The 121,896-nt window shown below is 39.9% G+C and overlaps 7 protein-coding genes and 1 long non-coding RNA gene across 17 annotated transcripts; 3 read left to right on the top strand and 5 right to left on the bottom strand.

The window, feature by feature from the left end:
- Positions 1-17,161: 17,161 nt before the first annotated feature.
- cbx5 (chromobox homolog 5 (HP1 alpha homolog, Drosophila)) lies at positions 17,162-22,011 on the bottom strand. The gene is made up of 5 exons (XM_034208963.1): positions 21,764-22,011; positions 21,130-21,310; positions 20,555-20,786; positions 19,924-20,024; positions 17,162-18,103 (listed from the first exon to the last, which is right to left on the bottom strand). Exons 2-5 carry the CDS (start codon positions 21,258-21,260, stop codon positions 17,962-17,964), a joined length of 606 nt encoding a protein of 201 aa, XP_034064854.1. The 5' UTR covers positions 21,261-21,310; positions 21,764-22,011; the 3' UTR covers positions 17,162-17,961.
- Positions 22,012-22,398: 387 nt separating this feature from the next.
- LOC117541774 (heterogeneous nuclear ribonucleoprotein A1-like) lies at positions 22,399-26,422 on the top strand. Of its 3 annotated transcripts, none has more exons than XR_004568345.1 (12): positions 22,399-22,614; positions 23,129-23,245; positions 23,353-23,499; positions 23,595-23,805; positions 23,891-23,974; positions 24,085-24,150; positions 24,249-24,341; positions 24,425-24,595; positions 24,679-24,867; positions 24,951-25,022; positions 26,201-26,258; positions 26,335-26,422. XR_004568345.1 is itself a non-coding variant. In XM_034208959.1 (11 exons), the coding sequence occupies exons 1-10, from the start codon at positions 22,603-22,605 to the stop codon at positions 25,010-25,012; spliced, it is 1,152 nt and encodes a 383-aa protein (XP_034064850.1). In that variant the 5' UTR covers positions 22,399-22,602; the 3' UTR covers positions 25,013-25,022; positions 26,201-26,420. The 3 variants fall into 3 exon arrangements, 1 of the variants encoding a protein (XP_034064850.1); XR_004568344.1 differs by having other exon boundaries at positions 25,205-26,258; positions 26,335-26,420; XM_034208959.1 differs by having other exon boundaries at positions 26,201-26,420.
- nfe2 (nuclear factor, erythroid 2) lies at positions 26,048-33,373 on the bottom strand. Of its 4 annotated transcripts, none has more exons than XM_034208956.1 (5): positions 33,330-33,373; positions 30,722-30,789; positions 28,803-28,881; positions 28,583-28,720; positions 26,048-27,868 (listed from the first exon to the last, which is right to left on the bottom strand). In XM_034208956.1, exons 3-5 carry the CDS (start codon positions 28,848-28,850, stop codon positions 26,585-26,587), a joined length of 1,470 nt encoding a protein of 489 aa, XP_034064847.1. In that variant the 5' UTR covers positions 28,851-28,881; positions 30,722-30,789; positions 33,330-33,373; the 3' UTR covers positions 26,048-26,584. The 4 variants fall into 4 exon arrangements, with proteins under 4 accessions (XP_034064847.1, XP_034064846.1, XP_034064848.1 ...); XM_034208955.1 differs by lacking the exon at positions 33,330-33,373 and adding an exon at positions 31,310-31,492; XM_034208957.1 differs by lacking the exon at positions 33,330-33,373 and having other exon boundaries at positions 28,583-28,713; positions 30,722-30,941.
- Positions 33,374-36,927: 3,554 nt separating this feature from the next.
- On the top strand, positions 36,928-41,331 carry copz1 (COPI coat complex subunit zeta 1). Its single transcript, XM_034208964.1, has 9 exons — positions 36,928-37,052; positions 37,505-37,573; positions 38,289-38,370; positions 38,461-38,552; positions 39,535-39,590; positions 39,701-39,778; positions 39,885-39,936; positions 40,021-40,059; positions 40,720-41,331. The coding sequence occupies exons 1-9, from the start codon at positions 37,035-37,037 to the stop codon at positions 40,765-40,767; spliced, it is 534 nt and encodes a 177-aa protein (XP_034064855.1). The 5' UTR covers positions 36,928-37,034; the 3' UTR covers positions 40,768-41,331.
- An 8,919-nt stretch (positions 41,332-50,250) lies between these two features.
- znf740b (zinc finger protein 740b) lies at positions 50,251-58,089 on the bottom strand. Its single transcript, XM_034208961.1, has 7 exons — positions 57,950-58,089; positions 55,333-55,484; positions 54,922-55,155; positions 53,092-53,220; positions 52,872-53,004; positions 52,532-52,650; positions 50,251-52,419 (listed from the first exon to the last, which is right to left on the bottom strand). Exons 2-7 carry the CDS (start codon positions 55,375-55,377, stop codon positions 52,270-52,272), a joined length of 810 nt encoding a protein of 269 aa, XP_034064852.1. The 5' UTR covers positions 55,378-55,484; positions 57,950-58,089; the 3' UTR covers positions 50,251-52,269.
- A 398-nt stretch (positions 58,090-58,487) lies between these two features.
- On the bottom strand, positions 58,488-79,295 carry csad (cysteine sulfinic acid decarboxylase). 5 transcript variants are annotated; one of them, XM_034208950.1, is made up of 15 exons: positions 79,186-79,295; positions 62,406-62,504; positions 62,184-62,323; positions 61,978-62,104; positions 61,801-61,891; positions 61,484-61,706; positions 61,279-61,358; positions 60,863-60,917; positions 60,575-60,691; positions 60,412-60,476; positions 59,865-59,946; positions 59,577-59,776; positions 59,273-59,324; positions 59,091-59,180; positions 58,488-58,950 (listed from the first exon to the last, which is right to left on the bottom strand). In XM_034208950.1, exons 2-15 carry the CDS (start codon positions 62,428-62,430, stop codon positions 58,777-58,779), a joined length of 1,521 nt encoding a protein of 506 aa, XP_034064841.1. In that variant the 5' UTR covers positions 62,431-62,504; positions 79,186-79,295; the 3' UTR covers positions 58,488-58,776. The 5 variants fall into 5 exon arrangements, with proteins under 5 accessions (XP_034064841.1, XP_034064843.1, XP_034064844.1 ...); XM_034208952.1 differs by lacking the exon at positions 79,186-79,295 and adding an exon at positions 63,407-63,544; XM_034208953.1 differs by lacking the exon at positions 79,186-79,295 and having other exon boundaries at positions 62,184-62,320; positions 62,406-62,564.
- Positions 62,616-67,422, bottom strand: zgc:174906 (uncharacterized protein LOC571548 homolog). Its single transcript, XM_034208962.1, has 4 exons — positions 67,355-67,422; positions 64,094-64,421; positions 63,939-64,010; positions 62,616-63,702 (listed from the first exon to the last, which is right to left on the bottom strand). Exons 2-4 carry the CDS (start codon positions 64,407-64,409, stop codon positions 63,422-63,424), a joined length of 669 nt encoding a protein of 222 aa, XP_034064853.1. The 5' UTR covers positions 64,410-64,421; positions 67,355-67,422; the 3' UTR covers positions 62,616-63,421.
- Positions 69,273-69,919, top strand: LOC117541779. Its single transcript, XR_004568346.1, has 3 exons — positions 69,273-69,333; positions 69,594-69,756; positions 69,856-69,919. It is a non-coding gene; the product is annotated as an uncharacterized LOC117541779 (long non-coding RNA).
- Positions 79,296-121,896: the final 42,601 nt, after the last annotated feature.

Genomic DNA, 121,896 nt, shown 5'->3' with positions numbered 1-121,896 from the left:
AAATGAAAGTTACTCAATCTCTCTGCACCACTTCCAATCAAATCCTAAAAGAAAAGGAAACAGACGGAAACTTTACCATTGAAAATGTTTATTAAAGGGTGCTACTGTATACTGTGCACATATTCAGAACATATAATTGACTCAAGAAATAAGCTTATTTTGAAAATGTCTGCACTGGCAAAAACCATAGACTGGCAAAAACTCAGGACAAAGCTCAAGGCAAGGGTGTGAAAGGACAACATATTTTTTAATATAAAGGAAATTACAACAAAACCATAATGTTCATATCAAGAGACATGATTAATGTACTGTATGAAAGGGGAAATGGTAACAGCTCTCATTAACAATGCTCATTAAAGAAAGAGATCTGTCTGTGGACACTAAACATTTAGCCCTAAGAGTCCATGTTGGAGCACAGCAAACTACAAAACCAACATCAATCTTGTGTACAAGAATTGACGAACACAGGCCACTCGATTCACAACATTACCCTAACCCTACCCCTCACACCAGATACTGACTGGTTTTCGGACCCCCCCCCCAGACCCCCCCAATAAAGCAAAACTGCACGTTTCAGAGTGGCCTTTTATTGTGGCCAGCCTAAGGCACACCTGTGCAATAATCATGCTGTCTAATCAGCATCTTGATATGCCACACCTGTGAGGTGGGATGGATTATCTCGGCAAAGGAGAAGTGCTCACTATCACAGATTTTTTCAGATTTGTGAACAATATTTGAGAGAAATGGTTATTTTGTGTATATAGAAAATGTTTTAGATCTTTGAGTTCATCTCATGAAAAATGGGAGCAAAAACAAAAGTGTTGCATTTATATTTTTGTTCAGTGTATAAATATCTTTGTAGGAGAAAAAACTAAAATAATTTAAGATATTTCCAGAAAACTGGATTGTCTTAAAATCCCAAAGTGCCTTTAAGAGTCACAGTCTTTAAGAAAATACATTTGTTACAAAGTAATTGACATAAAATGTTCCTACATAAAAGGGTATCAAAAAAAGTATCTTGGTAGCTGAAAATAACTAAAATATCAGAAAAAACCCACATAGTTTAACTGAACAAGTGTTAAAATAAAAAATGGGTATTAAAGAACCCCATTCCTTACAAAGTACTTCATATTATACCCTTTTGTTAAGTGTTGCATACATCAAAGTGTATCTAAAAGTATCTTAGTAACACAAGAAAAGATAAAATCACAAACTTGCCTTTTAGAGTCACAGTCTTTAAGAAAATAAAATGTGTTACAGAGTGATTGACATTCTACCGGTTGTAAAGTTTTCAGACAACAAACTGTATCTAAAAGTATCTTGGTAGCAGAAAAGAAAAAGCTAAAAGTTATCAAAAACGACATTGTTTAACTGGATTGTCTTACTTAAATCAAAAACTGCCATTAATACCTCATTCACACCAACGGTGTTTCGGGGCCGGTACGGAGCTGGAGCTTGAAAAGCACCGGGTTTTCCTCTTCACACCGCAGCCTCTTAGCTCCGGAATCCGGTTCGTTTCAAGCACCAAAAAATTGTCCGGCCAGAGCAAAAGCCCCACATACGTCACGCTTACGTCGAGGCGGGGGCAGGGGCAGGGGCGGGATCAACTCCTGAACAACAACAAGAAGCCCGTGTTTTATCCAGCTTGTACACAACGATGGGTAAACTTAACAAGCAGCAGTGGTCCACTGAAGAGACCAGCATACTGGGAATCTGGTCTTCCGAAGAGGTACAGAGGAAGCTGGAGCACAATCGGCCATTGTTGTTGTTGTCGGTGTCAGCTGTGAGGGGTTTCCACGCGGTTTGGCTTTATGAAACAGGCACGCAAACGGCTGGGTGATTCTCACGAAACCACCTTTGGTCATGTCTGTGAGGAATTGACAGACAAAATTACAAAAATAATCAAAATAATCAATTCTATATCAAACTGCATTGTGTATTGTATGTGGTACTATTGCTATTTTTGTAGTTGAGGTAGTAATTCATATTTTTTTCACAATTTTTCCATGCGTCCGGAGTTTATTTTTTTACATTTAACCCCAAAATATCACAATAAATCTGCACAATTTAATACATACATAAATACAAAAAATTGTTGAAATGGTACATTCTTACTGGTAATATAATTATTTTGGGTCTAAGATTTATGAATTAAAATATTTTTGGATTAATATGTGTGTCCGGAGCATGTGAAGTTCATTACCGATGCACTGCCTATTTGGCCCCATTACAATTCCTGTTTGTTTAAATTACCCATGATGCATTGCATGGAAGAGAAGATGCAAGATGGCTCCAAGGTAAGATGTCCTTTCAAGGTCAAGCTATAGATATGTTAAATATTCCATTTACTGACACCCCAGTGTACACTACTAACTGTCATTACTGTAATGGGGTATTATATAATGGTTTTTTTAAGTTATTGATTCCAAAATCAATAGAAAAGTAGCTTTTATAGAGCCAGAATGATAGTGCAAATATTTCTTTTGTAGCATCATGGCTATGCTAACTATTATGCTAGCTAGTGTTATTCATTACCGTAATGCTCTGCATTCATTACCATGTCATATAGGAGGCTGTTACGGTAATGAACAAAATTGTTGCGGTAATGAAAGAAATGTGTGCAGCTATGTATGGTGAGCTTTAACTATAAAGAAATAATTTATATATATTATTTGAATCTAATTTATTTAATGAATACTGAATCCCTCTTGAAATTAAGTTCAGAAAAGGTGGAAAGGAAAAGGGCAGCTTCCAAGGTGAGGGTGGTGAAGCACAGAGAGAAAGTGTACAGCAACCCAGAGCTGCTGGAAGAGTACAGAAGGAAGGAAAGAGAGAGGTTAGAATAGGACATCTTCACATTGTGTGTGAGAGAGAGAGTGAGTGAGAAAGAGGGAGAGACAGAGAAAGAGAGAGACTGAGAAAGAGAGAGACAGAGAGAGAGAGACTGAGCCAGTGTTTACGCCAGGGGGCCGTCTTGCCGTCATTGGATGCCCTTTTTCAGCTCGGAGCGCCCTCAACTTGAGCCGAGGCGGCCCAAAAAAAAAGATTTATCCGAGAGAAGATCGACAATTTTTATCGTTTAAATCAGGGGTTCCCAAAGTGTGAGGCGCGCCTCCCCTGGGGGGCGCCAGAGAGCTTCAAGGGAGGCGCAGCCGCCAGAAAAAAAAAAAAGAGAAACAGTGAAATCTAGCTAGTTAACTTCAGCTAACTTTATGCGAGCTGCAAAATATGGATAGATTTTTAGTGAAGTTACCTAAAGTGAGAGAGGAGACAGCGTCTGTCAGAAAACGAAGGAAGTATGACAATGATTATTTGAAGCTAGGATGTTCATGGACCGGTCCTGATGACACTCCACTGCCACAGTGTGTTATCTGCAACGAGGTGCTAGCTAATGACAGTATGAGACCATGTAAACTCCGGCGTCATATTGAGACGAAACACCCATGTTTGGTGACCAAGCCACAGGAGTTTTTTGACCGGAAGCTCAAGAAATTGCAGTCACAGAAAAATGTAATTGACACATTTAGCACTGTGAATACAAAGGCAACCGAAGCATCATACCGAGTGGCGTTACGGATAGCTAAGGCAGGTAAACCTCACAACATTGGTGAAACGTTACTCCTCCCTGCTGCTAAAGACATCTCCGTCTCAACTATTTATCTCCGAGTGCAACGTATGAGGAAGCTGCCATCCTTAACCTCAACATGTTTAAAACATAAAGATAAAGAGGTTTAAAAAAGCTATTGTTTAATGTTTTAAGGAGGTGACGCTCAGCCAATCAAAAAATAGAAAGGTAGCGAAAACAGAGCATTTTATGACATTTTCTCACCTTACATTTTCTCTTTGAAATGCAATTGAATACCCCTGCATTATAGCAACAACAACAATAATAATAGCAATAATAATTGGGAGGGGGGGCGCGGCTGTGATTATGTTCTCTTAGGGGAGGCTCACCTTCCCACACTTTGGGAACCCCTGGTTTAAATGACAAAAAGGAAAATGACATCCCTCTGTTGGAGGGGCAAAGGAGGCTGGTGGGATTTTTTTCGCCACCAGCAAAGCCGGTTCCTGTGACGGAAAAAAGTGTACTGCCAGCGAGCCTTGCCGTTGGCTCTCAGCCCGAGCCTGAGTTGCCGCCATCCTAGTCTCCGCCAGCATCCCCCGCCCATGCAGGTGCCTCCGGGGCCGGAGTTGTCGTCATCTAGCCTCCCACCCCATCCAGAGCCTACGTCATCTGACAATGTCACTTCTACACCCGTAAGCCACGAAGAGAAACCGGTCAGCCACAACAAAAGGAAGTTTGTCAGAACCTGGAAAATGAAGTTCCCGTGGTTGTGCTATAACAAACAAAGTCATAAAATGTATTGCACACTATGTGTAAGGGAAAAAAAGCACAACTTGTTCACCGCGGGGACGTCCAACTTCAGGGTGAAGACTATAGAGATGCACATAAAGGGGGTGGATCACAAAGCAGTGCTAGATGCACAGCATTTACGAAGAAACAACGTTCAAGTTGCCGTTAATCGAATGGTCTGTGCCAGATCAAAGGCGGTAATTGCGGCCAAGAGGAACGTGTATTACCTGGCAAAAGAACTGTTGCTGACACACAAAAACAAAAGCTTGAATGAACTGTGCATTCTGCAGGGATGTGAAACCTTGGCAGAACTGCGAGTTTCAGAGAACGCCCTCACAACGACATAGTGCAGGACATGCAGTGCGCCGTAATTTGCTGAAGGAGGATTTCATTGCAAAGTTAAATAACTCAACATTCAAGGGGCTCATGACTGACGAGTCCACGGACATTTAGGTGGAAAAGCTTCTTTGCACATATGTTAACCTAATAAATGACGGTGACTTAGAAACCCACTACTTGTGCAACACAAAGATAATGCATGCGACGCTGCTACCGTAACGCAAACCATTAAGGAGCAGTTGCAAAATTACAACATCGACCTGAACGACATAACTGGCGTCCGTACAGACGGGGCAGCGGTTATGACTGGAAGAGAAAATGGGTTCGTGGCGCACATAAGCTAAACTTGTGTGCCCAGCAGGCTGCTGTGGCGATACCATCCCTCCAGCGCTACCAGAGGACGGTGGGCAGCATCTATGGATACTTCTCCAACAGCAGCTCTCGGCAAGCACGGCTTAAAGAAATGCATGTCATCCTGGACACTGATGACGTTCAGCCTGCTGTAACCTCAACGATCAATGCGCTGTGAGCCATGCAGATTGGAGATGAAGGCGGGCGGCCTAAAATTCCAAGAATTCTTGGCCAACATTGCGGAAAAAAACGGCGAGATGTATTTTAAGGGAGAAAAGATAAAGGCCACCAGGGCGATGCGGCAGGCCGTGGATGGTGTAAGGCAGCGCTTCCTCGACACCCTCATCCAGAATATTGAAGATCGTTTCCCCGACATCGGCCTCTTTTCCGCTTTTCGCATATTTGACCCATGGTGTCTGCCACGGGACAACACTGAACGTGCGCGATTTGGACGCGATGAGCTGCAGACCATCCTGGATCACTTGTGCCCAGCGGGACGGGAACCTATCGTTGACACGGACACCTGCAGCGCAGAGTGGTCACCTTTTAAGGAGCTGGTCCATGCAAACTACAGCAAAAATTCCTTCCAGGAGTTGGTGAAGATCATGGCTACACAACATGCTGGCTTCCTACCTGAAACCACAAAGCTCCTGGCTGCAATCTCGGTCATTCCAATGAGCACGGTGCGGTGCGGACGTGGATTCAGCATTCAAAATCGCATAAAGACCAAGGGCAGGGCAAGAATAAAAGCAGAAAATCTCGACTGAATCTTTATTGAAGGACCACCCATTGAACAGTTTGACTTCTACAGAGCCCTGGAAAAGTTTAGAGTGGAAAAACACTGCCGCATTTTCCAAGGACCATGCAAGGAGCGGTGTCCCTGCCGGCAGCGGTGATTTTATACAGGTACATTATGTATCATGTAACAAACGTTACGTTACTATTGTCTATTGTGTGTGCAAAGAGACAGTATATAAAAGTAACGGTGCAATTCAAAATTGTGTGTGTGTGAATATATACGTAAAGCGAAAGTATTTATAAAGCAATAGTATATCTCTTCTCCATGTAAGGTCATTACCATAACAAAAGCTTTTCATTACCGACATGCTCTGTTCATTACCATAACACTTCCTTAATAAGTTAATATTTTGATAGGAATACGGAAAACCTTCAAATTTTTATTTTGTACAGGAAATGTTTGGTATGTCTGTTCATATTTTAAAATTGTCTTTTTTCAATAAATTGTACAATTTACACCACAGTAAAAGTCAATGTGTGGAACATAAAATTGTGTTACGGTAATGAAGTTAATAACTAAAATTATTATATTATTATTAGGGCCGGGACTTTAACGCGTTAATTAAGATTAATTAATTACACAAAAATTAACGCGTTTTAATCGCACTTATTTTTGCACCGCGGAACGTTTCTCACTGGATGAGTTTCAGGCGTACCGATTATACTGGATCACCAACTAACGTTCATGACTTCAGACAACAACAAACCACAGTGAACAACAGTGGGAAATGTTGTTTTGAAAAACGGACGGATGGAAGCGTTGATAAGAGCACGGTTGTGTGCAAATTATGCAAAAAGGAATTCGCATATCACCGCAGCACATCAAGCCTCAAGTATCACCTCAATGCAAAACATATAGCAGCTAGCGTGGACGTTAGCCTCTTTTATCGCGTTCACACCATACAGTCTATGGTTCACACCAAAAAGAGCCGGTACTAAAATTAGTTCATGAGAACCTTTTTACCCCCACGAAAGTCCCTGCTAGAGAGCAGAGAGCTGCTAGAGAGCAGGGACTTTCGTACGGCTCTCTTGTGAGAAAAGAGCTATATTTCTGATTGGCTGGGCGGATTGCAAACCACGCCCCGTAAAACTCCCAAAAAGTTTGGTGAAGCCGCCATTTTATTATCCTCGCATTAGCATTATTAGCATTAGCATTAGCCCAGCGCAGAAACGCAGAGAGACTAACTTATGGCAACACAAAATAAAACATGGGAGCGGTGGAGATGAGGAGGTGTCGGCGTTCTGGCGATTTACTCGGAAGGCTTCAGTAGAAGCTGCTGGGACTCCCAGCAGCTTCTACTGAAGCCAGTCCCCAACTCCGGGGACTTCCGGCCGGGGACTTTGGGCGGCAGTATACGCCGTGAAGTGGTTCACTGGCCTGCCAGTAAACCCAAAGCAGAAGAAGAAGAAGTGACGTCAGCGGCTTCATTTGTTCTCATGAACTAAGTTCTCATGAACCTTTGTGGGAAAAGTACTGCGGTGTGAATGCGCCTAATGGTATACTAAAATCCATGTGAAAAAAATTGCTTCTCACTGTTCTCAGGTCAAATATTTATATGCGATTAAAAATGCGATTAATTTCGATTAATTAATTACAAAGCCTCTAATTAATTAGATTAATTTTTTTAATCGAGTCCCGGCCCTAATTTATTATATATTTACCTGAATTATTACACTATGTGACTACTTGTGACTATTGACAGCAGCATACGTTAAAAAATAAAATGCCGAACATTTACTCAAATATTTAGTTATCATCAATTGAAAATGTGTTACGGTAATGAATTTATTTGGTCAATGACTCGTTAAAACTCTCTAAAAATGTGTTTTAAAACATATACAGAACTTTTCTTTTACTAGGGCTAGTTCATTTAGAACCTGGTTGATACTAATGAGAAAAATTATTTTCAAAATCTGCATCGAACTGTTTTGGCTCATGTTACACCAAGTTCGTGAGAATCACCCGGCTACGTCATGACGCAAACGATGACGCAATGACGCAGCACCAGAGCCTCCGCTAAACCGAAGAACCGGTTCTGAAGCTGAAAAGCTCTAGCACGGAGCTTGAACCGGAGTTGCGTTGGTATGAATGAGGTATAAGAGTCACATTCTTAACAATAGAACCGCCAGAGATTTTTTTATACCTAAAACCGCCACCGGGGTCAAATTGACCCAGCATTAGAATGCATTGATTTTCAAAGTAAAAGTATTGTTTTAAAAAGAAAAATGGTCCTGTTGTACTGGTATTTTGACAAGCAATTTTGTTAAATTGTTTCGTTTATTAACGGTACAACATAGGGTTTCGTGAGGCGGTTGTCGTTGTTGGGTGAAAAGCAAACGTGGGCGGGAGCGCGCTCCTTCACTACAGACTGTCGCTATCAATCTATCTCTCAATCTATCTCTCAATCTATAAGGAACTGCAGTAGGCAAAAGGCGTTGCTATAGCAACACGTCATGTTTGTTTACACGCAAAATCAATAGCGCGAAAAGGGGTGGGGTCAATACGACCCGCTTGGCCAACACACTCTCACTCCATAATCGTCCAGGAGCGACGTTTGTTCAGGGTCCCGTGGCGTGCAGTTGTGACGCTCCTAGACTCCTTCAGCTTCATAAAGGGACGCAAATAGCTTTCAACTGATTGCAATGTATTCCCATCTGCGGCGGGATTTGACGCTCATGGAAGCACGGCATTCGTTTGTGTCGGCTTCCCTTAAAGGGAATGTGAGCGTCCATTCCCATTGGATAACGGAGAATTGTACACCCGGAAGTAAGTATTCCCCTTACTGTCGATTGATTTTACAGTGATATCTGCTCTACTCATCAACTCAAAAATACCAGATTATCCTTGTTAATTACACAACATTGATTGGTTTAAATTGTGTGCAATGCTTTTGTATTTTTCCCATTCGATTCGGAGAAACAAATATTTTTTCAGAGTAAAGGATGGCAGAAGACACTACACTACCCAGAATCCCCAGCTATCGTTTAGGACTACACCATGTGCTCTGTTTGACAAGCCCCGTGATTAGTTCTCAAGCTCTGTGATTGGTTGACCTCCAACTGCAATTCCATTAATTCCAATGGCTGGCGTCTATGTCACGTGATCTTCAAATTTCTCCCTGCAGAAAAAAAAAACATGGCCGAACTTCGTTTTATTCTCGGTGGAAAATGCCTATTTTAAAGTTAGTTTGGCCATTAAAATGCGTTTTGATGTCATTTGATGCGAGAAATATGAGTTGTTATTTCAGATTATGTGTGCAGTTATGTGATCTTTAGTTAGCTAGTTATTACGAAGATTACTTCAGGAAATGGTGTCCATACAACGTTTTCATTGTTACCAAGGTGGTTGCTAGGGACGCTGCTATCGATATTATTTCTGTTATGTTGTGTAACTGTTTAATGGTGTTATCTTTATTGCTACCCCCTTCCCCGTCAATAGCCTATATAGTGTTGGTCCACAGCGCCCATTATTAGTTTAACAAAATCCGCATCTAAAATTGTGGCATAGATAGTTACGTTATTTTCCCCTGTGCAATTCCAGTCTCACATCTCACATCACATCGTCATTAACAAATACCGGAAACAGACCGAATACTTTATTCCGAGTGTGCTTGCTTTTCTCTTTGAAAGTCATCACATAACGGCATTGTAATATACGGTTCGGCTGCATTAAATATTACATATCTGCCGTAGTTCTCTATTTATAGAGCCCTGATGAGAAGACTTATAGACAAACATGAGGAACTGCCGCCAAAACTGAATACGTGACGTGGATCATAAATATATCAGCCATTAAACAACATCTTACATTTATTTTCACACAATACGTCTCCTTGCAGTATCAACACTAATTCGGCGGACTTTTATATTTGATCCAATTGGTAGATAGGCTGTATTTACACAGTGGCGAACCGTGTCTATCACAACTGGACCTTCTGTGGACACACACACATCCCCCCTCCGCGGCATTATAATGTCCGTCTTTTCACTGAATTGTCGTCTTGAAAAGGGTACTCACAACAATTCCGCAACAACTTCATCTTCACCTGTTGCACTTGCCATTTCAACGTTAAAAACAATAAAACAGCATGAATTGCTTCGTCGCATTCATTCTAGCTCCTCTGTCTCGAGCCAGTTAACTAGCGGACCTTAGTACCCTGGGCCTGGAACCGAGGGAAACTCTGAAAGAATACGCCCATTGGCTACAAATTAATATGATTGGTTGATCAAACTGTCAGTCCAAACGTACGCTCTCATTCAGTGCAACGGCCAGGGCATTCTATCAAGGATGTAAAATACCTTGGTTGAAGGATATTATAATTCTACCCAGACCCAGCACAAGATCTGATTGGTTGCTTTCTTTTCTAACACAAAACCACTGAAATGCGTAGTGCATGGTCCGAGAAGGACAAACAAATCAACGTAACACTAAAATTACAGATCAACAACACAGATACGATTCTCATTTATTCAATTTATATAAATTTTATTTATATAATTAAATCGATTTTTTGTTTGTTTTATCTGAGTGTTCTAGGGTATTCTCTGAATACCTTGAAGGCCCTGACGGTTCGCCACTGTTTTACACCATAAAGGTGCACAGCTGATATAAAGGGACACCTAGTGGTTAAAGCATGTTATTGAATTTCATTATTTTTATTATTAAATATTAATAGGATCCCTATAAAGTATATTCATTACTCGTTATTCTCTACTAATAGTTAATTAAAGACTGTATATAATGACTATTTTGCACATCCCTTTCAAGATTTCAAGATTTTCTAAGGTTTATTGACTTATCATATACACAAACGGTGTAGTTATGCAATGAATGAAAAACTTGGGTCGCAGGTTCCTCAATAGTGCATTACAAGACATCTATCAATCAGGGTTTCCGTTAGCCGGTAATTACCGGTTTTTAGCTGGTAAAATTTATTAAAAACCGGTAAATTCAAAACCTGCCGGTCAAAATGTCTGGTAATAATAAGGGACGCTTCGATAGATCGGCCGCCGGTCATTATCGGCCGATATTCACTCTTAATAGTTTGATCGGTGCCGATCAGGAGAGCTGGATCTGATCGATATGGACATAAACGCGAGTGAAGTATAACCGGACGCGAGAGAGAGAGATCAGATCAGCTGCTGAGTCTGACCGAGACACGCAGCTCTGCATAATCACCTGAAGCCCCGCCCACTGTTTAGCGAGCTGCAGGAGCTGCATGAGAAACTGACGGGCTGTCAGGAGAGAGAGGGAGGGAGGGAGGAAAAGAGAGGATCCGTTTCTCCCGTGTTATTATCCAAAGTTAATGTAAACTTTTGAATAATGTACTTCATCTACTACAAGTAGTTTCTTTGAATGTAATAATTATGTTGTTTGTTGTTTGTGGAATCATTTATTGAAAAATGAATCTGAATTTTTCGATCTGTTACGATTATAAACTGAGGCAATATAAAAATGAGCCCCGTTAACTGAGTTTTAAACATCAGCATATCTGCTCATAGTCCGGTAATTACCTGCTAACGGAAACTCTGCTACACAACTCTTATTATTATTATTGAAATATGACCGGTGATTTTCAAATGTGTCCGGTAAAATAAATTATGCCCGGACATTTGACCGGCGAGAAAAAATCCTAGCGGAAACCCTGCTATCAATATGTGTGTATACCTCCAGCAATGTTAACTATGTTGAAGCACTTATTTTAACTGATATTATACATATGTATTATACTCTTATAAGATGTATATAGATATTTCATCTCCGGCCTTGTCAGGTATTGAACAATCAATAAATAAAGAACACAGAATTATTAAATATAAAACACAGAATTTGTGTGATTATATTAAATGATATACAAATAAACACCACTGCATATTTACAACTGTTACACATGCTGATGTAACGCAAATGTTTCCAACTTGGGATCAATAAAGTATATCTTATCTTAAGATGATCGATGGCTACTGCCATATTTGCTAAATTTGCCTCTGAACCTTGACAAGTGCATGTTTCAGGCTTATCAATTAATGTAATGTGATGTAATTACATTATTACATTACATTGCATTTAGCTGACGCTTTTATCCAAAGCGACACTTACAATAAGTGCGTTCGACCAACAAAATACAAACTTGAAGAAAACAGAATCATATAAGTACATCAGGCTTCATAGAGCAAAAACATTTCAAGTGCTACTCAACTGGCTTTAGATAAGCCAGCCCTTTATTAGTATATAAGTGGTTTGTTAATAGTTGTATCACTCGAAGTGGAGTCGAAAGAGATGAATTTTCAGTCTGCGCCGGAAGGTGTGTAAGCTATCTACTGTCCTGATGTCAATGGGGAGCTCATTCCACCATTTTGGAGCCAGAATAGCAAACCCACGTGTTTTTGCTGATGGGAACTTGGGTCCCCTTCGCAGCGAGGGTGCAGCGAGCCGTTTGGTTGATGCAGAGTGGAGTGCACGTGCTGGGGTGTACGGTTTAACCATGTCCTGGATGTACGAAGGGCCAGATCCATTCGCAGCATGGTACGCAAGTACCATTGTCTTGAAGTGGATTCTAGCAGTTATCGGAAGCCAGTGAAGGCAGCGGAGGAGCGGCGTGGTGTGGGAGAATTTAGAAAGGTTGAAGACCAGGCGAGCAGCTGCATTCTGGATGAGCTGCAGAGGTCGGATGGCACATGCAGGTAGACCAGCCAGGAGGGAGTTGCAGTAGTCTAGGCGTGAGATGACGAGAGCCTGGACCAGAACCTGCGTCGCTTTCTGGGTCAGCTGGGGACGCGTCCTCCTGATGTTGTAAAGCGTGTATCTGCAGCAGCGGATTGTAGCAGCGATGTTTGCAGTGAAGGACAGGTTGTTATCTAGGGTCACACCCAGATTCCTTGCAGTCTGAGTCGGGGAAACAACAGAGGTGCCAATGTTGATTGTTAGGTCAAGAGTGGGACAATCTTTTGCCGGAAGGAAAAGCAGTTCAGTCTTGTCAAGGTTGAGCTTGAGGTGATGATCAGACATCCACTGAGAGATGTCAGCTAGACAAGCAGAGATGCGTGCGACGACCTGAGTCACTGAGCGGGGGAAGGACAGAATTAATTGGGTGTCGTCAGCGTAGCAGTGGTATGAAAAACCATGCGGGCTAATGACTGATCCGAGCGAGTTTGTGTACAAGGAGAAGAGGAGGGGACCAAGAACAGAGCCCTGAGGGACCCCTGTAGTTAATTGACAAGGGTCGGACTCGGACCCTCTCCAAGTAACCCTGTAGGTGCGGTCTTTGAGGTATGAGGTGAGGAGGGAAAGTGCAGAGCCTGAAACTCCAAGTTCTTATCAATTAATGTAATGTGATGTAATGTTATCAATTAACAACAGACGGGGTCACAAACATAAGACCAGCTGTTAAATAAAGCTCTTCTGACCTTAGCTGGCATGTGGGCATGGGCCGCCCCTCCCTACAGGCCAATCACGCAGGCTGCATGGGGCCCCGCCTTGCGCAGGGGGCCCCGCCCAGAGGGCCTCAGCTGCTGTGCCAACCCGGTATCACGGCAAGACGTGAACATGTGACAATTTACCATGCTAGGAGACGTGAAGATGTCACGATTTCGTCCCTTCAAACGTGACAGTTGCACGGTATTGTTAACCCATGTTAATCAGTGGAGAAATAACCGGAAATACCAAGCAAATGCTACCCCGACGAAATGATTTATTTTGTAATAGTCACACTCCATTACGCCGATTTTCTTGTTGCCCCAGCTGGTCGACACCTCTTTTAGCAGAAACAAAGGCTACATTAATGTATTAAATCGATGTGTGTGGATGTGGAACCGGAAACAGACATAGGCAAGATCCTCAGCTCGATGATTGGATGGTTTAGCCGCAATGCATGCTGGGATTTGGTGTTTATGTGATGTGAAATCTGAAAAGATTTTTTTTAAATAATACTTTATTCCGAGTGTGCTTGCTTTTCTCCTTGAAAGTCATCATATAACGGCATTGTAATACACGGTTCGGCTGCATTAAATATTACATATCTGCCGTAGTTCTCTATTTATAGAGCCCTGCTGAGAAGACTTCTAGACAAACAGGAGAACTGCCGCCAAAACTGAAAACGTGACGTGGATCATAAATATATCAGCAATTAAACAACATCTTACATTTCTTTTCACACAATACGTCTTCTTGCAGTATCAACACTAATTCGGCTGACTTTTATATTTGATCCAATTGGTAGATAGGCTGTATTTACACCATAACAGTGCAGAGCTGATAGAAAGGGACACCTGGTGGTTAAAGCACGTTATTGAATTGTATTATTTTATTATTAGATATTAATAGGAGGATGTGCAAAACAGACAAACTAATAAGGCTTAATTTAAACATTAAAGAGTACTTTAGGTTAAGGTCTTCTTTTGAATAAGAAAAAAGCTTTGGGGGTATAGAAGAAGAATATGGAGGGATGAAACCCTCTTTAATGGTCACACATGCAGAGCACACAGCACACACAGTGACATTTGTATCTACAGATAAATATTAAGCCTGACAAAGTACTCAATATATTGCTTTCCTGCAATGTTAACTATGTTGAAGCACTTATTTTAACTGATATTATACATATGTATTATACTCTTATAAGATGTATGTAGATAGTATAAGAAATGTGCAGAATGACAGTTTAATGGTGGAGGTATACACACATATTGATAGATGTCTTGTAATGCACTGTTGAGGAACCTGCGATCTTAGTTTTTCATTCATTGCATAACTACACCGTAGTTGTGTATAATATGATATGTCAATAAACCTTAGCTTAGAAAATCTTGAAATCTTGAAAGGGATGTGCAAACTAGTCATTATATACAGTCTTTAATTAACTATTAGTAGAGAATAACGAATAATGAATACTTTATAGGGATCCTATTAATATCTAATAATAAAATAATACAATTCAATAACGTGCTTTAACCACTAGGTGTCCCTTTATATCAGCTCTGCACCGTTATGGTGTAAATACAGCCTATCTACCAATTGGATCAAATATAAAAGTCAGCCGAATTAGTGTTGATACTGCAAGGAGACGTATTGTGTGAAAATAAATGTAAGATGTTGTTTAATTGCTTATATATTTATGATCCACGTCACGTATTCAGTTTTGGCGGCAGTTCTCCTGTTTGTCTAGATAGAAGTCTTCTCAGCAGGGCTCTATAAATAGAGAACTATGGCAGATATGTAATACTTAATGCAGCCGAACCGTGTATTACAATGCCGTTATGTGATGACTTTCAAAGAGAAAAGCAAGCACACTCGGAATAAAGTATTATTTTATTTTTAAAAAACGTTTTCAGAGTTCACATCACATAAACTCCAAATCCCAGCATGCATTGCGGCTAAACCATCCAATCATCGAGCTGAGGATCTTGCCTACGTCTGTTTCCGGTTCCACATACACACACATCGATTTAATACATTAATGTAGCCTTTCTTTCTGCTAAAGGAGGTGTCGACCAGCTGGGGCAACAAGAAAATCGGCGTAATCGAGTGTGACTATTAAAAAATAAATCATTACGTCGGGCAAGCCCGGCGCCGTGGGAGGGCCAGGCCCTCCCATTTGACATTCCTGCCCTCCCCCAATAAACACGTTTTTTATTATTTATAAAAATAAAATAAATATATTTTATTTTTTAAATTATGAATAAACTGTGAACTTTTATGCTACGATGTATGTGATGTCAGAACAAAAAAAAAAATCGCAGGCTACGTCAAATAAATGCATGTGTCTGTTGTGATTTGTGATTCGTCGCCATGTAGACCAATCACAGCGTCACACTCTGCCGCCTATTCTGGATTTGTTTATTGTTTATTGTGCATTCTGTAGACTCCCATTTCTGTTTGAATTACAAAATGGACATCAGAAAAAAAAAAGGGCACACTGCAGCTCCTGGGCATTGTGGAAGCCGGTTTGTTTTCCCCCTCGGCGCGAACCGGATGTGACGTTTTGTGGGCGTTCCCTCGCTTGCCGACTGTATCTATCAGAGCCATATAATAGAATTCTATTATATGGCTCTGGCATGGATTAACATCGATTTAATAAATTAATGTAGCATTTGTTTATGCTAAAAGAGGTGTCGACCAGCTGGGGAAACAAGAAAATCGCTGTAATTGAGTGTGACTATTCAAAAATAAATCATTACGTCGGGGTAGCATTTGCTTGGTATTTCCGGTTATTTCTCCACTGGTTAACATGGGTTAACAATACCGTGTAGCTGTCACGTTTGAAGGGGACGAAACCGTGACATCTTCACGTCTCCCAGCATGGTAAATCGTCACATGTTCACGTCTTGCCGTGATACGGGGTTGCATATGACATAATGCCTTGAAACTTAAAATTATCAAAACTGCATTGTCTCACTGAAACAGCCCTAAAGAAACCCAATTCCTTACAAAGTATTTAATATTACAAAGTATTTCATATTATACCCTTTTGTTAAGTGTTGCATACATCAAAGTGTATCTAAAAGTATCTTGGTAGCAGAAAAGCTTTTAAAGTTGTGTGAGTTAAGCATTAAAAATACAAGATCAGGGGGTCATTAAGATCTTTTAAATTATTATTACCCTCTTCATAAAAGAGACTTCCTTATAGTTAGTAAACTAATTAAACATTAGTTAACAGTCTCACACAGCTTAAAAAGAAAACATCCTTAGTTAACACAAATCATTAAAAAAAAAAACTAAATCTAATTTAGAGAGGACAATAAAGTTTTTAGGTGACTTAGTGAGTGAAAATTAATGGCTTTTTATTTAGTTTGAGCGTATTTCTTTTTAAAACTAACTCCACCCCCCTATCTTCTGGCATAGGATAACAGCAACATCAGGGGGTGACAGGGGGAGACAGTCTCACACATCCAGACTCCATTTTTCATGAAGAGCCTCAGACAGGTGTCTGAACCTGAACCAGATACTGCATCCGTTTCTTGATTGGCGCTCCCGACGGATGGCGGTAAGTTGTCACAGGCGTCTCGCTGATTAAGTGTTTCAAATTAACCTTATGAATAGCAATAACTCAACTGCGGTGTGAATGTTTCCACTTGCACTGTTAACATAATCTATCAAAGTATCACTAAATAGCTCAAGAACGCCATTAAAACGCCAGGGTCAACATTATAGGGAATGGTCAGTCCAAAAGATTCATCTTTTAGCCACAAGGTGGCAGACCCCAATGACTGGTGATAAATGCTGGTTTCATTCTCTGTGGATACAGTAAAGATTGTCTAACCTGTGAACGTGAGACTGGTCCAAAGATAACACTGCTGTTAAAAAACAAACGAACAAGTATAGACTGGGAATAATGTGTTTTATTGTCCTTTTTCTAAAACTGTTTATAGAGTAAAGAAATAGAAAAACACCACACAAAATTCACATGTTAAAACTTAAAATGTAGAGATAGAAATGACAGTTAAAAAAAACAAAAATAAGGACATCACTACAATACAAAGACTTAACTAATTGGCCGATGTCCGCAAGTTTGCAAATTGAGTAGTTATATCCTGGTAGACAGGAAAAACAGATAAATCTAAAAGAGATAAAAAGGAAGTGATAAAGACAGGAAAGTGCTGCGGTGATCACTTCCTGAATAAAGATACAACGGCTTATCCTCCGTGGTGTTGCTGGGTTCTTAAAGCAAAGAGATGCACTACCTAGGACTAGCTGATGGGACAAGCTTATAGTAAACATGGCTTGTACCAAAGCAGGTTCATGACTATGTTCTGAGTTTTAATGGATGACCACATGTGATCATGGATGCAACATACATTACTGGCAACCGTATTCTGTACTAAAATATGATGTGTTAAAATCAATAAAAAAATGTTTTAATACAAAGACATAACAGCAGAAACCCTCCCCAGTAGCATGTCACCCTTGTCCGCTACAGCTTCCCCTCCCGTCTGATGGATCCTTCTCAGCAGCCTGGGGCCTTTGTGCTCCAATGGGGCATGGATGGAGATAACACGATTGTGTTCACGGTCCTTGTTGGACATGGTGAAGAGCAAGGATGGGAGGTTTGGGTGTGAAAAAATGTCTGACTCAAGGTTGTCCCTGCAGTGGAGGAGGTCCGGTTTTCCCCTCAGACGAGCACTCAAGCGCTAACCGCATCCTTCTCCTTCTTGTCACTGTCTTCATGCCAGGTGAGACGTTCCTCATAGAAGGCTATGACGATCTGTGGGCACTTATGATTGGCTTCCTTGGCAAGCACGAGATCCGCCTCATCAGAGTCTTTCCTGCAAGAAAAAAAATGTGTTGGAAAGTTGGATGTTATACCCCATTGTCTTAAATATATGGCAAACATTTCTCTGAGCTTATCAAAGCAAGTGTATATTAATACAAATTGTTCTTATGCAAGCCTGTACCATATTGTAAATACATACTTTTTTTGTCATTTCTAAAGATGTGAAATCCTGTCGACTCAATAAAAAAAAATTATAAAATATCCCTGTGAAAGATTTAACATTTATTTTAAGAGACATGAGTATAGCTTGAATGAAACCAGCAATACAATTTCAGTAGTTTTAAAACTCAGATTTTGTTTTAATTTTGGGTATTTAACTTTCTATTTTTGATACCGTCAAATAAATCGGCTTCTGGTAAAATGTCTTTAATAAAAGGGGTTGGGTTGTAAGTGGTAGTGCCATGTATTATTTGATTAACTTGTTTTAAAAAGTACTTGTCAAGTCATACTTTTTATAGCAAGTATCACAGATGGAGCTTTTGAGTTATATATAGAAAATATTCTATGGATTTTTTCTAGGTTTATTAAAAATAAAATGCCATGTAGTGTAAATTGTGCCTCCTTTTGAATCAGCAAACACCTTGGAATTAGCGTGACCGGGCATGAGTAACGAGGTACTACAAATATATCCATCTAGCTTATATGCAATGACATAAAATGTTATGGTGTGTCTTACTGTTTGTATATCAATGGACAGCTAGGCTATTAGTGCCGCTAATGGGTAATTTGTCAGCAGGAATCTGGCACATTGAGAGCAGCAGTTTAAAGGATCATGTAATGACAAGTCACAAACAGAAACTGTTGCAGAAACCCCGATTGTAGAACCGGGTCAACACCCAAAAACATGCTCATTTGTTAAAACCAATCTTTAATGTTCAGAGCCCCTACGATCATGCCCCGTGTGGTATATCAAACATGCAGAATACTAAAACGGATGCCAATGCTGGAGATAGAATCAGTACACATCTATCATATAAGCCCTCATCTTTCATAAAGAACGCAAATCTGTAAAAACACACAAGCCACCATGAGTCTTGATGAATGTATCAATACTAACGCAATAACCTGCAGTTAAAAATTGTGCAATAGTTCATTAATTAGTACCGATACTGTAAGAAGGACAGTAAACGAAGATTTATCTCACATTGTCAACGGCTGCAGTGGCACATTACAGCGTCATGCTCTGTTCCTACCTTTCACAATAAAAGCTGACATATACAATGAATCAATGCGTACCAAGGGGAACTTAAAATTAATCAGAGCCTTTTGTTAAGAGGCATCTCAACCAAATAGCTGACAGTACTGCTCACCATCACCTCTGCAAAGCATTAACCTTTCATAAGCAGCACTGTGTCACATTGTTACATTATAGTGAAATATTTCACTAATGTTTGTTATTGCTTCAATTCACATCGTTCCTTGCATTGACAGTCATTAGAAGCTGTTGTTCTGATTAATCAGGTTCTTGAAGAAGTATCGGTATAAGATACTTTAGACAGGTATTGCCCCGCACTAAGCAAATGCGTGTTACAACCTCCTCTACTGCGTTTCATTCAGATTAAACTATGACCAGGACAACCACTTTTACTTTGTGTGGGAACACAGTTGATAAACATCATTATTTTTTTCCTCAAAGTCTGTTTACAAATCATTTGAACTATTAACATTTTAAGTCAATGGTCATCTTAAGTCCTTAGTAATAACACCTTTTTATTGATAACAATGCTGGTTTTAGTTATAACATTTCATACACCACTGGGCCAAAACTACATTGCACATGTACCTTTTGAAATGAACATAACAAAAACCTACCACTTCATAAGAAACATTAGGTCTCCACATGAGTCAGTTGCTCCAATAATCTTCTCTGGCTCAAGTCCTCTCTCAAAGCCACGGGCAACAAGGATGTCATCCTGAAAGACAACACAGCAGGTAAAAGGTTTTTATAAAATACATGACAAGCTAGAGTACATTACATTCATTAGACTGTAGACCACTTAAGGGTTCCACGATTCTTTCAATCCCTGACTTTATTTTTAGCTCATGATTTGATTAAAACATGTTTGAGCCATAGGATCAACAGATAAGTGTCTTTATGCTCCATCTATGGTATCAATAACTGATATATCCACTATGATTTTGGGAAGGGCCACACCAAGGCTAAATGGTCCAATTTAAATAACTTGAAAACTAAAAATGTAAACGAGCCACTAGATAATTATGGAGGAATTAAACTAAGTGTTAAGAGAGAGTTGTGTGAAAATGTACAGCATACACTGCTATGTTTTCATCTTATCAATGACAAAGCCCTTGTTGCAGCACACAAAGCCGGCAAATGGTCTGAATTTCTCACATGCAAATTATCTCTACAGAAACTGAACACTACCCCATAGATGTCAAACTTTCAGTGTTAATGCAAACAATTAGTCGCCACATTACATACCTCCTTCGTCTTTTTGGGCTTGCTTCCCCCCTCCTCATCGTCATCAGAGCTTCTCTTCTTTGAGCTACTGGAGTCTTTGGAACGTCCCAAGGGGGATGTTGTGACTGATTTGTTTGTCGAAGTGCTGGATGACGAGCTTCCACCACTGCTGCCTTTCTTGTAGGTCTTCATGAATTCTGAAATGAGCTCAGGGCAGCCCAGGTTCTTCTCGGGCTCCCAGGTGTTGTGCTTTCTGAGGAAAAAAACAAACAGTTCTGCAAGTCAGTACCAGTACAATTTTTTAATCTACAGCACTGATCAGAAATGAACAATATAAGAATATCAAAATGTATCTGAGATTTCCATAATTTTGTAAAGAACCTTCATTAGCATTAGTCTTTAGGGCAGCATTAATGAGCACAGAATATAAGTGTTTGTGAATGTTGTATCTGACTCGAGAGGCAGTGAATGGCTCTTAACCTATTTTGTTTCTAGGTGAATCCCTCCACCATTGGTTCCCAGAAATATCACAACAACTGTAACGTTTTTTAAGATGTAAAGTTACTGGATACCAACCTGCCAGGAAAAATACTTACTCTGAATATCCTTTCCATTTCAGGAAGAATTCAACCCTGCCTTTCACCACCCTCCTGTCCAGCACCTTCTCCACAACATACTCTTCCTCATCAGAGGACGAGTCGTCGTCTTCGCGAGTCTTTTTGCCCATAGCAAAGTTTGTTTCTGAATGCTACGCTGTCGCAGGCCAGTGGCAACTCCCTGTATAGGAAAACGACAAAAAAACTAAAGTTAAAGAGAACATGGGTTTCCTAGCCGATACATTCCGTTTGTTCAACGTAAAGCACAAAGCAGGCACTAGCTAGTTAGCAACGAAAGGCATCATTTCATTGTCGTTTCAATCTGCAACGGGCATGTTTACTGAACCAATTTGCTAGCTAATGACCTCTTGGTAAATGTACAATTGCTTAATATGTTAGATACATTTAACATAAATTGTAATATGTACACATAGGAATTAAAATATGATGTGTTAGCCAACGACTAGCCTCGGCTAACCAATGGGAATTAAAGGCAAGCTTGCTTATGCAGTAACGTTAGCCTACAGGCTATCGCTTCAACAAGCTAACACTAGCTTAGGTTGATATAAAATCATAAATGCATAACGATGCATGAACCAGCATGCAGCAGTTCGATGTGTAAACACCTTCTTACCTTTGGCTGTGTAGACTGGTGGTGTTGAGCCGTTTAATTTGGCGATATCGTGTCTTTTGTGTATCTTCGTCTGAGAGGCCAACGCTGGTGCTACTTTAGCATGTAGCCTGGATCGCATCAATGAGGCTGTGCTTGTCTGTGCGTAGAAAAGCGCGCGTTAAGGCGCACAATGAACGTACCCGCCCCTTGGTCAGCTGATGATGACCTATATTTGTCAATCGAAAATAATGCTACCAGGATAAGAACTACATTTATTTTTAAGGAATATTTATTGTAAAACATGTGCATTGTGTGTCTCGTTAGAAAACACGAGATTTCTAGGTGAAAAGCAGAGTGGGGTTGTGTGGAATCACTGATAAACACAGTCTACCTCCACCCACAAATCTGAGACTTATTTAGGATTGGAGATCATTTAAAATGTGCTGCTTTTCTGTGCATTCCCTTATTCGTTCACACACTTGTTTGTGTGTAAATTATTACACAGCATCACGCACAAATGCAATATCTTATCATGTCACTTTCACGTATTCCTTCATGCATATAACATCCATTTTGTATCACCGTCGTGATGGGGAATGCACCGCCTACTGTCATCTAATTCGTCGTGCTGGTGATTGATGTAATTTGGACCAATCGAGAATCAACACATGGTGACGACAGACTGCCGCGGAAAGTCCTGGCCAATGTGTGTGTGTGGAAGAGGAGTGTCCTTTGCTATTTAGTCTACCTTTGAGAACACTGTTGTACTCTGAGTCTCTTCTGTTCTGACTCTCACTCAGCACAGCTCACTCCTCCCTCGTCTGTCCACAAGGAGTCTTTAAGTATCACCTGCTGCAACAATGTCGAAAGATGTGAGTATTATACTATGGATGGCGTTTACTGTACGCTGAAACGTAAAATATTTGTATTTGTTTAGATAGGCCTATTGCTATTCTCAGCGCAGAATGCGTGTCTTATCAGCCACTGCAGCTATGCTTTGTAAAGCCGCCATTTTATAGCAGCTGGGCCTCGTGGTCTTTGTTCCTACGTGCATCTATGTTTGAATTTCCGGAATCTCACTAAACGCTTGGCTTCAGTAATATTGTATAAAAAGCTAACTCATTACATTTACAAATGTGTATTCTTATGCATGCAATCGGAGGTAGAGTAATCAAAATAACCAGATCGCTTCCCTAATGGCGGCGATGGCTCCCTTCTCAACCCTGTCCGGTTTTTAAAAAAAAACGTGACGCAGAATTAAGAAACTATTCATCCATTGGTAATCCTATGAGCGATATATTGTGTATGTTCATTTAATTGCACACAATGCTCATTCTGACTGTAGGTGATTGTACGATGAAGCTATTATCTGTGTCTATTGTGTAGGTACCACGCGAGCCAGAGCAGCTTCGCAAGCTGTTCATTGGAGGTCTGAGCTTCGAGACTACAGATGAAAGCCTGAGGGCTCATTTTGAGCAATGGGGGAGCCTTACAGACTGTGTGGTAAGGTTTCTCTTTAACCCCTTGGTATTATTTACTTAGTTTTTGTGTAACTAGAAATCATGCATATTTTGTGCAATACAGGGAATAATTGAAGTTGCTTTCTCTAGGTCATGAGGGACCCCAATTCCAAAAGGTCCAGGGGCTTTGGCTTTGTTACATACTCCTCCGTTGATGAGGTTGATGCTGCAATGACTGCCCGACCCCACAAGGTTGATGGAAGAGTGGTTGAACCCAAACGGGCTGTTTCCAGAGAGGTATATTGGCATTAAAATATGTATTTAAACCTGCCATGAGTATTTTACAACAGAGATCCATGTTTAATTACAATTCCACATTTCTTTCATCACAGGACTCAAACCGACCAGGAGCCCATGTGACGGTAAAAAAGATATTTGTTGGTGGCATCAAAGAAGACACAGAGGAGTCCCACCTGAGAGATTACTTTTCTCAGTTTGGCAAAATCGAGGTCATTGATATCATGACCGACCGTAACTCTGGAAAGAAGAGGGGCTTTGCCTTTGTGACGTTTGATGATCATGATTCAGTTGACAGGATTGTTAGTAAGTACAAGGTTTTCTGCCACATATTTATAGTCTCTTACCGAATGGTTTTGAGCAGCTACTTACTTTCCCTTCCACCCTACAGTCCAAAAATACCACACTATCAACTCTCACAACTGTGAAGTGAGGAAGGCTCTCACGAGGCAAGAGATGCAGACAGCAGGAATGGGTATGAGAGTACTTTTTTTTTTAAGAATGGATTTAAGCCAGATTAATCAACTATCTTGTTTAAATGCTGGCACTGTTGATGCACTGAGATAATGTTGTGGTTTGGTTTAGGTCGCAGCAGCAGTGGAGGAGGCGGAGGTGGAAGGCCCTATGACTATGACAGAGGCTTCAGCCCGAGTAAGACTTTTAAAATGATAATACTCCATAATGGGATTCATGTAAATGGACTCAAAAATATTAGTGTATTATGTTTTTAAACCTGACTGTTACCCTAGGTGGTAGGGGTCGCTATGGTGATGGTCCTTACAATTCCAACGGTGGTGGTGGTGCCAACGATGGTGGTGGCGGCGGCGGCGGCAGTGGGGGTGGTAAGTGGCAGTTGACTCAGCATATTCTTAAGCAATTGATGGTTTTAAAGCTTGGCTGTGCTGAAATTATTTTTTATTTTTAGGATATGGAGGTGGGCCAGGCGGATACAACAATGGTGGAAACCGAGGGTATAACCAAGGAGGTTACAACCAGGGTGGTGGTGGTGGTAGTAGTGGTGGAGGAGGAGGAGGAGGAGGCGGTGGTAGTGGAGGTGGTGGCTATGGAGGAAATGGTTATGAGAGCAATGGCTATGGTAAGTGTTAACTAGACAGTATTACATTTGACATATGTTCTGTCTTCAACATGTGTGTAACTGAATATTTGTTTTCCCTATAGGTAACTGTGGTGGTGGTGGTGGTAGTAGCGGAGGTGGAGGTGGTGGTGGAAATAATTACAACAATATGGGCAACTACGACTCCCAGGCCTCCAACTTTGGCCCAATGAAAAACAACTTTAGTGGTGGTGGCGGTGGTGGCGGCAGTGTTGGAGGAGGAGGAGGAGGAGGAGGAGGAAGGAGCTTTGGCGGTAAGATAAAGAAAAGCAGATGGGAGGATGTATAATTGTTGGTCATAGTTTCTGTAGTCTTAAGTTATCCGTTTTCTCTGCAGGTGGCTATGGAGGTGGCTCAAACAACAACGGTGGTGGATATGGTCGTTCGGCACGATTCTGAATGTGAAGTGGTAGGTACTTGACAACATGCATGCACTATTCATTTTGTAACATAAAACCAGAGTTTGTAGTGGCAGGGACTTGTTAAGTTTGGATAAACAGTAACAAAATAAATAAATAAAAAATCACTCTGGATCTCAGGTTCTACAAAGTCAGTGCACAGTTAACAATGTTGTTCCGTATTGTTCAACAGGACTGAGTACTTAGGAGAGGAGAGGAGAGCAAGGAGAGGAGAGCGAGAGAAGTGACAGGGCAGCTGCAGGTTTACGTCCTAAATCTGCTCAGCCAAACAATTGTGGCAGGTTACTGCTGCTGCAAGAAGAGATGTACAGTAGATAAATCATGGAGGGTCTTCACTTATACGTTTTTGTGTTTTTATTTTTTAATCGAAATGTGTATCTGGAAAGAAAGCATTCCAATGAGATTTTATGTAGATTTCTTTTTCTTTGAGTCTGGTTTTATTTGTATCTGCATCAAATCAAGCTGAAATAAAGCATCTTTCAGTTTTTTACAAAGTGTTGTTAGCCTCTTCAGTGGTCTGGGAAAGGGAGGGTTGACTATTACTGTACACTGTGGGATGAGGGACATCATTTGCATATGTGAGGAGCCAAGAAATATCCATGTGATGTGAGAAGACCTGCAATAGTAACTACATACACCATAAGTCAATGTGAAGGGAACATCTACAATTGTGGTTGAGGAATGAGAGGTGGTGCACAAAATACTTCGTCATAAAGAGCCCATCACCTGGTACAGACTACCCTGAGTTCTGCAAAGATCAACTGGAGGATGCTAGCTTACATGCAAAGTCTTTGAGGCTAGTCATGGAAGCCAGCTGAGGGAGAGAAGTAGCAAAACCATCGCCAGGATCATTGAAGCAGGGGAGAGTGAGAACAGAAGCCTGAGGCTAGCATGCAGCAGCTACCAAAAGGCATAAGTGCTGTCTGTAGGTAAGACCAGACTTCTCAACTACTGATAGTATGTATTGCTATTGTGTAGCTGGTAGTAAGTTACGTAGCCCAGTAATGACAATATATTTGTGCAAAAAAAACTTTATTATGACTTCACCAATAACGCCTTCTAGTTGTGCAAAGAGGCCGTACAAATATGCATGCTGTGAACAACATTTAATAATTTGTTTTCTTTGGTTGCCAGATTGTTATACTTAATTGGTATTTCTGCTTTATAGGAAACTCAACATGGTGTCCAAAACCCGATTCCATTTCTGTGACAATGGCTCAATTCAGGTACAAATCGGTCATTCATCAGAATCTTGCACAATTTTGAACGCTTGTATATTTATCTTTGATTTGTTCTTCACAGGCTTCCTGAATAATCATGCTGGAGACTTGTTTTTTTTACACTGAAGACTGCTGTGCAGTGTTTTTAAATAAAGTATTTTTATAAGACACCTGTGTTGTTTCAGTCATATGTAAGAGCATGAAGTGTACAGTGATGCATATATGGCATGTTTTGTATGAACTTTTTTGTGGCCTCCAATCAGTTTGTATACTTTAAGTCTGCACAATATTATACTGTAAGGGTATTAACAAAATATTCAATCCCCAGTGTCTCAGCATTGCTCTCCTTGCTGCATGTTGGTGTGAGGTACCAGATACATTTTTCCATCAGGTGTCTGTTGTAGGGCGTAGTCATCTACTGAGTATGGTTGTCCATTTTCGTCTCTCAAGTGAGAAAACACCTCTGAATAAAGGTCTGTAAGGCGACATTTAATAAAAGCCAAGCTCCGCTGGAACTCGTGCCTCTCCTGTGCCAGGCGCTCTCTCTGACCATGCAGCTGGTTCAGTTCTCTTTCAAGGTGAATTATGCTCTGAAGCTTCCTTTTCCTGCAGTTCTGAGCTGCTACCTTGTTCTTCCCCCTTCGTCTAATATCTCTGACAAGTGCTAGTTGACTTTCTGTGAGGGTATAATGTGTTAGGAGCTCATTGAAGTCATCCACGGGTAGATTGATGATCTTCGCCATGGGGAAGGGGATCTTTAAGGACATAGCCCGCCGCTCATCTCTGCTCAGTGGTGCAGGAGCGGAGATACTTCCCTGTGATTTTCTGTACATGTTATGTTGGGAGCTCCCTCTGCTGGACACTCCAGAGTCTATATACAGATCATTCAGTGCAGAGGCCTCTCCCTGCTGTTTTACTGGCTGTGGAATTGGAGCATTACCTTGTGTATGTGAGAGAGGGGGTTGGGTTGAGAAATAAGACTGATCACCTGATTGTAAATATGAGTGAGATTGGTTCTGGTAGTCCATTGGGTAATGGATGTGTGCTCTTCTGGCATGTTCAGCCACACTGTCTGCTTCAACATCACTATATGTCATCCCTATGTCAACACTCTGGTAACCTGATGCACCCCCAACGGGATTATCTGGGGAAGCCAAAGGTGGACTAGAGCCCAGAGACAGACCTGAGTCCGACTCAAGATCATCAGCTGAGCAGGCCTGCAAACTTTGTCCATGTGTAGTCCAAAGCATGTGCCGACGGAGATCCCGAGAGAGAGAAGTGTTTGCCCTCCTGTGCCCTTGACTGCTACCTGACATGTTCATTGGTTCTCTAAGAGCCATGTGCGAGGTCTGTGTGTAGGAAGAGATGGGGATCATTCTTTGATTGTGCGGAGGTTCAGGTCCATACATTGCCTCTGAATGGCTTCCGAGACGATGACAGGAGGGCACCTCTTCAGAATAACATCCATCATAAGTGTCAGCAGGGCCGAGCTCACAAGCAGCAGGAGGCGGCTCCAAATGGGACTGGGCCATCCCATATCCTCCCATAGGGACCGTGGGCTCCATAGTTTGGTACTGTGTTGTTTCATAGGAGTCTTCACTGGGTGCTTGAAACTCCTGGAAAAAAATAAATAATCAGCTTTATTGGTTATGACTTGGCAATTACAAATTAATTAGCATATGACACAGTAACAGCATAAAATGATCAAAGGCAATTATAAGGAATTTTAAAAATCAATAATGCAACACAATTTTTTGCATTTTATCTGGCTCAATATAGAGCACAGTTTGCCCCCACTTCAGCATGCCACCCATAGCCTATGAAGGCTTCATAGATGTGATCCGATTTCACCTGGAAACAGATGGCTATTGTACGGTGCAGGGGGCCACTAGGAACATACAGCACTTGCCCCCTCTCACAATCTCTTCATCCTACCATCACTCAAATGGGCCATTGTTGCTTTCCCCAGCTGAGAGTATTCGTTTTTCAACAGTTAGCACCACATGAAAAGTGGAAAATATGTATTTATTCCAATAGAATTAAATACATATTTTGTTAAGTAATTATTCATTAGTGAGCCACAACTGTTGTGTTTCAATCTTTTCTTTGAACATGAAACTGAGAATAACACATTATATTAATGGATAAATACCTTCTTATCTGCTGAGACTTTTGGATTTTGAAAACAATCAAAAATTATTATGATCCAAAGTGTCCTCATTTGCACATGGACCCCTTTTCTAACTCAGCATGGGGTATTGTGATAAGGTTAAATATTTGGAACATCTGGGATAAAAAAAAAAACATAATGTAAAAAATAATAATTCTACCTGCATTTCTGTGATGGCCATCAGTTCCTGCCAAGCCACATCCATCTCTGTGTCCTGAGGAGCTCCATGAGACCTGGCTCCAGGGAAATTAGCTGACATGGACACTCCCCCACACAGCCTGCCTGGAGTAGCTAATACCTTGTAATAGAAAATAATATTGATTACTGTGTCTATTTTAGGATTTATTATGTGTTGTGGTGTTCCTCTTAAACAAACCTACCTCACAGGTTCTCCTCAGAGGGAGAACATAGTTGGCTGTTGAACACATTCAGGACAGACTCTAGCTGCTATAGATTAACCTGGTGAGGACAGAACAACAAGTTTAATTTCTGATACAAGTAGCCTATTTTAATAGAAGAAAGAAAGAAAGAAAAAACCCTTCTGCATATCGTTTAAAACCGTTACCACACTTTTTTTTTAAACATACGGTAAATAACATATATGTAGATTTTGTCAGTGCTTCACATAAATGACTGTTTGGTTGTTTTGTAGGTTTTTCGGAGCACACACAGGTTCAGTTTAGTTAATTTAACTCCTCCCAACAGCTGTCCTGGCTGCAGCTATGCAGACTCCTGATAAGGCAATCTGCGGGAAAACAGCGCTCTCTACAAGACACACTGGGGCCTGATGGCTGCTTTGGAAAACTGTGGTGTCTGAAAACATGTCTGCAGACTTCTTTAAACTCTTTTGGTAAAGCTTGACAGTAGCTGTTATTTTAAACTTCAACTTCCATTTGAGTATAATAAAAGTATTTAAGGTTTTCAGCACATAAATAAACAGAGACTTAAACACCAACAGAGATGGTAACACTGTATTGAATAGATCCACTTGTCCAATGAACACCGTACTGTACATTTATATTCATACTCACACATATAAATGGCTTACAATGACTTGTACATCACCCATATACATGAAAAAACCTACAGATAAGTTATTGTTTTATCTATTATTTAGTGTTTTACCCGAATATGCCTGTTTTTTATTTTAACCTGAACTAAAAAACCCATTCAAGGATGGGTCAAATGAGCTTCATGCACATCTTTTTCGTTGTCTAGAACAAACATTTAATTCTCGAAGTTAACAGTCGAAAAGTCACTTAAGTAACTTGCCTATGTCATTCCAAATAACATGCTGATTCTTTAAATATATTTGAACTAATAGAAGTATTCCCATCAATAAATACAAAATGTACTCATCAAGTCCCGGGCTCAAGCTCAACTGACATAAATTCAAATACTACTTCTCGGTTTTGAAACAGCCGAGGGTGTGGTTGAAGGTACCTTTATAGTTACAATTATCTGACATTTAAAAGGGATAAAACGTTTTTTTAGAAAGCAATCAATGTCAGGTTAATTGGAGTGGTGTATCAAACAACAGGTGGTTCCATTCTGAGGTGTGCCGATTTACAGACTTGGTCCAATTCAATTTTGAAGAGACTTCAATGGTCTGGATCAATAACATTGTAATAATATAAAAAATATATAGATCCAGACATGTATACCAAATGTGGTACATTACAGTACATATTCAGGTATTTTTCATATTTATTTTTTAATTCAAAATATAGAATCTTATTTCCTTCTACCAATCTTCAACACAAACTATTTGCAATATTGCTTATTATTTCAGAGGAACTAGTGTTTAAGGCAATGTGATATAATTTACAATATTATAAATATCTTTTAATGTTTAGACATTTTGTGACATTGTTATATTTTAAATCCTGCATTGTGTTTGTGTTATGTTTCTAAAAGCTGTTTCTTTCTCATAATTCACAGTCAAAACTCAAACTTGTACCAGTCCAGTCAGTATAAGAAGTACGTTTATTACACAGTGAGACAAAACATACCATTGATACAATCTATTTTGTGGAAATACATTTAACTGTGTCATTACATTAACTGTATCTTTTACAACTTAAATGCTCAGAAGCGTGAGCAACAATGTAATTACATTGTTTAGTAGCTCACGTTGTTATATGATGATATGTAATGAAACATTATCCGACACCTATTTTAATATATGGAAACAAAGTTTTACTTTTGAGTTGAAATAATGTAACCTTTAAGCTAGCTTTGCCTAATAAAAAGAAGAGATCTTAGAAAATAAGAAAAAGTTAGATGAGTATGAACATACCTTAGCAACATTCTCTGGTTCTTCAACAGGTGATGAGTCAAAAATAACTTCAGATGTGAAGCACAATCCTGGTGTTAAGAAGGGGAAAAAAATGAGTAAAAGGAGAAACTGTTCTTTTTTTCACATATGTCGTGATGTTGCTGACTTTTAACAGATCACAAGACGTAAAACACACGAGGCCTCTTGCTCTATCTCTTATTCAACTGTCTGTCTCTCTCTGTTCAGCTGCACTTACAGCCACCGGCATAAATGGGATGGCTCTATGCAGACAAAACGCAATCTTCCTGTAAAGCACCCACACCACAATTTTTTGCACTCTTGTATCCTTAATAGCACACTTGCACCCCAACCTCCAAATTTCCCTTTAGCCCACATGACAAACCACAAACCAACAGTCTGGCATACACCACGACAATCATTCTGTCAGTCCACACTGAGGTAGGTAGATGTTTACAAAAACAAACAAAAAGCTGTAAGCAATTTTAATTCTAATTATATTATGACAATACACACACAACAATTACGTTAAACGCCCTAAAAGTGAGTGAAACTAGCAGGATTGTTGTCCCTGTCGTGGCCAAACCGTACAAGAACTGTGTCCTTTCAAATCCTCCAAAACGAAAGGTTGAGGAGTGTGATGTGGAGCACCTGGAGCCGGCATTGCACTGAGGGCCTTGTTCGAGCAGGGGTGGGTTTGAGGCAGGATTGAGACTTAGTTTAGCAGAGATGGAATGTACACCCTCCGACAGGTAAGAAAGACTACATTGTTCCCCTATCTGGCAGAGCAACCGCCAAGGGAGAGAGAGGAGCAGGGGGAGAATGGAGGGGAGCGTGTCTTACATAGCAAGTGACCATTAAAATCCCTCACAGAAAAATCCCCTCATTGCCCTGATCTGAAAAACTGTGAGCAGAGAACTCACAAAGACTATGTGTTATGGAGAACTGCTCTATTGTGCAACAGCTTTCACACAAACTGATAGTCGAAATGTTGCTTTTTTATTGTTTCATAAAACAATTTGTCGATAGAAAGCAGTCTGTCCCACAGTGATGATTTTGGAAGTTATCGGCATCACATCAAATATTCAAGATATTTCATGCACTGTAAAAGACCCCCTACTGTATACATTGTGACAACATAGTGGATAGATTTCATTTTTTAAAAGCGATTGTTGATTAAATACATGTATGTTGATTCAGCGTCTCTGTTGCTTTAACATAATGCTGCATACAAGGAACCGAACTCCATTTTCTACAAAACTAAAGAAGCAAAGATAACGGCAGTGTGCAACAAAGGCAAGTAGTACATTCAGATTTGCTTCAAACAACACAGAATTGCTTTTTTATCAGAAATACAAAGCTGATAAAAACACATATGTCATCTTTAATAAACACACTTATGAAGTTCACTTAATGTGATTTACAGCATTATTCAACTTAATAATACAAATATAAATATTATACGATGGCCTTTTGAGACACTTACAGTGATAATTCACATACATATTTTTACTTTTTTTAAATGATCTAACAACACATAAGATGAAAAGATAAATATGTTTCAGTACATTTATTCTGAACACTGACCAAAGCTTGACTTTTTTATTGTGAAATAATTATACATTTTAGGACTTGCAATAAACAAAACCGGAGTTACAGTAAGGCTTTCAGTAAGGCACTGTATATTAAAAAACCATGAGAACATGGAAGGTTTTGTCCGGCCCATTACAATATCACATCCCACAGACATAAATCTCAATGTTTTCTTTGTCATTGTTCTAAGATGGAAAAAGTAGGTGGCTGACATAGTCAAGAAAGGTGAATGTCTACCAGGAATCAAAGAAGGGACTTCCCAACCCAAGTTCCTAGCACCCAGCCCCTGACTCAACCACTGCCACAGCATGCCAAGAGCACCCTGTTATTACTGCGACCACAATGGTTTTGAATCTGGACACAGTTCCCAGTTCAACGCCCACTTTCCCTGTTTGTGTTTGTTTGCTTCAATTCGTCTTTGACATCTCTGCTTTCCAGCTTGCCTGAACCTCTCCACATTGTCAGACTTGTTCTTGCTGTAAACCCCCTTTGAATTATGTTTATAATCATTGAGTTTTATTAAGTCTATGTTATGCCAAAGTAATGGTTAATTATGTTCGTCCTTTAAGTTGTTCCCTGCCTCCTCTGTGTGTCCTGGTGTTTCTGTGGCAGTTCATTTGTTAAGCCCGAAGGTCCCCGCCGGCGGGTACTTCAGTTTTTTTTTCACGACACTGTGTCTCAGGGGATCTTAATATTTAAGAACCTATTAATGTGTTATACCAGATTAACGCGAATAATCTCAGCTAACTGACGATACAAACCATTTTTACCAAAACAAAACACAAGTCTCATAAGAAGCATCTAAATGACCCGACCGAAAAATGCTAACCTATTACTGCACCGATAATCACTCCTAGCTCCCTTATTACTTATCCTAGGTGCACATCCAACACATCGTTTATGATCGCAAGGAGACACAGAATCTCAACACTGAAAGATACAAACTCGCGAAGTTATCAACAAAAACGTACATCAAAACAAGTGGCGCTAGGTAGCCCACAACGCTAACATGTCTTACCTTGGTTTTGTCTGGTCTAAACTGGTCTTCAATGGCATTAAAACGATAAAAACGATGGTGTAGTTAGTCCATAGGTTAATCCAATGTGTCTGTGTCCCCTTTGAAATGTTCTGATAATCCATAAGCAATAACACAGCTTTTCCGTTGCTTGATATCAGAGCAGCGATATGTCTCCCCTCTAAGGCAAGCTAGCATGCGCAGAGAGGCCACCATTTCTTGTCTATGGGACGATTTCCCTTAAATTCTATTGGCTCTAACGGTCAGAAAGAGATGTCACATGTCAAAATCGAACAAGGGGGGCCAGAGATAAGGAAAATCCACCCAAATGGCCCTAGAAGAGGTCAAATATCACTTGTTTTGCATCAATCTTGATACAGGGTACTTATTATATGTTGTAATTTGGATTCCTAAAGCTTTTAGTCTACTAACCCATCATCCAAGGTTAGTTTTTTCACAATAAGTACAACATATTTTTTGGACGGACACTATAATTTACATAATTTACCATGTTCAATCTGAATTTTCTTTAAAATAAAAAACATCTATATTGATTCTGACTTTTCTACATCCAACTCACAGGTTTATCATTACTTTGAGAGAAAAGATTATTAATTTAACCCTTTTAGAAGGGAAGATATGGTCATTTGTTCTGGGAATGTCATTTTCGAGCCTGAGACCTGAAAAACAGGCTCAGGGCCTAGCAGTTATCAAAGATGGAGGAGTGTGGCCTCTTTGGTTTTGTTTTAACATCCAAGAGGCTGTATCAGACATGAGCAAAAACCACCTCGCTACTAAACACAATGAATGTGTGCCTTGGGTTGTGGTATCAAAAAGGGAATATTTTTGGAGTCAGCTTCTGGGAAAGTTAAAAAAAAAAATAGAAAGGGCAGATGGAGTATTTTTTTCTTCTTACATTGATAAACTAACAAGTCAGTATCTTGATTGGAATTGTAAAAAATAAGATATTCTACTCATTTTCTATTGTTAATATTCGACCTTAATACAAACAACACTGCAAATTGGAGAAATACAAATGGTAACCTGTGCAATTGTTCATTGTGGTACTCAACTCTAAAGGGTTTGCAATTTGATCAACTACAGCATATAGGTGGACTGTTCAGCTAATATCTAGTTTCACATATTTGCCTGTCCTATTTTGAATGATTTTAAAGATGCGTAATGTAATTTGTACATTTTTGATCGTTTTCAATTAAGCAAATGCATAATTGCAACTGTAGATTCAAATATAAATGGGATTTATAAACCTTTTCATCGCTGTAAAGATGGCCACATAATTTATCACTACCTGAAAAAGGGCAAATGAGGAACCTAAATATGCAGCATCATTCTTCTGAATGTCTCAATACAGTCTGCCCTTATCGCAATATGTTCAGATTAAGATAACGTTTGTAACAACAGTACCTTATTTCTCAAGAGTTTTCAATCTTTTCACATATAACTAGTGATGGAAAACACAATTACAAATACAAATAGGTAAACAGTTTAATTAAACAGAAATAAGTGCTTGAAGAGATGTGATTGTGTGCATAAATGTTTATATGTAATTGCATATTTAGGAAATGTGTTCATAAGATTAAACATCAAGTCTTCTACAGACAGAGGGAAGGTAAGGAAAGGAGGATGTTCGTTGGCGGAAGCTCTGCTTAATGCTGATAAAAGAAGCACTTGGTTCTAAGGAAGGGAACTGCTAACTGCTGTGGTTGCTGGTACTGAGAGCAGCCCTATAACTTCATTTTATCTATTGCTACATTTCAAATGTATTTATAATTTTCATAATTGTGAGAAAAGTCCCTCAACGTATTGTAGTTGCATATATTTTATACAACTAAAAGATATCAATAATGTGGTTACATTTTGAAGCCAGCAGAATTACATATATCATTCTCTCATTGCATGTTCATTCATCTTTGAAGCAATCAAATAACTTTCATTCTGCCCATCTTCAACTCTGCCATCATAAACATTGTTTAGAATAATTTTAAATAGATATAAAGGTATGTTTGACTTCTAACATCTGGGAATCTTTTAACTCATAGGTTCAAGGCAGCATAATGTTTAATCTCCGGACCTGGTCATTTTGAAATGTTAGTGGTGGAATTGAGTTAACATGGTGCAGTATTGCAACATTTCATGGTGGCCCGCAGTAGTGTTATTTGCATGTCAGAATAGTTATTTTTTGCGATACACTTTTTGGCAGTTATATAATAGCTGAACACCACTAGTTTTGAAAACATAGATATTCCAGTATTATTTCAAACTCAAGCCTCGAGAAAATATTTTTACATTAAGGCCCAACAGTGATGTCATTTATGGAGTGAAATACAGGGAAATCCCCATCAGTCTGGGTTTCCATGCTTCCCAGAAGTGGGAACTAAGATAATTGGGGTTGGTTACATGTAGGAGGATCCTGAAAAAATATGTTGATGAGTAGGCTACAAGCAAGCTAAAACGGCTTGTAACCTAAATTAGTTTTCCCAAATTTTTTTGTATGTTACCATGGAGTCCTATTATTCAGTTTCCAAGTTTTTAATGGTAAATAACACCCTGATAATTTGGTTTGATAACGATAACCATGGTAGAGATTTGAACTCTATATAGCCAAATATAGTCTCTTATGTGTTTGTAAAGTTACTTGAGAAATGTAATATCTTACAGCTATAGTTACCCTTAAAATGTAACAGAACTACAATTAACTACAGTTACAAGTAAAAGTAGTTGAATATATAGCCTTAAATGAATTAGGAATAGAATGTAGGAAGTGCATTTTAAAATAAACATAAGATTTATTGTGTGCCTAGTTGGCAGGACATTGCACCTACAGTGGTGTAATGTATTATTAAAGTACATTTACTCAAGTACTGTACTTAAGTACAATTTGGGGGTACTTGTACTTTACTTAAGTATTGTATACTACTTCATACTTATAGTCCGCTACATTGTAAAATCAAATATTGTACATTTTACTCTACTACATGTATTTAACACAATTAGTATAGTAACTTTACAGATTCAATTTCTTAAATATAAAATATAAATAAAATAATACATAAACTATAATATATAATTATAGGTTAGGATATCCAGCAGCATCATATCAATTAATTAAATTAGCCCCACCTTTACCAGCTGTGATGAACACATTGATTAATCATGAATGATAACAATCCAGTCATTTAATATGATGGGACATTACACACAATAAGTATATTTTGATGCCTACTTTTACTTAGGCCTAAGTAAGATTTTGTATACAGGATTGTTACTTAGGTGCAATATCTGAGTACTTCTCCCACCTCTCGTAGACTAATACAATCTGAATTAAAGACCAGATAACTTTTATGTTTTACTTTCATGAAAAAAGGCTCACGGTTGGACAAAAGTAAGGTTCATGGAGATTTTACAATGCTTGACTTTACCTTAATGAAGGACTTAATCAGATTGCAACGTTTCCCACTCAAGGGATAATCGATCTTGTATTAATATACTTTCGTCCACATTAAGATGTAGCTTGTTTTATTTTCTGGCTCCACGCCCTGTACTGTAGCCGTTAATGCTCTTTGCCCTGTGTGCACAACTCAGGCTGTGCGTCAGCCAATCAGAAAGAGCCTCATTTACTGAACGTAATACGTAGCCGCAGCAGTAGTAGCTAGTAGCTTGCTAGCTGGTTAGCTTACAAGAAAGAAGATGGATTCTCCCATACTGGTAATGTTTGCGAATGTATTCATGTGTGACAGTGTATGTGTTATTCAAGCTTAAACTCATAACTATCTCACATACCCGCATGTTGTTGGTTTCAAAACGTCGCGATGTAAGGTAATTTAACTCGACAGGGAGCTAGCTTACTAAAGTAGTCGGTTTGGCTAACAAGCTAGCCAGTGAGAAGTTAGCTTCGAGTGTCTGTGTTTGTTGGTGATGTGGAAGTGTCATGTCTTCCTTTTTATATTCGCAAATAATCGGTTATTTGTATCAACTTGGTAACCCTGATCAGATAGCTTTCGTTTTATTAATCCATTGTTAACGCATACAAGGCTGACCAGTTGGAGTTTGATGTTACCAGATGTTGTTTATTTCGAGAAATGTTTTATAATTACTGTCCCTTATTAATCATACTTGCGTAAATTGAGCCATTGCGTCATGTCTTCTTATGTTAACAGGAACCATCCTTGTACACTGTCAAAGCCGTTCTGATTCTAGACAACGATGGAGACAGGCTTTATGCAAAGGTATGAAGTTGTACAACAAAATGACCCTCATTAGTTTAACTCCACTTTTGCATTTTCTTGGTGAACTTCTAATTTCTTGGGCCAACTGTAATATAGGATACACATGGTGATATTCTATATTGTTGTTTAAAAAAACAAACACTAAAACCACCATACACTTATCTATAGGTATCAAAGCATGTTTGTCTATAAATAACTGTATATATTGAATTATCTAATGTGAAAATGTATTTATTTTGTTCTAGATGCTCCTTTAAATATTGATTTATATATAGTATATAGGGTTCTCAAAGCTTCTGGAAATTCCGTGGGAGCTTAGGAAGTGTTAACATTTTAAAACTATGACATTTTTTTTTATAAATACGAAGGAAAAATACAGATACACAATACTGAATGCAGTACTAAAGAAAACAAATCGAACCTTGCAACCAACAATGCAATTACCCTATCAATTATCAAATATCCTTTTTTTCTGTTCGAAACACCTCAAGTTTTTTCTAAAACTAGTAAAAACATATCAGAGAACCACGCTGGTAAAAAGTGATATATTCCTTAATTATCTTCAAAAGAAGCACTGCACTTTATTTTATGGAAAATATGAAATATCTCCAGCCTTATCATTTTAATCAAAATTCCACCTTGTTAAATTGGGCTTTGGGTTATAGATTTACATTATCAGCATATAATAACGTATTCTTTTAACATCTATCCACAGTATTATGATGATACATACCCGACAGTGAAGGAGCAGAAGGCGTTTGAGAAGAACATATTCAACAAAACACACAGGACGGACAGTAAGAGATCTTCACTACACTGCAGGCTGTCACTGTCCTGACTCAGAACGTGTCTATTACAATGCGTTGTTGCTTTTTGTGTGTCTATAGGTGAAATAGCATTACTCGAGGGCCTCACTGTTGTCTACAAGAGCAACATAGACCTCTTCTTCTATGTGATCGGAAGTTCACATGAAAATGAGGTAAGCATTATTTTAAGATTTTTACAATGAATCATTATTATTATTGAGTAAGATTCGTAACCCAAATAATGAGCAATGTCACAGAAAGCCAAACCTAGCAAAAGTGTTAGTATTCCCTTAATGTTTCAGAGAACTGGGGTGTTTTTTTAAACGTATGAGATGAAACAAAAATGTGTGACAATAATAATTTCCCAAGTGTTCTATGATACTACAGAGCTGTTACCGGCTCGAGCGGTCATTTCTAATGACTCCTCATTTTACACGGCCCAATCTCTAGTTTACATTTTTCTGTCAGTCTTTTCTCATTTTGGTGACAAGATGTGTTCAATAGCTCGCCGAGTTAAAGTACTCTTACGCTGTACTTTTACTTCGTGTCACTTATGGGGGTGTAGTTTATTCTATTTTATTTGTTGTGTTTTCACCACAACATTTATGTGAAACAACAGATGCATGTTCAGATAAAAAAGAAATAATGGATACGCTGTTTTATTTTTATAAAAAATTCTCAACCGCACAATGGCTAGTTTACATTTGATCAGATGTTATGGCTTTGACTTGATGAGCACATTTAATTTATGGGTATTGCCCCAGGTCTGATTTTTTTTTTTGATGATCATGTGCATATCAATATTGAGGCTAAATGTAAAATAAGCTGTCTTTGTTCGGGGTTCACTCATTTTTTATTTTACAAAAGTCTGCAATACAAATAAGTGAATTTGTTATAAAATACGATGTTATTTATAGTTTTCATGAGTCATTTATATGTAGCCACAGTAGTAGAGTACAGATGGATACCAAGTTTCTCTTAAGTAGAAAATGAAAGAAATATTGTGCCTTGAGGTCCAAAGAAATGATAGTGAAAACCATCAAAGATGATTACACACATGATATCTTTTCAGTGTTTTTTCTTTCTAGATGATAAAAAACAATGTGCGCTGATAAGAGATTAACAACATCTAACATTTTCTTTTATTCTCAACAGCTTATGCTCATGGCTGTTCTAAACTGCCTCTTTGATTCGCTCAGTCAGATGTTGAGGTACAGCTGTTATTTATCCTTAATCTCTTCAGCAGAACTTTTTGCTATAAATCTTTGTCTAATGTCTAGAAAGTTATTCTTGACATGCATGTTTTTGTGTAAATGTGCAGAAAGAACGTTGAAAGGAGGGCCTTGTTGGAGAATATGGAGGGCCTCTTCCTGGCTGTGGATGAAATTGTAGATGGAGGGTATGTACGGCTTGAGACTTTTGATGCCAAGCCTTGTTAAAAAGACAACAGCATTTCCACTCTTTGATTACTAATTGTTGGTCTGTCTCTCTGCTGCCTCCTGCAGGGTGATCCTAGAGAGTGACCCACAGCAAGTTGTGCACCGTGTGGCTCTCAGAGTAAGCTCCTCTTCTCTCAGAAATATTCCAAACAGTTTGATCTTGGTTGTGCTGGATGTAAACATAATATAAATGTGCCTGTAGGGGGATGATGTGCCTTTGACCGAGCAGACAGTCACCCAGGTGAGAAAGACATTCCTTGCTTCTCTCTCTGCTATAATGTTGAAAAGCTCCATTAGTGTATTGACCGTTAAAGCTCATTACATCAGAACCTTGTTCTCGTCATTCTCCTCTACTTCTACTTTGTCCCGTGCCTCGAGGTGTCACACGCTCTGTTATCTTCTATGCAAAACAGTGTACATGCTTACTAATTATTCAGCGTTAAAGTATTGGTTGCCCTCGGAGGTTCCTGTCTTTCAGTTTCTACACGAGTCTGCCTGCGTGTTAGCTCCTCTTGATTAATGTTGTCATTTAAGAGGCCTGAGACCGGCTACCACCATCCCTCCTCCGGCCGTGATTAATGGCTGTCCCCAATCCCCGTTCTTTATGGTTATGATTCGGCTTTCATTCAACGAATTAGGATGATTAATTAGGTCTTTCATGTTTCTCTTCATTTACATTACTCGTTCATCATTCTTTATCCTGTTTTTTAATAACGCTATATACATATTTTTTTATCATTCTTCCTTTTTTACCTCTCCAACAAGATGCCATTCATTCTATTTTCTTTGTATTTGATACACTTTTCTGGGTTATCTAACACTGCAGCCATTGTGTCCAATAGTGTCCAGTACAGTTCTTGTTGGAGTTATCTGCTTGGTCAAACCTAGTTTTCCTCTACAGGTTCTTCAGTCTGCCAAAGAACAGATCAAGTGGTCTCTTCTACGGTAGAGCCCCCGCTGCACCGGTCGACAAAATGAGCCGCTGTCCGGTCCAGTCTTTGTGGCACTGATCTGCATTCTCCTTCTCATTTCCACTCCTGAAATCAAAGCTGTGAGGAGTACCGCTGGCTGATCCAGTCACACTCCCAGGACTACTGCTCAATTCTTCCCTTTATTCTATTTTACAGGCATTGTGTAACACAAGGATAAGATATGTTGTACATTCCATTACAAAGACTGTTGTGTTTGTTTTTGCAATACAGAATATGGTTTATTATACCAGAGTATCTGTCTATAAACATTGATAAACCTCATCATAGCCTGTGGTAACATTCCTCGAGTCTTCTTACACCAGAATGTTCTCCCGTTTGACAGCACCCTGTCATCTTACTGTACAAAGTATTGAGGCACTATCTTGACATTTAATCCACATGAATATTGTGATTGAAAGTGTAAAACTAGTACTGTAGTTATACCAATGATCACAGAGGTCTGTTTTGAATCTGTTTCGTCCGGGGATCTTCCATTCATCAGATATACATAATAAATGTTTGTTGACAATGATGTGTGAAAAGGTCTAACATTACCTTTTGTCTGTGCATTCTTCGTAATTGTTTTAATGAATGTAATTGTTGTGAACTGTAGACTAGCTCTCTGTGTGGATGTGTTTTTTCATACTTTTTGTGTATAGAAGTAGTACAAAATGGTATTTCCTTATTTCAGAGCTGCCATGCTGTGTGCTCTTTGTTCTTCAGGGCCACAGCGAGAGCCAGAGCCACTAGAGCAAGGGCTCCACCTCCTGGCGTCTGCAGCAAAGTGCCAGGCTGAGGGACATACATACTGTAGACAAGAAGGTAGAGGGGAGGGGACTCATTCATGCCGCTATGATCAGGAGCTTCCTCCGTGCTGTGTTGCTGTGACATGCAGATAGTTTTATGGAGTCATACTTGATTCATTTGTGCTCTGTGGAGACATACTGTGCAACATGAATTGTGTGCTTCAATGTATGCACCCCCACCTTCACACACTAACCTCATACTCCATTGTAATGCAGATGAAGGTTACACTTGAGAGAGATAGATGCAGGAAAGGCCACTACATCATGTTGGCACCTGATGCATATTACAGGAGAAGAAATGATCCGTATGCACTCTTCTATCTAGTTACCCACGTATGTTATCATGATGATCACATGAAGGTATTTCGTGTCAGGAGAGATTTGTGTTTGGGCGCAAATAGATTCAACCATGCTTAATACAGACCATATTAGGGAGCTGGTATTGTTACATCCTCCATTTTAAATCAGGCCCCGCCCCCTATTGTACTCGGCATGCTAGTCAGACAGCCCGAGTCAAAGGTCACTACATTGCTTAAGCTGCTGGTTGTAGCCTCTTTTTTTAAAAACTGGTCTGTATAACGAATTTGCCTTTTTATCTTTCTTCATCATACAGCAAAGCAGATACATGAATGCTCTTGATGTAGAGATGTCTATGGCCTGCAGCAGTATGTGGAAAGGAGCGGTAATGTCAGATTACAGAATGTAAATTGGAGCATTTTGCGCCTCTTCCACGGGCAAATAATCAGTTAAATCTTGCGGTTATAGCACCCTCAGGGAAATTGGATAGGATCTGCTTATCTCAATCCCAAAATGTAGGACGGAGAACAGCACACAGGGAGGCATGGTATTGTGATGCACAGAATAACTGCATTTTAATGTGCACATACATGCTTCGTGGAGTATTTATTTTCTAAGGAAATTACATTTGAGTTATTCAGAGACAAATGACTTAATTGGTTTCAGCTCAACATTACGGTACATTATACAACTAATAAATAGCTTTCTGTACGTTATGTATCAATCACAGTTAACTGCTTGCAGGCGGCAGTTGATGTAAAACAGCCCAACATAATGTGTGAGTGGTTGTGCCAGATGCATGTGGGTTGATGTTTTCACATAACAGAGTCAATGAAACTGTTATTGTCTCTGACCTGTGGACCTTTTGTCTTGGCTTTGCTCCAGTTTGATTCAGCCCTTGAATCTGTGGCTCTTTATGGCTACAGAGATAGCATGAATGGAAGCCATGTTGATGTTACTTTCCAAGTGTTTTACTGGAGAAAGAGCAGTAAGAAAGGGTAAGGTAATCATTATAAATGGACTCCATTATCGCACCAGTTTACTGTTATCGCACCAGTTTGCTGGTATAATGAGGACAGCTTCTGTCTCAGTGTGTGGTTTCAGTGAGGGAGGGGAAACATGAAGGTTAAAGAGGACGAGGTTAGTAGAAGTAGACGGCAGTAAATGTGATTAGATGAGATCCCAGGGAGGGCACGGCGGAAAAAAGAGAGGGTTATAACAGATCCCACCCAAGGTGCCTGACCAGACCCTCACTTTTAATCTAAAATAGCCCTGCAGCGCCATCGGGGGCGCAGTCACTTGCTTTCATCCACTAATTACAGTTGCACCATCATAAAAAAACAGCAAGGTAATTGATATTAATTATACAGGCATGAGTATAACAGTTTAAAACGCCATGGCTTGACATGCTGTACATAACATGCAGTAAAATTGTCAGAGACGTGTGGGCTAGAGCCTTGTAATTGATCGATGCATACAGTGAAAGAGTCGCTCTCTTTCTCTTGTGTGTATGTGTGCGAGTGGACTGTGTGAATTAGAGTCAATAAATTATCATCATCTGTAAGCTTACAGAGTCTTTATGTCATAGTCAATGGGCCTGAGCACCCATCCAATGGCTTGCCCAGCTAAAGAGAAACAACACTAGGGAAAACAATGACAGTATGTTGGATGCACCGCAGTTAACGTATTAAAGGAAGTGTCATTATATCGTCTGAGCAGGACAAAGGCCAAGACCCACATGATGTTTAATGACCTAGTGTATTAAAATTAACAAGGCCATTTTACCTCTACTGCTTTCTCATTTCTAGCCAGAAAACATTATAATCATGATACATACAATCTGGAAAAAAAATACCTGAATTGGGAAATCCTCCTATCCGTTGTTTATTGATGCATTTACTCAGTAAAAAATAATAATACACCACCCTTTATATCCGCAAAATCATTGTAAACATTTGATATAGGTCATTAAAGGCTGCTCAAAGCACATATGATTGTGTGTGTGCAGAGAAGGAGGTACGGGCCTGCTCCCCTCGGCAGCCTAACGTGCTTTATGGCCCCAGTTGCCCTCTGGGTCTGTTAATGGATTCCCATAGAACGAAGAATCATGGCCACCCTAGGAAAATCCAGCCAAAAACAACACCACCACCATTGCTCTCTTGCCTGCCTTTGCCGTAACTCAACACGCTGTTTATGTTTCTGACCAAGGAAACAAAATATTCATAGTAATGACATAAGATGACTATAAATTCTGATGCTAATGTTTCATTTTTGTTGTTGATGTAAGATAAAAATGTCACCGCAGATGTGGCTGGTTTATTGGATGTCGTTACAGATTGGTGAAAAAATAGTGGGCTTTGTTAAGGAAAAGATTTCTTCTTTGGTTTGGATCAGCTTTGCCAGTCATTTTATGATACCTTTAAGATTTATTATATGAAAATGTTCAACATTGATAGGATAATGAAAGTGCACCACCAAGGGCATTGTTAATCGAGAAAATATTCGACTTGATGTGATTTCCCTCTGCTGTTTTCCTCCAGTTGTCTTGTGCCATTGCAGTGCATTACTCTGTGAAGAAGAGGGATAGTGCAAGCTTCTGGATGTGAACATGTGGAATTGGTTAGATGCAGAAAGACTATTTTGTGTTTCTTTGGGGTTAGATGGCAAAAGAAATCCTGCAGCGTCGAGGCTCAGGTTTGATGAGAGCTAACTCCATCATCCTCTGTAGCTGCACATCTGGTTTGCGGATGGGCTCGACTGGACTCTGCCTGTAATCCAGAAGGCAGCGTGTACCCGGGCGCCGGCTGCTGCTGCTACTGATGGTGCTTTGTCATGACAGACAGAGGTTACTCGGTTACGGCTGTAATCAAAGAGTCAACACCAAGTTTTGGTTTCGCAGTGATGCAAAAGAAGCACTAAAGTGGCCATCTATCATTTTCACTGTATATTGTCAACATTAGACACTGTGCTGGCAGTAAAGCTTTATGAGCGTTCCTGGTGGTGGTATTCCACCCCCACAGCATCCATCAGGGAAACATATTGTCTGCTTCACCTTTTTTTCTGGCCACGTTTAGTCTTGTTTTGCTAAAAAAAAAATCTCTGCAAGCCATTTACTGTTTTATTTCGGTTTGTGTGTGAAGGTTTGCAGCAGGACCGAAGGATGTACAGAAAAGCATTTTGTGGTGCAAAGATCTGAACCCCATATTTGCTCCCTCCTCCCTCTGTCATCTAGTCTTTCTCACTTTCTCCCCTCCCTCCCCATGGATTCCCCAACCACACCACAACACCGTTAACAGACGCGGCCCTGACAGATTTACTGCCATCGTCTTTCCATTGGCTGCCAGGATGACAGCAAAGATTTAATGCCACCTTCTCATTGGCCAAGACTTGGCAGGTTAATTTATAGGTGCACTGTGATTTGATGCCTTCTGCCTTTGAAGTGAGTTACAGCTCTGTCGCTTATAGGACACAGAAATGGTGTCAGGTTGCAATCGTAAAACCTTATCCCTGAAGGGAGGTGCGCTGGAGTATAATAGTCCTGACGTCATGAGAGAAGAGACCTTCTTGTGAGCAAAGAGGAAGAACAGAGAAATGTGGGATACATTAAAATGCTAAGTGTCCAAGAAAAGGCTTTAAATAGGTCAAAACATATTCTGCTAATGCCAGAAAGAGAGAAACTCAGTAATGTTGCAAAGAGAGAGAAATGGGAAAGTGTGATTGTGCACGTCTGCATGCATTCAGTCACATCTTGATTGTAGGTATTTATAATTGCATGGGAATGTGCATTTGTCTTCTCCTCTCATTCCACATCTCTAATGTTCTGCAGGTTTTCGCTTGACTTTAGGGTCAGAAGATCCTAAGTGACAGAGTAAATCATGCGTATATCTCAAAGCTGATCAACAGCAGCAAACTGCCAAAGTCACTGACTGGGTTAGGTTAGCCCCGGTGTTCGTGCAACGCCATCATCTATCTGCAGCATATCTCTTCATCAGCCTGAGAGTTTATCCTGACAAGATCAAGAAGAGCGAGAGCGTGGCCCTGTAACAGCCTTGACCCATGGAAATCTCTAAGGGTAAAAAGCATGGCCGCCCCTGCCCTGTCTATCAACCCCCAGTGAATTCATGCTCCGTTTCCCTTGGATATCAAATCCCTCTCTTTACTCTTTCACTTCACACTTGAGGTCGTCTGCTCAAGTGGAAAATTGTCGGAAAATAAAGAGACAGAAGAAAGCCATGGACTTGCCTTGTCAAGTGGGATTGCATAATTTCACCAGAGACCTTCTCTTGAACTTGATAACTTGGGGTTACACACATGCCCTCTGACAAAGTACCATGTAAGAGAAAGAAAACAGGTTTTACATCCTTAAGAGATACGATCCTTCTGAACTCAGGGGAATGATTGATAGTTCGGCGGTGTGTTTGAAGAGGTTGAGACAATTATACGTGTATGGAGTTAACCATTTCAGTGAGGTTTTTTCTGTTAAAACATGCCTGTTGGTTTACCTTTTTCTGCTGCCCTGTTGTTTGTAGTATTAAAAAAAAAGAATGCCCTAGTTTTTTTACCCAATCTGCAGCTTTGAGGTAACTAAACATGTTTATTTAGATAAATGTTTAGAGGAAAGGAATTGAGAGAAACAAATGGGTTTTAATATCAACTCTCCCAACATTGGTGTATTTCATGAAACATAAACATTCTTGGCTAGAAAAATATTCCCCAGTGGAGTGCAGCGCTGCCAGCCCCTCCGAAGGACTCTTGTTGTGGCCGGTTGGTTGTTCCCTAGAGAGGCAGCTCAGTCCAAAACACGTTTCAACAAGATGTAGATTAATAGAGAGGCGTAAGGCCAAGGCATGTTAATGTATCTGTCGAGGCTCAACGCACCTCGGTTGGAAAGTGATTTTTACACAGTCGGCAGGGCGCCGGCCTGTCCTTCCTGTCAAGGGAATGTGGATTACTCTGTGGCCAAATAAATCTCATCAACAAGGTCCTGCACAACTGAACTTGATCTTTGTAAATGTATCTGCAGAATGGAGACCTTTACCAAAGCTGTTCATTGTAGACCTGGAAGCCCTCATACTCAGCAGCGTCTAGGCTTCCTCTCTTTGTGAGTGCTAGGTAGTATTTAACTGAGGCAGAAATGTAGTGTTTGATATATTTGTGAACTGGCAGTCCAGTGTGGATTATTGCACATCAGAAACTCAACCATCAGTACACATCATGAACCTGAACTATGGAATTTGGCCCTTATATATTTATCAAATGATGACAATAGGTGCCATTCGTCACACATTAAAAGGTTTAGTCTTCTTTGTACCTCTGCTTCCCCATTCCCCCTAACCAGTTGTCTCCTGCTCTCAAATCTCTTCACTCCATGCCTGTGATTGATCTACATTGCAAACAATACATTTTAAAGATTTAGGTTGCAAATTCTGCCTTGACTCGAGATTAATTTACATGTATGAATATTCATGATTTGAATGTATCAAAACACGCAAGTAGGCCAAACTTTATTTTTCCCTTGTTTCTAGTCACATGGGTAACAGCTTTCACTTATTTTCTCCTTTGTGATTTAGTCTGTTGTACTGGGAATGATATGCAGAGGCTCGTCCATCTTGTTGAGTTACACTAATTAGAGTCGTAGTGACAGAAATCTGAATATGGGAGAGTTTGAAACACGATGTGACAGGAAATTCCCCCTCAGAGATGTTTTGTAACGCAGTTGGCTGGAAGACATCCCATCCGTAATTTACCCTGGGACGCTCTGTATACACCAGCTTTTGTTAACACTTTGGAGGCCATTTTATATTGATGTTAAATGTCTGCTTTTTGCTGACGACCTTGGCTTATCAAGCAAATCTCTAATAACATATACGTTTTCATACTGTTACAGGATGCCTTTTAGTTGTAAGGCAGACCAGGGTTCAGCTACATACACAATTTATTTCTGCATTATAGCCTGCAGTATTAGAACCTATTAAAATATTTGGTCATCATTAATAAGTAATGCATGAACACTTTTATTGCCCATTGTTTGACGATGACTTTAGATTTGTGGCATATACTTTCCTAAGCAGTTATTGAGGAAGCGTGATAAGTCAAATTTATATTTTTACATTTATGTTGACCCAGTTGGGTTAACATAAAATGCATGTTAAAGAAACAGTGAGGGCACCAACACGAAGATATTCCCGGTTAATTCATGATTCCTCACCTTTCTGTTTTCACATAGAGAAAACAGCTATTGTGTTCTCATTTTTTGTCAAGTCTCCACTGCTTCTTACTATGCACACTTAATCTGTTCCTCGGCGTGAATGTTGGAGGACGTGTTCCCTGATGTGTCCAGGAAAATGGGAGTAACCTGGAAAGAGGAATTGAAATTTTAATGACGAGCATCACCACCACGCCATGGAACACCTCAGACAGCTTAAATACCACTGCTAATTAACACAGAGAGGTGCGCTGTCACAGGCATGATGGATGTTCCAGGGGGGGGGGGGGCAGACCGCTGCTTTCAACCAACCAGTGCTTCCTTTATTAATCAAAGCCTGAGATGAAAGGCTCTCCCACACCTCGGGGAGAGGGAGATAGCAGGAGCTATTGTTGGGAGGGTTTCAATCATGCGCCATGATCCTGTTATGTATTTGATCAGGGGGCATCCAAACATTTGTACGAGACACAACGTCGCTGCTGCTAGGCGCTTGTTTTTGTAAACCTCTGAACCACCCACATGTTTACACCGTCACCTGAGATTTACTAGTTGTTAGGTACATTTCTGTTTGGAGATCTTCTAATTTTATCCCTGTGACAGAGGTGAGCATGTAGAGCGTTGCTATCACTCCTCCTCCCTGATGGAGAACGCCAGTCTGAGCACACGGCAGCACTCCTACACTTTACCTCTGGACTGACTCCATGATCAGTCTGTCTCGCAGAGATGATTTCAAACCTAGATGATTTCAGCACTTTGTGTATGAAGATGGAGTGTTATCTCCCCCTCTCTGGTCGCCTCGCCATCTACCTCACTTAAGAAGGTCCATTGTTAAGTGCCAGGGGCCTGTGGGTGCTGTAAATCAGACTGCAGAGGGAGGGGATGTCTCCCATGGGGGAAGACACACACTCCCAGCAGCCTTCGGGCTGATCTCATCCTGCCTATCCTAATGCTTTAATTAAGGAACTGGTCAATAGCAAAGAAGAAGGTGCTAAAGGGTATGATCTGCACTTCCTAACGCAGGACTGATGTGGCAATACCTACGCAGACAGAATGACAGGCCAATGTAAATTCTTTCCTCCTCTGTGAAGAATGTGGGTATCAGCTATCACCACACAGACGGTTATGACTGTTTAATCACCCAGTTTGACATTGATACTTCTTACCTGCAGCATCTATAACAAATCATATTTCTCTGAACAAGACTGACTGCGGTGTTTATTTTTAGCAATCAGGTTGGATTTACAAACTCATCATTTGTGTCTGTTTTGACCTCAACTGCTTTTATGTTTCTATGCAAACTCAGATCTGGCTCATGTATTTTCAACCAGCTCCAGGCCATATGAGGGATTGGCTCGTGTTAGATGTGCATTGATCATCTATCGTCTCAGAACAAGTGCCATGGGTATCTAATCTTAATGTCTTGAGGAACATCGTTAGCAGACATTAGCTAAGGATACACCTCCCTCTTGTGGTGCAGACAAGGATCTGTTAAAGTGACTGTGTTGCAATGCATAGTTGTGCAAGTTGGTCATTGTAGGTGGTTGATAATAATGAATCACTAACTATTTTTATTACTTGTTATAACTATCTTATCAACCGCTATTTGATCAAACTGAGGATTTGCATCGAATTACTGAAATTGATTTGGTTTTTGATCCAAAGGAAATGAGAGGTAGATTTGATTAATAGATCTAATAGGTGAGAGTAGTTAGTAGATTTAAACAGGCTGATGTTGCAGCCTCATCTCATACAGTTTATAATGATTAGTTGTCTCGTAATCCTTACCCAAAATTGTGTATGATGCCATGTCAATTTTCTTTTGTCTAAAACGTTGTATTCAAGCCAGAATAATGTGGAGACAGGAGTAGATTACAGTACATTTTCTCACTCCATGACGAGTTGTTACCCAGGGTATTCTGTGAAAATGTTCCATACTGTAAATGTAGAAAGACATTTAGTTGTGGTTACTCGTCATCACTCTTCTAGAGAAATTGGACCGCACATGATCACGGATGCCATCTGCTGACAAGGTTGGTGCATTACATATTTTTGAAAATGTAGGCTGAAACATTCAGGAAGTAATGTGATATTTGATGACAAGCAACTTTGTGTATTATATTATGTTGACATAAGTGAAAGAAAATTGACATTTGTTTAAAAAGTGTAACAGCTTTATTAAGACTTGAGGCCCTAAAACTCCATTCACTACAGTATGATAGACTGAGTCAAAATTGATTTCAATTCACCCCTGAAATGAGAAAAGAAGTGGGGCTCAAATTAAAAAATATATCTTTACTAAAACAAATTGTATACAATATCCTCCAACAAATACATGCAGAAGAAAGAAATATGTTGACTAATCATGGCTGCTATACTAAAAAAAAGCTTTTACTTTACACCTAACAGCAAGTTGAAGGATGTCTTGCCATTTTTCACGAGGAATCATCAGACTAAGGATTATAACTTTGTAAATACTTCGATTTTCTTTTGAAATGTAGGTCCCATACATACAATTTCTACCCCTAATACATTTTAAATATATATTAACTTCATAAAAAGTAGACAAGTCAGTGATGGGGCCCCAAAGTCCTTTCACATCATCTAAACATCTGGCTGTCTGGAAGTACCAGTCTAGAATACAATCCTCTACAACCCAGCTAACATCTTCTGTCCAGTGTTTTCAGTCAGATTCTCTCCCCCAGAGGCCTGAAGATAATATAATGCAAGTCATCATTGGACGAAACACTGCGTGGCCCCTCTGCTCATCATCTTCATTGAAGATGCTCAAGGTTAAACTGGAGATGAAGTGACACGCACTGTAGATCACATTCAGTCAGGTCAAGACAGGAGAGATTTCAAATCTATGGATGAGCCACGTTACGTTATCAACTGTTTGAATTGTTTTCTGGATTATGAGGGCTACACTAAACTAATTGGATACCAGAACATTTCCCAAGTATCTCCAGTAAAAACTATTTTTAGGACTGGTTTTTAATCGAATTGTGTTCTTATGTAAATCTGAGGAACATGCTTACCGAAACACTTTTAAAAGAACGGTCTTTCAAAGTCATAAGAAAACTGTAATCGCTGAGCATTAAACAACACAACTGACGGTGCTTTCTAGGAACAGAGACAGTAAAACCATTCATTTATATTGAGTGGGTTATTACAGAAGCACAATTCCTGGAACAGACAGGTTGTTCTTACATCCAGTTATTAAATAAAACAGCTTGCTAAATGTGTCCTTCCTTCTACTGCACTTCAACAGTGCAACCGCTTAACTGTCAGGATAAAAACCCTCTAAAACAAGGTAGAGCAGTGGATATGAGAGCCAACATAACTAAACTAATACCAGGATTAGTTTAACATTTTACATCTGAGGAGCAACTAGTTAACCTTTAGTGTTCTTCAACCTGTTTGCACAAATCACGGTTGTGAGTTGTTGTACCTCAGTTCTACAGCTGGGGGAGTAGCAGGTAAGACAGGCCTTTTAGATCCATTTGAAATAATGCGATCTTCTTCAGAAAAAGAAAATGAATTACCAGTTAGCATTTTACTCCATACCATCTCATGTTTAAAATTGCGTAATATAAAATTACATCAAATTTTATTTCAGGTCACAAAACACCTTCACTATTGGACTGCAGTTATCTTTCCCTTATGAGCAGTAGCTGGTACTTGAAAAGCATTCGGAACACAAAATGAGAGAAATGAAACCCTAAAACATGAACAGTAATGTATGCGGGTCCTTTAGCGAACTGTCCATATATAGTAGAGGGCAGCACTGGGATGTTTGCGTGTCAACAGGATACCTAAGAGCTGCTGCACGATACATTGCATTCAAAAATACATCCAATGCCTCAGAAGCAATCCCCCGAAAATACCGGAAACATTTTAGATAAAAGGATTTCCCCCCCCCCCATTTAGTTATTGCCGTAATACCAAGACCTGTGAATGAGTCCGTCCACTTTGTGTCTGTATCATGAAAGGAAAGCAGATAAGAAAAATACAAAAATCCACTATCAAGCTCTGTGAAGGAGCTGGCGAGGGCAAAGTAAAGTTTGGTTGTGTATAAGCTAGGCTGTTTTCTCGTTACAGTACTGTTGAGCTCCAATGTGCGACATTACTGAGCTGCAGACTGCTATCTGTAGGGTCTCTGTGTGGAGCGGGGGTCAGACAGTCAGGCGGTTGTTGGAAGGCTGTAGGGGGCTCCAGGAAGCTGTATGGGCAGATGCTTCCTGTGCGTACTGGCTCTCCTCTTTGCTCATCCCCACTGTACATAGCCGCCGGTGTCTCAGCAGCCTGTCTGTCCGTGAGAAGCTCTGGAGGCAAGGGTTTAGTAGAAGTTAGTGAAATAATATCACTGACACTGCTAACACATGGTTAGGTTTAATGCTCGCAAAATAAATGAAGCCGAAACAAAGGCTCTCTAACCTGATTGCAGCGATCACACTGGTACGGCTTCTCCCCGCTGTGCACCCTCTTGTGTCGGTCAAGGTGGTAACGCTGAATGAACCGCATATCACACGCATCACAAGCAAATGGCTTCTCTCCTGTAAACAACAACAGGCCCATTATTTATACTCATGGCATATTTGATCTGTTTGAGCCTGTGGGTTTCTTGTAGTTTAATACAAGCAGAGACAGATTCTTAAGGGTGGTCCTCTGGCTGAATAGTGGACTCACAAGTCAGCACACCACCCTGTTTTCCATAAGTAACCCTTAAATGCAAGTGAGGAAGGCCACTTTGAAGAGGCGAGCTGTGGGTTCTCACCTGTATGTGTCAGTATGTGTCGCTTGAGGTGGTAGCTACTCCGGAAAGCTCCATAGCAGTGGTCACAGATGAAATTCTTCTGGACTTTCAAGGAACTGTCATCATCGTCCATTTCCATTGTTGGAATAAAATGCTAACAAGAATAACACAATTAGTTTAAAGTGAACTTAACATCAGGATTAGATGTTTGCACTTGTGCATGCTCTGTAAGTATCCTCACCTCGACTTTAACTTTGCTGGAAGATCCTGCTTTTTTGTGCTTCTTCTTGGGCTGCATATTCTGGTTTGCCTGCATGTCCTTTCCATCTGCCAGTCTTGATGAGTGATAGTCCCCGTCTTTTCGGATCAACTTTAGGAGGAAGGAATGGTAGTAGGTTAACTGCACAGTATGCTAGCTTGTAATCAAGCAGCAAACACAAAGTCAGATATACAAGGTAGCACTCTGACCCCTTTAGAATGTACATGCTGTCTAAACCATTTAAAATATTTCTGTATAATGTAGTTTTAAATAGATATTAATGTATTTTCCAACAACTACAACTCATCCTGTGGTCATCCATAAGGAGAACCTAATGTATATACTAGTGCTGGGGGGAAACGATTATTTTGAAAACGATTAATCGGGCGATTATTTGATCGATTAGTCGACTAATCTAACGATTATTTTTCTGTTGTTCAATTCATAAAAAACGTAATGTAAAAAAAACGTAATGTAAAAATTTTTTTTTTCACGACACTGTCTCAGGGGATCTTAATATTTAAGAACCTATTAATGTGTTATACCAGATTAACGGAAATAATCTCAGCTAACTGACGATACAAACCATGTTTACCAAAACACAAGTCTCATAAGAAGCATCTAAATGACCCCTGAGCGAAAAATGCTAACGGACATTGGCACAGAACTCAAGATAAAATTACCCTTATTACTTATCGTAGCTGCACATACAATATATCCGATTAAAGCTGAGACTCCACAGATTATGTAGGTATATAGTATCATCACTGAGTGATCCGGACTCGCGACAGGGGAAGCAAATACAGTCATCACAACACGTACCTTCACAGAGCTTCTAGGGAGATCGTCTCACCGCCGTAGCTGTCAATCTGATCAAAAGACGTGTTCAATGGCATTAAAATGAGAAAAAACGCGGCTGAATCGGTTAATCCATAGGTTTTTAACGTCTATATATAAAAAAATGATTGAATTTATAATCCATAATTCATTTTATGTAAAAATCAGAGAGCAAATGCTAGCTGCTAATGAAAGCCACCACAGCTAGCTGCTGCTTCTGCTAGGCTATGCAGCAGTCTCAGTGAGATATAAATATATAAATATCTTTGCGTTTTGGACTAACTTTAAAATATTCCCATGCTTTTGAAGACCTAGGGCGAGATGTTTTCGTTTGGGGGCTTCGTGCGCAATCCTGTGAGGAGGAGGTGGTTGCCGTTTCAGTCTCCATTGTGTTTGAAGTGCGATTGCGAACTGCTTGTTGCTTTGGGTGACCCACGTGTGTGTAGCGACGCGTCGACGCGGAAATATGTCGTCGACGATATTTTGAAGTTGACGCTACAGCACTAGTATATACACATACATAACAAATGTAATGTAGGATAGCTGAAAATAGTTGTAATATTACAAAATATCTTAATTGGATAAGTTATACTGTTATAAATATAGTAATAGTGTTTATTAATATATTTTATCATCATTATAAAACATTTTAAACATGATTAATAATACTCAAAAAAATTTGAGTGTATTATTAATCATGTTTAAAATGTTTTCTAGTGATGATAAATTCTAAATAGGAAGGAGAGGGCACATGTATAATCTTCACAATGGACGTTTTCTTTTGAGTCCCACCACAGAATTAGTGCTACCCGTTTCCAGAATGAGTTTTAAGTCTAGTTACGTTTATTTCCATCACCATAACATTCGTCTATTAACAGCTCACATTTTGTTCCTGATGGCAACGTTTACAAAGGTAGAAAGAATAGCTCTGACAGGCTTCCTGAGTGACCCTGCCCAGACTCATTGCCTTCTTACCAGCGGTGGACAGCTCCCGGCTGAGGGGTGGCCCATGTGGCTTTGGTGAGGTTGTTGGTGGTGGACCTGGTGTCCGTGTTGGTTGTGGATTTGCTGCGAGTGGGGTTGGTGGCTCTCGGGACTGGGCCTGTGCCCCTGACCCAAGGGTGACATCATCCTCTTCTGGCCTGGGATGTTGTTGGCTTGCATCAGGGCCATGCTGGACAGCACCGCCTCGCAGCCCAGCAACCCGGCCTGGCAACACAAACAGCAAGTCAGAGCAGAAAGGGGGGGCCGCAGGACTCCTCACAGAGACAAGGAGTCAGGGGACAGAGAGGGAGTTGAGTAATGGAGAAATGAACTGGCAATCAGGATGGAAATACAAACTAAAAACATGACGGTGATTCTGGAGATGAAGAGACTTCCACTGACCCATTTCATATGGTCTCGAACAGAGTTGTTTGTATGGTGTGTCATCGCCGTGGTTTGAATGCGTGTGTGTTTGGGGGGAACAGAGGGGGCTTCACTTAGGATGAGGGGTAACAGAAGAGACCACACCCACCCAAATCATCAGGGGCCAAAGCCTGAAATTAGAGTAAAGACAATTTTTCCATGCTGTAATCAGGAGCTGGAAAACCAGACCAATCTAATAAATGTTTCAAATCTGGATATACGACTAGAAATGTAGGTCCAGCTTTAGTAAGGGCTGTTCATCAGGCAAGACAACCCTAGTGATTTGGTTCACGCCACGTTTCAATGGTTGACAGAAGACAAAAGAAAACTTTGAGGAAAAAAAAAAGACATCCAATGGGAATTGGTAAACAATGAACAAAAGAAAACTTTGTAGATATGATAAATCCCACAAAGGTTTTCATACATGAGGTTATAACAAAACATATAAAAGACACAAATCTAAAAGAAATAGGCCGCTGTTTGAGAGCAGCGAGTGAACTATCAATTACAATTTGATCTACCTTAAATTAAATCGTCAAGGGTATCATAAAATGTGACCATGTGACGTTTGTTTGACTGATTAAAATAAGGGGGGGTCCTATAATAGCCCTGGATCTGATGCTGGAAAGCATGTTCATTGTCCATGCAGATAAGAGCGTAAATAGGTCTAGACCTACCATGTAAGACAGTTATGTTGGCTCTTGTGACGTTTCAAAACCAAAGGATGATTCTTTTGAGGTAACAAAGAGTTCAGGAGTCAGTTCATCATTGTAGAGTGAGTTGGATTTCAGGTAATCAAGTCTGGTGCTGAGGTTGCGGAATCCCTTAACTCAATGACCGGTGGTGCAATTCTAAAGCATTGCATGATAATGACCAAACACCACTAAAGTATTTCCTTGAGATCAATCCTGTATATATAAACAGATTTGATCTCTTCTTTGCATTATGAAATCCTAATTGACTAATAGAGAATACACCATGATCATTTTAGTTTGATGTGTTATGACGTCCAACGGAAAAATGGAAACTGTCAAAAACAAAACAAAAATCTCAGTAGAAAAAAATGGATCAAACAAATGCTTCATGCACAAAATGTGATGAACTACTCTAACACATTGTGGTCTCAAATGAATCTGCTGTTTCGGAGCGGCAAGTTCACTGTAAATTACAATTGTTTCTCCCCTAGATTCAATGTTTATGGGCATAATAAAATGGAATACAGGCACCATGTGATGTTTCATTTAAACTGATCAAAGCTAAAGTGTGTCCTAATATAACCGTAGAAATGGTACTTCAAAAAAAATATCCACGCAGATAAGATAAGGTTTTGAATAAGTACTGCCTTCTTTCTTAGAAGGTTATATTGTCTTTTATCAAGTTTCAAAACCATGGGGAGAATTATTGAGGTGTCTGAGAGTTCAGTAGTAGCAGTTTATCAGTTATCAGTGACATTGATTTCATGCAATACAATCTGGCACCTAAGTTGCAGATTCAATGAGTTTTTGAACCTAAAGACCTGCGGTGCAAGTCACAAGCTGTGCCTGATGATGACCAAACACAGTTTTGTGCTTTTATGTTGTATTTTGTAGTGTATAATGATGAACATACCGTGCAATGGATTGATTCAAGGATTCAAATACATGACTTCATGGGCTGTTTGTACCTACGTACATTAATTACTTATTTGATCCTCTAGGATGCTGCCTAGGTTCAATACATTGTGTTAAATGTACATACACATTTGTAAAAAACGAACTCCTTGGTTAGAAGTAAGTTTATATCCCATCAAAAACCTTTCAACATTTTTATTTGATCATTTACCAAGAGAGCTATGGGGGAAAGAAGTGCCTCTCATGGTGTGGCATTAAGCACATGTACAAGGCTTACAATGGTCAGACACAGTTTGGCCTTTTCACAGAAGTCTTAAGAGATGGATGTTTGTAAGTATTGCACTCTTATGTGTTAAGTTCATATCAAAGGCTCTGAATACAAATATATATCAGATGTTTACCTTTACAGACCGTGCACAAGGGCTTTGATGGTTAACACCATGGTTAACACACACTGCTATTCATCACTTAAGTAAAACACGTTTCCATTTATCTTTAAGTTGAATATTAATTGTTATATTTATGTCTAACCGTGTGGTTTAAATTATATGCATTATATGAATTTGATCACAAGTGGGCTAGCTAGCGACATATAAACGAAGGAAATCCTTTTGTAAAAGCGAACCTATCTGCGAATGAGCTTTATTAATTAATTGGGAGCACATTGGGTAATGCAGTTTATATATGGACACACTATTTAGACGGTGGCTTTTAAAGTGTGCAGCATGCTGAGCGGCTTTGCTGAACACAACAGAATAGGCTAACCTGCTAGCTAGCCAGTAGTTGGGTTGTGGGACAACTCTTGTGTGAGAGCACCCCCACCCCCCTCCCCAGACAACACAACAACAGCAGGGCGTGCAGGCTCAGCGCCGACCGCTAAATAACACCTTCCTCCCCGGCTACAGCGCTCACAAACACGCATGTAGCGCAGTATAAACACGGTCAAACAGCAGACAGTGACATTCTTTTGCAAATGGACTGCTTACCTTTTGATTTTTAGAGTTTTGTAGGTTATTATTTCTTGTCGCACTTCCAATTTTTTCTCAGTTTACAAACACTGACAGGAAACGCCACCGGAAGAGCTTCTCGGGAAGCGTTGTGATTGGCCAGGCTCTCAGTCACGTGATCGAAGCAGCATGACCCACATTTACGGCCATAATTGTGAGGGAGTGGTGTCCTTTGATTGCACACATCCGAATGTGTTGTTCTGGTTTTCTTACACATTATATTATACCGTATTATAACGTATGTTGGTATATAACTATATAATAGGTATTTATCATTGATATATATATATCAAATATAATATTATAATGTGCATTGACCTGCACTATTTTCTATACATTTTTAGTTCAGCACCGGTTTCCGGCATAAAAAGGTCTAGTCATTGAGTTTGCATTTGCCAATATAGAATTAAGCAAACAAAAGTTAATTATTTATTGTAAACAAATATGTTTCTTCATTTTACATCGAAAAATCAATTCACACAATAAGAAGAATGACATATTTATGGATGCACTTTAGATATGTTTTCAGAACAGCAGTTTTATTCAGTGGATATATTTAAAAAATAATAAGAAACATATATCAATTTGTTTGTTCATTGATTCATAACAGACAGATTTTGATCCATGGTCATCAGATTTTAGTATATTACATGTTACTTGTTAGTATATCATTGTATTATGACAACTGTCTTAATTGAGCAAATCAAATATCTCAATGGTACAGTCAGGCTGTTTGTTATACCTTTCAACATTAAAATACAACGCATAATACACAACTTCTAAGGTCTAGAAAACACTTGCTTTGTTTACAAGTCATTTCCCAGTCTTTCAATTTCGTCAAGGGAGAAGTCCATATCTTCCTTGGAAACCAGCGTAGAGAGGACAATCATGCGGAAAAAGTTTACCTTGTCTCCCAAAGGTTGGTAGCCCACCATCATCGTGCCTTGCTTTATCATTCGCTCCTTGATGACTGGAGCTACCTATTATCAAGAACAAAAACACACACTGTTTGATTCAGAAGCTCTGCTGAAGTGAATGCTTTAAGATGGTGGCCTTGGTGTTTTATTAACAAAGCATGCAACACAATCAGTCTTTCTGTTCCCAATCCAGTGAGACTTACGTTTGCCAGTCTGTCCTGGTAATCTGCATTTCCTTCCTTTCCCCTCATGCTGGGCGGTATAAACCAGAAGCATACATTCAGAAACTCTGGCTGCCCATGGAGAAAAACAAACAGGTACTCTAGGTGAAAACATTTAATCTTGAGTATGATATGATATCGGTATGCTTGAGATATTTACTCACCTCCCACAAAAGATGAAACCCTTCCCTTTTCTTCATTTGCTCCACCAGATGCCTGCAAGAGGGATGTTAACACATAACAATACAATAAAATAAAAAGGGGCTTTATTGGCATGACCACATTTTAAACATAGTATTGCCAAAGCATTCCGCACGAGGCGATATAACAGAATAACATTTTCTGTTCATCTTCATTACAGCTCAACAAACAGATAGACGGCAGTGCTTTTATTTTGTCTCAATAGGATAAGGTCAATTCGAATTTCAACTATACTAGGTTTGTGTTTTACTTCAGCTGGATGCCTACCTTACAAGGTTAAACGCTTTGTCTACACGCTCAGCCAAGCCAATGGAGCCAACAGCTTTCCACATCAACCATAGCTTCAGACAGTCAACCTTGCGGCTACACTGTACTGTCTTGTCCCCGACATCCAGATTGACATCATAGAATTTGTCTTGCTGGAAGAGGTAGGTGGCGTTGGCACTGTGGCACTTTTTCAACAAGTTCTGAGGACAAGCACAAGTAAAATACTGTCACTGATTAATACAACGTTAAACTTTATTATGTGTATCAGATAATGCTGTAGCCTCAAACCGTTGTATCCTGCAGCAGCAAGGCAGAACACTGTAGGCCAGCCATCAGCATCTTGTGTGGATTCCAGGCTACTGAATTTGCTCTTCACACACACACACAAACACATGAACACACACATCAGGTTATTTATTTGTACCCGTAGGTAGATTCTGTTTGCAGAGAAAAAGACAAGGGTTCCATCCTAACACTAAAAACAAACACAAATAACAGACATATCTCTAATAAAGGACTAGTAAAAGTACAAGTATACCCTGCTCAACCAAATCTCAAAAATATTTAAGAAACATTTTAAGAAGGAAAACACTAGTACAAACATGGACATTCAAAATTCACAATTAAATAAATAAAAATAGGCATCTGTGTGACGCTCCTATGATGTGTTAATTTGTGTAATAGCTGCTGGGATAAAACTGTTTTTATACCGCTTCGTTCTACTCCTTGGGACAAGTAACCTCCGGCCCGACATATTGACCATATCTGCCTAACTGTGTATCTAGTTGAATCCTTTATAACAGTGAAAGTGTATTTTTATCAGGCATATTAATACCTGGCAACCCCTTTCATCAGATGTCTGTGCTGCTCGGAAAACAGCACACTCCCCCCCCAGGCAGCCTGAAACACAACAAAACAGAAAAAATGTACTTCAACTTTAGCAAAGACAACAGAAGCTTGTCCACTGTCTTAAATGTGTCTCCTTGAGGACCACTCACGTCTACATGCATCCAGACGTTGTGTTTCTCGCAGACATCAGCTATGCGGTCCAGTGGGTCAAACGCACCCCGCACTGTTGTCCCTGATGTGCAGCTCACAAGTAAAGGTACTGCACCCTGATGGAAACAAACTGAAAATGAACACAGCATTCTTGCACTTGTGAATTCAGGTTTGCAGTATATACAAATTGTTTAAACCTATAACTTTAAAATAATCACTGTTAAAACGAATTTAAGGGACAAAACGGCATGTTAAATATAATCTATTTGAGTGCTTAGTGAATTTACCTGTGATTTTGTCAGCTTTATCTTTTCATCCAGGTCCTCTGGAATAATGCGGCCTCTAAAGTGCACAAAATATAATGGAACATTTATTTTTCTGACTATATAGAACCCTGATTATCATAGTGTATAGGACTGAAACCAACAACTATCAATTATTATAGATTTTTAAGTAATCGTCCAGGCTATAAGACGTCCAATCATACCAAAGTATTTTCACATCGTAATGTCTCGAAATTGCTTATTTAATCCGACAAGTCTAAAAGATGTCAATATACAGATATACAAAATAAAGGAACACTTTATGTCCCCACATTTAATAAGATGAAAGTCATTTTTTGCCTTAAACTCAAGCATTAATTGATTATTAGAATTAGATTTATTATCAATGGTTTCAGCTCTTTTTATAAAAAATACATTACCCTTCATCCACTTTCACCACGATGATATTGTCTGTCCCAATGCCCAGAAAGGCAGCCCCTTTCTTCACAGAGTAATGGCTCTGGAAAAACAAACATATTTATGTGGAGACAACACAGTAGCGACAGTGTGATCCTCTGATACAGTTTCAATCTCCACAGCGACATAAACTCCTCAAGCATGCAGTGTTTAACAGCTTTTCCTGACCTCGGCAGATGTAAAGATGGTAAGCCGTGGGACAGCCCACAGACCCTGGCTTTTGACCTCTGGGAAAAGTCGGTAGCGTGCGAGGTTCATGGCAAACATGTTAGAGGTAGACCCCCCAGGACAGAAAATACCATCACCTTCTGTCCAACCAACCAGCTGCCGCAGTGATCTTAAAACCTCAGTCTCCATCAGCACAAACACTGGGGCCACCTCATAGGTAAAGCTGCAATTAACACACAAAAAAAGTTGTATTTCATGATGTATTCTTACATAATTTATGAACTTAATTCCAAAATTCATTTTATTTAGATTCTTACAGGTTAGTGTTGAGAGCCTCACTGAGGAATCGTCCAGCCAGGGCATGATAGTCCACTCCTGCAAACAGCTGATTAAAGAAACGTGGGTGACCTGGAAGAAACAAGCTAAGTCTCATCATTACAGAAAATAAGGTTTACTAAACATGTAAATGTCTCTGCTGTCTCTGGCAGGCTCACTTGTCTTGATGCTGTACTTGGCAACATCTTTTACTCTCTGTAGGAGCCTCTGTTGTGGCTCCCCCTCCGCCCTGAGCTCCAAATCCAGCAGCAGAGCCAGATCTTCAGGCCCTTTCCACTCACAGACCTGCAGGAAGAACACATGGACTTTTAGTTTTTGCTCAGAGAACTCACTGTAATCTGACACCATTGTCAATTTAGGCCACCTTCTGCTTGACGTCTGTGCCCTTGCAGAGAACCTCCTCTATAATGATTTTGAAGGCTTCATTCAAGAAGAGTTGGCCCTCTGAGTGGTCAATGAGAGGCTCATTTATGTCACAGAGATTAGCTGGATCCTGCCCATCTGCTGTTATGAGAGAAGTTGAACATTTTAAAAATAATTCAACCATTACAAACATGAATAAACATGCATAGCACAATGTACTTACATGAGAGTGGAAACATGTTTGCCATTTCCACACTTTCCAAGTTGGTGAATCTCTACCCCTTTGCTTGGCTCTACTGACAAGGCAGACAGCAGTAACTGTCTAAAAAGCAAAGGCAGAGTGAGGAACAAAAGAAGGGTGAGGTAGTTGACCTTTGTCCCAATTAAGTTACCTAATGTTGTCAAAGAAAAGGGGGAAGGAGGAGAATACAACTTAGAGTCAGCAAATGCGATACAAGTTTATTAAGTGTAGCTGTGAAACATAGGCACTATTATTCTTTCCTACTTTGCATGATGACATGAGTTGCCATCCCAACAGATACACTAAGAAATAAGGAACATTTGTTTTAAAAAAAACAATATATAAAGATCAACAAGGAACACATCAGCATAACTGTTGTGACACCTAATAATCTGCTCACTTGGACAAAATACAATTTCTCCAAAAAACTCAAGATGAATAAAAAGACGAGTTAAGCAAAACAGGACATAAAGCAATAGAAACAAGATTTCATTAACTTGTTTACATTACCTAGAGTATTTATTTACATTAAACTAAAATGAGCACAATTCTGTTGTTTGTCTTCTCCTTGGACTGGAAGGAGAATAAAACCACACATAGATACAATAAACAGAAAAAGAAAGAAAAAACTCTTACTTAGATATTTCATGAACAAAAACGAAGTTTCTAGATCATTACTTTTACAGAAAGGTAATATTAGTTGATCATTAAATATAGCCACATATGAGTACCCTTTACCCTTGGACCCAGTCCAACAGAAATACAATAGATGTTGTGTGTAGGCTACATATAATAGCTCTATATTAATCGAAACATATATGAAGAACAAAATAAGTCACTGGTACTTATTGGCAATGTGGGGTGATTTAACAAAGTACAAAGTCTTCAAGTGTGGTTTTTCTGATATGGAAAATATGATGGATGTCTATATGATGGAACACTTAAGTTCCCAGTAAAAACAGTGTCTCGGTCACAGCATGTACCAGTCAGTGAAGGCCTCATTTAATCTCCAACAGGAAGTCAATGCTTTCAGGTGGCAGCGCCCAGTCTCCCTGACTGAGCAGCGAGTGCAGGTTCACAGCAGTGGCTTTTTCCCTCTGACAGGTGCTCCAGTAGCGCAGCATGGCAAACACTCGCTCCACATGAATTGAGTTGTCCTCTTCAATCTGTTCTATCTTCACAGTAGAGATTTCCAGAGCCAGTCTGCCAATCTCCCTCCAAGATCTGCCAATGGTACGAGCCACGGTCATCAGCTGTTTCTCCTGAACCAAGCAAGAGCCTGTGCAATGAGAGACACATCAGGCATTGGTCAAGGTCTCTACAATGTGTTAAGGTGAATATCTTTGTATTGCTTCCCCTTATTGACCTCATGTAAAAAAAGATGCAACTAGTGCCCTTTAAGAGTGATCTACCAGGGAAGAACACACTTCCCTACATGCTACAAACCCCCACTACTTACATCTTGTGCTCCTTATTATTCTATCTCCCCTGCCCCTCAGTCAGCCTGACACCCACCTTTTTTGCAGATCTGTTTGGATGGAATGATCTCTTGTAGGTCAGGAGTTTCTCTCTTTCTTTTGATTATTCCTTGTCAATAGAGAAACGTTTTATATTTAACATGGAAATCTAACAGAATATCAATACTGAATACTGAACAGACTTTGTCCTACCTGAAGACACTGTGTTTATGTCCAAATCCTTAATAAAGCAAAGCATTGGGAAGGTTTCCTGCAAGGCGTGTTCATTCAGCAGTTTCAGTAGACCCCGCGCTGCTTCAGGCCCTCTTTGGATGATGAGATCCAACAGGTCAGTCACCTTCTCACGAGGAAAACGGCATGCTTTCACCTGCTGGTAGCCGTGAACAGACAGCAGGCAGCGAGAGTCTGCATGCTGCAGGACAAAATCAGCATCGGCGCTTAGAATTTCTATTAGCTTGACCTTCAGGCTTCTGAGTAGCTGGATTTCTGCTGCTGGTTCCTCAGCCATGTCTGAATGTTACTTCAATGAGAAAAAAAAAAGAAAAAAAAGTGTTGGTCCATCATTGAAATGCAAGCAAAGATCGAATCTGAAATATTTGCTAAACAAGTATTGAATTCATTGTTGCAGTTGTAGCCACTGGTAGCCAGTAATGAGAGCAGAGAGCGGTTTGAGTGTTGAAAAACTGTCGGGCTGCTGCATTCTGGGTGAGCTGAGCTGCAGAGGATGGACAGCACTTGCAGATAGACAAAGCAGCAAGGAGTTCGAGAAGTCAAGACAAGGCGTGAGATGACACAAGCCGGGACCAGAACCTGCGTTAAGACACTTCTGGGTCAGTATCCTCCTGATGTTGTAAAGAGTGTTTCAGCACGAGAAAGTTTAAGCAGCGATGTTGGCAGAGAAGGACAGTTTGTTGTCCAATGTCCCACCCATAGACTGTATATATAAATGGACGTAGGGTCCGTGACGTCACCCATAGGATTCTGCAGAGTTGCCGTGAAGCCCTTAGTAGGCGGAGTCGGCCACTAACGGCTCGACGGTGTCGTCAGAGTCTAACTCCCGCCTTCTCCAAATAAGGGCAAAGAGGCGGAGCTGAGGCGGAGCCGAGGCGGAGCCGAGGCGGAGCCGAGGCGGGACAGGGCGGGACCTGATTGATTGATTGAAAAGTTTATTAACAGCTTGTATATTGGGTACAGTACAGTACAGCTCAAAACATACAATTGTTAAGGGGATGCAGACCAGAGAAAGACTTTCGTCTTGTTTACATCAGGGTCCCCCATTTCCAATTCATCATGTCATTTAAGACATATAAGACATATTTGACATACAGATGGCTTATTTACAATTTACATACAGGTGGTTTTTTTACATACAGATTGCTTGTTTACAATTTTCATTTTAGATTTCGTTCTAATACATCCTAACCGGACATTTAAGACATACCAAGTCTACAGATATACAGTTAGTAACAGAGTCTAAAATGCGAGTATATACATAGATGGCGGGGGGGGAAGCTGTCCATTGAACGACAGGTTGAGATTTGTACCATTACCGGGGCCAGTTATGCAATGCTCTCCCCCGAAGGTGCTCTTTAAGAGAGGTTTTGAAGGTAAGTATAGTTTTACTTTCCTTTACAGTTGTGGGAAGAGCGTTCCACCTTGATGTGGCATAATTGCGAAACGTGTATTCCCCCTTTTTTGTGCCAAATCTGGGTTTCACATGATTTGTGGAGCTCCCTCTGGTGTTATGATCATGGTATTCCTTGACCTTTGGGAAGAATTTTGACATGTACATGGGTACCATAGAGGTGTAGTGGATCTTGTAGACCAGGTCCATTGCAAGTAGCTGTACTCTGTCGTCTACTCTAAGCCATCCTAGGTTGTCAAAGTGGGCAGAGGTGAGGTGGGTTCTAGATGAAAGGTCAAGCAGTAGTCTGACCAGTTTATTTTGCGATGTTTGAAGTTTTATTTTTAGCGCCTTGGAGGTGCTATGGTACCATGACGTGCAAGCATAGTCATAGTACCCTGGAATGAGTGCTCCTGCCAGAGTTTTCAGGGTGTTTTTGTTTACCAGAGAGGAGATCCGGTATAGGAATCTAGTTCTTTGATTGACTTTTTTTATTACATTGGATGCCATTTTGTCACAGGAGAGGTTTTCCTCAAGAATAGATCCTAGGTATGTAATTTCCTTCTTACTTGTGACAATAATGTCGCCCACTGCAACTGAGAAGTCGTCGGATTTGCTGAGATTATGTTTCGAACCGAAGAGAATGGACTCTGTTTTACCCAGGTGTAATGATAATTTATTATCGGCGAGCCAGGTGCTGATTCTGCCGAGCTCGGAGCTGAGGGTTTTTTCAACCTGCAACCTGTTCCTGTCAGAGACCAGCAGGGCTGAGTCGTCCGCGAACAGGAACAAGTTGCAGTCACATGCTGATGACATGTCATTTACATAAATTAGGAACAGTAACGGACCTAATATGCTTCCTTGTGGAACACCACAGCTCACTGGGAGGGGGGGGGGACAGAGTACCGTTTACCTCCACCATCTGTTCTCTCCCCTCCAGGTAGGATTGCTGCCAACGAGCGTGACGTTCGAGTCCTAGCTCAGGCTAAGAAGCTAAGCTAACATGCTCTCAGTATCAATCGAATGTAAAACATGATTGATGAAAGTAGTAAATCGGTCAGATTTGACCCGAAGACAACAGGAGGGTTAATGCCATATTCACTTAGTAACGCATGAACAACTTTTACAAATATTTCTATATAGTCTGTGTTGGTAAATGTCATCTAGGTTGCACATTTCCTGCTGAAATACATGCATACCAAGTCACTGCGTGGCACTTTGGTTTTGATAAAACAGTGTAGTTCCACTATATAAACGTTACATTCATAATCAAACGAGACAATCTGCAAGATAATTAGCTATTTGGTATTATTCTTAATGCTTGTCATTCACACGTTAATAAAATAAAATAAGTACCGATACACAGCAGAATAATTGTGGCGGTGTTCAGCTTAATAAGCCTTGCTCAACATTATTTATTTAGCTAATACTACAGCGGGCTGCAGGAGAACCAAGTCCGCGTTACGATGCATTCCTTGATCTCCAGTTATAACGCCGGACTCCGCCGCTGGCCGAAGCTAACGGAGCCCCAGGTGCTAGCTACGGCCGCCGGGACGCGCTAGCGAGCTAGCACCCTGCAGCCCCGTTAGCTTCGGCGGCGTGGACTCCGGCGGCCCACCCCTTTTAACATTTGCTCCCGTTTAGCATTATGGGCGTCATAGCCATATAGTATAAAAGTCTTACCCAAGGCTGAATCATAAACTAAACTGTATATATGTATAAAGGGTTACGTCCTTAGCTGGCTAATAAGCTACATAACAGGCTAAGCTAACAAGCACACAAACACCTGCTAACGGGGTTAACATGTATAATATTATCATTTTACTCACCGAAAAAAGCTGAAAGTAGACTTCTTGGAAGATCTGTTAGTACATTCAAGCGCACAGCACGACATTTTAATTATCTGGTATTTGTAACAATATTCCCTAACAGGCACGATCACCACGAACACAGCTAAAGGATCAAGTACAGTAACTACAACTAACTAACGTTGTAGCCTCTATGGTTGTAGCCTAGCAGATTGGACAAGTTGCTGTTAGCTGACAGTGAGGCACGTATCTGTCAATCAAAGTGACCACGCCCTAATGTATGCACAAACTTTAAGACCTAATATAAATATAAAGGGTCGCGTTAGAAAACAATTCACTCACAGATCCATAATCATGAAGGTGGAATCTAACTATATCGATAATAAAATGTATGGAGCCAGGGGTAGAAACAGGTTTTTTTCTGCTGTAAAATCGGGCATTTTAACATGGGGGTCTATGGAAATTGCTCCTTTCTGCAGCCATCGCCTATCGGCCAATATATGAACTGCAGTGTGTGGCACTTGGCTTCCCGGCTCTACCCCACAGTTTGCCGCTTGGTCCCACCCAGAAAACTTGGAGAACTCAGTGTTGTGAGTTGCTGACAGGCAGTTCTACAGGCTGACTGTGACAGGGTTTTAGGTGTAGGGGAGTGTGTGGGAAGGGGAGAGCGGACAGAGTGATGAGGATATGTGCGATGGATGTATTATCTACGGACCCAGACGCCGACCTATACGGTCCCGGAGCTATAATCAATACATTAATAGGGTTTTTTTCGGCTCCTCCCACTTTTTTAACGCTGATTTGGTTGACTTGTGTAATACGTGGAGAACAGAAGAGTTTTCGTTTTGGGGGTGGGGAGTCCGTCCGTCAGTCCGACTGACGGACAACTTCTCACTTCAAAAAAGAAGAAGAAATATAGACCGCAAACATAATTAAACAAGCGAGTACCTGTTTTTCCTGGCCAAGGACAGGTTCCTTGAACACAACACGAGCGTAACGTGTCTTCACGTGGTATATGTCTCGTCTGAAAGGAGTGCTGACAGAGAGCACCGGTGTCAGTACCAGATATGTTCGGCCTACCAAATATGTTCGGGTGTATTTCCGTCGCATCCGTCATCCGTCATATCCGTCATATACTCACCTCCCTCTGCTCCCAGCGCTATGCTACCACACACCGGCCGTCTGCGGAACTGCAGCCGGAGGAACTCGGTACAGCTTGTTATGTGTGAACGATCTAGATCCCTCCGCTTCCCCATAATTACCGCGACCATTTTAACTTTCATGACAGAAATGGAGAGCTTTTATGCTGAGATAAAGCAGTACGTGCTCAATGGTGGTTACCACAATCTCACCATCGCCGCTGAAAAGCATGATAAAAGGAAGGCGTTAATTCGGAGGGCATCCAAACAATACCTGATCAAAGGTAAGTAACAGAATAAGACCATGGTTAAGTCACGAACATACGTTTTTATTATGAGGTATAAACCCCCTGTACATGTGACATCATCACATCCCTTTACTTATAGGGATCAATAAAGTATATATCTATCTATCTATTTATCTAATGGTGTTTTTTGGTGCAAAAGTGATCATACCTCTAATGGTTTATCATATTGCAATTCCAACATTTTTCAGTAAATCGCAAGGACTCCACAGCTTGTTTCTCCTTTTTCTTTTTATACACACTTTACATTACTGTAGTTGTTACGTCTAAACCACATTTGCCACTGGATTTCTTGAACAGCTTTTAGTCATAATGTCATCTCTACACATGTCTAAATGATTGTTTTGTTGTTCCTGTTGTGCCAGCTGGAGATTTGTACTACACATACAAGGACAATGAGAGGATGGTTGTGTGCACCAAGGACCAAATTATCAATGTCCTGAAGGAGTGCCATGATAACCTGGGTTCCGGAGGTCATGCAGGGAGAAGGCGCACCACCGAGAAGGTTTTGGCAACGTACCACTGGTCCACTATGCGGGAGGACGTGAAGAAATGGGTGGGAGTTTTTGACTGACTGACTGATTATTGATCTACAGAAATGTGTTGTATGTGTACATTGAAACAGAGTGAGACATGTGTGGATCTCATTGGCCCACTTCCCTCCACTGCTAAGGGCAAAAGGTACTATCATGATGGGCTGAAGCATGTGTAACCTCCTTTAAAGGTTCTAAACGTGAAGAATCTGGTTTAAAAAGAAAGGAAATCATTTACAGTGATTCTGTATGTATTTACAACATTCTGCATTTTATATTGCAGATACATTCTAACAGCGACTGATCTGTTCACGAAGTGGGTGGTAGCAAAAACGCTCTACCACAAAACAGCTGTTGAGGTCTCAAAAAAGATTGTAAATATTCTTCTCGATTTCGGTCTTGTCGAGAAGATCATTACCGACCAAGGACGGGAATTTGTCAATGAGGTACAATAATCTATCTAATACAGTGTATGTGTTATGTGTAACAATGTAATACGATTTTTCAGGTAATTTGGTAATTGGTGTACACTAAACCATCTGCAGGTCAACCGTGGTGTTTTTGATGCACTGGGTGTAAAACACTGCATCACTTCAGCGTACCATCCCCAGTGCAATGGCCAAGATGAGCGTACAAACCAAAACATAAAAAAAGCACTTGCAAAGTACTGTGGAGAGGACCAGAATGACTGGGATTTACATCTGAGGGGCATTGTGGCGAGCATTAACACCTCAAAGCAGGTACAATGTTGTAACAAATGCAGATGGAAACAATACTCAACAGAGATACTAAAAGGAATTTTTATGCTTTCAGAGGTCAACCAAGTGCACGCCCTATTTTGCCCAGTTTGGGAGGCACCCTCGCGTCCCGGGTGTTATAAATGCTACAGTCAATGACAGGGATGATACCTCTGTTTTGGTGCCTGCTGATGAGGCAGAACAGCAGCTTGAGGCAAAGGCTGCAACCATTGCAGATTTGCACTCGAAGGTGAGAATAAAATGGCAATATTTAAAACATAATAACTCCTAAAAAATGCAAGCGTATGTTAAGGACTGTAAATGATAACTGTTACATATCTTTCTCAGATTTACCAGAACATCCAAATAGCACAACAGAGACAGAAAATCTCTTTTGAAAAACGCAAGGGAAAGAATGTGAAATCTTTCCTGATTAACGTTGGAGATGAGGTCCTAAGAGCGAATAAGAGGAAGGAGGGCCGAAAAGGTGGAAAACTGGAGTGCAACTGGTTTGGCCCTTATGTGGTTTCCTCAATCACCAACAAGGGTGTGGCAACCCTGTTGAGCTCAACAGGAGCTCAGCTGAGACAGAGTGTGAATGTGTCTCAGCTGAAGCCCTTTATCAGGCCTATGTTGAGAGGTATTTTGATTATCAATACAAGGACACATTTTAGGTATACTTCATGTGTGGTACTTCAATAATACTGTTTATTTTGTGTCTATCTAATAACAGCTGAACCGAAGTTGGATTCGGAGGGGTCAGTTGCTGACCACCAGTATGCCCTCTCTGGTGCGAAATACGCAAAGGATCTACATCCGATTCAAGACAAGCTGGTAGATATATGTTTACTTCATGCACAGTGATGGAGGTGCATTGTTTTGATTTTAATTTTTCTATGTTTTCTATTGGCTTGAAGTATGTTTTGCAATCTGTTATTTGCAGCTCAGCTATGTGCTAGACCACAATAGGCCTGGAGCAGAGGTCATTGTGAAGGAGGGTGATGTGTGCCTGACCAGAGAGGACTTTTGGAGCCTGGGTCTTCCTCAGTGCATGGAGTCAAATGTAGGTATACTTGAGCTTTCCTCCCAACTTCATCTTGTCTCAAATAAATGGCACAGGTAACTTACTGTTGTTACTGTTTCAGATTGGAAACACGTGCCTGAAGATGGTACAAGAAGCCACCCAAAGACATGTACGGTTTTCAACAGACATCATTGGCCTGCTTTTTTCTTTTGAATAACACATATTTTCTAAATAGCTGTTTAGTGGTGAAACTCCAATCTCGTGAAGTGTGGTTGTCTCTTGTTGTTGAACATACTTCTATGAAGATTTCATTTTTTTTGAAAAACTATCAATATAGGGCAAAGATATATACATCGTGGATATGTATGTGGTTCCTACCTGGAAGTCCAAAACAGCTGACGTGTTGGCCAGTTTTCCAGTAAGTTCCTGTTGCTTGAGACCTATGTTTCTTGAAATTGATATACAGCAACTTAAAATCCCTTGTTTAAAATACTAGGCTGACCAATTGGCCACCAAGGACATGGTTTTCATCCCTGCCTGGAGTCGGCAGCAAGGAAAGGCAGATCACTATTTGCTTTGCGTGAGTCTGTTCCAAATGATCTCACCAGCATGTACAAAATGAACATAAGTTGTGCTGTGTGGTTTTCTTCTGGTGTTTGATTATGTCTAATTTCAGCTATTTTGTCAATGGTTGACAGGTGATCAAGCCAGCAAAGAGAGAGTTATATTTGCTCGACCCTCTTAAGCCAGATGGCTTTGGGGACAATTCCTACAAGGACATATTTAGGTTTTTGTAACATGATTACCCCCTCACCGTTCTGTGGCTTGTATGGGAGTTCTAAATAGTTTATAGTATTCTAATACTGCAGTAACCATCTTGTAGACCAGGGGTCTGAATCTGATCAAATTCATTTATAATATATCTCCATTTCCACAAAGTCTGGAGTGTCCTTAGTGGAACCAAAAGAAAAAGAGTCTGCAACAGGATGCTATGAATTATAATATTCATTTTGTTATAAGCCTTGTTCAAAGGTTGTTTTCAAGTTCAGCTTTGTTCAGCGGCTGGTAAACGTATTTTTGTTTGTTTTATTTTAGCCCCGTTCAGTGGCTTTCATAACTTTCCTCTTTTAAGGCATGCAATAGTTCAATGTAAGGAAATCCAAAAACATGAATTATATTGTGTATAGCGTTCCTTCACCAAATCAATTCCCATGTCTTATCATTTCTTTTGACAGTGACCTAGCGCACCGCATTGCTCCAGGTCAGTGGACAGTAAAGTTCGGCAGAGACGTCAAGGTACATTTCTCCACCATCTCATACACCTGCTTTCACATGTCTTTATTTTCCATTTGACCATGAACATCACTGTTATATTCCAAATTCTTACAGGGTTAGCCTCACCAAACCACGGGCAATGACTGTGGTGTCTTCATACTGATGGTAAATTCCTCCCTTGACACTTTTTTTTTAAGGGGTTTTGTTAGTTTTTGAAACTCATAACTTAACAGATCTTTATCCTTTCACAGTATGCACTCAACTTCAGCACAGATGCTCCACTTTGGTTTACCGAGGTCAGTATTTATCCTCTGAGTTAGTATTTCAGGGGGAAGAGGGGGCTAACATTGAGTAGACAAATGATGAGGTTCCATTCATTTTCAACTTTATTATTGTTACATTTTCTTTTAGCGGGACATAGCACAGATCCGGAAATGGTGGTGCATTATGCTCATGGAACGGTACCAGATTGAAGGGTAAATCATACATTTTAAATGTTACTTTATAGACAACAGTTTCTTTGACACTGATTTACATTTTCATCCTGATATTATGTGATTTTTATAGCCACGGACAGATCCAGATTATTTAACACATGCATACATATTGATAATTGTATACACATGTAATTAAACAATCACATGACCCACACCTTATATTTTCCTTCAAAGGTCCAGTTTCAAAAGTCCGACATGTGCTTCATATTGGAGGTAATATCTTTTCAGTGAAGCAGTAACTGTTTTTTGTTTAAAAAACGACCTGTGATCACGGCAGAATTTCCAACTATTATGTCTCACTGCTTTTTTTAACTTTATTGATAGCTGTTTTTTACCTCAAGGAGAAGAATAACAAAACATAAGAAAAATGTGTGTGATATATTCAACATTAATATTAAAAATGTGTCTTTTTGCTACCTGAAGCCCAAAGAATCTTGGTATTTCGATTGTGCTGGCAACAGTCTAGTCAATGTGTTGTTAAATATGTTTGATCTAGTCTGACCAATACTTCACAGCTGCCAAACTGTCTTCTCTCGGACCTTCTGATGGAAGTGGTTCTCCAGGAAGGTGACAAAGCGTACTCATCACTCACTCTAGTGTGTACCACCTTCAGAGACACAATGTCCACTGTGTCTTTCAGAAGAGGGGCCCACTTTCGCTGGCTTGAGAGTAAGTGATTCAGTGAAGGTGCAGCAGTATACGACAGCTGTGGTGTCTATGCATATTTTTAATGGCTCTATTGAAATGCTTGTTTTACACAGGTGTTGCTACATGGAGTTTGTTCTCTGCTTCATACAAGCAGGATTTCAACGTCATGTACACCATTGACACCTGCCGTGGATGCTTGGAGCCTTACAAAAACTGCAAACCAGGTAGACTTCTTATTCTGGATAATAATGTTTATGTGTCATTACATATTTAGTGTGTTGTGGTCCTAGTGTGATTCAATTACAATATTTTCTTTTTCTATTCATAGGATATGTTGGGAAAGGTAAAAGAGGAGAATTGCAGGGCATCTACTCTGATGACCAACATCCAGGCTATTGCAGTCCCTTCTGCAACCAGATATCATAGGTAAAGATTAACTCACACAAACAAATGTCAGAATAGACTAAATTGTCACTGCAATTAATGAAGATCATCATTTGATATCTTACCTTCAAGTTTGGTTTTCCCGGACGCTGCCCGTCGTGGACTTCGGGTCGTGGACTTCGGGTCGTGGCTGAACCTGTCTCTGCAGTCCTGCCTTGGGTCATGCTGCTTCCCTGATGGCTTCCTCATATATTCTGAACAATCTGTGCTGTTTTCCTATCCACATGTAAAAGGAACTAGAAGGATTTCTTGATACTAAGGGCTGTAGAGAAAAGTTTGGAGCTTTTTCCATTAACGTTGAAGTTCAAATTCTCAATAAACACTTGAATGCTGTGCTGTCTTTCTATTTACTTGAATGTGTGAATTCATTCAGTTGGGTAGGTAAGCTTGGGATGGATATATGAAATATATACATACAAAAAATTAGAGACTCTTTCCAATGAAAGTAGCTAGCCGCAATAGCTCCAAGATTGCTATATCTAGTTTGTAGGTCGCCAAGTTGGCATCATTGACAGTTCGTCTCTTAAAGCCTCTAAAGCTCTGCAACAAAAAAGGATCATTATGAATGTAAATACTATACATGGTAATGCAGCAGGGCATAGTGCGATGAGGCAGGCAGGCAGAACCAGATTTATTTCTAAATATTTGTCGATCAATATTAGGCTACACTAATATAAGGCTACTAGTATTATGATATTACTGCAATAATATTCCAGTGGTGGCTGCTTAAGGTTGTTTCTGGCTCGTTTGATCCAAACATTGTCCAAAGCTCAAAATGTATTGTAATAGATGTAAGAATTCTCAAAATGTACAATATGTTTTGATCCAACACAATATTCTGATTCAATCCATATATGTTAGGGGTTTTTTTTTTCACCAAAATAAATAGACTGCCTTCTCTCCAGCTCACCGCACACAAAGGGGGGGGGGGGGGGGGGGGGGGGCATCTGTATTAACGGGTCAGTCTATAAGCACTCTAATAGCACCATAAATTACATTTAAATAACCACAAAAAGACAATTATTGTTTCCGATATTGATTTAACGAGATGCTGTTATAACATGGAAACGGCTTAATTTAAAAAAATAAGCTTCAAAAATGTTTTATGAAGCACACTGGGTACAGCCCTGTAATACATGTGTTCCGTGTGTATATAGTCTTACGCAAGAAACACATAGCATGAACAGACTGCAACAAAACCAGTCTTACAAAACAGACTTCTGCTAAACTGGTGCAGAAGCAAAGCATCTACCTTAGATGAAGTTCACACAGAACTGTGGAAAAGGGAGAACATCTGTACTTGCTTTCAACGACATGATCAGGCTTATATATTATAAAAGTGTTGGCTAAAGTAACGCAGAATATATATATTTTTTAATTGTAAATAATTAAGTACACACACATAACAAGCTGTACCGAGTTCCTCCGGCTGCAGTTCCGCAGACGGCCGGTGTGTGGCAGCATAGCGCTGGGAGCAGAGGGAGGTGAGTATATGACGGATATGACGGATGACGGATGCGACGGAAATACACCCGAACATATTTGGTAGGCCGAACATATCTGGTACTGACACCGGAACGCCGCTCCAGCTCTTCAAATATTGCAATACCCATAAGGAGCCGTACACATGCCGCAGTGTTTGCGTGGCTGTGTCTTTAGTTGTAAGCACAGTGGCGATCTGTTGTTATTAGCATCTGGTTAGCTAGCTATGCTAACGAATTTAAAGAGCTTTTCTACAACCAGGTGGAAGAGAGCTCTCTCCTGAGAGGCTCAAATAACCTCAGCTCAGTGAGGTTAAGGCACACCTTGATATGATCATTATAGTTATTAATGAGACTAAATGAATAACAGGTATAAAATACTATATGACAGTAACAAAAAAGTTGTTAAAAATAACAAGAATAGAGTTTAAAAGGGGAGTGATTTGTAAAAATATCCAAAAAGAAAAATATGCTTACAGTTCTGTTTCATATGGGTGTTGAGAGATGTATCCAGATCTCTTAATGTTGCTCTCAAAGTGCACCAGATTGATGCTTTTAACTTCAATATTTAAAAAAAAATCTTCCCGGGGGAACATGCCCCCGGACCCCCCTGGAGAAGGTTAGGTCCCCCCTACTTAAATCATGTTCACATGGATAGGATACTAAATACATTTGCACACATCTTGTGTCCATATCTTTCTGTTTTGGTGGTCACGCCACACCGTGCACGTGCATGCATACGTGAGTCATGGTGAGATATCTGGATTAAGAGGTTGCTTTTTCTTTGCACAGAATGAAAGAAAGGTGAAATGAATGGGCTGTGATTTTAGTTTTTTTAAGCAGAGGTTGAGTTCAATAATTTGTACGACCCTCGGAGGATGTTGTAAAAATTGAAAGGAAAAAGGTTCCCCACCCCTGCTGTAAATAATAATAAAAACCCTTGATTTTTAACTTAACATCTCTGTCTCCTATTGATCTGAGTATATTATAAAGAATAGCAGTTAATTGAAGCATTATAGCACAGGCCTTTGTCAGATGGTATTACGCTGTTTTTTTCCTGCTTCGAATAGTTCTCTCTTTTTTCACCATACCTGTGTTTGCATCACTGTAACCAATGAGCACCTGCATTTGTATGAGAATAGCCCTGACACCATTTCAGCCCAGATTTACAAACTCCTGGCAGGACAAGCTCGAGCTCAATTCTCACACTGAATTTTAAAAAAGTGAGTGAGGGACTGCAATATAAGAGGGAAAGAAAGAGAAACTTTAAAACTGTTCAATTGTTATGATGTGTAAAGACTGATATTGTTCTATAATCGGTGTTAAGTCATGATGTGAAACGGTTAACAAAGAAAAAGGGAAACTCAAGCTGCTGCTGCACTTTATTTTATTTATCTAAAATTAAGCACTTTTAAGATGCACATATTTTCAAAAGATATTTTATTTATTTTCTCTATTTTATTTGTAAATGCAGCCCGATAGGAACATTACACATATCCACAGTATTTAAGTAGGCTAATGTTAATTGACAATACATATTGTTGTTTTTGAATTGTACTTTCTTTATTTGATTGGCAGTCAGTTGTTGATTACATGCAGACGTTGATAAAGCTACAGGTCACTTCAATATCACACTAATTCATGAAGCAAGTTAGACATTTTGATGTTCCGGACCTTTGCATGGGGAGATTTTCTCTAACTGGACCTCGTTGAATTTTAGTTGAAGACCCCTGATCTACGGGATAACACATGAACAGGAACAGAGAGTATGCATATATCTGAACAGGAAGAGGGAAGCAAAAGCACAAATAAGATACCTAACAGAGTCAAAGTAGAGTTGGCCTCCACTCAGACTCCTACAAGACTCCTTTGTCTTTATCTGTTTCCGTCTGCTGAGACTGCCGCCTAAAGAAAATGCTCGTGTATAGTCTTTAAGACTCTTTAGACGCTTTGTTACAAGTCAGCCTTCACACACATTCATAAAGAGGCAGCCTACAAGGGGCCACCTGCTCAGGGATACTGACATTCACACACATTCACTCACCATTGGCCATTCAATCAGAAGCAACATAAAAGAAAGAGCTTTGCAAAACAGAAAATATACTCAGTAAGCAGTCAAGCAGTAAGTTCCTACTTAAAGTGGACCTATCATGCTATATTTGAAAAATATATTGTGGGGCCATACCTATATAAAACATGTCTGTGAAGTTTTTTTTTCAAAATACCAAACAGATCACCCATTGTAGCCATACCTCACACTGCTCAAACCCCTCTTTTGCAGCCCGGTTAGAGAAAAGCGGATCTTGGGTCCTTAGCTTGAAAAAAAGAAAAGAAGAGGAGGCGGAGCTAATGCCTGATCAGAATTCTACCGGAGATAAAGTTAAATTCTGCTGTGATAAAACGCCATCCTGTTTAAACCACATCAAAGATTATTTCTGAAACAGTATGGAGCTTAAATGCTTTTTCTCTTGCGGGTTTATCACACGGTGTGTTCTTTTTTTATTTCCTGCTTTTTGAACACATGTGCTCTACAGTACAGGTTAGCTCTGAGTGTTAGCGAGGCTTGCTAATGTAAACAAAGACGAGATTACGTCCAAAACACGTCAGGCATTGTTTCTGATAGCAACTTTCTGTGGGTCCGCCGACGTCACAGAGGATGTAAAACGTCACAGCGGATGGAAATCTGTATCCACTCGTTGAACAACCGTTTTTAAAATATTTGGGTACGGAGGAAAAGAGAGAGGGTTTTATTTTCTGATGCTGCGTGAGTCCCCCGACGCACAAAAGACATCACAAAGTGCATTTTGCATGATAGGTCCCCTTTAAGTATGAATTGCAATATGTGAGATTAGCCTAAAACTGAAGGTGATGGCCAGCAATACAAACTTCCACAATTCAGTGTGAGTGGAATTATTGAAGCCCCAGGAAGCTCTAGGAGCCAAGACCCCTCCTTTTCGTAACTTAAACACAATTTGAACCAAATAACACATTTACACATAGCACACTAAAAGAAAGAAGCAAACACAACATCAAATATTCTCAGCATTGACTTTAAGCAGTCAGGCAGTAGGTTCCTCCAAGTCAAAATGCACACTTAACGGATACTATTGATAGGTAATGACCATGGTAATGACATTTTATCTCCATTACATCCACAGTAATGTTCTGCCAAATACTGTGTACAATTTGCTTGTTGCTGATTAGTTTAGCTACACTTTTAAAAGACAGCGGATGGGGTTTGAATCCTGAAACATTGCATTTGCCTTTTTTACAACACACATGTGTGAGAAATGAGCAAGAATACTTATTGTATAAGTTATTTTCTTTGTTGAAATAAAAAAGTCAATGAATAGATTGGATAACTGTTAATGGATAACAGGACTTCTTCACTTAGTCCTAATGGAATTGTTCTTGGTAACACTTTCAAGGCCATTGTAGCAAGTCCCTGACAATGATTTGTAAATGATTTACAAAAAGCCACTATCAAGGAAGATTAAATAAGATGCTTTCTTTGAATACGTCCTGAAGAATGTGAAGTTTTATAAGAAACACATATTGTCCTTCTAAGGTTAATTAGGTTTTATAATGCTGTAAATCAACAGTAACAACTACAATATGTTTATTTCTTATGATTTAAAAACAACATTATTAACCGGTATATTCTAAAACTACGTTATTAACAGTATTTATGTCAGCAGTACCATGCAATAGGCCTACATATGCATAAAGTACGACTTTATATAACAGATAGCATATAGTAGACTCTTACCATTTATTGTAACAGCTGGAGTAACAACACGATTAAAAAAAAAGAGTTATTTTCAAACAGACGGAAAACATTTCTTGTGTTTACAATGCTGAGACGCATTTCCTTCTCCGTACTTTCTTAGACTGCAGCATTTGTGTGCTTCCATCCAGTGGACGGATGACTTAACCGCAGGAAGGTGCCATGGTCGTGGTGATTTGGTGACATCTGGTGGAAAGGAAAATATCATCATAATAACACAATGTTTAAGCAAAGATAAGACGTTATTGATTGACATGTTGTAAGCAGAACAGACACCGACTCAGAGAAAAAAGGTTCAGAATCAAGCAAAAATAAAAAACGAGAGATATTTGGAGAGAAAAGTGAAAAGGGATTTTAACAGTTTGAGCAAAATATGTCTATTGCCAAAGGCTATATGAAGTGTGCAAACCACATAGTTTTGTAGGTGTATCTGTCATATCCAAATTCAGTTAAACTTCAGTAATACTACAATAATTAAATATATCAACTACTATCTATCTATCTATCTATCTATCTATCTATCTATCTATCTATCTATCTATCTATCTATCTATCTATCTATCTATCTATCTATCTATCTATCTATCTATCTATCTATCTATCTATTTAGATAACATCATTTATTTTACCAGAACTAAATGGATTCTCTTCTTCTCTGCGTTCTTCCTCAAAACCAGAAGCTTAATCATTTATGTTGACTTCGAGAGACTTGTTGTTGTTCATACTGTGGAAGGGAAATGCTGTTAACATGGAAATAAATATTTGATTGATCTGTTCGAGCAGAAAAGATTCACTTAATGAATTTGAAACAGAAGGTGTGTTTTCAGGAACATGCAGGGCCATGTGAATGATGTGGAATACACAGTGCATCTGAAGTATATCATTTCCTGCCAAGGCCTCTGACTGTTAGCGGAGGAAAATTATCAGCCGCCACTGCTCACACGTCTGCTTAGCCTGTGTACTCAGCCTCAGCTCTGGGAAATGACAAATCAATATGTTATTCCTGGACAGATATTTGCTTTGTGTGAGAGGTAAAGCCTCTGGAGCCCATTTCATCCACACACAGTATACACTCTGAGTCCCTGTGTGTGTATTAGCTGTCTGAATAAATCCAGATTTCTCTTTGCATACAGTAGGTGGAAAGTAGAGAGAACCACCATTTATTCCTATTGTTCTTACCACCCATGTAGGTGGTAGGTGGTCAGAAGGTGAGACTGCTGTTTCAAAGAGGAATGCACATTCATCTATCTATATATATATAAGTAGAGTCCATTTACTATCATGTACTTTTAATGATTGTATTATGCTTTAAATCTTCATTATGTTCAGTTTTTATTTGAGAAGATACATTGTGAAAACTAAGACAAATCTCAAACGCACTGATCTACTTATCTAAAAGAAAATACACATGTTGACACTATGCATTGCACTCTGCTGTGTAATGTGCCTGAAATGTGCACTTAGTCATATTGCATTAAAATGAGTGCAACACAAGTGGAGCATATTCTATATGGAAGATGAAAATGAACTTTCTCTGCCGCTCATCGAGCACGAACCCACTCGTACCCTTGTGCTTTTCAGGCCCCATCACACTCTCTGTCATGTGGTAAACTCCATTTATTCATGCTAGTGGTGGATGGTATAATAGCTTGGACGCTCCACGGTGCTGATGGAGAATAATGCAGTTTCCTTATGAGTGGCTCTGGCTCTATTCTACAGACCTCTGCACAGGGAAAATTGGGATTTTGTACAAGAGATTTTGTGTGGGTGTGTTTTTTATGTGTGTGTGTGTGTGTGTTCTTTTATTTATGCATGTATTCAATTTAAGAGAGAACCAGCGCAGCGTCTTATGCCCCCACACCTTAACAGATTAATTATATTTACATGTAAAGTGACAGACATGGAAAATGGCTCTTACTGACGGTCTTTAGCACTCTCAACCGTAACAAAATTGAGCTATATGTACATTTGCAAGGTTTACATTTGGCTTTGTTACACAATACATAGTGTAAACAAAGATACAAATGTTCACATGAACAGAATTCCTTTACAAGGAAGCAATGGTAAAAATCTTCTCTATAAGAATCCACCTAACAAAAATATGTAGAAATGTATAAAAGCTCCTCTCAGAACTTGTATGGTTTTATGCTCCGAAACACATATAATATTTTTGTATGAATAGACTCTCCTCAGTAGAGGCTGTCTGTATTTGCTGTAGCTGACCGTAGTTCAGCTGGGCCTGCACAGCACACAGGGGCCTTTGAGAGCTGACCCCCCACTCTCAGGGTGAATGGAGCAGCAGCAAGGGGACAGCCATGCATTTGAGTGACTCTGACATGTCTGTTTGTTTAACATGCATTATATATGAAAGATCAGAGTGAAAGAAGGAAGGAGCATGAGAGCAGGAGCATGAGAAGGAGCATGAGAGCCAATGAATAGACAGACACTGGGAAGACAGACACTGGAATAGACAGACACTGGAATAGACAGACACTGGAATAGACAGACACTGGAATAGACAGACACTGGGAAGACAGACACTGGGAAGACAGACACTGGGAAGACAGACACTGGGAAGACGGTGAGAGAGGGGGCAAAGGGAAGTGGGCAGATATTGTAGGTGGAAAGCTTCAGTTTCCCGCAATAACAGGGCTATTTGGTTTTATGAAGGAAGGAGTAAAGTCAAGAACAGAAAAGTACAAAAGAGATTTCTGTAAGGTTCAACTGTAAGGATATTATCCTCACCATTAGAGAAAAGAGGTTGTCATATAGTACAAGGCAGGTCTGACCATCAATTATCATTCAGTGTGTCATATACATTCTTTCTGATTAAATATACATGAAGATGTTGTTCATTATGGGATGGAGACGGTTTGCAGAAGACTTATAGGTTGAGCCTGTAATGTAATTGACGGGACCATTAACGCTGATAGAAGTGTAAATAATTTAAGTGTGTGTGCTCCTCATCAGCCTCACTTGAGAGAGGAAACTGCAAATGCAAAACGGAAAGGCATTTCCCGTCCTTTAAGTCTGATGAATGGAAAATACAGTGAGTCTGACTGACATACATTCAGACTGCATTAAAGCCATGGAGGAGCTGCTGGAGAAAAAAGGGAGTTTGTGTGTGTGTGGGTGTGTGTATTTTGGAGGCTGATGGGTATGCAGGAGACTGTAAGAGAATTACAGTTGATGTCAACACGCCATACTAACCTGCTGTAATTCAATGAAGTCAGTGCTATGTCTTGATCCTTCATCAACCATTCAAATCTGCATCATCACATCAAATGCAAAGAAACAAAATAGGGGAGAGAGCAAATTGATGTTTGTCCAATGCAGGGAGAGTTGACCTCTAGAGGGAGCTCTTATCATTCTAAAGTATTATGTGAGTGCTTTCAGTCCCTCCTCACATAGCTCCCCATTTAAACATATGTATAATTCTAGCCATGAAGCTCAGACATGCATCAACCTTACAGCATATCTGTTTTTGGACAACACGTGTAAATACATTAAAAGATGGAATACCAGGTTTCTTGAGTGCCCAGAAGAAAACTTTCAGATTTGGAGTTTAGTCTGTCATAAACGATGTTATCTCTGTGTAAGAACTGAAGTGACACTGTGCTTCTGAGGTCTGAATCTGAAAGTGAAATGTTTTCTGAGGACATCACACCTAACCTTTTAATCAAAGTCACTTTTACCCACTGTCACACCGACTGAACATCAACTAACATCTTGAAATGCATTTAAAGTCCTTGTGGATTTGCAGCGACATCAAAGGTAATGACAACACTGGCTCAAAATACAAGGAAAAGCTGAGTGGAATATCTTCCCAATGTTGTTCTGTTTCCAATGTGACATTTTAGTGAAGAGGTGAATTGGGATATATCATTTAAACAAATAGAGCAGTCTACAACTCATAGCTGTTTTCTCTTCTGCAATTCAAAGCTAATTGCACCTAAAATCTACTAAGTTTGTATGTATGTCTGTATTAGCTTTTTTGTGTTCACATTCCCAGGTGTGCCGTCTTTGAATAAAGTATTTTATATAATCTCATGTGTTTAGCACAGCTTGCCCACAGTTTGGACGACATGTGTCACGCTACTGTTACAACGTATCGCCATCCATAATAGGTGGTGAGAGGTTTTTTAGATGAGGTCAGATACAGAGAAAATTAAAACCAGAAATACATATATTGCAAACATGCCTGTGGACTGCACACACAATGTACTGCATACTGTATACAAACATATTTGAATTGTTAATACAGGTAGCTAAAAGGTTTACAGAATTCATGATTTACTATTGAAGTAGCCTACTTCAGAGGCAGAAAGTAATATACAGAAAATAGAAGGGAATTATTATTGAACCGACTGCTTGCATTGCCTTCAGCTATATGTCCTTGTGTTTCATTAGGTTTTCAGGCTTAAATTATCATCAGTGTTCATCGTCAACTGAAAGAATCCCAGGAACTTCATCGATCGGATCAACAAGGAGATAACAGTGCTGTTTGTGAGAAAATCAAAGTCCATGCTGTATGTTTCTTTGCCATCATAAAAATGATATGACCAACCAAATTGTGTTCAAATTGTTCCCATCACCTACCACCATTACTTGCAGTCACTCATTTATGTTGCACTTATAAACCTCTTAGTATTGGTTAAACAGCTTATCCTGACTTGGTTAAAGAAGACCAATGGATATATTCCTCGGTATTACCTTCAACAAATGATGGTCTAGCTACAGTAAGTTAATTCAAGGAAAACAGGGTGGATGACATTACAGGGATTAATGTATGTGTGAGTTATATACTGTAAGCATACATCCAAAGCTTCGAGGCGGTTCTTCTGTTTCTGTGATTTCAAGTGTTTGTGACAGCCTGCTGTGTTTTCGCAGTATATTGGTGTGAATGTGTGTTTGAGCCTGGGTGTATGTGTGTGTATAATACAGTAATTGGTGGCAGTCGGATATGGCAGTGATTCACATTTGAGTGTTGCATCACACCCAACATCCCCAGCGGGAGGAAGTCTCCTTTCCAGATTTGATAGAAAATAGCTTTGCTTGAAAGCCTTGAAAAAGATAGATGGTTTGAAGTTGGAACAAAGAGTACTATTCCATTATTATTTCTAATCAGATGGAGTGTTTTTCCCTCATTGTCTACACATTTCAGCACCCTTACTTTATGTCAATGTAGATTGTATGACAAAATAGAGTTTTATATGAAGTGTTACTCAGAAATACTTTAAAGCTCTAATGTAACAAATTAGGTTTCTTTAGTTGATTTATACGTTTTATAACCAGGTCCTAATATCTCCTTGCGTTTCCAGTAACCTGCCTATTCAATCGAAAGGAAATAAGGAATCAATTATTTAGTAAAGAAACCAAATGAGGGGAAACCCAGTAGCAGAGTGATGTTTGGAAAATGTTGATTTATGTTAGTCAGGTGGACTCGACTGAAGCCGTAGTGAGAGTTTGAAGTTTATTTTCTTAGCTCAGGGCTCGGAATCAATCCAGGGTGGTTCCCCGCTCAACTCAGTGCACCAGAAAATCAGCTGTAAAAATAATGAATATGTTGCAAAGCAAAGGAATAAAATATGCATATTATGCCTATGTTTACTTGACTGTCAATGACCAATTTCAAAAAGTAAACATTTGACTATTTCTATATTCTATTGGAACACTGTATCCCTGTCATCTCAATATAGCTCCATGCTTTAACAAGACAATCACTTAGTGTCTGGCTGTGGCCTGCAACCCACAGATTGCACTATTCCTCCCATGGCCAAGGGAATGGGGCATTATGCAACGAGTGGCCTACCTCAGGTCATTAAGATGCCCTCACTCAGCAAAACTGGTACATCTGCGCGTGCTGATCAGCCCGGCCCTGTGGTTGGTGGAGGGATGATAACAGCACGCTAATTAAAAAGCCATTTATTGGAGTGAAAGACCAATTAAAGGGCCTAATATTTGATAAGGCTCTCAGTTCACTAAGCAGCAAGCCCACCTGGGAAGTATTTATTAAATGTTAATGGAGACTCTAATTAATATCCAGGGCGGATTAATGTGCAGCTGAATATTATTCATATTCACAGAGAGGGGGAGGGAGAGAGAGGGAACAAGTACAAATGAGAGAAAGATTTGTAACTCAGCATTTTGCTCTGGTAGGGTGAAGTGAACACAAGTGGCTCTTATACAGGTTTGTCATCAATCCAGAGCGCTGCTGCCATGGAGCATAACGATTCCTTTTTCCATGCAAAGTATTTAAGCAGACATTCAGATTTTTTTGTAGCAGTTAACAATTTTCTAAAAGCAGCCAGTTAGATCTGGATAATTTTTTCCGTGTTTCTCTGTATATTTATTTTCACACCAATGTGCCACATGAAGGGAATGCTTTATTTTTTGTAAATTACTTTTTTGTGTTCCACATTAGATTTATTTGAAAACTTGGCATACAGGAGACTGCAATATGCGACATGTTATATACAAAAACATTATGTTTTGTAATTAATTGATTTGAATTTCACTTCCAAATGTAAATTTAAACTTTTTTTTCATTTTTCCACATGTTTTATTTAAGGATTATTATATAATTTGGGCTCTGCTCCTCTCCTCTTTCCTTGTTCTTTGTCATATTGACCAGAAAATGACCAGGGGGACAACCAGGTCCACACTTCAAAAAATACAAAGTCCTTTATATTAGTGTGCAGTTCAAAGTATTTAAAGTATTTGCACTCTTATTTGATTTACTTGCACTATTTTATCTGTTTTATTGTGTTGCACTGTTGGAGGAGCCCTTGACCTAAGATTTTCATTGTCATAACTATACTGGAGCGATATACACATAACAATATTAGCCTTGAATCTTGAATCTCTTCTTGAAGATTGAAGATTCAACTTATTGTCATTATGTAGTACAGGTACTATGCAACAAAACTGTTTCTCTGCATTTGAGCCATCCTAGTGTTAGGAGCAGTGGGCTGCCATTATGTACGGCGCCCGGGGAGCAGTGTAGGGAACAGTGCCTTGCTCAGGGACACCAGGTAGTACTTGGTCTTTCTGGTGACCTTCCAGTTGCCAAGCCTATGGACTTCACCACCACTGCCCTCTGTGTCCCTGCCTGGTTTTGTGAGTGTGTCAGTTGTCCTTGCTTCTGTCCCTTAGAAGCTGGTCTCTATTTATAAATCGTGTTTAAACAAAAACAGGGTTCTCCTGGTCACTGAGCAGCACAGAGCTTTGGAGAGTCATTCGCCGTGTTCCTCAGCTTCTCAACAACAGAGGACAGACCAAGTTGAACTTTAGATAACAAAATGATTTCCCCCTAGAACCGGCCTCTTTCTCCCCCTTTCCTTTTACAAATAGCTTTGTTTGTTTGTTGTTTGCTGTGAGCCGAGTTATTGTCTGACTGTGAAGATGGTTTCCTCTCATTTTCTTTTTATTGTGATGAGGTGTTTTGGTTTTCCTTTGACCTTGTTTACATCCCTTCCACAAGCTATTAGGAACTATGTAGTGTGTCTTCATTACAGATGGCTGCTCTATTAGCCAAGACTAATAGACATGGTCACAGAGGAAGGACATGCCAATAGCACTAAATATGCTAAAGGTAACGATCCATTGGATTGGTGGCAAGATTAAGGTTACGGATAAAGGTTGATGTTAGAGTTACAATCTCACATTGGCAAATAGGGATAGAAATGGATAGTGTTTAGTGACTACATGTAAACTGTCAAGGGGCCAGCTGTTTACCAGTGGCAAACAAGAGGTAAGCCACAACACACAATAATAATAATGGGTTCCATTTATAAAGCACTTCATATTTGATTTCAAATCCCGAGGTGCTACAAGTAGTGAGCATGAACAGTATAAATAAACATTACACAACACGGTAGAATTAATAAAAGCAATAAAAAATAAATAAATAAAATAAAAGGGTGATAAGAAGGTCTAGGCAAAGGCTCTTTTGAAGAGATGGGTTTTGAGGCCTTTTTCAAAAGCCTCCACGGTCTGTGGTGCTCTCACTTGGTCGGGGAGAGCATTCCACAGGGAGCAGCCGAGCAGAAGGCCCGGTCTCCCATAGTACGGAGCTTAGTCCTGGGGGATTTGAGGGAGTTGGAGTTGCTGGAGCGGGTGGTCCGCAAGGAGGTATGGGGGGTGAGGAGTTCCTTGAGGTAGGGAGGGGCAGTTCCATGGACACACTGGTGGGTGAGGACGGAGACCTTGAATTCGATCCTCAGTTCCACGGGTAGCCAGTGTAGTGCTTTAAGGATGGGGGTGATGTGATCATATTTGCGCACACAAGCACTGTTATCTACTCTTGTTGCTAGTAATTCCCAATCTGAGTTTAATTTTGACATGACTGATCGTGGTTTGTGTGTGTCTGCATCTCTTGAGGGATGATGTTGGCAGGATAAACTCTGTGAGGTTAGAGCTGGCATTACTGTAATACTATTAATAATAGAACATACCTAAACCTGTGTTATTTAAATGTTTCATTAATTATTAAGAGATGCTGACCACGAGCTTTGCACCTTTATGTAAGGTGCACACTCTGGGCTCTTTGGTATAGAGGGTGAGATTGTATTTGTTTGTGTGTGTGTGTGTGTGTGTGTGTGTGTGTGTGTGTGTGTGTGTGTGTGTGTGTGTGTGTGTGTGTGTGAGAGAGAGAGAGAGTACATTCAAATGGATGGGTGTTTGTGGTTACAGAAAGTGTGATTAAAGCTGACATTCTTTGATTTAATGAAATTAGAAGGCAATTAGCTGATTTATTGCCTTTTATGGCCAATCCTTGAAATGTCATTGTGTTTACTGTAATTCTGCAAACTCCCAACTCAGCAGCTGCAAACCAGGCAGAGTAATACATGCCTCCATGTATTACTCTGGAGGCATGCTGTGTGTCTGAGGACACCCACAGCAAATAGTGATTGTTTAATAGATGTATGTTTGTGAGTGTGTGTGTGTGTGTGTATGTGTGTGAGTGTGTGTATGTGTGTGGCTTTATTGGTCAATAAAAATACTCAGGCCTGAGTTGGAATGTGAATTTATTGTTTCTGTGGTCAGTTAGTTGTATGTGCATCTGTAGCAGTATTAAGGCCACAATATCCGGTAAATCAGTCAGACACAGCAGACAAAGTGCTATGTTGAAACTTCACTGTAGACCAGCTACACAGCTAAGATGGATGGTTGGTGGGGGGGACTATTAAAGGATATAACGTAAGAAAGGGAGGGAGGGCGAACGACTGGAAATCAGCAGGAAACGGCTGTTGAACGGCGGGCAGATCAATACTAATAACCACAGACAGAGAATGACTTCCTCTCATCCCTAATAACTCACACAGAGAAGGAGAGAGAGAGAGAGAGAGAGAGAGAGAGAGAGAGAGAGAGAGAGAGAGAGAGAGAGAGAGAGAGAGAGAGAGAGAGAGTTAAGAGTGGCGAGGCTGTAAGAGGAGAGGCGAAGAAAAGGAAAAATGATTGTGAATTTGTCTGTTCTGCAAACTCTGTTGGTCTCTTTCTTTTGGTTTAATAAGAGGGAAGGGTGAACAGACGGCCATGTTTTGGGTGCCACTTTATCACTGTGGAAACCCGGTGCCACCCATCTCCTCCTCCTGCAGCCCCTGCAGCCCTCACAGTCATATTTGGAAGATGTGTGTGTGTGTGTGTGTGTGTGTGTGTGTGTGTGTGTGTGTGTGTGTGTGTGTGTGTGTGTGTGTGTGTGTGTGTGTGTGTGTGTGTGTGTGATGGAGTGTTGGGGTGCCATACAATTTGTGGTGAATTCGATTTTTCTAAAAGCATCTCTCAATAAGAGGCTGCTGAATGCGTTTGCCCTAATGGCCTGCCATTTTATATTTCTTTAATAAAGTTACGGAGGAGTAAATGGTCAACCCCGCAGTGCTTCTCCACACACACTCAACCTTGCAAAGTACACTACATTTTCATTCTAAGCTGAGGTGCAGACATTAACCTCAGTTAATTCTGTGTGCCAGAGAGAAACTGAAGCTGCATAATGCTTACCTCCTAACACTCAGCACACTGGGAAATCCAGTTTTGTGTGTGTTTCTTTGTGTGTGTTTGTGTGTGTGTCTCTGTGAGTGAGTGTGTACATATCTGTGCGCAGTCACTACGTCAGCTGAATGTAGCATCTCTGTATCAAAGCATAATAATGTGATCCCAGCTTACTTTAGAGTGACAATCCCATTTCACCCAGGCTTCACAGCTTTGGTGAAAATTCAACACCTTGCTCAGACTCAAACATATTCACGCTCCGTTGAGTTGAAACTTCCCTGTGAGCGAGTGCGTAGAGAGATAGAAGGGCAGAATAAAGAAAGAGTTTCTCTGATGTCAGATGAGAAAACTGCACACACATGTAGATATGTTAGTGTTTCACATTTCCTGACAAATAGAACAAGGAATCCAGTTTCCTCTTTCTGGTGCCAAATATGAGAACCAAAAGCAATCTGTCCAAAGCGCTAATCTCCCGCAGTATGGTGCATAGTTGTTTGAGGAACCTTTTCAGATCATTTTCAACACAGTGTGCGCGTTAATGGAAAGTGGATTTGTTGTGATTCCCAGATGGCAGACAGCTCATTGTCTGCTGCTATACATAGAGACACATTTAGGACAGAGCTTTCATAAGCCAGTCATTATGGTGAAACTCAGGAGCAGATGGACCCCACCCTAAAGCCATGCCTGGAATTTGCTTCCAACAACCACCACAAGGACATATTGTCTGTAATATTTTGCATGCATTACTGTGGTAGGTAATGACCCATGGCAATGGAAAAGGAAAATTATGATATGAATATTTGCTTAAAAAGCAATATGTTGCAATTATTTCAAGTAGTGTTTGTCATAGCGTCTATTGTCCAGGCAATCTGCTTAAAAATGCTGTATGTACAACTAAACGTGAATCCAAAAAAAAAGTTTCAGATGCTTTAAGGAATAACAACAAAATTGGAAACACAGTAACAATAACAAAACGGTGTGCTTTGGCAGAGCATCTCATATAGGTATTAATGTACAAATGTGAACCTGAGCTATATGACTCAATACGGTTCAATAAGGCTTAAAGTCTGCCAGGTAAGTGAGTATGAATTTGCTCAAACATAATGGTGCTTATGAGGAGTCCATATTGATTTAGTGAACATTTCACTGACACATATTTAGTTGTCATCAGAGCAACCTTCTATAAAATACGTGTAAATACCCTTTAACCTATAGATTTTCTCTAGGGCTATCCTCAGATGGTGCTATGGCTTATTAAACAACAATGATACATATCACCATCGACCCATCCTAATCAATTATTCAATCCTAAAGCCAGGTCATACCTACATATATTACAGCTCCTAATGGCTATATCTATCTGTCCCTGGCCCTGCCATTTATGCCCCTCCCTCTCCCTCTGATATCGACTGAGCAAAAGCTAAGAAATGACTGTTATTGAGTAGAACAATGTCTGGCCAAAATTGTATTGACTTGGACAGTAGGTATTCATCAAAGTTCATTCCATTGGTAATGAAAGGTCTTCCATGGATTTCACAAAGTGGAGGATTCAACGTTATTCACATTTTTTACGTTGTTTTTGTTATTTTAAGTTTTTTTGTTGTTGATAAGAATCCCTTATTTTGTACATCAACGTTCCCTATGAATGTTTTTGCTGATATGCCTAGACACTCATTTCTATTTACAGGTGTAAATACTAAATGTTTTCAATATTCCAATGAAAAGGAAGGAAATATCCATTTGGCTCGGTTAGCTTTCAGTTTACAGTTACAATGATATGATGAACTGATCATCTCTTCGTAGAAAGGACATGGTAAATGAAAACCTTTTCTGACTAAATTTTTTATATTTGGATTCAAATCATCGTCTGGAATCATTGGATTCCAGACGAGAGATTTTTTGTAAAAATATAATACTAGTTAATTTCCTAAGGAAAGAGGTGCTGAGACAGTGAATGATTTGCTAAATGTAATCCAGTTTTTTGTGAAGCCTCTTTGAAGTGGCAGTGTGACTATGAAGGTAGATATGGTGCAAAATGCGAGAGCGTGTAAAACCTGATGTGAGCACTTGCAGAAAAAAAATCTGAACTTGTGTGCATACATTTACACTTGTATAAAATATCCACGTAACTGTGAACCAAATGTACACTTGTAAAAAATATCCACGTAACTGTGAACCAAATGTACACTTGGGGGGGGGGGGTTGGAGCGAAGGGGCGGAGCTATCAGAACTACGAGGCTTGGGTCAGTCACACAGTCACAGCCAGAGTCAGGTCGAACCGGATGACTGCGGGGCTAACGGTTCGCTAATGGTTCGTGTCGTTACCAGTCCGCTGACATGGCGCGTCAATCAACGGTAAGTTTTGCCCATTACTTTGAATATTATTATTGTGATTGAGGATTAAATCCGCTTTGAAGACCACCGTTTTATATCGTGCAGTTTAGCAGCAAAATAACGTCAGTTAGCCAGCTAACGCTAGCTTTGTTGAGTTTATGCTAGCTAAACAAGTAGTGGTTGTAGTCTACAGCAGTAATTAATATATTATAGCCTACTGCTTTGGCACTAACGGTTGATAACCGTTTATGAAAAATAAAACCAATTGAACTGTACTGAAATAATGACAAGTTTTATAATTATCTTGGGCTCCTGCTGTGTTTTTAAAGCCTTTGTAAATTATCCATGCTATTTAGCTAACGTCGAAGTAGTGTATGTGAAATCAACCTCACAATAAGATGTGTGTATATTACAATTATTAATGTCATATTTCAAGATGATTACTTAGATATTACAATATGGTTCGTTGAGCTGGAGTTCATTATTGAGTTTACACGTTAACGTCACAGTCATCTGAAGAACAAACCCAAACCTTGTTGTTTTTATTAATTGTATTACCAAATGAACAGGGGTAGACATTAAGGGTCGGTGGCATTGTATTATCACTGGCCCCACCATTGTAACCACTGGCCCGGAGCATTCGTCCAAAAAAAAAATCGACTAATAATGAAGAAAATTAACACATTTGTTGCAATAGTAATGTATGCACTAACTACATTACTACTTGTACTACAACATTTGAACAATCAGTTCAATGCGCTTTCTGCCTTCCTGTCATTAGGAGTTAGAAATGTAATAGCTATGTAATAGATTAGATTAGAACCTTCATTCTCCTAACTGCTGGGACATTTCCCTATAGCCAATACCTTTATATTGTCTACTCTTCACTTACTTGTCAGCATAGGTCGGCATTGATGTACAGAGCCGACAGAAGACCTTGTTTATACTGGCATCATATTGAGAGGTGCAGCCAGTGACGCATCCTAAAACCAGGAAGTAAGCTGCTGGTTCCCTCGACAAAAAGCAATGGAATTTCTCCACAGGGTTTTGGAAAATAGCTGGAAATAAGGTCTGTGGAAAACAAACCTGTTTGATAAATGCACGTTTTGTTCAGCCGGATAATATCCACATGTCTACCCTACTTTTATAATTTTTGAATCTTAAATCTAATCGATAGATTATAAAAGGGTTTTAGGACGCGTCACTGCACTAAGCCAACTCCATCGATCAAGTTGGCTGAAACTTGCTCTCCCTCTTCTTCTCATGCTCCCTGTCACTCTCCTTTAACTCCTCCGGTGACTTTCTTTTATTTGAAGATTGTTTTTTGCACGGCGCTTGGCCGGTTACCGCTGGTATTAAAAACATTTTGGCGAATGGTTAGGTGGCGCGATACTCTGTAGTGAAGGAGCGCGCTGCCGCTCACGGGAGCCTGCTCGCGCTGCGCTCCGCAGCAAACAGCTGTTTGCTTTCCACCCAACAATGACAACCGACTCACGAAACGCTATGTTGTAGCGTTGATAAACGAAACAATTGAACTAAATTGCTAGTCAAAATACCAATACCACAGGACCATTTAAAAAAAAAAAAGCAATATTATTATTTAGTGGCCCGAGCGGGCAAGTGGAAAGTACATTATGCTGGCCCGGGGTGTCTAAATAGTGCTTCCGGGCCATTTATAATGTCGAGCCCTGCCAAATGGGTATCAAATAAACAGTAAGCATTGGTAACCCAACTTCCAAAGTTACAGTAAAATAAAAAGGACCCTGACTCGGACAATACACAATCCAACATGTTCAACAGAAGAGAATCAGTTATATTGTTTGTACACATGGTACTTTACATATCTGTTTGTTTAAGGTGTCCAGGTGATGCAGACAGGCTGGACCAGAGAGTGAGAGACAGAACTGGACTCCTCACAGCAGTGAACTTCAGCACAGGTACAAAGACTCTTTTTTTCATACTGTACAAAGAATCAAGAAAAATATTGGTTTAAATAAATGAAGTATTGACTTTAATACACTGATATACATTCCATTAAACAATACTAAATCACCTACACATCAGTGAAGTTGAGGGTTTTTTCCATACAAAAGGTTACATTTAGATGTTAACAAGCAATATGACTTTGTCAGCTTTCTAATTTAATGTATTGAAGGCAAAGCTATTTAACACAGTGAGAACGGCTACTATTTATCTCTCAATATTGTCTGTAAAAAACGTGGTAAAAGTTATTCTTTCAGTGAGACAACAGAGCAAGCTTCAGCTACAGTTGCACTACGTTTTGATAACAGTTAAATATTATTTTGATAATAACATATATTTCAAAGTTGATGCATTTCATACTGTTCATTCATAATCTGATTGTCTTTGTAGCTCACTGTTGAAATAAAAAAAAAACATTACAATTAAAAAATAATTATATCAACAGCCCCTAAACACACCTCTTTCATAAATAACACACTTGTTCTGCAATAATGTTTTATGTTTCCTGTCATTTTGTTAGGAAAGGACATGCCCGAAATACACGACTCAGCATCTCCTCTTTCTCTGAGGGTCAAGAAGAACATCCAAGAGGAACATTAAAGGCTGATGTTATGAGCTTTTAAGACCAGTACAGGACATTCACTAAGAAACTACTTATATTGTGAAAACAAAGATCTGCACACCGAATATTTTTGTAGTCTATCAGGACCATCATTTGTTTGTGATGCTGCCTGCACCTCAGAGAAGGGGTGGTTATAGTCAGGCTTATAAAGTGTGGCGAAAAACACAGTCAGCTGATTATTTCTATTTGCCTCACTTTATGAGCTTCACATCACCTGTGCCTTGTACTGCAGAGTTTGCAACATCACAAATAAATGGGGCCAATCTTCAGTCAGATGTGAATGTGTAATCTAACATTTTCAGTAAGAATAATGGACAAAAGGAGTGCAAATACAAATACAATTTATTGAAATGTGAACCAAAAGTTAATCAAACATGTTTTAAATAAAAAGCACATATGGACAGAAGGTGTAAACCTATTAAATGTATAAGTAAACACATTTAGTCAAATAAAGTGACAGACTAGGCCTGGGCAGGTGGTATCAGCTATGGTATCAGCTCCTCCATCAGGCCTGGTCCTCCTCGCTGATGAAAGACCCTCAGTCCTCTCCAAACCAACAGACAGGACGTCCATCACACGGAGGTTTCTCCCTGAAGTCTCTGCCTGCCCTCTGGACACCACGCTGTCTCAATCCGTCCACACTGAATATGAGAGGGGAAAAATGAAAATAATAAATGCTTTAGACAATAAGAAATATAAAGTTAACTGTGGAGTTACTCCGTTTTTTTAGATTATCAATACTATTACTGTATAACTAATATCTCAGGTTAAGAGGCACATTCAAATAAAGATTGGTCTTTAAATACATTTTGTCTTTTGAATTGTTTGTCTAAAGTCAAGGATCTAGAACTGGTACTTGTAGTTTTAATGATACAGTCTGGTTATTATGCTGTTTGGAGGAGGCATCACAGGTAAGAGTACTAACTAGCTACCATCACATGTACCTTAGCTTGACTTAAATGTATTAAACGTATAGTTACGTGATATCAAAATACAAATAACTAATGTCATGCAAACATATTAATATTTGCTTGATTCCAGTGTTGAATTTAGCACAATAGACCTATCGCTAAGCCACGAACTCGGACAAACAAAGCTGACCGTGAATGACTGTTGACAATGGCCGCGGGGGGAGTTCAAGTCAATGTTAGCAGTGGTGGTCACTACATTAAATCTATAACTATAACTGTCCTTGTTGGTCATCACTGTTATGCACCTGGCTGACTGTAACGTTACCTTTTTTTGGGTGAGGGTCTGTATGGAGTCAGATTTGGGTCAATATTCTAGCGCGTAAAACAAGCTACTCACGAGCGGAAAATTTGCTTTTACACGCGCATGAAATGACCCTTGCGCGCAGATTAAACCCCCGCGAGTGGCTATGCGCTCGCGAGAGAGACAGCCCTCTTGCTGCCTCGCGGGAGTGTCAGCCTCACTCGCTCGCGGAGTCTGTCTACGCGCGCGTGAAAAGTTTCTGGCACTTTGGGGCGGAGCCACTGGACTTTGATTGACAGCTGCAAGGAAGCTCGGAGTTGCCAGGTTTGATAAATGCCTGAACTACCAAGAGCCGAGGAGTGAGAGCTGCAAGATCAGTTGGACGAGATTGAATGGTAAAGTTGTCCATAAAAAACTATTATATACGTAAAGTGTACTTTTCGGAGCAGCACACACGAGAGCCCGGATGGGATCTGGATATTCCAGAGTTGGCTTCCCATCTCTGAAGTGCTTTGAGGTGAAAAGACAGTTAGAAAAAGTTAGCTAAAAACACCAGCTAACTAGCGAGGACGGCAAACGTTGATGTTGATAACACTGTAGCTAGTTAGCTGGCTAACAAGTTGGCAGCTAACGTTAGCTAGCTGGGCTGGATATACGCTATCTAGTTGGCAGTCAAAGTAAATCGTTAGCAAACTAATAGTTTGGTCTACGTTTCTAATACATGCCGTCAAATATTATGTCTTTATGAATTGACCTTACCTTTGAGCAAACATAAGTGTCCTTGGTAATTGTCTTCACATTCAGTTGTGTATGTGGTCGACGACACAGCATAATCCACCGCTTGCATTTGTCCAGTTTTCTTTTGGACTTCGGAAAAGGTACGAAATATACTCCTCCATCCAGTCTTTCAGTGTACCTGGTGTCCGAATTACAGGTACCCCACGCACAGCGTTTCACCATCAGATATTAGCTAGATGATAAACATATAAACTGAACTCTTCACAGCAGGGACGTGCACAGACATTTGGAGGGGCTATTGCTCTAAACTGGAAAAAGGGCATCCCCCCGAAAAAAAAATAAGACCAAAACGATTATTACATTAACTAATTTGAACAGTAATTCACATCATCATCTCATAACAAAATAAGCTAAGGCGACTACTTGCATTCGGTGACTTGATTTTTAAAATGAAAACCAGGGAAATGTTTTGTTTTGCGGTCCATATCTCATTAAAATATCTAATGTTAGTAACTAAAGAAAAAATGGGGACAATTCAATGTAGTTTGACCATTATAACTGCTGTGCAGACATAGGCTACTGATAAAATATGGCTTCTATAATTACCTTAAATAAACTCACTAATTAATTAAACCAGTTCAATACGCATTATTCTTATTCTTATCATTCTTTATGAGCGCAGTAACGGTAAGGTATCTAATTACTTATTTATTTAGTATTCCATAACTTAATAACAGAGATGGTCAAACTAAAGTAGAGACATGGCAGAAATCCTACAATGAAGCGGGGCAGTGAAGTGTTCTCCTGTGAGAGGTTGATCAAGAGAAGAGAGCGAGCGGCCCGTAAATAGGAGTTTACGGAGCAGATGAAAAGACACAGAAAGACAGAAGCACAATAACAAGTATATAGGTGTTTTTTTGTAAATAACCAACGGTGTCAAGAGGAAGTAAAGTCCCGCCATGAGAAAACTCAAAATCCATTTTCCAAAATCCGACACTGGAGGTGGTCTTAACGCACCGGCACCAATACAGTATAATAAATATGATATTGTTATCACATTAGGGTCATGCAGAGTGAGATCGCTACCCCTTTAACACTAGAACCGCCAACGGGTACATTTTACCCGCAGCTGTTTTTTGATTGTATGTAACTTTTTTTCAATTAAATATTAAAGTCTCCCAGTCCGTGACTTTTCCTGAAAGTGTGTTATGTAGCACCCTCTGTTATTAAAAATGGTCAATATGAAGTCAGAAAAAAATGCCATTTATACCTATATCCGCCAGCGGGTAATATTTACCTCATAGAAAATGCAGGGTAAACATGACGTGTTGCTATAGCAACGCCTTTTGTCTACTGCGGTTCCTTATAGATAGAGAGAGAGATTGAGAGAGAGATAGAGATATATTGATAGAGAGAGATAGACAGATAGATAGTTATAGATAGTGTAACATCTTGGAGAATACAAGATCTTGGATGACTGAGCTCACGTTGAGGACGTAATGCATGTGTACAGGTTACGTGCCAGTTGAATAAAGATGGACACTCGGAATGAGAGAAGTAGTCCGCGTCGTCTGTTTATGTAGACAATTATATGTCCATAGAACAGAACATTACAGATAGATCGATAGATAGTTATAGATGGATAGAGAGAGAGAGATTTGTACCTAAACAAAACACTAAGTCTAACACCAAGCGTTTAAATCAGCACTGGTAGCGATATGTTATACTTCATGCTATCTGCACAAACTATATCATATGAAAAGCTGAGAGTCCACAGATTCTATTGGTATAAGTTTCATCCCTGTGCGATCAAAACTCACTGTTCTGTATGATAAATAAAAGAACATTGTACCTTGAAAATCAATAGCGGGTACATTTTACCCGTTGGCGGTTTTAGGTATACAGCGACCTCTGGCGGTTCTAGTGTTAAGAGAGGGGTGTGGTGCGTGCATGTGGGTGTGGGTATGGTAGAGCGAGAGTGAGCGAGCGGTGTATGTTTTCTGGAAATGAAACGAGGCAGCAGGAAAAAGCATAGGTCTGTGATGTATCTTGTGAAACAGAAGAGCAAAATAAATGCAACGACCTCACAGGAAGAGCTCGCCTCTCTCCAGTCATTTTATAAAGTGGGTTATTGAACCCGAAGCGTGTTGCTTCTGCCCTGGCTGGGAGACGACAGAGAGTCATCCCCCCTGTTTCCTCGACCACGGTCTGGGAGCCGACAGGAAAGTTCAACAATATATAGGCTATAATCATGGCTATAATACGTAACATGTGTAATCACACACTTAGCGATATAGAACATACATAATAAAAACGTAGGTATACCTGGTTTAAAACACTTTTGTGGTCATACTGTGGAATGAGTTCACACTGAAACAAGTTCTTTATTCAAAATGTCGCGGGCAATTACATGTAAGAAGAAGGAGAAGAAAAATGAAGCTGGTGTGTTTTATTATACATCCATGGTTTTCCCGCAGCGAGACACTACAATACTAATTGTGGCTTATCATGTTGATTCGACCACAACAGAAAGAAAAAAAAACCTCTCTCTCCAGAGGGGCAGGTCAGCCAAAAAGGGGAAACGGGCCGTTGCCCGGGCAACATTAGCCCGTACCTGTGCACGTCCCTGCTTCACAGTGGTTTCGATCACAGACGTCTGGTTTTGGTTTGATGCGCCCCACAAACGGCTTTTCTGGTGATGTCCGAGTTTTCTGCCAGGAGGGATTTTCGCTGTGATATGATTGGACAAATTCTATTTGGGGCGTGGTTTAGCGATAGGTCTTTGCATAAAAACGTTAAGGGATTTTAAGATTCTGAAGTATTATGCTAAAAACTCAATAACTTAGATTATTATTTATAGTTTTGCTGAATAGTTTCATGTCCGCTTACCTTAGAAACGTAAAATGTGACGGCAGTGTGCAGATGGGGAGCATGTTAGCTTAGTTTGGTAGCTTCAGCTAGCTCTGGAACTTCCAGCTCGGTGGCAGCAGGTCCCGCCTCGGCTCCGCCTCTTTGCCGTTATTTGGAGCAGGCGGGAGTTGAACTCTGACGTCACTGTCGAGCCGTTAGTGGCCGACTCCGCCTACTAAGGGCTTCTCGGCAACTCTTCAGAATTCTATGGGTGACGTCACGGACCCTACGTCCATTTATACAGCGCCATATACTATATGACTATATGGCGCTGCATTTATATCAGTCTATGGACTGACCCATAGGGCTCTGGACTGACCCAAGCCTCGTTGTTCTGATAGCTCCGCCCCTTCGCTCCAACCCCCCTCCCTCCCCCACATCTACAGGGGAAAATGACTTTTGCGACACATTTATCGCAAGAAGTGTAGCAAAAGTCAAGACCGCAGATTCGTCGATTTATAATGCCACAGAGCAGATTCGTCAAGTTGTAATGACTGATTTGAGAGGTTGTAATAACCAAGTTGCAGTTGTAATGGAAAATATAAAAAATATGTATTTTTCTGCAAGTGAACATTTCATCACTAAGTTCATTTTTTTTCTACAAGCTACAAAACTTTTTTTTTTGTTCTGTGACTTCAAATTTGGTTCACAGTGACGTGGATATTTTTATACAAGTGTACATTTGATTCACAGTTACGTGGATATTTTATACAAGTGTAAATGTATGCACACAAGCTCAGATTTTTTTTCTGCAAGTGCTCAATCAGGTTTTACACGCTCTTGCATTTTGCACCATATCTACCTTCATATGTGACAGGCTACTGCCTACAAAAAGAAACAAAAGAGGAGTTACTCATCAAAAATATTGAAATAATTCAGACTTCAGAGTCTAAAACGTTTAATCTTAGGGAGTCTTCGCCGTTTTTCTCAATTCGTTTTGAGACCCTCTTCCGGTTTACACTTTGGTGCGCACTCCTGCGTTGCAGTAACGCTCCTTAACGTGTGTTGCTGGAGAGAAGAAGAGTTTGGCACCATGCATAGTTGGCAAGCTAGCTAAAGTAGACATAAACAAACATTGGAAAACGTTTTCGACATTACAGAGGAAGAGCGAAAGTTTTGGAGACACAACCCTGCCACAGTAAGTCTGAGTCAGAGGAAGGGCCAAAATATGAACTTGTGTGACCATGCTAACAATGTAAATATTAATACTAACAGCACAGCGTGTTCCCCAGTGTGCAGAGCCCATATTAATCCTGTCATTAAGGATCATGTTCAGCTTCAACAACATAATAAACATTGGTTGCAGTTAAAATAATGTTGTAAAGGATCCATACCATCTTACTGATTTTGTTTTTATATCCAAACAATTAAAGGTTGTGCTGGTGAAGCTGAGTTGGTGATGCTGGATGCCATTAACACAATCCTGATGAATGAAACTCTACAAACTGTAAGTAAACATTATTAAGTTTGTTTGGCCACTGTGCCATTGCTTGGTGAATACAAGTTTACAAACTGTAAGTCATCTTTATTAGGTTTTTTTGGCCGCCGTGCCGGTGCTGTCCGTACAGTTTTATGGCCGTGTTTCTGTTGTGTATCTGTTGATGAACACGTTGTGAGTAGACCTTGGGCACACTCACTATTACACTTTTACTGCCGAGTCGAGGTTCCATTTCTCAAAATACTGGGTAATTCAGGAAAGTCAACCCTGTTTAACATAATATTGTTTTGTTGGGTAGTATGAAAGCAAATTAAAATGTGTTGCTTTAGCATATACTTGTATTTTACATTGCAGTTAGCTAGTATTTGTAGACTATTTAGAATGTGGCTTTGCTTGCAGGGTTTTCTGCAAATGTTACATGGAGTTATAATTGTTGTTATCATAAAGGCTCATCCGCATAATTAGAGCTTTTCTTTCCCTACAATCTGATAGAAAACAATTTGGGAAATATCATCAATTAGTGTGATCTATAATATATTTAAAGCTGTGCTTGTGGTTAACTGTTGAATGTGTGGTATTGCATTGCACAAACTGTATTTCAGCTGCTGATGAGTTATTGTGATTAGACTTTGGTTGTGTTCAAATAATTCTGTAGACTCAGCTTTTGTACAGTTGAGTGATGGTAGCTACCCTGCCATTAGTAGACCAAAATGCTTGTCATTTTTGTTGTTGTGACAGATTAATGAAAATCTATTCACACCGTTGACTCTTGTACTATACGTAGAAAAAAAACAGATCTGTCTGCATAGTGTATGGTAATTTTTGACAATTAGTCTTTGCATTTGATGTTTGGTCATATAAGACTTGCTATGTTGTCCTTGTTTCTTGGTGGGACTTTCTATTGCCAATAACATGTTGACATAATGATGAGTGTGCTTCATGCTGGGCATTAATAAATCCCATGGTCTTTTAGAGCTTGCTATAAACCTTTTTTCTGTAAACGTTTTGACATGTCATAATAGAAAAAGCACAGGTGTGTCACACAACTCAAGACATCAATAATGGCTTCAGTCCATTAATTGTAGACAGCATGCACAAAGCAGGGCCCTGACATTGGCTTACTTCATCAACAGGAGCTATAGTTTATTTTTCAGGAGGCAAAAATGTCAGACATTGAATGCAAAATCAAAACGACCGCCTCTCCCCTCTCTAATCACTCAACATCTCCATGGATCTCCATCTCCTTGTTCATACTAGTTGTAACTTTAAAATGTGCCACAATTGTATGTACTGATGCATACAAAGCTTTAAATCTTTCACAGTTTTCATATATTGGGAGTTGTATGCACATTCTTTACAATATAACTTGTCTATGACGTTTGTTGGATTGGAACCACTTCCTTTTTTCCAAATATCCCTGCTTACTATCTTAAACATTCAAGCCAGCAGTTTAGCGTAATTTCTTCAGAAATGTTATGACCTTTTAGGGAAAATGGAAATGACTCCCATGAAAAAGATCTATTTAGTTATAAAATTGTATTACAAAGTTATTTTGTTAGCATCAGGGTTTATGATTATTATATATTCTTCTGCATCACTGTGATAGCTGAAATCCATTTCATTTTAAATGTTTGAAGCACAAGAAATAATGTTCAAACTCAGCAGGGGTAAATTATTTTTGCTATTCATTCTATTTTATATGATGGTCAACCAAATGGATGATTTAGCAGAAGGACTTAGGTTGCTGTGTGTGTGTGTTTGTTTGTGTGTGCGCTCTCACTCACATGTGTGAAGTGGGTGTGGACATGGGAACTAATGGTGACTTATTAACATCATAATTCAGCCAGGCAGGACAACTAATCACTGAGACCTCAGATAGACCAGCCACAGGGGGTGATGGATGAGGCCTGTGTGTGTGTGTATGTTTGTGTGTGTACACGTTGGTGTGTATGTGTGCATCTGCCTTTATGTGTGAGTGTGTGTTTCTGTGTGTGTTAGTGATAGATTAGTTGTGTGGCGGTCCTTTCACACTGAGATGTCTCCCAATCAGTCTTGATGATTAGGTTCTATTGATGAGGTGCATTGATGAGAGTGTGATTGTGGGTCTAGGGCGTGGCAACACATTTATTGGAAACAGGAAATACACCCAGCTGGTATCCTTCAGGATTTGAAGAAGGTGTATGAAGGACTTTAAGTATATTACTATGTGTCTGCGTGCTTTGGAGTGTGTTTACTTGTCGGCTGATGAGTATTTCTGTGTTTTTGTTCGTGTTGGGTCTGTCTGTCTGCCTTTAGCTCATGGAGGGCTGGGCCTAGGCCGTTTATCACAAGGAACTCTATAGTGAGGAGTGTGTGGAAGTCCCTTATTCACTCTTATCCTCCTCCATCTGTGTCTCCATCCATCTCTTGGCCTCCTCCCGCTACGATGCCACTCATTCGTCTTTGGCTCAGTCAGGGCTGTTTACACTCATTTAGCTCCAACTGAGGTGCAGCCAGGGCAACCTTTGAGGTATTTATAGGCAGCAGGTGAATAACAACGTAAACAGGAAGCAAGAGAGAATTAAATAAAAAGAACATGACATCAATTGCGTAGAGGAAAAGCATGTGAGAAAAATAATAGGCTTCTTTTAAAGTCATAAACCTAGGCAGTTCCAAATAGGCCAGAATGAGATTTCCATTATGGCTTCTGCTCTCTTAACCTTGCAGTTATTGTAACCATTGTAAGCAATGAAATTACATTGCAGAGATGATTTTACACATGTGTGATAGGAGTTATTGTTAATATGGACATGTCCCCACCCTTCCCCTTTCTCTCTCTCCATCCCTTAGCAAGCAGCAGGGGCCAGCGGAACAGAGGAAGAGACAAACTGAATTAGTGTTCTTTTCATCATCCGTGACCAGCGAGCCGTCTGATAACCCTGATCTCATTATGAACGCTAATTGTTGAGTTCTCCCTCCTCTCATCCTTTCATGCTCGCCGTACACACATTTATGACTAAAGGCCCATCTCAGTGAAAGGAAGCTTCTCTCTCTCTCTCTCTCTCTCTCTCTCTCTCTCTCTCTCTCTCTCTCTCTCTCTCTCTCTCTTTCTCTCTCTCTCTCTTCTCCTCTCTTTCTCTCTCTCTCTCTCTGTGCGTGTCTAGGTATTTACTTCCTGCCTGCTAATGGCACCAACATCAGGGAGAGGTCCAATATCCACTTTTAGCATAATCATTCTGAACATGGGCAGCAACATGAGAGATTTATGGTCTGCTGAATGCATGCTGGCAGATCTTCCAGCTTTCACATCTGAACCTTTTAGCTGTCTGTTTCTCACAACCATCTCCATCCTGCCCCTCTATACTTCCCCTCTTTCCACTCATTCACTTACTGTGTGCATGTTTGTGTTTGAGGGTAGCTGCAGCTATTTATTTATTGCTGTATGGCGTATTTCTGTATTTTTTACTTGGGTGCGTTAGTATGTATGTACTTCTCAAACAAAAGCAAAGGCAACTTTCCAGCTTTGTAATACATCTTGTGTCCTTGCTTCAACTTTCTGAAATCCTGAATATGGGACAAGGGAGCTTCAGCAATGTTTTGATTATTGGTTCCCTCTATGTTCCTGCTGTGAGTAATGACCACAACTTTTAATGGAGGTCTTACCAGTGTCCTGCTATTAATTAAAGCTTGATTGGAAGAATAAATTAATCTAGCTGTGGTCTGCCCGATCAATAACCCATATGAGGGCTCCATTAAGCACCAAGGGCTGAGTGCCTCTGCATGTGATATGTGTGTGTTGAAGAGTTAGGAGAGTCAAATGGGCCTCTTATATTGCAAGTGATTTTCACCTCCATTAATCATAACAACCTCATCAAGCCGTGTGTGTGTGCGCGTGTGTGTCTGTGTGTTTGTGCGTGCGTGTTTATCCATCCGACTATGCTTTTCCATGCAGCAGAATCTTTTAATTTAATTTTTTTTAGCACAGTCTTGAATTGATTTTGGAGTTCCTCAAGTAGACAGTGAACAGATGGTATTTTGCACACATAAGTCAGGCGAATCTGACATTTTTCCCTTAAATCAGTAAAAAACCTCTGCTATGAAACAAAGGGAAATGGCATTTGCACATAAAGTTCAATCAAATAAAATGCTAATCCAGAGTCGGTTTAATATGAAGGTATAATCACTTTGCCGAAGAGCTTCATAAAAGGAGAAAATATCATATCAACTTGTGCTGAATTCTCAAACAAAAGTGTGAAGTTGTACATAAAGTGATATGTTTTGCAATTCCAGCAACTTCTCAGATAAAAAACATATTTATATAGACTTGTGAAGACTGTCTGATTTGAAATATAATTATGTTTTACCAAGTTATTAATGAATTAGACTTGAGAGTGTATGTAGAGAATTATTGTATAGGTGCACAAAAGCAGATGCAAATTTAGTTTTTAAATGGGCATGTGTGTATTACATATAAGCACATTATCGGTGCCCTACTTACCTAATAGTAATGTTAATTGGTTCAAATATCTATTTACATTTTGATTCAATTTATGGAAAAAAGCCATGTTGTTGTTTAAGCTAAATAGCATTTATGACCTTTGCTTTGAAAGGTTAATCTACTAATGGGGCCAATACATGCAGTATATCCTGCATGATGTTGGCATTTTGGCATAATGCTGGCAAGAAGTGTCCAAAATTAACTATTCATTGCTAACCAGCGATTGTTATCATGCCAATCTAAGACGGTGAACATGGTAAAAATCATACCTGCAAACATTTATTATGAACATGTTGTTGTTCTGCAGTAGTAAGCCACTTTAATGGTTGAAATGTCAGGGGTCACCAACATATCATCATATTTCATCATAGTATTGGATAGCAAAGCATTTAGCGTATTCTTCCAAGCAGACAAAGAGCTACATCTTACCCTAAAGCAAATCCTTGGACCATTTTAAATTACCAACCGATATCTCCATGTATGTCACAGTGGGGCTAAAAATGGAAAGCTGTACCTTTTTTATGTGCTCTATGTAAAGTAGGACAGGTAAACATTATAGATAAGATATGCCAATATTTTTTATGTGGATAAGACAAAGTAACATTTACATTCAGTGGCTCCTTTTTATCAGTTCATGCATTATGAGTAGCATCAAGTTAGGGCTGCTCGATTATGGCAAAAATCATAATCACGATTATTCTGGTCAATAATTGATATCACGCTTATTAAATACGATTATTCATTGACTTTGAAAACATCCATTTATTGAACTTTAAAACAAATACAAATAATAATTTGAACAGTATCTTTTTAACTGTTGATTACCCTGAACGTATAATTCAACTGAAAAACCAATACAAAAATAAATAATATAAAAAATAATAAATATTATCACATATTTTGGAGCGCACTTCAACAAGCTACTAAACATATATAAATATGATAAATACAAATAAATTACACTAAAATAAATTAGTCAAATATGTTCGCAACCTAGCAAAGCAAAATAATCGTTTTTTTCGATTATGTTGTTTTCGTAATTGTGGCAGGCCAAAATCGTAATTGCGATTTAAAATACGATTAATTGCACAGCCCTAGATCAAGTCTGAAAAAATACAAAAGAAGGAAACCTGAATGACTCAAGTTTACAGTTTCTTTCAGTGTGATTTCCATTCAGTACGAGGGCCAGTCCACGCTCACCGGCAGGCCCGGACTGGCCATCGGGAGGACCGGGAGGGTGTGTGTAATGGCGCGTTTCCACTGCAGCGGGGTAGCCCCGTTTAAGCGTCCCTAAGCGTCCTCGCTCTGGCCTCGGGCTGCCTCGCTGGCCGGCCCAGGCCGTGGCGCATTTCCATTACAGTTTAGGACCTGGGGTAGCAACGCAGTGTAGGCGGGGCGATCGGCTTTGTTTTTGTTCACATTTCGAGTTGTTCCGTCGAGCTCCCGCTGGATTTGATCATCCCCAATGAGATGTAGGAACCTCGTCACCTCCTCGGTCGACCACGGTGTGCTTTTCTTATTAGACGTAGCCATTTTTGTAGCTCATCTGTTTACAAAATGCTGTGTATAAAAATGCTGCAAGCTTGCTTCTAAATATATATGCGACGCTAGGGATGAACTCGCGCGCGATCTTGTGACGATTCTCTCTGACCAATCAGCAGTCGAGAGTGTTGACGTCACTAGTTCAGCCCTGGCCCTGGTCTGAGGGAACCACGATTTTATGAGGCCGGAAAAAGAGGGAAAAAGTACCCGCTGGCCGGTACTAGGCTATATGGAAACGCCACCAAAAACCGGCCTGGCCGCTTGAGGACGGTTAAGGACGCTTCAACGGGGCTACCCGCTGCAGTGGAAACGCGCCATTAGTGTGGTGCGAGAGAGAGAACGTGCACACCTTACGTGTATTGTTGTTGTTAGCATCTGGTACTAGCTAGCTGCGCTAACGGATATAAGGAGCTGTTTCAATGAAAACAGAGGAGCGACATTTCGCCGACAACTGCGCCGAGCACTTGACTTTATGCAGGAAGCCAGACAGTGGGACATTGTACGAAAAGTCAGCACACTCAGCACGGATAGTGCGCAACATGATTGCAGCGTCCAGGCAGCTCCGGTTCGAGCATATGCCTTGAGTTGCACATAGCTCCAACGATCCATCACAGTGTCTCTCCACACACGCACGCACGCACGCACGCACGCACGCACGCACGCACGCACGCACGCACGCACGCACGCACGCACGCAGCACGCACGCACGCACGCACGCACGCACGCACACACACACACACACACACACACACACACACACACACACACACACCCACACACACACACACACACACTTTGTATTGTATTATTGTATGAGAGAGGTTCCAGGTGAATTGAGGCGAATATTTGTAATGTTCAGAGGTTGTTGTGTTTAATATTCATGAGAATATTTGTCATTGTTCAAATGATAATAAACATTTGCATAAAGCATATTTGTCCACTCATATGTTGATAAGAGTATTACAAACTTGAAAAATATCCCTCTAAGGTACATTTAGAACAGATCAAAAATGTGCGATTAATTTGCGATTAGTCGTGATTAACTATGGACAATCATGCGATTAATCGCGATTAAATATTTTAATCGACTGACAGCCCTAATTGAAACAATCCTTCGGCGCCACTCGATGACGTAGTATACTTGAAATAGTGGCTCTGCAGCAGGTTTACTCGACATTGAGAAACGGCCAGTGTTTATATCCTTTTCACAGAAACTGATATTTTCTGTTGCACATACCTCTTGTCTCTCTCGACTTTCTTTCACCTAAAGTACACTGTAAATTATTCTAAGCTGGTTCAACTGAAAAATGTATGATCCCCTTCTGCTATACAAATGGGGGGTAACTTCATTTGAGAAAATGGAAACTAAGGTGCTGGAAATGTCAGATCTTTTTTTTAAATGACCATCCTAGTTTCTCAAAATCAAACGTGATGTCTCTATTCACTCTAACGGCCCGTCCACACGGCGGCGTGCGTTGAAGCTTCAACGCTTCTGCCCATTTACTTTGAATGGGGTGACATCCCGCTTTGCCGAACTGCATTGTGGGAGCGTTGCTTCGCTTTGCTCGCGTTGCTCACGGCGGAAGCGTCAGCCAATCAAATCATATGCCAGTACAAGCTCTAGCCAATCAAACCGCATGCTTGTGTGTCCGGGGCGGGAGATTCATGTGATTGGTTGTTGGTCGAGTTTCAGACAAGCTCACCGGCAAGCTTCAACGCACGCCGCCGTGTGGACGCTGCGTAATATGATATGGAGCAGAACAACTCCATATTTGAAAGGCGTTTGACATTTTGAACAAAAAATTACCTTTTCTAACTTTTAGGCATATTGATCATCATATCATAGTTGGTTAAAAAAACTATTCTGTTCATTTACTAAAATAATCAACAAATCGTCAAAACTCTACATGAAAGTCTTTTGATCAAGTTTCTTAAGAAAAACTATATTTTGAGATTTTAGTGAACTGTTGGCACTACATTAATTCAGCTCATCATCTTCAGCTATCTGTATTTTTCTGAACTAAAGTTGTCGGACAATAGATATTTAAATGAAATAATTGAATACTGAATAGCTTGTGAACAAACAATGATTTCACTGTTTCAAACAATGATTTCACTGTTTCTTTTATGACACACACACACACACACACACACACACACACAACACACACACACACACACACACACACACACACACACACACACACACACACACACCCACACACAACACACACACACACAGGCAGCCGACCCTCCCTACAGGCCAATCACGCAGGCTGCATGGGGCCCCGCCCAGAGGGCCTCAGCTGCTGTGCGCAGTTCTCCGCTCAGTTCTCTCTGCACCCCCGTGAGAGTGAGAGTGAGAGGTGACAAGGGGAACATGTCTGTAACCCGACACCGTTGCAATGAATCGACATCTGACCAATCACGACTTTGATACGGCGCTAGTGCAGGTGAAGAGATGTCGGTGAAAAGACAGTTTCAGTTCGGCGCAAGCAAGAGGGGAAAAAAACAAAACATGAAGAAAATAGAGCTCAAAGGTGGGTTATTGTATGCAGTCAAATGTACAACTTGCGAATGTTTGTATAAGTCAATTGCCAATTGCCATATTAAAACATCAGCTGCAATTCACGACATGAAGAAGGCAGTCTCTGCAGAGCATATAGGCTAAAGGAGATGCAGTTATTTCCAGCATTCTTTATTTACCATTCATTCAAGTATGTTATGCCTTTTATCTGCTAATGTACAGGAGGGAGAGTGATAAACTGTCTGTCTAGTTGGCTTACATAACAGTTAAAGTTTACAGCCTAAAAAACATGGAGCATTTTTTCCCCTTTTATTGATTTTTATGTCAATTTGCACATTTCATGGTGAGCTCAGCCTCTCCCCTTAACTCCTAACAGTCATCATGTCAACCACAACACAGAGAAATACTGATAGAAATGTGTGTGTAGCTGTTGATACATTGCTGACAGAGGGAACTAGAATACAGATTTAAGAAATATCAGTTTTTGAGCATGTAATTAGCATGTTTTATCTTGACTATATTACAACTATATTATAATAAAATAATATAGTATTTATATTATTGATAGGGATGCACGATATTGGTTTTTTGAAACCGATACCGATACCGATAACTTCCTGCTTCTCAAGACCGATACCGATAATACAAATTTTTTTACGCCACTAATTATTTTATGCGATTAACGCATGTGTATTTTTTTTCCTTGGCCGCCCCATAGTTTCAGAGCGCATCAAGTTTAAAATACCATCTACAAGCTGATGATGACAGCCCCGCTCCTGCCGCCCGCTTGTGGCAGACCACACTTCCACGCTCACCGGCAGGCACCGACCATAGACTGTATATATAAAGGCACCGACTGGCCATCTGGAGGACCGGGAGGGTGTGTGTATGTGTGGCCCGAGCGAGAGACCTGACGTGCATTGTTGTTGTTAGCATCTGGTGCTAGCTAGCTGCGCTAACGGATATATGGAGCTGTTTAAATGAAAACAGAGGAGCGACATTTCGCCACAACTGCGCCGAGCACTTGACTTTATGCAGGAAGCCAGACAGTGGGACATTGTACGAAAAGTCAGCACACTCAGCACGGATAGTGTGCAACATGATTGCAGCGTCCAGGCAGCTCCGGTTCGAGCATATGCCTTGAGTTGCACATAGCTCCAACGCCCATACCACCGACGACATGTTTGTTTACTGTCCTGGCTTCACGGCCGCACACCATTTACGTCACAGCCAGGCATGAGTTAGGGAGCGCTGGATTTGTGAAGAACTCCCCTCTTCCTAAACCACTAATACCACAGTACTGGCAAAACGGGAGGAGCCGAGTGAAAAACAAGCCCCCCTCATCCCAATCCACCCACACCGCAGTATTTTTTCTTTTTTTTTACGCAAAAAATATATTGTATATTATCGGGGCTATTAATACTGGTATCGGGTTTATCGGGATGACGTCATAATTCCTAATATCGGACCGATAATTATCGGGCCGATAATTATCGTGCATCCCTAATTATTGAATTGATTATGATTATGATTATTAGTAGAAGTCGTTTATTTTATATTAATTATATTGTAATCTTTTTGAGGCTAGTAATTGGCAGAAAATGCAGACGTATTCACCTGTAAACGCATACTGAACAACATACATGCACATTTACCATTTACCTCACTGTATACAAAAGTAACTGTTGATAATAATAATAAACAGGAATCAGGAATTATATTTGCAAAGTAGCCTACTTTGTTTCCAAACATTTTTTCACTCCTGTCGGTTGGGGGGGGGGGGGGCCTCATCTCACAATGTCGCTTGGGGCCCCAAGTTGGCCCTGCACACACACACACACACACACACACACACACACACACACACACACACACACACACACACACACACACACACACACACACACACACACACACACACACACACACACACACACACACACACACACACACACACACACACACACACACACACACACGTACGTCTCATTTGGATATGCATTGAACTGTTTTTGCATGAACGCTTGCGCAGATTGGGATCAGTGAGACACACAGAAGTACAAAACCCTGAGCAAACAGCAGTAAGAGTGGTTGTTAGTTTGGTAAATAGTTTTTTTACCCCTCTTGCTAATGATTCATTTGTTGTTGGAGATGTTTTCGCTGCAGCCCGAAAAGACAGATAGGCTAATCCAAATGCCTGCTTTAATTTCATTACAGCATTTTAAAAACGCCTCACACTATTTCCTGAGACGTCCCTCTCTTTCCATTCTTCCCGCTCGCCCCACATTGAATTCCATTTCAGAATAAAGAAACCAATAAACCCCAGTCCATCTCTTGGGCAATGCATACATGCATTTCTTACATAAAGATGTAAAAAAAAGAGAAAAGATTTCCCCTCTAATGTTTCCCATTGTTGCTTTCTATTCTATTCGCTATTTTTGTATTGTGTGTGAATGCGTGTGTGCAAAAGTGTGTGTCTGTACGAACATAACGCTCCACAGTTTAATGGAAAACCATGCTTGGTTTCCTCTACCTCATTATTTGATAGACCAGATGAGAAATAGATTTATGATTCCGATTAATAACGTTAGCCAGAGTTCATTGTTTCCGCCAGTCAGCCGAACAACTTCATATCAGTCCCACTAATGCATTTGAAACACCAGTGCTGTGTGTTTAATAATATCGCTGTTAGAAAAGCCATTCGTTCTCATTTGAGCAGCAAGTCTCATTTGGTTGGATGGAGTAGCTCTCCACCTCACCAATCCTGCAGAGACTTTGGGGAATATCACGCAAATGAAGGATAGAAATAGCAATATTTCTGCTATCTCGCTGTGCAGATCTCTAAGAGCCTGTGTTGTAATATTGAGAGAATATTGAATACTTTATGGAAAACAGATTAAAGACATTTGACTTCTAGTTGTATATTTGATCCATGATTCCAACTTCTTAGTAATGTGTGCATTTGCAAGTTGAGGTTGTGTTAGAGTTGTATGGTACATGTGACTGCAGTTAGCCCAACGTTTTTCATGTTGAGGTGGGTGACATGCTTTGGGAGACTGTGGGCACCCGCTACAGCTGTGAACAGGGGTGTACTCTAACAATAAATGAATGTGGCAGCAAAAGAGCTAATCGGCCAAACAGTGCTGGTCACAACGGGACACCAGCAACCCTTAATCATCAAGCCTCAGCAAATTAATTACCACAATCATCTACCTACGGGAAATGAATTATCGCAATCAATCACCACAAATTAAACCGGGCCTTAAAATAGCCCCGCGGTCAACTGGCAATCAGCACCTCTGGCCCGCAACCAGGGTAAGACGAACACATGCAAACACATGCAAACAAATATGCCTTCGTACCTCCGAAGAAAAACATAGACACATCCAGCATCACACACACACACACACACACACACACACACACACACACACACACACACACACACACACACACACACACACACACACACACACACACACACACACACACACACACACACACACACACACACACACACACACACACACCTTCATATCTAATAGGAAGAGAAGGACATGAGACTAATTTAACAGCAAATGTCAACTAGACAGCCCACTTAATTAGAGCTGCAGAGCTAAAAGAGGGAGAGGGGAGAAAGGTGTGGAGGTGGATTAAGAAAAGGAGATTGGAAAAAACAATTATGAATCGAGAAAATGAAATAACAGAAAAAGTAAACATAGGGAGTTTACTGCCATGGGTCAACTTGAAAGCAGTGAAGTGGAGTTAAAATGAAAAACAGCCAAAATTATATTTTTCATAGTTAATTTCCAACGACTTCCTTTATTGCATTTTTGTAGTTAAGACATGTTGTGTCAGTACGGGTCCTCAGAGCTTTATATGTGGTGTCTGTGTGGGAGTGAAACCTGAGAGGAAAACAGTTTGTATGGGAATAACTGTGAAATGTGTGTGATAATGACAATGTGTTTTCTCTTCAACCAACTGTCTCTATTCTCTATATAACATTTATTTTGAAAATACATGCCTGTGAAACCATTATCTGTCTAACTCACCAAAGTAGCTTGTTAACAATATTAGCATTTCTCAGTTATAGATACTTTAACTGTGACATGTATATTGGGTTTCTAAAGCTATGCTTTTAAGCATATTAAAACTGAGTCATCAACTTCATTAATGTTCGCTGTGCTTGAATTGTTATATTCTGCCACTCTGGTTTGATGCATCAACCAAGCATTTTTTAATATCATTACATTATAGTAACCAGTTGCTTTTTAGGTTGGCTGTACAAATAAATGCCCCGTTGCGTTCTGTCCACATCACTGGAGTGTTTTCTAATGCACTGTATCAGGAGCTCGTGAACCGTGAAGTAGCACAAACAAGTAAATAGTAGCAAGCAGTCTCAATTAATGATATCTACACTGACAGCTCATGCTGGCAAGTGATAACAGCAGAGATACTTTTGGAGAAAATAACCGTATTGCAGGTTGGAGACATGCTAGTGCTGGTTAAAAACTGAACTTGAAATGCAGTGTTTTGTTCATGGTAGGGATAAAGAGAGGCCGTCCAAATTCTGTCTAAACCTTGCTGTCACAGAAATATAACATTGCTATTTCTCTCTCCATTCATTATACCAGAAAATACTGAATTCAATTGTGAATATAATCAACGCAGCCTATACTACCTGAATGCGGATGGGTTTGGCTTTTTAACATATTATTTATTTCACTTAGGCACATCATATATTGTATGAGATAAACATTAACACATGATAGGGACATTCCTTTTTCCTGGTTACTATACTCAAGAGGTGAGAAATAACTTGTAGCCTCTTTAGAGCTCAAACATTTTATGGTCAACTTAAAGTGTTTTAGTCTGTTTTTCTTTGCAGTGCTTTATAATATGGTTTGTACAGATTTTTATTTTTAAAAGAATTGTTAGTCCTGGACTGAGTATTAGAAGGGAATGGGAGGGTGATGTGTGTGTGTGTGTGTGTGTGTGTGTGTGTGTGTCTGTCATCACCATTATTAGAAAAAATAAATTCACTGTCCACCAAGGCTGAATCAATAATACAAAAGACAGACAAAATACTGGCTCTCGAATAATAGGTGGATATTTAGTGAATAGCATTTTGAATGTGTTATATTATTCCTTTAATGTACTGCTTCGGGTGTGTTGCACCATATTGAAAGATTAATCATTCTGCGACACAGCTGAAGGAACCAAAATTCTATTATTCAGTGAACTCCTCCTTACAATCCCAGGAGCTGCCCATGGATGCCGGGACCCTCCTACATCCTGTCTGACATCCCTTCCAGCCCATCCCTCCGTCTGCTCTCCACCTGGCCTTTCTTTTCACTCCTTCTCCCTGTCTGTCTCAATAACTCTCCCTTTTTGTGTCTGTCCCTCTTTCTTTATCTGTGTCACTCACTTTTTGTCCCCGTCATTCTCTGTGACAATCACTCGTCCTCTTTCCTTTCTGCTCTCTGCCTGGCTCTGCTGATCTCTTAGAAACAGAGTAGACACAGTCCAGTTCCTGTGGGACTCGGGCTTAGCCATATTGTGTGACACCCTGATGGCGCCTAAAGGCAACTTACTGGGCACACGCACACACACACACACACCACACACACACACACACACACACCACACACACCACACACACACACACACACACCACACACACCACACACCACACACACACACACACACACACACACACACACCCACACACACACACACAGACTTGTCTAAATTCTTTATACACACGCATACAGGCTTAATACATGCATATGTAATACCACTGGTGTTAAATGTTAGTGCAGTTTTATTGGAGTTGACTGTGCATGCGTTTGTGTGCTTTTTTGCTTTATGTGATGTGTATAACCTTTGGCATGCATGCATTCTGTGTGTGTCTGTGCAATTGTGTCCAGGATGAAAGGGAGTACTTCATTGTGTTGGGGGTCCCTTGATGGCCTTTAGCCCTCATCTGGGCATGCTCCAATACCACAGTCTGATTGGTCTCAAACTGTCCTGACAGGAAATCCATCTGTGTGTGTCTGAGTGTGTGTGTGTGTGAGTGTGTGTGTGTGTGTGGTGTGTGTGTGTTTGGTGTGTGTGTGGTGTGTGTGTGTGTTTGCAGAGAGGGGTGCATCTGGATGACAGCTAAATTGAATGCCAGGGCCACCAAGGCCACAGGATCACAATGAGAGAGATGAGGACAACAGTGCGCAGAGAGCGACTGGGAGAGAGATGCTGGCGTTAAGCCCAGAGATGACATGGAGACAGTTGTTGGGAGGTGTGTGTGTGTGTGTGTGTAATTGATTGAGTTTTAATGTGGTCCCTGATGAGGAGTCACTGACATAAGGGGGAGGAGAAAAGGGGAAGGAAGGAGAGGAGGAGATGGGGAGATGGGAAAACAATGTCTTCTTCAAAGAGAGATACAAAGGGAGGATCATGCTCACTGCACTGTCCATGGATCTTTTTATAGCTTTTGTTCTGATGCATCTGCCACTTAAACTTTCATACAAGAGGTCAAAAGCTTGCATTTTCTGTATGTACTTCCATCAAAATTGTAAAGGGAAATTCAGTTTATCTGGACTCAAATACCTGCAATACGTATGATTGTATATCTTACCTGGTACAGTATGTTGTAGATAAAAGCACCATGTATGTTGAAGCTTACACATTCTTGAATAGACTTACTTTCAGTTTTACTCCATATTTAAATTCATTAAGTTTTGCATTTTATATGAGGACTTTATCCAAACCCAATCTCCAAATAATATTGATAAATTAGAGGTTAAACCCAAATGTTCAGTCATCTTTAAAACCTGCCAATTTGTCCTTAGAATAAATTATGATGCTGATTAATTGTTCTTCACTCATATACTGTAGAACACTTTGCGATGTTCAACATTTGACTCTTTGGTGTACGTAGGTGCATTATCCATGATTCAGGATTTTCGTGTGGCGGATGAGAGTGTGTGTGTTTGCCTTGCATCCTGTATTTGCATTTCTGTACACTTTGTAACTATTAACTGCAACACAGATGTACGCGTGGTTGAGTGTGTTTTACTTGTTAATGATGCAACATTGATGCAAGCACACAGTTTCTACATCACAGAGTTGTGTGTGTGTCAGGTGGAATCCTGAGACTCTGGCCCTCAGTCCAACACTAAACCTGTCTAATATATGGCGAGGTTTGTTTTTGACTTTGGAATTTGACAGGTATTCTTCTGTTAATTTACTTCAATGTTATAATACAACACTCTTCATATTGCTAAGATTTAGTATTAGTAATTTTTCTGTATTGAGTCTTCCGCCCTGTGCAGTAGATCGCTTGTTAGTGTGAAAAGATATACAGCTCACAATACTGCAATTATATATAAAAAAAATAAATACTGTCTTTCAGTTATTGCCTACATTTTTTCAAATGCAAACTCACAGCGTCATTGTAAAATCATTGTGTGCATTTTTCTTTTTTCTGCAAAATCTTTCTCTAAATTTCTTCACCACAGTTCACCACTGTTTACAGTAAATAGCACCCTCTGCATATGAGCCTCACATATTTGTTTCCTAAGCTTGGCTAGTATTCCTGCACGTGTTTCTCTTTTTCTTCTTTCTCTTTGTGCTCTCTCGCCCTTTCTCCTGGGTTGTTAGTGAGCGTCCAAGGTCAACCACTCCACAGTTGAGCTGAGCTTTGGTACCGACATAGCTCTTTGATGTTCTCAGAGAGAGAGAGAGGGGTAGAGAGAAAAGAGAAAGGGGGCGTGTGGGGGGCATGTAAGTTTGGAGGGAAAGAAAAGAGAGAGGGTGAGATATCTTGGGAAAGGTAGAAGAGAGAAGGAGGAATACAAAACAAGGTGTGAGGAAGAAGTAGGTAGAGGCTGGAAAAGAGGGATTTGGGGTGAGAAAAACATTATTTTGTACTTACCTGCAAGGACACACCTCAAGGAGTAATGTTTGTTTGTCTGTTTAAAACTAGCATCACTATTTTATCAAAGAACATAACAACATGTTTTTTGTAAGCTAAGTACAAATGTGGTTCCTGCAAAACTGTTTCTTTTTTTCTTCATTTTACAAAATATATTGGTTGTCAAACATTAAAGTGACGACATGTACATTTCTGAAAGAAGAAATAGCCCGTTCATATATTTAATCAGGACAAGTGCTCATTAGGAGTAGTATAAACACTGCCTTGCTCCGTGGTTTGAATAGTCAATATTAAGAATGTCGAAAGATGACAAAATAAACTTTTTTAAGAGAAACGTTAACTAATCTATTCTAGACACAAAGGCCTACAAAAAGTGCAAGAAGTATTAGGAATTGTAAGGCAAACAAATGGTAGCCATTGTGAGTTAAAAAAAGAGAGACAGGTCATATGCTATATCTGTGGGTGAGGCCCCTGCCCATTTCAGTGTATTAGCCTGTGGTTGATGTATGGAGTGTTGTCAGGGATATGAGGTTTAGATAGGCCGCAGTCTGGGTTAGATAGAGTTTGTGTAATGGAATCCAATCCCATATCACTCTCTAAATGCCAGAGAGGGTGGGGGTAATTCAATTGCCCCCTTCCGCACCTCAGAGAGTGGTGCAAGACTGGGGGATAAAGGATGGACACTTTTACAGGTGAGTGCACGAGGCAAATCTATCAGTCAATCCAAATGATGTTTTCATTCTGATAATTTGTGGTCCAGTACAATGCAATCGCTTTCAGCAATCATTTTCTATTGTGTGAGACCTTCACAGGACCCTACATCATCTCAATTCAGATTAAATATAATCTCTGCATTTTATACATAAATAAATTCCTCTCTTAGTTTAAGTGCATCTTTATTCTGGACTGGAGTTTTTACTTTATACATTTTATGAGCTTACATGACATACAACGTCAATCAAACCATTCCTAAAAATCAGATACACAAGATACAGAGAGTTGAGTTTTCTTTGTTGCGTTACAAGCTCAGAATTGTATAAGTAAGTGCAAAGGTTGTTGTTTTTGCAGTCCTGTGGCAAATCAATAACAACACTATTTTCAAATGGCAAGTATTGATGTACAACTAGATCATAACCGATTAGTGACTGTTACATTTGACATAAGGTAACAGATGTTTTTGGTGAGAGTGAACCAATAATGCTGGTAACACATATTGTATACATCTTGTTACTGTAATTACCAACAATTGTTAAAACACAAAGCCGGCCTAAAGCTGTTCAATATCAGGCTGAAGGTGTGCACTGCCAGTGGTGGTCAAACAGTTTTCCTGTTTGATCTGAAAGCTTTTGTTGAATCATTGACGAAACAGTTGATCCTTCCAAGTGTGCTCCAACAGATAGGTTTATGTTTTCAGAACAGAGAAAAAAAGGAGGAAGAGATAGCTTAAAGCTACTTTGGTCACGGATGCAAAGCTCTTTTGAGATGCACTTGTTTAGTGTCAAAACAATTTGGCAGCAGCACAACATTTTGACAGATGGATATCCTGACAACCAGTTGTAGCGTGGGCTTAATTTGCTCAATTGAGTTTCATAGCCACACTTGTTTCTGAGAATTGCCACAACACATTTCAGAAAAGTATATTCCTGTTTATGTGATGCCAGATGAGTCTCTGCAAATACTTTTTTCAAGGCTCATTCAACTTGTATTTTATAGTACAAGGTTAAACAACGCAAATGTGTCAATATTTATGCTCCATGCAATGTATACAAACAGCACAGCAGGGAAGGGAAATGCTGTTCTTTGAAGCTCAACAGCATGGAAACCAAAATCTATGACTGTATCCAATATTTCTACATTCACTGAGTTTTCATTTTACTGAATGTTTCTACATTTTGAGAAAACACCTTTTGTATTGTATCTCCTATTTATTTTCAGACTTTATGCTAAGCTAAGCTAATCGGCGACTAGTTGTAGTCTTAAATGTAACATGCGAAGTTGTTAATGGTATCATATTTAGTGTCGTTCCCAAAATATCAAACTATTTATTTTAACATTGACACTGACACAAGGGACTGTTATTTGTTTGTTTTACTAGAAAGAAAGGAGTTTTGTAAAATGTCTCTATTCTCGATAAATGATTTACAAATATTTTGTTTATCAATACTGGTCCCACATACACAAAGTCACTAAGAAGAGTTAATGAAGATTCAAGTATCAAGCAGCTTTTTTTCTGTACAAAAGCAAAGTCTTCTAGCTGCCACCAGGCAAACAATTAGTAGGAATGAATGAACGAGAAAGTACTAAAGCCTCACCGGTTGCGAAGGTTGAAGAATATCATGCTGAGACATTGATTGCAGCAAGCAGCATGAGTTGGCATATTCACATTATAGCACATAAAGGTTGTCTGTCAGGAGGCAAGAAAACTATGAAGTTTTGGCCGTGTAGGCCAAAATTCAAACTCACCTCGCACACACACTACTGAAAACATCTGGCCTTGCACACACACTACTGAAATACTCTCACATTCACTACTGAACACCTCACACACACACACTACTGAAAATTAACCTCACACACACAACTGAAAATTAACCTCACACACACACAACTGAAAATCAACCTCACACACACAACTGAAAATTAACCTCACACACACACAACTGAAAATTAACCTCACTCACACACTATTGAAATACTTTCACATTCACTAGTGAACACCTCACGACACATACACAACTGAAAATTAAACCTCACACATGCAACTATAAATTAACCTCACGCACATACTACTGAAATACTCTCACATTCACTACTGAAAACCTCACACACACACACACACACACACACACACCACACACACACACACACACACACCACACACACACACACACACACACACACACACACACACACACACACACACACATACACACACACACACACACTCCTGAAAAACATTTTACTGAAAGGTTCTCAGTAGGGAATGTACATGTGTTTCAACTGTGTGTGTGAGGGGATTCTTGCTGTAACGGAAGTCATTGTAATGTAACGGAAGTCATTGTAATGTAACGGAAGTCATTGTAATGAAACGGAAGTCATTGTAATGTAACGGAAGTCATTGTAATGAAACGGAAGTACCAAACTGCTCTGCTAGTGGTCTCTTTGCTAGCCCCGTTAGCTTCATTAGCTCCAGGCTGCTACTCGGACGTGTTTGTTGTGTTGATGCCTGGTGGAGTATTCTTCATTGAAATATCGCACTTATCTTATGGCTCTGCGGTTCAAACAGACCGTCCATGAATGCAGTTTATTCGGTAAGGGAAATTCAAGCACTTTATTTCTTACTTGTCTTTTTATTCAGCTAACGAGCGAGACAAAGCTACATCTGTGCTAACGATGCTATCCGTAGCATACAAGTTCAAACATAATAGAGAAGTGTAAAACATTAAGAAGGATTATACTGTAAAACACAAGGCTTCTCGGTGAGGTTGGTAAAATAAGGTCATGCTTGTACATTAGTTAGTTTGCAAGTTAGGTAACTGTATGCATTGTTATTGTTAATTTAAAATGGCTATGCTCGACGATGCAGACAGCTAGCGTCATATTAGTGTTGAAGAGCAGAGTACGGTATGAGATTAACCCATAGATTAACCTCACTATAAGATCTGTGTATCTGAAAAATATGAATCTCACATTTCCAGTTGGTTCCAAAAATAACGTTAACGTAGATATTGCAATATGGTTTGTTGAGCTGGAGTTGATTATTGAAGCTTACTGGTTAACGTTAATCATATTAAACGAACGAACCCAAACGTTGTTGTTTTTATTAATATTATTACCAATACTTACTAAGCATTTTATTATCATTACACTGGAGAAACCGACTTATTGTGGCAGCAGAACGTGAACATGTAACTTAATGCCTGCATTTAAGGACGAAAATAGCTCAGTCAATGCTTTAGGGACAAGGAAATGATTTGTTTAAATATTAGATATGACGTTATGTGTGCTTCTGTGACAATTAAGCTTATTCATTGCATTACATTTGTTGAAGATGTTTGTCTTTTACCCATACGTGTGTGTTACAAATGAATGTGAATATGGCATAGGACAAATATTTAAATTGACTGTCTCATGAAAAACGATTCCAAAATAACAGTAAAATAAAAAGGACCCCAACTATACAATAATACACAATCCAACTGATAAGATACAGTAAGGGCTGTGATATCCAGAACTTTTTTCAAGGATAACAAAAAGATTATCACATGACATTTGCATGTAAAAAAAGTCTGTGACCAACACATTGTTACTTTATATATATCTGTTTGTTTAAAGTTTCCAGGTGATGCAGACAGACCAGAGGATGCTGACCACGAGAGACAGACCTATTCCTAACATCAGTGAACTTCAGCATGGACTCAAAGGTACAAAGACTCCTTTCATAGTGTACAAAGAATCGAGAAACGTTCTGGTTTAAATAGATAAAGTAACAACTATAATCAGCTTTCACATTTCAATGTATTTAAGGCAATTATTATTTTACATTGTGAGAATTACTACCATTTGTCTCTACATATTGTCTGTAAAAGACGTGGTAAAAGTGGTTCTTGCAGTGAGACAACCGAGCAGTTGAATATTATTTAATAATAAGATATTTTAATGTTGATTAACTGCAGACTGTTCATTCATAATCTGATTATCTTTGTAGTACAAAGTGATGAATTTAAAAAACACATTAAAATTAAAATAAATACATTATTTCTATAGCCGCTAAATAAACAAACCTCTTTCATAAATAACACACTTGCTCTGCAATAATGTCATAGGTTTTATATTTCTTGTCATTTCTGTTAGGAAAGGACATACCTGAAGGACACAACTGCCTCACCGTTTTCTCAGAGGGGCAAGAAGAAAATGAAAAGCTGATTTCAGATTAAAGACCAATACAGGACATTCACTAAGAAACTACTCTTTTATTGTGAACACA

Source organism: Gymnodraco acuticeps, unplaced genomic scaffold (genome assembly GCF_902827175.1).
Source record: "Gymnodraco acuticeps unplaced genomic scaffold, fGymAcu1.1, whole genome shotgun sequence".
Classification (NCBI taxonomy): Eukaryota; Metazoa; Chordata; class Actinopteri; order Perciformes; family Bathydraconidae; genus Gymnodraco; species Gymnodraco acuticeps.
The sequence above is the reverse complement of the archived record's forward strand: the minus strand, read 5'-3'. Positions and strand labels throughout refer to the sequence as shown.

Bases quoted from the DNA above. Each gene is read 5' to 3' on its own strand.
- copz1 (XM_034208964.1), top strand. The intron at 38,553-39,534 runs GTAAGCATTATT...TATTCTCAACAG, and splicing joins GAAGTTCACATGAAAATGAG to CTTATGCTCATGGCTGTTCT. The intron at 39,591-39,700 runs GTACAGCTGTTA...GTAAATGTGCAG, and splicing joins TCGCTCAGTCAGATGTTGAG to AAAGAACGTTGAAAGGAGGG.
- csad (XM_034208950.1), bottom strand. From the start codon at position 62,430: ATGGCAAACATGTTTCCACTCTCAT. The intron at 59,777-59,864 runs GTTTGAGGCTAC...GCTTGTCCTCAG, and splicing joins TGCTGCTGCAGGATACAACG to AACTTGTTGAAAAAGTGCCA. The intron at 59,181-59,272 runs GTGAGTAAATAT...CTCCATGGGCAG, and splicing joins GGTTTCATCTTTTGTGGGAG to CCAGAGTTTCTGAATGTATG.
- zgc:174906 (XM_034208962.1), bottom strand. From the start codon at position 64,409: ATGGCTGAGGAACCAGCAGCAGAAATCCAGCTACTCAGAAGCCTGAAG. The intron at 64,011-64,093 runs GTAGGACAAAGT...TCTATTGACAAG, and splicing joins CATAAACACAGTGTCTTCAG to GAATAATCAAAAGAAAGAGA. The intron at 63,703-63,938 runs GTGGGTGTCAGG...CTCATTGCACAG, and splicing joins CAAACAGATCTGCAAAAAAG to GCTCTTGCTTGGTTCAGGAG.
- nfe2 (XM_034208956.1), bottom strand. From the start codon at position 28,850: ATGTGTTCAACAGCCAACTATGTTCTCCCTCTGAGGAGAACCTGTGAG. The intron at 28,721-28,802 runs GTAGGTTTGTTT...TTCTATTACAAG, and splicing joins CTCTGAGGAGAACCTGTGAG to GTATTAGCTACTCCAGGCAG. The intron at 27,869-28,582 runs GTAGAATTATTA...ATTTTTTTCCAG, and splicing joins TGGCCATCACAGAAATGCAG to GAGTTTCAAGCACCCAGTGA.
- LOC117541774 (XM_034208959.1), top strand. The intron at 24,596-24,678 runs GTAAGTGTTAAC...TTTTCCCTATAG, and splicing joins TTATGAGAGCAATGGCTATG to GTAACTGTGGTGGTGGTGGT. The intron at 24,868-24,950 runs GTAAGATAAAGA...TTTTCTCTGCAG, and splicing joins AGGAGGAAGGAGCTTTGGCG to GTGGCTATGGAGGTGGCTCA.
- znf740b (XM_034208961.1), bottom strand. From the start codon at position 55,377: ATGACACACCATACAAACAACTCTGTTCGAGACCATATGAAATGG. The intron at 53,005-53,091 runs GTGAGGATACTT...TATTCTTGTTAG, and splicing joins CCAGCAAAGTTAAAGTCGAG to CATTTTATTCCAACAATGGA. The intron at 52,420-52,531 runs GTTAGAGAGCCT...CCTTGCCTCCAG, and splicing joins AGTGTGATCGCTGCAATCAG to AGCTTCTCACGGACAGACAG.
- cbx5 (XM_034208963.1), bottom strand. From the start codon at position 21,260: ATGGGCAAAAAGACTCGCGAAGACGACGACTCGTCCTCTGATGAGGAA. The intron at 20,025-20,554 runs GTATGTAATGTG...GTTGTCTTTCAG, and splicing joins AGCCCAAAAAGACGAAGGAG to GATGACATCCTTGTTGCCCG. The intron at 18,104-19,923 runs GTAGGTTTTTGT...TTTTTCTTGCAG, and splicing joins CTAATGTTTCTTATGAAGTG to GAAAGACTCTGATGAGGCGG.